This window comes from Manis pentadactyla, chromosome 13 (assembly GCF_030020395.1).
Source record: "Manis pentadactyla isolate mManPen7 chromosome 13, mManPen7.hap1, whole genome shotgun sequence".
NCBI classification, from domain to species: Eukaryota; Metazoa; Chordata; class Mammalia; order Pholidota; family Manidae; genus Manis; species Manis pentadactyla.
In genome coordinates this window covers 94,026,021-94,147,684 of record NC_080031.1, presented here as the reverse complement: position 1 = coordinate 94,147,684, position 121,664 = coordinate 94,026,021, and the positions used below count along the sequence as shown (strand labels likewise).

The 121,664-nt window shown below is 38.2% G+C and overlaps 3 protein-coding genes across 7 annotated transcripts; 1 reads left to right on the top strand and 2 right to left on the bottom strand.

Annotated features, from left to right (window-relative positions):
* Nucleotides 1-6,313: 6,313 nt before the first annotated feature.
* On the bottom strand, nt 6,314-109,850 carry RAD50 (RAD50 double strand break repair protein). Of its 4 annotated transcripts, none has more exons than XR_008993395.1 (25): nt 109,427-109,850; nt 106,955-107,038; nt 80,205-80,356; nt 76,555-76,740; nt 76,032-76,236; nt 69,737-69,865; nt 69,345-69,510; nt 67,768-67,961; nt 60,296-60,502; nt 59,131-59,313; nt 58,635-58,792; nt 53,757-53,932; nt 53,015-53,252; nt 47,811-48,000; nt 47,294-47,420; nt 46,645-46,838; nt 44,816-44,926; nt 44,328-44,420; nt 44,144-44,257; nt 38,853-38,980; nt 33,326-33,550; nt 17,268-17,353; nt 16,585-16,731; nt 8,008-9,537; nt 6,314-6,617 (listed from the first exon to the last, which is right to left on the bottom strand). XR_008993395.1 is itself a non-coding variant. In XM_036919200.2 (25 exons), the coding sequence occupies exons 1-25, from the start codon at nt 109,553-109,555 to the stop codon at nt 6,431-6,433; spliced, it is 3,939 nt and encodes a 1,312-aa protein (XP_036775095.2). In that variant the 5' UTR covers nt 109,556-109,850; the 3' UTR covers nt 6,314-6,430. The 4 variants fall into 4 exon arrangements, 2 of the variants coding, with proteins under 2 accessions (XP_036775095.2, XP_057346839.1); XM_036919200.2 differs by having other exon boundaries at nt 8,008-8,141; nt 16,589-16,731; XR_008993396.1 differs by lacking the exon at nt 44,328-44,420.
* Nucleotides 57,651-58,056, bottom strand: LOC118929260 (mitochondrial import inner membrane translocase subunit TIM14-like). The gene has a single exon (XM_057490857.1). The coding sequence runs from the start codon at nt 58,019-58,021 to the stop codon at nt 57,671-57,673; it is 351 nt and encodes a 116-aa protein (XP_057346840.1). The 5' UTR covers nt 58,022-58,056; the 3' UTR covers nt 57,651-57,670.
* Nucleotides 109,851-109,980: 130 nt separating the features above from the next.
* IL5 (interleukin 5) lies at nt 109,981-120,583 on the top strand. Of its 2 annotated transcripts, XM_036919203.2 has the most exons (5): nt 109,981-110,089; nt 118,720-118,799; nt 119,003-119,035; nt 119,868-119,996; nt 120,104-120,583. In XM_036919203.2, the coding sequence occupies exons 1-5, from the start codon at nt 110,080-110,082 to the stop codon at nt 120,200-120,202; spliced, it is 351 nt and encodes a 116-aa protein (XP_036775098.1). In that variant the 5' UTR covers nt 109,981-110,079; the 3' UTR covers nt 120,203-120,583. The 2 variants fall into 2 exon arrangements, with proteins under 2 accessions (XP_036775098.1, XP_036775097.1); XM_036919202.2 differs by lacking the exon at nt 109,981-110,089 and having other exon boundaries at nt 118,656-118,799.
* Nucleotides 120,584-121,664: the final 1,081 nt, after the last annotated feature.

Below are 121,664 nucleotides of genomic sequence, written 5' to 3'. Positions count from 1 at the left end.
CTAGTGAATTTTTGAACTCCATAATTTGGTTCTTTTAAAAATAATTTCTATCTCCTTAATGATAGCCTCTATTTGGTGAGACATTCTCATACCTTCAGATCTTTTTATAGTTTCCTTTAGTTCCTCAACATATAGTAGCTGATTTAGAATCTTTTCCTGGGCTTCCTCAGGGACAGTTTCTATTCACTGCTTTTCTAATTTCTTTTTTCTCTTTCTGTGCATGGACTATATAGTCCTCTTTCTTTGCATGTCTCTTAATTTCTTATTGGAAGCTAGTCATTTAAAATAATATATCAACTCTGAAAATCAGATTACTCCCTCCACAGGGCTGTAATAGTTGCTGTTTGTTGTTTGCTTAGTGACTTTCCTGGACTAATTTTGTGAAGCCATATTCTTTGTTGTGTGTGGTCTCTGAGGTTTCTACTCAATGACAAGTTAATGGTTGGACATAGATTTCTTTTAATGTCTTGAACTAATAAAATTTCTAAGCCTTTGTTGAAGGGCTGAGTGTCTTGCCTGAAGATTTCAGCCCTGGGCAAGTTCACTATGCATTCAGTGAGTCCGAGAAATGACAATGGAATGTTCTTGGGGTAAAAGCGTTTACACCTGGCTTTATTTTCATGGTGGTAGGTCAAGCACTAGAATCATGTCTGCATCCAATAGTCTGCAGGGCTATAATCCACCTCCATCTCTGCCTCCATCCAGAGCACTGGGCAGAGTTCTTTATATAGTGACTCAGTCAATAATAGCTATTTGCCTATGGGTGTGGAACCGGTAGCCTAGCAGCAGGCCAGTTACATCATCAAGTAGTTTAGGGTCAGGTGAGGATCCTGGCCAGAGGAACTTACATCTTCCCCACACTTAATCTGTATGTGGTGGGGGGTTGAGAATTTGTTGCCATGTCTTCCGTGCTCCCCAGGCAATTTATAACTGTGCCTTAGCCTTCACTTCTTGCATGACTAGAGTTTCAAGGTCAGCAAGAGGTCAGATCTTGGGGCCTTTTCAGGTCTTTCCTGCATATGTACAAAGCTCTGACTCACACATGAACTTCTAGATTTCCAGGAATATGTGCAAGCTTGTCAAAGCTCCCATGGACATCTCCAGTTTTTCCTTTTAAGAGTTTTGGTCACCCTCTTCTTGGCCCCATTAGTAATGCTGCCACAGGCAGCTGCGAGGCTAACCAGTTGCCAGGGATTGCCGAGGCGGTCAGGGCTGTTAGAGGCAGCTCCAGTCAGGCCCAATGAAGAGCGACCCTGAAGATAAAGAGCTTTTTAGTGAGTTGCCAGAAAGGTCAAATAGTAGCATTTCTCTGCGGCTAAAGATTTTGGGGAGCTCCAAATCCATTCTGCTCCTTCCACTGGCTGCTGGTTTTCACAGGTACTGTAGTTACGGGGCTTTGGGTTTGCAAAACTCTCACAGAGGGGAGTGTGTCAGACCAGTTAAAACACTACTGGCTTTTCTTGCTGAGATTCAGCTGTCTTCCTCGAATAAATATTCCTTGGCTTGTTGCAAGCCTTTCATTTCCCAGGTTCTGAAGAAGTTGATTTTGATGATTTCTGCCAGAGCTCTCATTGCTTTTACGGGGGAGCAGAGTTTTGGCAGTTCTCTTCCCTTACTTCCCCTGCTCCCTGCCTATCTTTCTCTTACTTCCCTAAGGAAGTAGAAATCTTTTATACACTAAAACCGTATATTTACACGGATACTTTGGATTCAATCTAATACTACAGGGTTCTCTTTCTAGCCTTTCCCCTTTCCTAATATGCAAACATCTTTCTTCAACAATGAGAGATGTGGTTCTTATTATTTACATGTATGTATTTGACTTTAGTATGTAAAGTGGTCTCAGAATTGCTCACCTACAACCCATGTGAGAAACATATTCATTTGATTTACTTTTAAAAAGATGACTGACAACCACTGTTGAAAACAAACTTTGGTGGGGGGGTCGTGCTGGACCAAACTGGTGATGCATTAGGTGGTTACTTGGATTATTCAGGTTAGAGGTGGTGGCTTGGACCAGGGCAGTGGGGGTTTAGAAGGTGAGGCATGGTCAGATTCTGGATATATTTGAAAGTTGAACCCATTGTAGCAAACTGATGGACTGGATATGGGATATGAGATACATAGAATGAAAGATGATGCCAACTGGAACCGGCAGTTGGAAGAGTGTAGTTGCTGTTAATGGAAAGCCTATGGCAGGTGCAGGTTCTGGAGGAAAGATTGGTTTTGGTTAAGTTTTGGATGTTCACTAGACATTCGAGTGCAACTAGATGTCCATTAGGCAGCACCACATGAGGCAGTGGCTTCGAATGAGACCTAGACTGGAGACGCACTGAAGAGTCAGCATCTAGGTGACTGTTGAAGGAGGTGTCAGTGCCCCCCTGCCTTCTATCCTAGGAACTTCCAGTGCACTTCAGCCACCGCTGCCTGCTGTTGGTGTCTCTCTTAAAAGGACTTTTTTTTTTTAATGACGTAAAAGCAGCTGTGGGGAAAAAGGAAGTTCCTACGGCCGGGATCCTCGCCAGACCCTAAACGACTCGATGTACCTGGCCTGCTGCTGGGCCACTGCTTCCACACCCGTAGGCGAATAGCGATTACTGACTGAGTCACTATATAAAAAAACTCTGCCCAGGGCTCTGGGTGGAGGCAGAGACGGAGGGGGATACAGCCCTGCAGACGGCTGGATGCAGACGTGATCCTAGTGCTCGACCTCCCACCTTGTGAATGAAGCCGAGTGTAAAGCCTTTTGTCCCAACAGCATTCTGTTGTCATTTCTGTCTCACCGAACCCATAGGGAAGACAGCTCAGTAGAAGGTGCAAATGGCAAGCGGGTAGCGAACAGGCCCTGGAAGAGCCCTACTGGAACGCTCAGGAGGTGTTACATAAACACCCAGCTCTCTTGCCCCTCACGTGGGATATTCTGAAGTATGTATTTTGCCAAAATTTCCAAAGTGTCCCTGTTGGACTAGGCTACAGTTGCCTACTATGGTAGCCGAGGACACTCTTCATTGGCTGCCTTCATGTAATTTCCCCAGTCTCCTAGGTTCCTTTTGCTTGAATCATTGTTTTAGGGTCTGCTTCAAACTAATATAATAACTTAAAGCTATGAGACTGGATGAGATCACCAAGCACGTGAGTATAGAGAAGAGTTGCAGAGTCAAGACTGAGCACTAAAGCACTGCAACGTCCGAAGGCCAGGGAGGTGGGAACCTGGCATGCGCAGGGAGAAGCAGAGTGACGTGCACTGGGGGCTGGGGGTCGTCTGGGGACAGCGGAGGGTCTACTGACAGTGAGGGAACCATGGAGTTGACGCTGTACCAGGAGAGACGTAGAGGCTGGAGGGAAGTGAAGGACTGCAAAGTGGTGGACTCCACGGACTGAAATCCTGGTGCGCTCAGAGAATTGCTGGGGTTGGCGCCCCCGGAGTGAACTTGAAGCTCTCAGTATTGTGGGGAGAGTGAGGTGCTTAAAGCTGAGGCTGAAGGGGCTGCGGTTGTTATGAAAAGGCCTGGACCCTGGAGTAAGGCTGTGAAGTGAGGGTCTTCTCACCGGAGGAAGCAACAGGGAGCTGTGAGGGCGACGGGTTGTTTTAGATCATCATTTGGATGCTAAGATCACCAATGACTAGGAGGCTAGTCTTGGAGAATGACAGTGAACTGAGATAAAACTGTCAGTGAACACGGGGGAGTTAACCGTGCTGTGGGCCAGCGGCAACAGCAGAGGAAACTGAAGATAGAAGCTGTCTTGAACAGACTCACCTAGTGCTTACTATGTACCAGGCAGTTCTAAGCAGTTTATAAAGTCACTTAATGCTCCTAACAACCCAGCGAGATGGGTCCCATTTCACTCCTTTCGCAGACAAGGCAACAGAAGCAAAGAGGGTAAGTGATTGGCTAGCGAGCGGTGCTGGGATTGGAGCCCGAGTGGCTCGTGTTAACTGACGTCACCTGGGATGCTGGGGTGGGCATCTCCTGGAGAAGGTTGTGGAAGCAGCAGTGAAAAGCAGGAGCATCTGCTCCACCTCCAAGCCCAGTGACACAGGACTGGCAGAGGAAACAGCCTCTCTCAGGAGGGCAGCAAGGGAGGCACATCCTCAGGGAAAAATCAGATTCTAACCTGGGAAATTTGTTTATTTATAAGTAACTGTTTCATTGCCTATCTTGACCTTGTATTGCCTTTTCTGTCATTCGTCTTTGCAATGGGTAGAGCTTTCAGAAACGTTGACAGAAGGTACCTGGTTTTCTTAACAGGAAGTATTTCATCTTTTGCTACTAAGATCAATATTAGTTTAATTTTGACTTGATGGCAAACATTAAGAAAATACTTTTATTTGCAAAAGTACAAGTTTGCTAGTACTAGAAGATACTGAATTTTATCAAATAATGGTGTTATCAGACTTTTTTCCCTTTAGCTTGTGATTTATGAACAGATCTATCATTTTCTGAAATATTCTTGTATTCTTGGGATACAAATATTTGTTATCATGTATGTTTAATATATGACTGGAATTGATTTGCTCTTAATTTATGAATTCCTGGATCTATGCTCTGAGATTGGTCTGTTTTTTTCTCATGGTATCCTTGTTGAGATCACGCCAGTTTAGTAAATATGGGTGACTTTAGTATTTTGTAGCTACTCAGGATGACTGAACATCATCAGGGGACAGGAAGCAGAGGGTTAAAGTAGCGGCTTGTCCCTGTCATCCCGGGGTTGGGTGAGGGTCTGGGCCAGCCCAGGGTTCTTCATGTGAACACAGAAAATGATTTGAGTGACTTTTCCAGTTCTCTCAAGGACAGTAGTAGGGAGAATCATTTTAGATGCACAGAAACTGACCACATACAGTGGAATGATGTTACTGTACTACTACTGTAACACACAATTAGCATAAACTCAACAGTTTAAAACCAAAGCTATATTCTCTTACCTAATTCTGGACATCCGAACGCAAAATCAGTGCTAAAAGCCAAGGTGTCAGCAGGGCTGGTTCCTTTTGGAGGCTCTGGGAGGAGGAGAGCCCGTGTCCCGTTCCCAGCCTCCCGTGCCCGCCTGCATCCCCGGGCGTACAGCCCTTCCTCCACCTTTGCGGGCACTGCTCCAGGATCTGTATCTGCCAGCATGTCACCTTCTTTTCTGCAGTCCAGTCTCTCTCTGCCTCCTTATTAGGATATTTGTGATTATATTGAAGGCAAGCCAGGATAATCTCCCACCTCAAGATCCTTAGCTTTAATCACATCTTCAAAGTTCCCTCCGCCACTAACAGGCACAGGGATCAGGACCCCCATCTCCCTGGAAGCTGGTATTTAACTTACCACAGGTACCTTAGGACCTTAGGGCTTAATTCTCTTCTTGACTCTGGCTGGGAAAGGCTGCCTGCACCAGACACTCATTAGATTTGCAGTTGGCACAAAACCAATCGCGAGGCCAACGGATTCTGAATGATAAAACTCTAGGCCCATTCAGAATCGTGTGACTTGGTAGCATTCTGCGTTGAATGCTCGTAAAAGGCTTCAAGATGCTGAGTGACAATTCCAGAAAGGTGTATTTGGGCTTTTATTAGAAATGCCATGTGGAATGAAAATGAGAGGCCTGCTCTTCCAGGTATGGTTGGACCCCACTGGGAGTAGGTCATGACTCCGTGAGTTCTGCCTCCTTCCACTTGGGACACCAGGCTGGATGGTGGGGCAGACAGACAGGACAGTTACAGACTCGTTCATGATGGCAGATGAGGCCCCAAGTGAAAGGAGGCCTTGCACTTGGTCCAGCTTTCTAAACGTGGGTGTCACAGCAGGGAATGCCCACTGTACCCCCAAGTCTGGATGTTACTGGTGGGTACTGAATTCGATGATTACTTAAGGTTCCTTTCAAACCCTGAAACCTCATTTGACTACTTCTAATTTTAGTTGGGAAACTGAGACCCAGAGAGGGAGATCTTGCCTGGATTTATCAAGTTAAAAGCAGAGCCAAATATTAAAAATATCATTTCTGGTCATCTTCAAATATTAACACTTACTGATAACTAATTTTTTTAAAACTACGGCTAAAGAAATAGGTTCGGAGGTAACACTTAATGATGATTTTTTAAAAATTCTCAAACTGAGAATTGTCAAGGCAGTGAGATCCTACCTCTTGACAGTACTTTGAGAAGTGAAAGGTAAACCTGCAGCTTCAGGTCCCGGGGAGGGAAGCCAAGAAGCCGCCCCCTGAGCTGCTGCGGAGAGTCCCCAGGCCCCTCCCGGCTGTCTGGGGGGATGCAGGTCAGGGAGTCGGTCCCAACTGCACGTGAAACAACTTCATTTTAGAACTCAGACATTCATAGTCCTAGACATGAAGCTCCTTTGATAGAATATATTTTTTATTGATTCAGCTGATACCAGAAATAAGCAGTTGCCCAAGGAAGTGTGTTTTTAAGACATTTAAATCTTGACGATTTTTAATGGACATAAGATCCAAGGGAGCTAACACTGCATTTCACGATTTCTGAGCACTGATCAAAGTTCTTCTTAATTCTGTAGAATTTCTCCACGTATTCAGAACGCCCTAAGAGTTCCACAAAATCTTCATCATGAGTGATTACCAGAAGCTGGAAGTTACGCTGCTGTGAGCGACTTTTTATTATCCTGAAACAATATATTTAGAACATGTTATTACTAAAGAGCATAAATAACCATTGCGTTTCTTTGAAGAAGCTACTGAGAACCTTGTCAGACACACGAATGTGTGCTGAGTGTGCTGACCAGGCTTTTCCTGTGCCACGTGCCTGTCGGGGCCTCTGACAGCCCAGCAGGAAGTGGGGGAGGGATGGCGGAGACCCAGGCGGGAGTCCAGATCCTCTGCAGGCAGCGGGGCTGCCGGGTGTGACTCTTCTCCTAGGTCTAGCTTAGGGACTGGTAAGAATGCATGATCTACTTTCTTCCAGAACACAAGGTTCTTCTTACTAAAGCAGGAGGAAAAGTTTTACTGAATTTTCCTTAGTATCTGTGCTGTTCAACTTTAGGAGTTTGACTTATTCTTCTGCCTGGGGTTTTCCTGACCTGTTACTAATTTTCTCTGGAAGAAAATTAAAAAAAAAACCAACATTACAGGTAAGGGGAATAACATATACAAGCCTTGTTGCCTTCTTAGGAGCCAAGTCTACTTAGAATTCTGCCACTGTCAGTCACTAGATGCATCATTAGGATGACACTGAGAAGGCCTGAGTGGGTGTTCTGAGAACTTTCGCTCATTATCTATATGCCAAGGTACTAGCTATGAGACAGACCTGAGAAACCTTTTCTTTTAACTAACCACTTACTTACCCCTTGTCTGAGATGGATGCACTTAGGTTTCAAAAGCACTAACCCTTATTTACTGGTCGTGCAGGACAACTGACAGATGGCCAGAGAAAGGGGGCTCTATGGTTGCTTGATTTTCCCAGTCCCATCCCTGCGATCAGATAGGAGATGTTATGTCTGCCAGAAAGAGTCTATCTGCAGCCAGGAGTACCCAGAACAGCTTCTCTATAGAAGCGCTTTTCCGCTGCCAGCACAGTCCTTCAGCAACAGCTGCCCAGCCCTGGAGCCTGTCCATCACAGGTGAATATGCTCAAAGGTATGCGCAATTTGACCCTCTGGATTCTTAACCACTAATATACTTTTTAAATAAGCTGTCATTCCTCTGAGATGCTGTCTGACACATGTGAAAAGCTAGGGAGACACACAGTCTAAAACCCACTCTCACCTCCTAGGAAGGTCTTAGCAGGGCATGTGGGCTTTTGCGGGGTTTACAGGAAACCCACACTGTGAGTTTCCCTACGAACACACTTGGCGAGATGCAGGATGTATCTGGGACTGCTATTCACCATCCAGTTTTTCCTAAGCATCTGAAGAATTACTATCAAAAGGTGAAGCCTAAGGTCTGGCATCAACTAGCTTCCCAAAGGAAGACACATCTAGAAAGGGTTTCCACCAGAGAACTCTTATTCTTACTTTAAAAATTATCATGACCTGCTCTCAAATTTGAGATACTTACTCAACGAGAGCATGTGCAAGAGATTCAATGTTTTCTCGGTCAAGATTCGTCGTCGGCTCATCCAGAGCAAGGATGCCACAGTTCAAGCAGAACGTCTCGGCCAGGGCCAGGCGGATGATGAGGGAGGCTAACACCTGCAAAGAAACACCGGAGCTGAGCTGCACTGCACAGACCTTTTTCTCATTCATGCAGACCTGGCAGAATGTCTGCAGAAGGGAAAGGTGGGGCAAAGTCACAGGGTATGACCTCAGACAAACCACTACTCTTTTGTTTGGGGAGCCTGGCATGGTGCCCACTCACCCCCTTTCAGAATATGAACCATCAGTTACATTATCTTGGTCTATCATTTGCAATGAAATCAAATGCTGAAAGCAAGGCTGACTCCCCTTGACACACAAATCACATCAGCTATAAAACTTGCAATCAGAGAAGGAAAAGATGGTGGCTTGAGCAGGGCGGTGGAAATCTCCCAAAACCATATGTATTTTGAAAATACAGCAAATACAACTATTCCTAAATGAGTGACCAGAAAATACAGTACACAAGCCAGGCTACATCTGCGAGAACCCAACATCTCATGGAAAAGGGTAAGATACAAAGCCGTGACCTGGGGGGACCCAAGCACTCCCCCCACCCAGCCCACCAGCAGGAAGAAAAGAATCAGAGTGGGGAGGGACTGGAAGCACAGGACTGCTAAATAACCAGCCCAAGTAATCTGCCCCGGGCGCACAGACACACATTGCAGGGTGCTCTGGATATTAGAGGAGCGGAAAATCAAAATTTGAGCCTAAGACTGCGAACAGGTTCCCACAGCCAGCTGCCCTGGGACAAAAGAAAAGCAGGTGCTTTTAAAGTCTTAAAGGGACAAGGGTTTAACAGATGGACAAAATCGTCCTGGCACACTCAGCCCAGCAGGGTGGGAACTTTAAGGAACTTCAGGCGCCCTAACTCCGTTTGGCAACGCAGCTCTGAGGCCCCTCACTGTGATAAGCAGCCTGCCGTTCCTTCCCCGCTGCCGGCACTGTAAGCAAACTGGCTGACCTGCCATTGCTGCGAACAGCCGGGTAGCAGCCCCGCCTACAGCAACCACACAGCTTAACACACAGGCTTCTCCCTGCGCACGGCTAACCGGCCCAGGCCCAGAGGCTGCTCCCTGCGCACGGCTGACTGGCATAGACAGAGGACACAGGCGCAGAGTCCGGAAAGCATGAAGGGGCTTTGTTCTTATGGCAGAACATGCACCACTCGCCTGCAACTCCTGCCAATGCCCTAGGCTATTGTGAGGGCCGCCCAGCCCACGGCAGCTCAGGGGATCAACCCAGAGGCTGCTCCCTGTGTGCGGTTAACTGGCACAGACAGTGGAGACAGGCAAGGCGGCCAGCAAGCAGGAAGGGACTTTGTTCTCCCAGCTGACACATGTGCCACTTGCTGGTGACCACTCCCATTGCCATGAAAAGGCAGAAGAATCTTGTTCAGTCCAAAATTCCTCAAACAACAGAGAAAGGCCTTGGTGAGACTGAAATCACCAATCTTCCTGAAAAAGAATTCAAAATAAAGGTCATAAGCATGCTGATGGAGCTACAGAGAAATATTCAAGAGCTAAGGGATGAATTCAGGAGGGAGATAACATATGAAACAAACAATGAAGGATTTAAGAGCAGACTCGATGAGGTGGAAGAGACTGTTAATGGAATAGAAATCAGAGAACAGAAAAAGAGAGAAGCTGGGTCCGAGAGAGATACAAGGATCTCTAGGAATGAAAAAATATTAAGAGAACTGTTCCTTCCTTCCCACCAGCACTGTATTCACATTATAGGGGTACCAGAAGAAGAAGCGATAAAAAGGGATATAAAGTGTCTTTGAATAAATAATTGCTGAAAACTCCCCCAATCTGGGGAAGAAAATAGTCTCTCAGGCCATGGAAGTCCACAGATCTCCCAACACAAGGGACCCAAGGAAGACAACACCAAGACATATAATAATTAAAATGGCAAAGATCAAAGACAAGGACAGAGTATAAAACCAGCCAGAGAGAGAAAAAAGATCACCTACAAAGGAAAACCCATCAGGCTATCATCAGACTTCTCAGCAGAAACTTTACAGGCCAGAAGGGAGTGGCATGATATAGTCAATGTAATGAAACAGAAGGGCCTTGAACCAAGAATACTGTATCCAGCACGATTATCATTTAAATTTGAAGGAGGGATTGAAGAATTCCCAGATAAGCAAAAGTTGAGGGAATTTACCTCCCACAAACTACCTCTACAATGTATTTTAAAAGGACTGCTCTAGATGGAAGTATGCCTAATGTTAAATAGCTCTCACCAGAGAAAATAAAACCACAGTAAAGAAAGTAGACCAACTAAATACTAGCTAAATGCAAAATAAAACCAGCTATACAAAAAATCAGTCAAGGGAAACACAAAGAGTACAGAATAAAACATCTAACATATGAAGAGTGGAGGAGGAAGAAAAAGAAGGGAGAGAAATAAAGAAGCATCAGACAGTGTTTATAATAGCATAATAAGTGAGTTAAGTTAGATGGTTAGATAGTAAAAAAGCTGCCCTTGAACCTTTGGTAACCATAAATCCAAAGCCTGCAATGGCAGTAAGTACATATCTATCGATAATCACCCTAAATGTGAATGGACTGAATGCACCAATCAAAAGACACAGAGTAACAGAATGGATAAAAAAGCAAGATCCATCTATATGCTGCCTACAAGAGACTCATTTCAAACCCAAAGACATACATAGACTAAAAGTGAAGGGATTGAAAAAGATACTCCATGCAAATAATAGGGAGAAAAAAGCAGGTGTTGTAGTACTTGTATCACACGAAATAGACTTCAAAACAAAGAAACTAACAAGAGATAAAGCAGGACATTACATAATGATAAAGGGGTCCGACCAACAAGAGGATATTACCATTATAAATATGTATGCACCCAACACAGGAGCACCAGCATATGTGAAACAAATACTAACAGAATCAAAGGAGGAAACTGAATGCAATGCATTCATTTTGGGAGACTTCAACACACCACTCACCCCAAAGGATAGATCAACCAGACAGAAAATAAGTAAGGACACAGAGGCACTGAACAACACACTAGAACAGATGGACCTAACAGACATCCACAGAACTCTACACCCAAAAGCAGCAGGATCAACAATCTTCTCAAGTGCACATGGAACATTTTCCAGAATAGACCACATACTAGACAACAAAAAGAGCCTAAGTAAATTCAAAAAGATTGAAATTGTACCAACCAACTTCACAGATCACAAAGGTATAAAACTAGAAATAAATTGTACAAAGAAAACAAAAAGGCTCACAAACACATGGAGGCTTAACAACATGCTCCTAAATAAACAATGGATCAATGACCAAATTAAAATAGAGATCAAGCAATATATGGAGACAAATGACAGTAACAGCACAAAGCCCCAACTTCTGTGGGACACAGCGAAAGCAGTTCTAAGAGGAAAGTATATAGCAATCCAGGTCTATTTAAAGAAGGAGGAACAATCCCAAATGAAGTCTAAATTCACAATTATTGAAACTGGAAAAAGAAGAACAAATGAGGCCCAAAGTCAGCAGAAGGAGGGACATAGTGAAGATCAAAGAAGAAATAATAAAATTGAGAGGAATAAAACAATAGAAAAAAATTAATGAAACCAAGAATTGGTTCTTTGAGAAAATAAAATAGATAACCCTCTAGCCAGATTTATTAAGAAAAAAAGAATCTACACACATGAACAGAATCAGAAATGAGAAAGGAAAATCACTACAGACACTACAGAAATATAAAGAATTATTAGAGAATACTATGAAAAACTATATGCTAACAAACTGGATAACTTAGAAGAAATGGACAACTTTGTAGAAAAATACAACCTTCCAAGACTGACCCAGGAAGAAACAGAAAATCTGAACAGACCAAGTACCAGTCTTTGCTAATCAAAAAACTACCCAAGAACCAGATGGATTCACAGCTGAATTTCATCACACATTTAGAGAAGACATAATATCCATTCTCCTTAAAGTTTTCTAAAAATAGAAGAGGAGGGAATACTTCCAAACTCATTCTATGAAGCCAGCATTACTTTAATACCAAAACCAGGCAAAGACATAACAAAAAAAGAAAACAATATCCCTGATGAACATAGATGCAAAAATACTCAACAAAATGTTAGCAAACCGAATTCAGAATAGAGCGAGAGGATCATACACTATGATTAAGTGGGATTCATCCTAGGGATGCAAGGATGATACAATTTTCGAAAATCCATCAACATCATCCACCACATCAACAAAAAGTAGGACAAAAACCACATGATCATCTCCATAGATGCTGAAAAAGCATTCAAGAAAATTCAACATCCATTCAGGATAAAAACTCTCTCAACAAAATGGGTATAGAGAGCAAGTATCTCAATATAATAAAGGCCATATATAACAAAACCACAGCCAATAACATACTTAACAGCTAAAAGCTGAAAGCTTTTCCTCTAAGATCAGGAACAAGACAAGGATGCCCACTCTCCCTGCTTTTATTCAACACAGTACTGGAGGTCCTAGCCATGACAATCAGACAACACAAAGAAATAAAAGGCATCCGCACTGGTAAGGGAGAAGTCAAACTGTCACTGTTTGCAGATGACATGATATTGTACCTAAAAAACCCTAAAGACTCCACTCCAAAACTACTAGAACTAATATTGGAATTCAGCAAAGTTGTAGGACACAAAATTAATACACAGATATCTGTTGCATTCCTATACACTAACGATGAACTAGCAGAAAGAGAAATCAGGAAAACAATTCCATTCACAATTGCATCAAAAAGAATAAAATACCTAGGAATAAACCTAACCAAGGAAGTGAAAGACCTATACCCTGAAAACTACAAGACACTCCTAAGAGAAATTAAAGAGTACACTAATAAATGGAAATTCATCCCATGCTCTTGGGTAGGAAGAATTAATATTGTCAAAATGGCCATCCTGCCTAAAGCAATCTACAGATTCAATGCAATCAGTATCAAAATACTGACAGCATTCTTCAACGAACTGGAACAAATAGTTCTAAAATTCATATGAAACCACAAAAGACCCAGAATAGCCAAAGCAATCCTGAGGAGGAAGAATAAAGTAGGGGGGATCTCACTCCCCAACTTCAAGCTCTACTACAAAGCCACAGTAATCAAGACAAGTTGGTACAGGCACAAGAACAGACCCACAGACCAGTGGAACAGAGAATCCAGATATTAACCGAAACATATATGTCAATTAATATACAATAAAGGAGACATGGACATACAATGGGGAAATGACAGCCTCTTCAACAGCTGATGCTGGCAAAACTGGACAGTTACATGTAAGAGAATGAAACTGGATCACTGTCTAACCCCACACACAAAAGTAAACTTGAAATGGATCAAAGACCTGAATGTAAGTCATGAAACCATAAAACTCTTAGAAGAAAACATAGGCAAAACTCTCTTGAATATAAACATGAGCAACTTCTTCATGAACATATCTCCATGGGCAAGGGAAACAAAAGCTAAAATGAACAAGTGGGACTACATCAAACTAAAAAGCTTCCGTACAGCAAAGGACACCATCAGTAGAACAAAAAGGTACCCTACAGTATGGGAGAATATATTTATAAATGACATATCCGATAAGGGGTTGACATCCAAAATATACAAAGAGCTCACACATCTCAACAAACAAAAAGCAAATAATCCAATTAAAAAATGGGCAGAGGATCTGAAGAGACACTTCTCCAAAGAAGAAATTCAGATGGCCAATGGACACATGAAAAGATGCTCCACATCGCTAATCATCAGAGAAATGCAAATTAAAACTGCAGTGAGATATCACCTCACACCAGTCAGGATGGCCATGATCCAAAAGACAGACAACAACATATGTTGGTGAGAATGTGGAGAAAGGGGAACCCTCCTACACTGCTGGTGGGAATGTAAATTAGTTCAACCATTGTGGAAAACAGCATGGAGGTTCCTCAAAAAACTAAAAATAGAAATAGCATTTGACCCAGGAATTCCACTCCTAGGAATTTACCCTTAGAATGCAGGAGCCCAGTTTGAAAAAGACATAGGCACCCCTATGTTTATCGCAGCACTATTTACAATAGCCAAGAAATGGAAGCAACCTAAGTGTCCATCAGATGAATGGATAAAGAAGATGTGGTACATATACACAATGGAATATTATTCAGCCATAAGAAGAAATCAAATCCTACCATTTGCAACAACATGGATGGGGCTAGAGGGTATTATGCTCAGTGAAATAAGCCAGGCAGAGAAAGACAAGTGCCAAATGATTTCACTCATTTGTGGAGTATAATAACAAAGCAAAAACTGCAGGAACAAAACAGCAGCAGACTCACAGAACCTAAGAATGGACTAACAGTTACCAAAGGGAAAGGGACTGGGGAGCATGGGTGGGAAGGGAGGGATAAGGGGAAAAAGGGGCATTACAGTTAGTACACATAATGTTGGGGAGGAGGGCATGGGGAAGGCAGTATAGCCCAGAGAAGACAAGTAGTGATTCTATAGCATCTTACTACACTGATGGACAGTGACTGTAATGGGGTATGTGGTGGGGACTTGTTAATGGGGGGAATCTAGTATCCACAATGTTGCTCATGTGATTGTGTATTAATAATACCAAAAAACAAACAAACAAAAAAAACCTTGCAATCACAGGTTTAAGTCGGAAATGCATCACCATTTTTCTCAAACTAGTAATTTTAATAACAGTGTGATACTAACAACCTTAAAAATTCATGACCTATTTTATTTTCCTGATAATGAGATTTGTTAGAAAACCTGAACCCATTACATTTTCCAGAGCATCATGACACCTTTTCTCTCTTAAGAGTCATCTTTCCATCTCTAAGTTCCAGGTTCCTAAGAGGCACCAGTATAGTGCTCTAACCCACACTTAACTAGTTTGTATCTATAATTTCGGGGAGAAAGAGAGCATGCTGAAGCCACCAAGTGTATAAGGGACACAGGATTAAAAGTTAAGGCTTATTTTAGGAAGTATAAACTCCTTTTGTGTGAGCTGTACATGTCCCCTCCTGAGTGTGCGGGAGGAGGGGTATGAGTGAGTGAGCGGGCGAGTGAGTGATCTGAGAGTAGTTCACAGCTTCTCCGTACTGGCAGGGACAGGCTGGCACTGGAGAAGTCGGGGCACAGCTTGGCCTTGTGGACAGGCACATTCTTCCTGACCTGAACCCCACTGCTCCCCTCCCCTCCCCACCAACTCAGAGCGGAGTCTGAACGGAGCTCCTCGACCATGTCTAGCAAACCATTTGTGTATCTTCTTCCCCAACACCAAGGAAGGAATTACTGCTAATTAGTTTTTATATTTAGAGTAGCTATAGAAAATCTACTTTTGTTCTAAGTCTTTTGGAAAGTATTTTTAATCCAAAGAGATGTGTTTAAAACTCGGTATTTTCTCATTCATAATTACCACTAAGAATCACCAAAGCAGAAGGGAATACTGACTATGTATCACAAATTTGTCATTTTTGCAGAATATGGGTAAGATAATAATCTGCAGATGCCTTAAATTGGTATCAGCTGTCTGGGCTGACACATATATGCATGGTGTGTCTTTAAGCAAAAATTCAAAACTATTTATGAAAATAAATCAGATGATGTGAGCACTCATTTCTACAATTTTAAACTTCTGTTAAAACCAGGGGCCCAGAGGTGTTATCAAGTATAGTCTTCTGCTTCTCACCTGAAAGAATGAAGCTCAAGAACCTGGGGCACCCAGGCTCTGGTCTAGGCAGTGAACGGACGGGCTTGTCTCCAGGACGCAGGTCCCACCTTCCTGACTTGAGAACCTAACTGCAGCTCTGCGTACAACCTAGGCTGTCTTCCCAGAGCCTCATGTAGAGCTAGGTGGCTTGGCCCAGACTCTGGGTCATGGGGGTGGGGGTGGGGGACAGGCACCCGTGGGCCCTTAGGTCAGATGGGCTGCAGGCCCATAGGCTGGGCTGGGGCGGGTCTCAGACCTGTGATGGGGCTGCTTTCTCAATGAGACCCTCATATATTGTAATGCCTCATCTGCCTCAACTAGGATCCAGTTTGCTCGTTCTGTACGGCATTGATTCTGACATACCCCTCCTCCCACCTCTGACTTCTCTTAAATCAGGATACATCTTACAATCACAGCTGCATTTTTTCTTTCTTGGTGGCACATACAATAGTGGTGTGTTTCATAACTGGTAACTTTGTTCTCCTAAGGAGTGTGTGAAACAATGAATGGTCTTCAGCATCTTGCTCCTATTTAGCCTATCCTGTGAGAATGTTCCAGGCCTTTTTCCTAAAAGCCTACTTCACCTAATTTTGCAAGAAATGCTGGTTAGAACTGGGAGAACATAACGAGGGTAGCTGAGCCGATCCACCTTACGTGGCAGCAAGGAGAGCCGTAAGGAGCTTCTCACCATTCACGGGCAGCCTTGCGGGCTTCCACCGCACTAACATTTATTTCTCTGTGTACACGTGGCTCCCTAGGCTCTTAAGATACCTGCCTTTTGTCCAGCACTGCATCGTCCTCGCATATCCAAGGCTGTGTCTCCCTTTAGCATCACCACTCTGTAGTTGTAATTCCGCCTTTTATCAGAAGCAGATACATTTTCATCAGCATCAGACCGAATTTCTATGTATTCAATATCTGTCACAGAAAGAAGATTTCAGAGGAGCCTACACTCTGTTGCCTTTTGCCCTTTACAAACATTATACCAAAAAATGCCTAAGGAGCAAGGCTGACATTACACTTAAACTGGTGGCATTGGAATCTTATTCTCCGGCTGAAAGGACGCATGAAGATTCCTGACCAGAAGCAACCCAGATGCCCCAACCCTCAGCCTCAGCTCTTTCTTAGTTCCCCTATTAGGAGTCTTCCTCCTGATGGTTTTCTTCTTATCACAGTTTGGCTTATCCCTATCTACACTTCAACAGAACCTATTATGTCATCAGCTAAATATAATGTGCACCACAGCCAAATATCTAAGTGCCATCAGGCTTTAGAATAGAAAACTTCACATTTTTTTCTTGCTACAAGATGTTGTCAGATAAGAATTTTTAGAAACTCTCAAAATGATGTTCAGAAAGGAGTCCAGGAAGTAGTACTGGCATGATGAGAGGTCACGGGGCAGAGCTGGGGACAGGGCTTTCAAAAGAGCATTTGTGATACACCATGTACATTACCTTGTCCGCGATAGGTACTTCGCCAAAGGTCACGAATGATTTTGTTGATTTCTTCCATTTTCATACTGTGGAATTTCATTATCGCTCTGGAAAAAAAAAGCCATTGGTACTTTAAAGGAAAGCTAATACAGTGATAATATTATATGTTATATTTGCTCTCTTACAACACTAAACTCTGTTTTCTACCTTTATCTCGTATCTACCTACCACTTCAGCATTTTATTAAAAATAATAATAATAGAGAAATGTGATATCCACATATAAATCAAGTTTAAAAATCAAATGAATATTCATATTTGAACTGACTGTGTATAGTTCATAATGCATTAACAAAACCGAAAGCTTCTGTGATGGCTGCCCTTGCACTGTTCACCATGTAACTTATTCACTATGTAAGAATTTGTGCTCCATGTAAGAATTTGTTTGTTATGCATCAGAAGATTGGAGACTGACGAAAATTAGGCTTGGGGTGGATTAATGATTGTGCATTGAGTATTGACCCCCCTAGACAGAAATTTATTGTTGTTAACAACTATTTGATCAATAAATATGAGAGATGCCCTCACAATATATATATATATATATATATATATATATAAAAACACACTTCCAATTGTAAAATAAATAAGTAACCGGGATGTAATGTATAGCATAAGGAATATAGTCAAAATATTGTAACAACTTGGTATGGTGATAGCTGGTACCTAGAATTATCATGTATATAAATGTTGAATCACTGTGTTGTGCACCTGAAACTAATGTAATGTAATACTGTTGTCAACTACCCTTCAATAAAAAATAAAAAATAAAAAAAATAAAAAATAAAAATTATGTTATATATATTAAAAATGTATGAAATACATAATAATTTTATAATAATAATTTAAGTAACATCATATCATGTATTAATGTCCCTAATATTTTCAGTGATCAAAGCAGAATATAGTAAGAGCTAGAAAAATAAACCGAACCGAAACTTTTCTGCTTGACTAGTAATGGAAACTGCCAGACATATTTCCAGGTCCCTTCTCCATTTTCACTCTCTGATATAACAAACTTTTCTTAAATAAATACTTAAATACTGTGAGCATTTCAGAAAACAATTTTTTAGTAGCCTTTTTTAGACTCAGGGGAAGGACCAGTCCCACTGCTGCCCACCGGTTACAGGGAGATGTGCTGAATGAGTGGGTGACAGTGAGTTTGGGGGGTCCCTCAGTCATGGGGAAATGGGGAATCTCTGAGGCTGATGCCTTTTTTCTCTTCTATTACTGTAAGACTTAACAAAAGTCAGCTTCTTAAGTTGCTTTTATTCAGATTGTGAAGGTTTCACCAACAAGACACTTTGGTTCAGAAAGGGCAATTTTGAGGCTTAAGCTGAGCTGCACCTCATTTTTATTTTTCCTTTCTAGTTGAAAATTCAGAAATCGTAACTCTAAATATATGCATTAACTGCCATTTGGTCATGGCAACCTCCAACCCCACCCCTGCAACACTCTTAAAAAACTGGTACTTTTTAAACACTAAAAAGAAGGAAAGAAATGTTTCTAAAAACCAAAGTAGTCTGTCAAAATCTAGTTGTTCTTACTACAGTTACCTTTCACCAAAAAGCCCTTAGATTCTTTGGAAGTGGGTAATGAACTAATGCGTGTTGTACTAGTGACATAAAGGCAAACATCTCTGCCATTACCATACAGAGGATGTGAGGTGGACTCACTTCCATTTGCAAGCCTCTTATCTGATATATACAAAAAAGAAACTGAACGTAATGCTATTGTCTCTGCAGAATCATTTCATGATCTTCTGGTTCACCAGCAAAAAAAGAAAGAAATGACTCAACATAAATACATTTTAAATATCAGATGAAGAATTTTGAAGTAATAAAGACTGGAAAAAAATCATATTCTGCTAGTTTGTGAGAATGCAACAACTCTCTGTTTTCTATTTTATACATCTATCTTAAAAATTTAAGTATTTAAATTTAACCAAGAAGGTCAAAGATCTGTTATCTGAAAACGACAACACACTGATGAAAGAAATCTATGAAGACAAATAAATGGAAAGGTACCTATGTTCATGGACTGGAAGAATTACTATTGTTAAAATGTTAATATTATCAAAAGGCATCTACAGAGTAAATGCAATTCCTATCAAGATTCCAATGGTATTTTTTACAGAAATAGAAAAAAAATTCCAAAAAATTTATATGGGACCACAAAAGACCCCAAATAATCAAATAAATTCCTGAGAAAGAAGAACAGTGCATCATGTTTCTTGATTTCAAGGGATACCGTAAGGCTTCAGTCATCCAAACAGTACAGTACTGGTGTAAAATAGAAAGACCAATGGAACATAAAAACCAGAGCCCAGAAACAAACCCAAACATGTGCTAGGAAAATTGGATATTCACATGTAAAAGAATGAAGGTGGATCCCTATTGTACATCACTCACAGAAATAACTTGAAATGGATTAAAAACTTAAATATAAGACCTGGAACCATGAAACTCTTAATAAGAAAACATAGTTTTAAAAAAACTCCTTGAAATGGGTCTTGGTAATAATTTTTTTGAAATCACACCTAGAATACAAGCAACAAAACAAAAAATAAGTGGCACTACATCAAACTAAAAAGCTTCTGCACAGCAAAAGAAACCATCGACAAAGTGAAAAGACAACCTATAGAATGGGAAGAAATACAAACCACACATCTGATATGGGATCAATATCCAAAATATACATAACTCATACAACTCTATAGCACAAAAAACCCAAATAATCCAATTAAAAAATGGGCAAAGGATTTGAATATACATTTTTCCAAAGAAGATATATGAGTGGACAACAGGTACTTGAAAGATGCTCAACATCACTAGTCACTAGGAAAATACAAATTAAAAGCACAATGAGATATCATTTCATACCCATTAGTATGTTCATCATCAAAAAGACAAGACATAACAAACGCTGGAGAAAAGGGGACCCTGTGCACTGTTGGTGGGAATATAAATTGGTGCAGCCACTATGAAGATTCCTCAAAAAATTAAAAATAGAACTACTGTATGATCCAGCAATTCCACTTCTGGGAATATAGCCAAGGAAATGAAAATACGATGTCAAAGAGATGTCTGCACCCCCATGTCCACTGTAGCATTATTTACAATAGCCAAGACATGAAAGCACCCTAGGTGTCCATTAACAGAGGAATGGATAAAGATGTGGCACATATATGTACAGTAGAATATTTATTATTTAGACATAAAAAAACTAAATCCTACCATTTGTGACAACAAGGATGGACCTTGAAGGCATTATGTTAAGTGAAATAAATCAGAGAAAGACAAATATTGTATGATATCACTTATATGTAGAATTTAACAAAACAAACCAAAACTCCAAACTCATAGAAAAGAGATCAGACTTATGGTTACCAAAGTGAGGGCTGAGAGGAGGGAGAATTAGGGCAAGTGCTCAAAATGTACAGACTTCCAGTTATAAGATAAATGAGGACTAGGGATGTAATATACAACATGAGGACTATGGTGAACACTGCTATATTACATATCATATGACACGTATGTATCATATAGGAAAGTTAAATGAGTAAATCCTAAGAGTTCTCATTATAAGGAGAAATCCTTCCCTTCTTTTTATTGTATATGTGAAGATGGATGTTAACAAAACCTACTGTACTATCATTTCACAATATATGTAAATCAGATTACCATGCTGTATACCTTAAACTTTATATAGTGATTTATGTCAATTATTTCTCAATAAAACTGAGGGGAAAAAAACTGAGATTTGATGAAGTCAGTAACTTATTTAAGATCAGAGAAAAGTGTTTAGGATATTAACAGCCCTTGAATATGATAATAAAAATTAAAAAGGCAGTCAAAATAACATCTTTAAAGTTACCAGGCTCATACATTTTTATGAGTGAATATTACTAGATCTTCAAGGTACACCTAGCTCCCAAGTATATAAAATATGACACAGCAAGGAAAAACATAAGTAAAAAAAAGTAGAGGCCTGTTGGTTATAAATGTAGATAGAAACATTCTAAATAAAATCAAATTTAGTAGTGAGAGTAGTAAAAAGACTGTATCATGACCAAGTAGTGTTTATCCCAAGAAAGCAAAAATCATACAGCAGGCAAAAAGAATTAAGATATTCACTGCATTAAGAGAGTAAAAGAAAAAAGATTATCTCAATAGATGTCAAAAAAGTATTTGATTTAACACTGTAAATGAAAAATAGAAGAAAAAATTTTATTTTATTAAGGTATTATTGATATACACTCTTATGAAGGTTTCACATGAAAAAACAATGTGGTTACTACATTTACCCATATTATTAAGTCCCCACCCGTGCCCCAGTGCAGTGACTGTCCATCAGTGTAGTACGATGCCACAGGTCCACTATGTCCCTTCTCTGTGATACCCTGTTCTCCCCGTGATCCCCCACACCAAGTGTACTAAACATAATACCCCTCAGTCCCCTTCTCCCTCCCTCCCCACCTGCCCTCCCACACCCCTCCCCTTTGGTAACCACTAGTCCCTTCTTGGAGTCTCTGAGTCTGCTGCTATTTTGTTCCGTCAGTTTTGCTTCATGTTATGCTCCACAAATGAGGGAAATCATTTGGCATTTGTCTTTCTCTGCCTGGCTAATTTCACTGAGCATAATGTCCTCCAGCTCCATTCATGTTGTTGCAAATGGTAGGATTTGTTTCTTTCTTATGGCTGAATAGTATTCCATTGTGTATATGTACCACATAGAAGAAAATTTTCTTAATTTGACAAAATGACTATCAGATATCCTCAGCAAGCATCAAACTTAATGTTAAAATATACAGAAGTGGGGAAGGGGTTAGGGAGGCTGGGTGGGGAGGGAGGGAGAAGGCGATTAAGAGGCATTACGATTAGCACACATAATGTAGGGGGGTCATGGGAAAGGTAGTATAGCACAGAGAAGACAAGTAGTGACTCTATAGCATCTTACTATGCTGATGGACAGTGACTGCAATGGGGTGTGGGGAGGGACACTTGATAATAGGGGGCATGTAGTAACCACAATGTTGCTCATGGATTGTATATTAAGAACAGAAGAATGATATCTCTTATTCTGGCTACTCTAAAATAATGTCTAGGAGATACCTACCAATTCAGTAAGACAATAAAAAGAAATGAAGAGTAAATGAGGGAAAAATGCAACTTGTCATTGCTTCTACAGATGATATAACTGTGCACTTAGAAAAATCTAAGACAGCAACTGAAAAACTATCAAGACTAGTAAAATGGTCCGAAGTAAACACACAAAATTAATAGTTTATTGTAGCAAAATCCAATAGGAAGCAGAAAAAGGATCCTATTCACAGTGGCAATAGAAACTATGAAATACCTAGGAAGAAATCTAACAAAAGATGCAGGATCCAGAGGAAAAAGCCGTAAAACTTTACAATAGGAAAAAACTGATTAAATAGCAGAGACATACATATGGGTGGGCGGGGGGAGGGAGGGAGAGAGAGAGAGAGAGACAGAGAGAGAGAGGGAGAGGGGAGAGAGAGAGACAGAGAGAGAGAGGGAGAGGGGAGAGAGAGAGACAGAGAGAGAGAGAGAGAGAGAGAGAGAGAGAGAGCTCTCCTTCAGCACCTCTTTGTACCTTCTGTCCTAGCAAATATTTTCATTTTTGCTCCAAGTTGTCCAACTGCCTCCCATACTTGGACCTTTAATGAAAAGCTTCTGTAAGCCTCTGAGTCATCTTCTTCCTGGTTATCCTTGGGTTCTAGCTGATACCACAAATGAAGCCTGTCAGGCCTCCCCAGGAACTACTGTTCAGGGACTGTGCAACTGCTCTGAGGCCATTTTTGTAACCATCTCAGGACTTAGCTATTAGCAGAGAATCAAACGGCTAAAATGGAGTCACTTGAGAGCTCTCTGAGGGGTGGAAAAATATCACTGAAATAGACCAAAATCTCACCTGCCAAGGAAAAGACCTTTCTAGTTCTTGCTTCTTTCATTATTTAAACCATCTTCAGGACTCAAGGTACTGAGGAAGGTTAGCTACCATTATGCAAAATATGAGCTGATTTTCATTACTTAGCAAAACTCAAAATCCTTAATTTGCCAAACTTAAGTTGCACATCAACAAGAAAATGACCTCTTTTTCTAACTGAAACCCTTAACACAGGACAAGAACGGGGGCTGAAGGTGAGCGCTGGCTAAAGCTATCAGCCCATGTTCTCCGTGAGTGCTAGCAGCCAGGCTCCGAAAGACTCACAAGAGTGCTGGCTGTCTTGGATGCAAAACTAAAAGCTACGTTTCCACTAACTTTCAGAAGTATGACTTTATATATGCAGCATTCCACATTTGGAGAAAATTGATGGTGGAATATTTAGGGAACACTGTACTTTGAGAAATATACTCCAAAATCACTTAATTTTAATTGCTATCTTGTATTAAGGGAGTAAAGTGTAATACATACGAAGTAATTGATGCTTTCCCCCTTCTCATCTAGTGTGTCTCTGACCATTGGCAGTGCTTATGATCAGTGATGTTTTTAGGCGATTACTAATAACAGATGGTAATCAGCTTTTCTTGAAAGTGCACTGCTAATTTCCTGTGTTACCTTAAATAGACAGCCGAATTGCAGTGACTGATACTTAGTTCTAGGAGGTGAAACAATGAGGGAAATTTTGGACCTTACTTTCTTCTAAGTGAGAAGGCAAATTTAAGGCTCATAAACCTTATTTAAAAGACTTATAAACCTTAAGGCAAGCACAAACCCACAGACTGAATTTTTGAGGAATCTGTACCACTTCCTTTCTTCTCACTTAAAAGACTCCATATGATCACCAGATAAGAGGACTCACAGCCTGCCTCTTTCCTCAGGTGCGCCGATATTGCTGGAAAGCACCCCTGCACCTCCCTGTGCCTGCAAGCTCCCGACCAGCCCCATCGAGCCCCCTCACACCCTCATTCTGCGTGTGTGTGATGTGCCTGGGGCACTTTTCTCTACTGAGATGCCCTTCCTTCATTATCCAAGGCCCAGGTCACATACAGACTCTGAGGCACCTACCATGGTCTCCACTACTAGACTGAGAGCGGCTTGCAGGAGGGACAGGGAGCGATAGTCCTGTCTTCCCAGAATGTGACAAGAAAGGACAGAATGGATGTTCAAATGAACATGTACCTTATTGAGGGAATTCTTTTTCTGCTATCACTGGCTCTCAGAGCATGCAGGGATAGTTGGAGGCCTCCTAGGTATAGTATATGAAATCCCAGGTCTGTAGGTCAATGTACTCAGAGCTTCCTGTAGCAGAACACATGCAAGTAAAACTTAGAACAAAGCCAACCCACCTACCTGGCTTGACCGCTCAAGCCCCTCTAGCTATCACCCTACTTCTAGCAGAACTTCTGAGACTTATCTCTACTCACTGACGCCACTGACCACTCATTCTCTCCTCATTCAACTCCAAGACTTCAGTTTCAACCATACCATTGACAGTGCTTCTCAAAGTCATTAACAACCTTCATTTTGTCAAATTCAAGGGTCACTTCTTAGTCCTCATCTCATTTGACTTCTCAATAATGTTAGATTCCTGAAATACTTTAATCACTTGGTTTTCAAGATAGCACAACCTTTAACATTTTTCTCCTTCTTCTCTACTGGATTTGTAAACACCATGAATCTTGGGACCCTTCCCCTCTCCATCTACAGCTACTCCATATGCCATCTCATTCCATGGCTTTAAATGCTGCAATCTGTGCTGATGAATCCCAAATGTACACCTTTCCCTGGAACTCTAGACTCTAGGTTATACATCCAACTGCCTGATTGACATCTCTAATGTCTGAAAAAGAACTCTAGATTTTCCTCTCCCAAATCCTGCCCATTTCAGAGAATGGCAATCTGCTCCAATATCCTATTGCTCAAGTAAAAATATGTAGGAGCAGTCTTCCTGACACTCAATTCAGAAGCAAGGCCTGTCAACTCTATCCCCCAAACACGTCTTGAACCCACTGACCTCATTCCCACTGTTACCATCTGGTTCAGTTCGCCACCAGCTTCTGGGTGATTACAACAGTCTCCTCACTGGTTTCCTTTTTTCTGATCTTGTCCCCTACCCCCACAATCCAATCTCCACCTAGCAGCCAATGTGATTTCTTCAAACTATGAATCAGATTATATTACTTCCCTGCTTCAAGCCATCCAGTGACTTCCCATTGCACTTAGAATAAAACCAAACTGTTTACCAGGCTAAAGGGCACAGCCTACTCTGGGAACTGTCTCTGACCTCATGCCCCTCATTCCCATGCTCACTGTATTCCAGTCATAATTCCCTTCTTCCTATTCCTTGAACCCTCCTGTTCATATGGTCTTGGGGTCTCTGCATCTGCATCAGCTGTTTTCTTTACAGGGAATCTTTGTATCTCTGCTTTTTGCATAACTTGCTTTCTCTCATCTATCAAGTCCCAGCTTAAATGTCATATTCTCAGAAAAGATCCTGCCTTAGAAATCACCTAAAGTAGCCCCTCAATTACTTTCATCACTATTGTTGATTTTCACTGGGTAATCTTAAGCTACTTAATCTCTCTGATACTTGCCCCTTATAGGGGGGATACAAGAATTCAATTAGATTATGGCTAACACATAGTAAGTATTCAATTAATATCAACATCTTCTCTATACAGCCTGTACCCTTGAGAAATTTAGTCTCAAGAATGTTTAAATAGAAACAACAGAAACCTACATTTTTGTAGTAAAGTTCTTTAGTGCTATTAAGGAATACGGAGTTTAAGAATTTATCTTAAAAGAATGGAACATAACAAGAAGGCTTTACTAAAGAGCCTCTGAGTTTCCCTTTTAACTCTGAAATTCCACACTGAATACTATAATGGACTTTAGAAAAAGATTTCCATCATATAGATAAGGAAACGGAAGCCCAGGGCATTAAAACAATTTGCTAAATATCAACAGTCAGGATTTGAATTTAGGTAGTCTCAAGAGATAATACTTAACTTTTGAGGCCTCAAAAAGGTAAAATTTATCAACTTTTACACAAACAGTTCCCACTTTTTAAGACTCAGTTTTATTTTGTCATCACACCCAGTTTAAATTATCCTAATTTATATGGTAGGTATCTAATAATAAAAATCTGTTGTAATTCTTATCTTTACAAATAAACACTCCAGTATGGACTGGGTCTTCTATTCCTTGGTGTTCAACAAATGTTTGGACTGGGGTCATAGTATCTATTGCTAAAGAGCTAAAAAAGTAAAAAGCTTCCTAAGATCATATATGAGGTAGCTGGAAAGATCAGAAAGAATTATGAAGGCAAGAAATAAAAAAAAGGAACAGATGTGTATATATATAGTCTACTGGGCAAAGATTCTTTAATGTCTTGCTTATTGCTCTTGTTTCAAAACTTTAAATTTCAACACTTTAACCTGATGGATCTAAAATCTAGATTTCAACATTCAAAGAAGATAAAAAACAAAAGTTCACACTTGACGCACGCATACATTTCCACGAGTCTTTCTGGACGAACGGGCTTTGTAATGTTAACCTATTCACTTACAAAAAAGAGGACAGAAGATGTGTCTACAGAATAACTCTCTTAAGAGTCACTTCAGAAGTCAAACTTAATCCAACAACAATCTTAGTGTTTATTTAAAAAGAAAACACCTAAGATAATTGGCTCACTCCTAATTTTCACAGTAAATGGCTCTGCTCTGACTGTGTTAAAAGATTAAGTACATGTACAAAACTTGTATATGCCACAGTTATGATGGCTCAGTGATTTGGGGGCCACCTTTGTTGTCATTGGCTGTGAATCTTCACACTGAAAGCAGTGTTCTCCCGGGCCTTGTGGTCTGAATGCCACTGCTGAGGCTGGTCTGCTGACCATGCTCTTTCTGACCAGAGGAAGCCATAAAAGAGGAGACCCTGTCTGTGTAGTTCTAGCACCGAGGAGGATATTTTCCTTTTCAGAAAACAACAAACAAAATCTAAGTTTACTGTTAATTCTCCTGGCACAAATGCCCAGAAATGCTAGGAAGATTTATAATAAAAAGTATTTTATATTCATAGCTGAGTTCATAAGAAAGAAAGGGAAATCTTACGTGATGGAAACAAAAAAGGAACTGAAAACCTAACGGTCGGTGCATATCTGATACTGCAGATGAAGTTGGTTGTTATTTTTATGACCTAGGGATTGGGCACTGTCACCCAGGGCAGAAGATCAGGCAGAGTGAGGCAGACAGAAGTGACTCCCGACATAAAGGATGAGACTTAAAAGCTGTATCATCAACCTTGAGAGTTCAAAGTCCTGAGCAAATGCCTTACGTGAGTTTAAGGTTCAGTGTTATACTACCAGTGGAGCTGAGGAACTCCCAAACTGAAAAATTAACATAAAAACTAGACCCAGGCCAGTGTTGTCTATCCCTGGAGCTCCCAGCAGATACAAAACCAAAACTGCTGTGTAGTAGGACATCTACACAAAAGGACACAAGGGAGTCTCACAGAGCAAAAAGCATTATTAAAGATAAAGTTACAAAAAACATTACATAAAGTACAAAATACTTCAATTAGGGGCTAGAATCAGCACACAAATAGCAGAAATAGACTTCTAAAATGTGAAATAAAAAATGATAATGTGAAAGAGAATATAAAAAATATATATGTTAAATGAGTAAATACACATTAAGGAATCAAAACACTAGGAAAAAATATGTTATGGAAAAGGAATTAAGAATTTCTAAAAAAGACCAAAACAGAACTTAGAGAAATGAAAAATACATTGAAATATAGAAATGAAAAGTAAAAGAAAAAAAAGACAACTTAATAGGCAATATAAGCAGCAGCTAAAAAACCTGTGCACTGGAAGGTATTTGTGAGGAAGTTACCCAGTGTATTACCAGTGTGTATGAGAGGGTTTAAGTAATGTGGAGGGAAGAATGAGGAGGTTTATTTAGGGAAGGGCTGCTCAGATGATCTCTGTTGTGGGCTTCCAAGTTCCCGTCGCCTGGGTGACCTGGACAGGACCGCAATTGTACAATCACACTCTTCAGTAGCCTGCCTGAAAAGCCTCTCCTTTCTTTGCTTTGGATAGTTCTCAGAACATAATCTCATTCCATCCAGCACTCTGTGGCTCCCCCATATCCCAGGATGGTAGGGGCTTAGTTCCCACACTGCAGATTCAAGTAGATGCTGGACCCCAGGTGCTTTGCCTTCAGGAGTTGGTGAGGGATCTGCCCTGTGCTGAGCAGGAGTTCAATGGACTTTCCTTTCCTGCCTCTGTTCTTCTTTGCTCTTTACTCCCTGCATGGCTGCTGCCATTCACTACTACTCTCACTTTAATGAAGTCCTTCCTTACCTACACTCGTCAGAATTTTCAAATTCTTTCTCTGTCAGAGTTAAGAACCCTCTCCAGTCTGGTTTGAGTCTTACCTAATGTGCAGGGAGAGACTTCCCCAGATGCAACTGCCAGGCAACAGATGTACTTAAAAAAAAAAAAAGGGAAACTGAACCTAGAGAAGGAGTGGCATTTATAAGAAATTGGTATTAAAACCACAATGAGATATAACCTCACACTAGTTAGGATGCCCAACATAGAGAAGACTAGAAACAACAAATGCTAGAAACAAATGTTGGCGAGGATGCGGAGAATCTGGAGCCCTCCTACACTGCTGGTGGGAATGTAAACTAGTTCAACCATTGTGGAAAGCAGTATGGAGGTTCCTCAAAAAACTAAAAATGGAAATACCATTTGACCCAGGAGTTCCACTCCTAGGAATTTACCCTGAGAGTGCAGGATCCCAGTTTCAGAAAGGCATATGCAACCCTATGTTTATCAAAGCACTGTTTACAATAGCCAGGAAATGGAAGCAACCTAAGTGTCCATTAGAAGATGAATGGATAAAGAAGATATGGTACATATACACAATGGAAAATTGTTCAGCCACAAGAAGAGGACAAATCCTACCATTTGCAACAACATGGATGGAGCTAGAGGGTATTATGCTCAGTGAAATAAGTCAGATGGAGAAGAACAAGTACCAAATGATTTCACTCACCTGTGGAGCAAAAGAACGAAGCAAAAACTAAAGGAACAAAAGCAGCAGCAGACTCACAGAAACCAAGAAGGGACTAACAGTTGCCAAGGGGAAAGGGACTGGGGAATCAGAAATGAGAAAGGAAAAATCACTACAGACATCACAGAAATACAAAGAATTCTTAGAGAAAATACTATGAAAAATTACATGCTAACAAACTGGATAATCTAGAAGAAATGGACAACTTTTTAGAAAAATACAACCTTCCAAGACTGACCCAGGAAGAAAAAGAAAATCTGAACAGACCAATTACCAGCAATGAAACTGAACCGGTAATAAAAAAACTACCTAAGAACAAAACTCCTGGACCAGATGGCTTCACCACTGCATTTTATCAGACATTTAGAGAAGACCTAATATCTATCCTCCTTAAATGTTTCCAAAAAGTATTAGAGGAAGGAATACTTCCAAATTCATTCTATGAGGCCAGCATCACTCTAATACCAAAACCAGACAAAGGCACCATAAAAAAGGAAAATTACAGACCAATATTCCTAATGAACATAGATGCAAAAATACTCAACAAAATACTAGTAAACCGAATTCAAAAATACACAGAAAATATCATACACCATGATCAAGTGGGATTTATCCCAGGGATGCATGGATGGTACAGTATTTGGAAATCTATCAACATCATCCACTACATCAACAAAAAGAAGGACTAAAATCACATGATCATCTCCATAGATGCTTAAAACACATTTGACAAAATTCAATATCCATTCATGATAAAAATTCTCAATAAAATGGGTATAGAGGGGAAGTACCTCAACATAATAAAGGCCATATATGACAAACTCATAGCCAACATCATACTTAACAGTGAAAAGATGAAAGCTTTTCCTCTAACATCAGTAACAAGACAAGGATGCCCACTCTCACCACTTCTATTCAACATAGTACTGGAGGTCCTAGCCATGGCAATCAGACAACACAAAGAAATAAAAGGCATCTGGATTGGTAAGGAAGAACTGTCACTGTTTGAAGAGGACATGATATTGAACATAAAAAATCCTAAGGAATCCACTCCAAAACTACTAGGCCTAATAACTGAATTCAGCAATGTTGCAGGATACAAAATTAATACCCAGAAATCTGTTGCATTCCTATATACTAACAATGAACTAGCAGGAAGAGAAATCAGGAAAACAACTCCATTTACAATTGCATATAAAAGAATAAAATACCTAGGAATAAACCTAACCAAGAAAGTGAAAGACCTATAACCTGAAAACTACAAGACACTCTTGACAGAAATTAAAGAAGACACCAATAAATGGAAATACATCCCGTGCTCATGGATAGGAAGAACTCATATTGTCAAAATGGCCATCCTGCCTAGAGCAATCTACAGATTCAATGAAAACTATCTAAATACCAACAGCATTCCTCAACTAAGTAGAACAAATAGTTCTAAAATTCATATGGAACCACAAAAGACCCCGAATAGCCAAAGCAATCCTGAGTAGGAAGAATAAAGTGTGTGTGTGTGTGTGTGTGTGTGTATTACACTCCCCAATTCAAGCTCTACTACAAAGCCACAGTAATCAAGACAATTCAGTACTGGAACAAGAACAGACCCATATATCAATGGGACAGAATAGAATCCAGATATAAACCCAAGCATATATGGTCAATTAATATATGATAAAGGAGCCATGGATATACATACAGTGGGGAAATGATAGCCTCTTCAACAACTGGTTCTGGGAAAACTGGACAGCTACATGTAAGAGAATGAAACTAGATTGCTGTCTAACTCCATACACAAAAGTACAGTGGAAATGGATCAAAGATCTAAATGTAAATCATGAAACCATAAAACTCTTAGAAGAAAACATAGGCAGAAATCTCTTGAATATAAACATAAGCAACTTTTTCCTGAGCATATCTCCTTGGGCAAGGGAAACAAAAGCAAAAATGAACAAGTGGGACTATATCAAACTAACAAACTTCTGTACAGCAAAGGACACCATCAGCAGAACAAAATGCATCCTACAGTATGGGAGAGTATATTCATAAATGACATATCTGATAAGGGGTTAACATCCAAAATATATAAAGAGCTCAAGCTTCAACACCCAAAAAGCAAATAAACTGATTAAAAAATAGGCAGAGGATCCGAACAGTTTTCCAAAGAAGAAATTCAGATGGCCAACAGGCACATGAAAAGATGCTCCATATCAGTAATCATCAGGAAAATGCAAATTAAAACCACAATGAGATATCACCTCATACCAGTTAGGATGGCCAACATCCAAAATACAAGGAACAACAAATGCTGGCGAGGATGGGGGGGAACCTTCCTACACTGTTGGTGGGAATGTAGTTCCAAACATTGTGGAAAGCAATATGGAGGTTCCTCATAAAACTAAAAACAGATATACCATGTGACCCAGAAATTCCACTCCTAGGAATTTACTTGAAGAAAACAAGATCACAGATACATGCAGCCCTATGTATACTGCAGTACTACTTATAATACCCAAGACATGGAAGCAACCTAAGTGTCCATTAGTAGATGAATGGATAAAGAAGATGTGGTACATATACACAATGGAATATTATTCAGCCATAAGAAGAAAACAACTCCTAACATTTGCAACAACATGGATGGAGCTAGAGGGTATTATGCTCAGTGAAATAAGTCAGGTGGAGAATGACAAGTACCAAATGATTTCACTCATTTGTGGAGTATAACAACAAAGCAAAAACTGAAGGAACAAAACAGCAGCAGACTTACAGACCCCAAGAAGGGACTAGCAGTTACCAAAGGGAAGGGGGATGAGGAGGGCAGGCAGGAAGAGAGAGAGAAGGGGATTAAGGGGTATTATGATTAGCACACATAATGTAGGGGGGTTATGGGGAAGGCAGTACAGCACAGAGAAGACAAGTAGTGACTCTAGCATCTTACTATGCTGATGGACAGTGACTGTAATGGGGTATATGGGGGGACTTGATAATAGGGGTGAATGTAGGAACCACAATGTTGCTTATGTGAAACATTCATAAGATTGTGTATCAATGATACCTTAATAAAAAAATGGGTAAAAGTCACAAACATTTCAAAGAGGAAACAACAAGATTATACATGAAAAGATGTTGAGCAATATTAGAAATTGGGACTGAAAATGAAGTCCACATGATTTACCAATTTAAACCTATTAGATTGGCAAAAATTAAGAAACTGACAAAAATCAACATCACAGAATGCATGAAAGAAAACCCTTATATTCTGCTAGTGGTGTAAATTAGTAAAACTACTTGGAAAACAATTTAACGTTACTTCATAAAACTGAGCATACCCTGCAACACAGATTTTACTCCCACTTATATCCTAGAGAACCCCTTATATCTGCTCCAGAAGACATGACAGGAATGTTCCTACCTGAAAGGATTATATTAGTAAAGACCTTGGAATGGATACATTGTGGTATATTTCCAAAACAGAATTCTGTAAATCAGTGAAAATGCTATAGCTATAAGCAACATGAACAAATAAAAACTAAACAAAAAAGGCAAATCCTACAAGAGTATACCGAATATTCTATCATTCTTAAAAAATTTTTTTAAAAACCAATATACATGATAAAATTATTTTTTTAAAAAGCAGAGAAAGCAATAATCTGTGTCAGTGGTCACAAGGAGCGAGAATGACAGGAGGTAAAGATAGGGAGCAGCATCTAAGTGGATGCCAGTTAGTGATAATGGTGGAGTTCTTAGACTGGACATGGGGGGTGGTTTCACGAGTACTCCTTAATATTAATTTGTTTTATAACTTCATAACTTAAGTAAACACATGTGTTATATACATACATATATTTTTCTATTCCTTGGAATGTATTAAATATACTTAAAAAGTAAGAAAGGGAAAAATATGACTAAAATATGATCACTGATACTAACTGCAGTGGGAAGCAGTGGGGACCAGTCTAATACTTACTGGTCAAGGGTCTTGTAATAGATGTCCAGATCCTTGTTCACAAGCTCTGTTGTTCTCATAACAATCATCATTTCCCTATACTTTTCCTCAGCATCCCGAAATTGAGGTTCTCGAAGTTCTTTCTTAAAATGAAGAATTTCTTCCTCATAACCTTTCTGTCGCCCTATTGCCAAACTATGATTTCTTTTCATATTTTCTATTTTTTCTTCCAACTTCTGATGCTCACTATAAAAGGGAAAAATGACAAATGAGGACCACTTTAAACTTTTAGTAACCTTAAGTGGAAAAACCAGATCTCCTTAGATAAATATCATTTATCATTCTCCTTAACAAACAGCTTATGGTAACAGAAGTCTCTCCTTGCTTTTTATTTAAGGCTTCAGTATTAAAAGAAAATTTTCTTCAAATCTCTGAAGTATCCAGGTTTCTAAACAACTGATTTTTGTATGTTAAATAAAAAACTCTCATAATATATGAGCACTGAGAAAGCTCCTCACTTTTTAGACAGTTACTAACCTAAGTAAAATACTCTTGGGTGATTAACATCACACATTCATAAACTTCTGACTGTGAATTGAGAGTGCATGATTATCAACACTGAGAAGTTACTGAGTAATAGACGTCATCATCTTGTTCACATATGTCAAATACAAAATATTATCACAATATTAATTTCTGCAGTAATACTAAAAGTTTGTATTATTCTGAGAACAAAATTTCTCTCACACAAATGTAACAGGCGTAACACTGACCATAAAATACCCAAACTTTTTTGATAACTTTGTAGATAACATGGTTTTTAATGTATGGTTTAAAAATATTCATTCATTTAACAATTACTTATCAAACACCCTCTTATGCCAGGGATTGCTCTCTAGATTATGGACATTCTTACAAAATTGGTCTGATTATCTGTTTTGTTGACATGTCTGCTGTATCCTAATTGAAGAAAGGTTTGAAAAACAGCAGCCATATTTCGTAGTCTGAATGAATGTAAAAAGCACTGTTATGTACCAATCACTGAAGGAATTACAAAATATCTAGTTCTGTTCTTTAGTCACAAAGAATAAATTGTTTCATTTAAAAATTTCTTCTAAAAGCTTTATTTTTACCACCAAGAGCACTAACATTACAGTGTTACAGAGCTGAGGCTTGAGAGAACTAGGGTATCTGGGCCACATTCCTGGCTTTCATCATAATTTCCTTTTTTCTGGGTCTCAGTTTTAATTCAAATGAAGAGGCTGAAGATGAAAAGCTCTTCCAGTTATAAAATCTGATTTTCTTAACATATGAAAGATTTTAAATAGCTAAAAGAAAAAAGTACTTACAAAAACACAGATTAACTATTTGTTGGGTTCTATGAAATAAAAAATTCCATTGTTACCTCTTTCAGAAAAATTGAAGCATTCTGAGTCAGATTTCTGTGTTAAGTCAAGAAAACAGTTGAGAAATTTACAAGGAATGGCTGAATGAATGAGAGGACTATATTTAACTAGCTGAGAAGGCTCAAGAATCTCTTTGTCTAATTAACCCAGACATATATGGTCAATTAATATTTGATAAAGGAGCCATGGACATACAATGGCAAAATGACTGTCTCTTCAACAGATGGTGCTGGCAAAACTGGACAGCTACATGTAGGAGAATGAAACTGGACCATTGTCTAACCCCATATACAAAAGTAAACTCAAAATAGATCAAAGACCTGAATGTAAGTCATGAAACCATTAAACTCTTGAAAGAAAACATAGGCAAAAACCTCTTAGACATAAACATGAGTGACCTCTTCTTGAACATATCTCCCCGGGCAAGGAAAACAACAGCAAAAATGAGTAAGTGGGACTATATTAAGCTGAAAAGCTTCTGTACAGCAAAAGACACCATCAATAGAACAAAAAGGAACCCTACAGTATGGGAGAATATATTTGAAAATGACACATCTGATAAAGGCTTGACGTCCAGAATATATAAAGAGCTCACATGCCTCAACAAAAAAAACCCAAATAACCCAATTAAAAAATGGGCAGAGGAACTGAACAGACAGTTCTCCAAAAAAGAAATACAGATGGCCAACAGACACATGAAAAGATGCTCCACATCGCTAATTATCAGAGAAATGCAAATTAAAACTACAATGAGGTATCACCTCACACCAGTAAGGATGGCTGCCATCCAAAAGACAAACAACAACAAATGTTGGCGAGGCTGTGGAGAAAGGGGAACCCTCCCACACTGCTGGTGGGAATGTAAGTTCAACCATTGTGGAAAGCAGTATGGAGGTACATCAAAATGCTCAAAACAGACCTACCATTTGACCCAGGAATTGCACTCCTAGGAATTTACCCTAAGAATGCAGCAATCAAGTATGAGAAAGATCAGTGCACCCCTATGTTTATCGCAGCACTATTTACAATAGCCAAGAAATGGAAGCAACCTAAATGTCCATCGATAGATGAATGGATAAAGAAGATGTGGTACATATACACAATGGAATACTACTCAGCCATAAGAAAAGGGCAAATCCAATCATTTGCAGCAACATGGATGGAGCTGGAGGGTATTATGCTCAGTGAAACAAGCCAAGCGGAGAAAGAGAAATACCAAATGATTTCACTTATCTGTGGAATATAAGAACAAAGGAAAAACTGAAGGAACAAAACAGCAGCAGAATCACAGAACTCAAGAATGGACTAACAGGTACCAAAGGGAAAGGGATTGGGGAGGATGGGTGGGTAGGGAGGGATAAGGCGGGGGGGAGAAGTAAGGGGGTATTAAGATTAGCATGCATGGGGGGGTAGGAGAAAAGGGAGGGCTGTACAACACAGAGAAGGCAAGTAGTGATTCTACAACATTTTGCTATGCTGATGGACAGTGACTGTAAAGGGGTTTATAGGGGGGACCTGGTATAGGGGAGAGCCTAGTAAACATAATATTCGTCATGTAAGTGTAGATTAGTGATACCAAAAAAAAAAAAAAAAAGGGCAGTTCCTGTGTGGTAACCTCCAATGAGTTCTACACAAGAGTATAAAGGGCATATAAAAGGGTAGGCAAAGGGTCTGTTTGTGTTTATACAGAGGCTCAAAGCCTAATTGGGCTACCCCGAAAATGAACTAAGATACGATATGAAACAGAACTTCCAACATCAGCACTCTCGGGAAGACTCATGCCAGAAGACGATCATCAAAAAACCCCAACAAAGATCCACGCACTGCTACAGCTGTAGATGCATTCATCCCACCAGCTCCTGGACTTGCCATGGGAATGAAGGAGATATCTAAGCTGGCCTGTGCATACAGTAAAACAACAAATTTGACTGGATCTATGCTGTTGGAACTCAACCAAGAATTAGGAGAAGTGCAAATTGTAGCGCTCCAAAATCTTACAACTACAGACTATTTACTGTTAAAAGAACATAAGGGATATGAACATTCCCCAGGAATGGGTTGTTTTAATTTGTCTGATTTCTCTCAGACTGTTCAAGTTCAGTTGGACAATATCCACCATATCACAGATAAGTTTTCACAAATGCCTAAGGTGCCTAACTGGTTTTCTTGGTTTCACTGGAGATGGCTGGTAATTACAGGTATGCTTTGGTTATGTAACTATACTCCTATTATGTTAATGTGTGTGCGCAATTTAAGTAGTAGCTTAAAACCTATACATGCTGAAGTTACTCTACAAGAAGATATGTCAAAGAAATAATCAATCTTCCCATGTTTTCTGCCGCCTGCTACTTCTATAGCTTTTCTTCTTCCTTCCTAATTACAACCCTTAAATAGAATTCGTGCCTCATATCAAATTTACCGAGTATCATAATTCTTCCAAGTGGTAAAGATACCTCAAGACAAATGCTGGGCATAGAAGCTACAGGGCATAAATATGCAAAGAAATAAAAAGCTAACCATTTCAAACAATAAGGCTTCTCTCTCATTTACCAACTTTACATTTCCCTGTATGGCCCCGGAAGATGACTGGTTAGCCAGAGACGGGTAAGATTCCTCAAGGGAGGAACAACCTAAGACAGGCACAGTCACAGGGGGCCATCAGGTGAGAAATTGGGGATCAACAGAGGTGAGGCTTAGAACCTCACCCTCCCCGTTCTGAGAGAAATCTTCTGCATATGTGGATGTTTTATTGCCCTTGTCCTGCTTGGATTAACACATAGTCTACAGGCACACACCTGATATCTACATTTGCTCTCTTACAACACTAAACTATGTTTTCTACCTTTATCTTGTATCTACCTACCACTTCAGCATTTTATTAAAAATAATAATAATAAAGAGAGAAATGTGGTATCCACATATAAATCAAGTATAAAAATCAAATGAGTATTCATATTTGAACTGACTGTTTATAGTTCATAATGCATGAGCAAAACCGAAGGTTTCTGTGATGGCTGCCCTTGTACTGTTCACCATGTAAGAACTTATTCACTATGTAAGAATTTGTTCTCCATGTAAGAACTTGTTTGTTATGCCTCAGAAGATTGGAAACTGATGAAAATTAGGCTTGGGGTGGATTAATGATTGTGCATTGAGCATTGACTCCCCTATACAGAATTTTATTGTTGTTAACAACCAATCGATAAATAAATATGAGAGATGCCCTCACAAAAAAAAAAAAAAGTATACACTTCCAATGGTAAAATAATAAGTAACCGGGATGTAATGAATACAGTCAAGATATTGTAACAGCTTTGTATGGCGATAGCTGGTACCTAGAATTGTCATGTATATAAATGTTGAATCACTATGTTGTACACCTGAAACTAATGTAATGTAATACTGTGTGTCAACTACCCTTCAATAATAAAAAAAATAAAAAGAAAATAAAATTAAAATAAAATAAAATAAAAATAAAAATAAAAAAAGAATCTCTTTGTCTAATACAACCTTTTATGCCAGTCTAGTGCCATAGCATAACACCAGGTCCTACAGGTTCTGACAGAAGTAATCTTGAGGCAACTCTAAGGCAGACATGGCAAGAACACAATCTTTTCTGCTGAAGCAGAAAGGCAGCAACTACAGTAATTACCAGTAAAGCCAAATGCAAGAACCAGACTGATCTTTAAAAATACAATGCTCCAGTTATCACGTAATTACAACAGAGACCATCTAGAATGGGTCTCCACTAACAAATCGCTTCAGCAATAACTCCACTGGCAATATTATAGACTTATATATAAGCAGAAGCTCTGACACAGGCAGCGTCCATAAGCCATAATATGCTTTATGCTCGGTACCATTTTCTCGTGATGAAGACTGGCAGAAATCTGGGGATTTGGCACTTTTAATCCTGCCCATCACTACAGTATGACTATAAATTCTATATCACTTCTTGAGTAACTCAATTCATAAGGCCATGAAATACATTTGCATAAAAACTCTGTCTACCATCCTTTAAATCTCAAGGGACATTTAGGCTAAAGGCTTAAATTAAAAAAAAAACAAGACAACAAGGATTGAATATTTCTCACATTCAGTAAGACTTTTCTTTAAATTAAAGACTATTTTTAAAAACATACTTTTTCATTTGTAAAACCTGCATTTGACCCATTTCCTTCAAATGTTGTTTTCTTTCTTCTTCAACTTCTTTTAGTTCCTCGTTTCTTTTTCTTAAAGTAAGGTTATCCTGTAACCATCTTTCTTGTATCTAAATGTAAGTATTAAATGGATAACAAAAATAATCAAGTTACCAACATGTGATACATTAACAGAGAAGTAGTTATGCTGACAGGTAGTGCTAATTCTGCTTTACTTAGAAACATGTTAAACTCAACAAGAGGGAAAATAAACCAGTGTGAAGGCATCTCCAGGCTTGGACTAATCTGGATGGTCCATATGCACACCAAGCAAACATTTAAATGATGAAATAAAAAATATAACTGGATGTTTTAGTATTTTATACCTCCAGTCTATTGGATGATCTTGCATAGGAAGCCCACAATAGAGCCTACTGGTCTAAAAGATAACAAGAGAGCAATATTACTATCAAAGTGTCCCCCAATTGTTTTTCCCCACTTGTATTTGTCTCCTAACATGTGCCAACACTGTTAGATACTTTCTGTTGGGTATATCAGATAATCTTTACCTTTAAGTAGACAAATAATAATCGTATGAAGCATAAGAAGTTTCACAAAAATAGTATGTATCTATGTACTTAATGACACTTTTCCTCACCACTGTACTGGATTGAAAATTTTTAAAGTTAGCTCTTCTTATTGAGTAGTTTTGTCCTTAGAGGCCTGATCACTCAGCAGTACCAGCAATACCAACACAATTATTTCAGTAACTTTCCTGGTGATTATAATGAACTATGTTGTCAAGAGACAAATAGGGAACAATTATAAGCCGACTCTTGGAATTTGAAAAAGAAGTTTTCCTGCAGAAACAGTGGGGGTCTGACCCATAAAAGCCTGAACATAGAAACCTGATCCCAACTTTGGCGTCAGGACTCTCAAGGAGCTACGACCCTTCTGCAGTGACCCCTGTGCCTGAGGTAGACTCAGAGACGGAACTGGGAGAGAGGCTGGTCTTCAGCAGGATCTTCTTGCCAACAGTAATGGCAGAGGAATCACCAGGGAAAAAGGATTTGGGAGGTGGGAGAGAAGGGAAGCCAAGGACCTCTCTCATGTGCTTAATGTCCACATCCAACCTGCCCATCTATGAATCACTATTTTGAGGTTTTTTTTAAAAACTGTCATTAAAGCTATTTTCAGTTTTCCTGGAAATAATAATATAAACGTATCTACTAAAGGCATTACTACAAGCAGTTAAAGGTGGCTAATACGATATGGTCGTAAATGTCTTTTTGTTGCCAAGCCAACCTAATGTACTACTGTAGCTGCAGTGACCCTCCAAGATTCTTCCATGGGAGAGTATGCTTGTACTTTTTCCTTATGGGAACAAGAGAACTTGCCGTTGCTTTCAGGTAATAATAACACTGGAATTTACTTTCATGACTGCATGAAAGAACTCTTTAAGGGCTATCATATTTTTAGGTGCAATTGATTTCTGGCACGAAATACTGTCCTGGTCTGTTTACTTCATGGTCACCAGAAAGGTAGGCACTTCTTTCTTTTAGGTCAGCTTCTAATTGCTCTTTACTTTCATTCTGAAAGACAGTATACAACACAGTAGTTAAAAGAGCAGATGTAGGCTTTGGAGTCAGGTACACCTAGGCTCAAATCTCAGCATTACAACTGTCAAACTGAATGACTTTGGGCAAATTAATTTAAATTCTGAGCCTCAGTTTACTTGTATAAAGTGTTAACACCGCCAGTCATACAGCACTATTGGGAAGTTAAAATTAGTTAATACATATAAAGTAATCAACATGGTACCTGACTCAGTAATTGCCTTTTGAGTCAAATTTGTCCTTGTACTTTAAGCAGAGACAGTTCCAATTATAGTTTATAAAATAAAAGTGTCAGAGACAGGGAGGAAAGAAAACCAGATGCACTTACAGTACATCAGAATTGTTTTTCTATTGTATTAAGCAGCTTTACGATATAGACTCAAGTTCTACCTTTGTTACTCACTACTTTTGTGACCCTGGGCAAGCCAGGCCATCTCTATCCCTTCATCTGAAAAATGGAGACAGATTATTAAATTTTTTCAAATATTTAAAATTTGTGAACTAAATTTAGTAGAGCTTGAACATATAAATAAGCTGCTGTTAGGCCCCTCAACTCCTAATATTAACCCCAGTTACCAAGCTCAGATGATAGTTAATACACACACATGTACCTTCAGGGTACCTGTGACAGTAATATGCCGAACAGACCACAGTTTAATATCCACCAAAACTCTGGTTGGGAAAAATGCCGTTTCTAAAGGACTGCCTGGAAGCTATGCAGTGCTCTGGCTCAGTGATTAATAGTTGAGGGGATATATTAGAGCCCCTGGGGAACTTTAACAAAACATACATGCCTCTGCCAATACCCCAGAGATTCAGATTTATTGTCTGGAATGGAGACACAAAAAAGTGTATTTTTAATAACCCCAGGTGATCTTTAAAAATAATTAAGATGTAATTCATATACCATAAAAATCACCATTTTAGTACATTTCAATAGTTTTAGTATATTCACAAGGTTGTGTAACTGTCGTGACTAACTTCAGAACTTTTTATCACCCCAGAAAGATATCGCATACCTATTAGCAGTCACTCTCTATTTCCTTCTCTTTCACCCCAATCCCTTGCAATGTTAATCTGCTCTCTGTCTCTATGGATTTACCTGTTCTAGATATTTAATATAAATGAAACCATATAGTATATGGTCTTTTCTGATGCAATTCTTTCACTCAGCATAATGTTTTCAAGGTATGTGCATGTCATAGCATATATCAACATTTCATTCCTTTTTATGGCTGAATAATATCCCACTGTATGATATGATGGTTAATTTTGTATGTCAATTTGACTAGTCGATGGGATACCCAGATATTTGGCCAAACATTATTCTAAGTGTGTTTCTCAGGGTATTTCTGGATGACATTAACATTTGAACTGGTAGACTGAGTAAAGCAGATTTCTTTCCCTAATGTAGGTTACCATGTGGGAAAACCTGAATAGAGCAAAATGGTTGAGTAAGATGCAACTTTTCCTGCCTGACTGTATGAGTTAGGACAGTGGTCTTTTCCTGCCTTTGCACTTAAACTGAACCCTTAGCTCTTCTTGGATCTCGAGGTTGTTTCTTTTCCTAGTTCTCAGGCCTTTACACTCAGACTGGAATTACACCATCAGCTCTCCTGGGACTACAGTTTGCCAACTGCAGATCTCAGCCTCCATAATCGAGTAAGCCAATTCCTTATAATAAATTTCTTTATATACATATTTGTGTGTATACACACACACATACACATCCTGTTCTGTTTCTCTGGAGAACCCTAATACCTATGGATAATCACATTTATTCATTAAGTAGCTGATGACCATTTAAACTGTTACCGTATCTTGACTATTATGAATAATGCTGCTAGGAATATTCTAATACAAGTTTTCATGTGAACATGTTTTATATTTTTTTGGTTATGTATCTAGACATGGAAAAACCCAGGTGATTTTAATAGGTGCACCTAGCTAACCTTTGTTCTCTAACAGTAACATTTATTTTGGGCTTCAATCATACCACCTTCTACAGAACCTTATCAAGGGAGGATAAAGATGCTCAAACACATTTAAAAAAACAGTCCCATGAAGTTTGCTGACGACATGGTTTTTATCAAACCATGTCTATATAGAGTCCTCTTTTCCAGGAATGCCTATGGAGACATTTTTCTCTGGTTTTGGTTATAGGGAACTGGTTTCCTTTGAGCTCTGAGATAATGTCAATCTTAAATAATTGTGACTTCCTCTCTTCATGTAACTACTAGAATATTTAGCAAGCATATCAGATTTCACGGCCTACATTTTATAAACTTACTACTTTCCTGGTTTCATTACCTTCTTGTCCTTATTTCCACATTATCTCATTTTTCCATTAACTTAAAATGTTATTTGGCATTGTTCTACATATATAACATAGTAAATAATTTCTAGAGCAAGGAAGGTTACAAAAATAAACTAATACAGTATAAATAATTTTTGGAACAAGGTTACAAAAGTAAACTAATACAGTCAGATCCACTAAGTTTAGACCATCAACTTGAAAAGGGTCACAGGTTGGTAAACATTAATGATCTCGTGTATGGAGGGACATTACTGATTTATAGATTGCAATTTTAAACAGGCAACCTACATATAAGCTAGTGATAAATAAGTAGTTTGATATAAATGCATCATAAATTTATACAGTTATTCAGAATTTATTAGATGACAGAGATTTTATTTATCTTTGACAGACATTTGGGTATTTGAAATTCTTGGCACTAATGCCAGAGACCTGGTAGAAAGCTAATGACTACTCTTCAAAGAGATTTTTAACAACCACTTATAGCCAAGTGATTAAAGCATTCAAATATCAAGTTTTGTTTAAAACAGCAGGCACAGAAAAATGTTGTAGTTTTTAAAGGTATTAACTATCATGCTTATACAGGCGTGGTGAAGATAATTCCTTAATAGAGAAAATAAGTGATATAGAAATCAACTGAAAAATGAGTTAATATATAGATATTTCACTCTATATGAAATAGAAGGGAACGGAGACTTTAAGTTTTATGGCTTTCAACTTTTAAGAATGCATTATTACACCTCAGTCCCTGTTTTATGTGAATTTATCATATATAAAGATACATTAGAATAAGCAAGGAAAAAGAGATACATGCAGGATGTTCACTGCCAGTTTGCAATATGGAAAAAAGTAAACAAGTTATGGTACATATATAAAATGGAATATCCCATAAGAATGTGGTGGATCTGGGAGTTGAGCTGATATGTAAGATTAAATTGCATTAAGTGAAAAAAGGTGAATATGAATGGCAGGGTCCCATCTGTAAAAATATACACACACACATAGGCACACATACCACACACAAACAGATATATTGTCTAATCTGCTGGAATATGACTAAGAAACTCCTTTAAGAACAAATAAGTTATTAACAATAATGACATTTAGGAGTGAGACTGAGAATTGACAGAAGGGGAGGGAACTTTCAGTTTTATGGCTTTCATGTTTAAACTTTTAGCAGGTGGGTCTTTTATTGGAAATAAAAATGAAAAAAGGGAAAGAAGAAAAATGACTTACATTATTGGGATTACTTTTCTCTAGTGTACAACAGATGTATTGAAAATAAAAGCAAAAATTTTTTAATTAAGAAATTAAAAGTGTATAAGTGATACCATAAGCTGCCATCAACAAAGAAGACTTACCTTCTGTGTATCAATATCTTGTCTCATGATTCCCATTTCTTTATTTATATTTTCTTTGTGTTTCTCGCATTCACTTAGTTGAACCATTACTTTATTAAGTTCAGTTTCTTTTTGCTATAAAAAGGAAAAGTCTTTAAGTACAAGAAATAAAAATATATATAAATAAAATTAATTTTTAAATTACCTTCTTATAATCATCTTTCCCATCTTGAATATAATTGTCAATGTCTTTCACATAACCATGAATATTTTTAACCTTCTCTTTGATATCACTGATCTGTGGAAAAATATTTATTATACATACAGTGCTTGGGACCAGCGCATTTAAGATTTAATTCCAAGGTAACATCTTATATTAAGGTAACAAAAACTTAAAAGGAGAGTACAATGGAACACTGGTTTGGAAGAGGACATGGGTTCAAGTTTCTAGCACCAGCAAATTTCATGATCTCAGACAATTTCCTTTATCACCTACGGGAACGGATTAAATAGTCTCAATTCCCAAATTCTATTTTAGATCAAGAAGCACAATAATTAAGTTTAGTCCTCTTTCTAACAAGATTATGTTACAAATCTGAAAATATTTTTTATGATGTTTTTATTTCATGTGAAATACTAGTGTCCAACATGGTACTCTGACATAGTAAGTTTAATATATAAATGAAATCTTACTTTATCATGTGCTATTTTGCTGTTTGTATTTTTTTTGTTGATTAATTCTTCTTTTTCCTGCTGGTACTTTTTTAATGTTGTTTCCAAAGGGCTGACCTGCTCTTTAGCATCCTAAAAATATAAAAATCATATAGTCTTTTATAAAATTCCATTATCTTATTTCAGTCATCAGACTTTACTGTCATAATAAGAGCACTTTCTGTGTGCCTTAAAAATCGATTCATTTGCTCCTTCCAACAACCCTGTGAGGAAGGTACTGTTATTCTCATTTCATATTTCATATGAGTAAACAAGCACAGAAATGATTTGTCCAGGGTCACAATAGTAAATGAAGAAGCCAGTATTCAAATCCCACCCAGCTCCAGATCTCTCTTCCAACCACTATGCTATCTTGCCTCCACCACTGACTTGATTCTTAATCTACACCACATGCTCTCAATTATATGCGTGTGTAGCTTCAGGTGTAAGTTTTTAAGAATATGTTAGGGGCACATGTCAGCTCTATATGACCAAAGAATAGGGAAGCTCATTCAGTCCAAGGCTCTTTTTTACAGATGGGAATATGATTATAAAGGACACTTTGTCCTTAACACTTAGTTTACTAAGGCTAAGTAGATATTTTATGGTAATAAAAGTATACTGTGTACATTAATGATAGCAAAATAAAAACGAACAAACAAAAAGTATACTGGTACATTGATACTACTGTGCTGATACCTATGTTGGAAGGAAAGGGGCTTTTAAGCAATGATTTTACTAATTAGAAGTCCACATTATTTTGGCTTTGTAATATATCTACAACATAATTATATGATAACCTCTGTTCAAAATAATGATCCTCAAGCATTTTAAGATCCTGAGTAAAATATCTAATAAATTTATAAAGGCAGAAACAATTATTTAGTATTACTTCAATGTAGGTGTATTTTATATTGGGATGTGGTTTGGTGTGGTGGAAGTCAAATGTCTTTAACATCAGAAGACCTACTGAAAATTGACCTGGTCTCCTACTATCTGAACTTGGGCGAGTCACGGGACATCTGTAAGTCTCGATTTCTTTTTCTATGAAAAGGGCATTTAGTTACATATCTCAACAGGGTTACTGAGACACTGAATGGTTTAATGTCAAAGTTCTTTTATAAATAGTAAAACTATATAAATGTAAGGTGGTACTATTTTATACCATACTCTAAGCCTCTGAGCATTTGTAATTCAAAAATATTTTTATAGTATTTATTTTATAGAAATATTTATAGTAGTTAATGATAGATTCAGTAATATATTTAGTACTTATTGAATGTGTGTAATTATGAAAATTTAGATAAGACTTTCTAAAATTGTTCAAAAATGTAATTGCTTGGGTCTTAGATTTGATTAATCTGGATAAGGGATGTCAAATGAGTTCCATTCCCTCTAGCAACTCAGTGCCTGGTTACCATATTGTGAAGGACTCCAAGGCTACAACTGGAATCAAACAGAAAAAGTGATTGAATGAAAGGCAGTGTCTGCCATGAAAACAGGATCTGGAGATAAGACAAACCTCCTAAGCAGGAATCTTTATGGAGTCAGCTAGCCACCACCTGACAACCTGACCACTTCTAATAATAGGAAGTTTATTACTTAACCAGGCAGCCAGTTCTCATTATGGCCAAAATCATTCTTCCATAAAATTTTACCTATTAGTACAAGTTCTGTCACCCAGGAGCCACACAAAGAATTATACCATTTTCATTTGATCCTCACAATAACCAGTTTAGCCACTACACCAATAAACAGCACTTCATATATTTGAACTCATTTAAAAAACAAATGTATGTGAATGTTCTTACCTTTATCTCTCTGCTTAAGGATTGAACTTCAGTGGATAATTCCACAGTCTGCTCCTCCAGTTGCTGACGACGTTGTAAATTAGTGGATATCTGAAATTTCTCTGATTTAAGTTCATTTGTTGTACTTTTTAGGTGTTGAATCTCTTCCTGCTGGTCCTGTATAAGCTTACGATTCAATTCAATTTTACTGGAAACTACACAAAATATATTGACACAGTAATTAATATAAGACAGAAAATACTATGACCAAGCTTCCTTCCAGTTTTTTGGTCTCTGGAATTCGCAGAGGCTGAGTTTCTGTGAGTTCCACCCACTGCAACTCAAGTGCCACAAGAACTCCTCCAGCCCCCAAACCTGCCTGCTGTCCCCTCCTGGCCACCTATAGGTGAGGCTCACAGGACTGGTTTGGCCAACAAAGAATAGAGCTCAGCTGATACTCATCATTCAAAATTTCCCATTACTCAAAATCTGTTGTGCAAAGCAAGGAAACAGAGAAGTGAGGCTTTTGAGAAAAGAGAAGGAATATACTGTGGATTGGAAAGCAGAAAGACAGTCTCTGTCCACATTACAGGTATAAAATTCATGGTAAAAAGCACATGCTGGGAATGTTGCAGTCTTTATGTGAACATGAGGAAATAGACTATATTACCTGTATCTAATTTGTGTTGTTTTTCTTGTTTTTCTTGGTTTACTTGTTGAACAGTTCTATCCAAGTCTAGTCCTTGTAGCTTAGCTGCTTGTTGTGCAATTTTTCTTTCAACATCTTTAAGTTCCATCTAAAGAATAAAACAAAGTTATTTTCTTTAAGAAACTTACTGCATTATCATTATTCAAAAATCTTTAAAACTAATTTCTATTATTTTTTAAAATCTATATTTGTAACTACTTTTAGATATAATTTTAATTGGGTAAAATGAAATTAATTTTTAGTAAATTACATAAGTAAGAGAAAGCAACTAAAAATGAAAAACAGAATGAGTTCTTAATTCCTATAATTTATGAATAAAAAATCTAAACCCAGGAATGTAAACTCCGAGACTACCTGAAATTCAGTATGGGGAACTCTAAACACAATCTCTATCTGAATACTTAGCTACTATTTTTACCTGTCACATTTAAACTAATATGAAACAAACTTATTCTGTTTTAAACTACAATAAACTTACCTGGAACCTCTCCATAATTGTAACATCTGTCAGACATGCTTTAGCACTTTCCTCTTCAGGCATTATTGTCCCCAAGAGTGTTTCCTGTTCTTCTATATCATTCTTTAGGTGCTGTATCTCTCTATTGACATTCTGCAGTTTGTTCCGTAATTCTGGCATTTCCTTCTCCTTCAAATCAACTATGTTTTGCCTTAACAGATAACACAGTTAACAATAAGTTACCTAGTGTTTTCTCATAACGAGACTGAGATATGTACTTTTGGCAAAAATACAGAAGTGACATATCCTCTTCTTAGGGCATCATATCAGTGGGTACCATGAAGTCAGTCTGTCTTATTACTGGAGATGTTAATCTTATTCACTTGGCTAAATTGGTGTCAGCCAGATTTATCCATTGTAAAGTTACTATTTTTCTCTTTGTAATTAATAAGTATTTTAGGAGAAATACTTTGAGATTAAGTAAATATCCTGTTTCTCCTCAAACTTTTGCCCACTGATTTAATGCCCATTAGCATACCTTGCTTTCACCAATTACAGGAATTGCCCCCTTATCCACAGGGAATATGTTCCAAGACCTCCAGTGGATGCTTGAAACTGCAGATAATATTGAACCCTATAGATACTGTTTTTCCTATACATAAGTACCTATGATAAAGTCTACTTATTTGACTTACAAATTAGGCACAAAGTAGAAAATTATAACAATACACTGTAATAAGTGATGTGAATGTAGTCTCCCTCTCTCCAAATATTGTACGGTACTCACTCCTTGTGATGATGTGAGATGATAAAATGCCTATGCGATGAGATGAAGTGAGGGAAATGACATAGGCTTTGTGACGTAGCATGAGGCTACCACTGATGTGACTGCATGTCAGGAGCAAGATCATCTGCTTCCAGAACGAGGCTGACCTCGGGAAACCATGGAAAGCAAAAATGTGGATAAGGGGGCTACCATACTACTGTGTTGTTTCCCAAACTGCGAGAGTTTTACAAACTAACTGACCATACTCATCAAAAGTCAAAATCATGGAAGACACAGTAAGACTGAAGAAATGTTATAGACTGCAGAGCATAAGAAGAAATAACAGCTGGATAAAACATGGACTTCTCAGTTGGATCCTGAAACAGAAACAGGACGTAAATGGGAAGACTGCTGAAATTTGAGTATTGTTTGAAGTTTAGGTTATAGCATTATACCAATGTTAATTTCTTGGTTTTGATAACTGTATTATGGTTATATAAATTGTGAACTTCAGGAGAAGCTGGAATGAAGAGTATGGGTGAATTCTCTATACTATTTTTGAAAATTTTCTGTAAGTCTAAAGTTATTTCAAAATAAAACATTAAAAGAAATGATGGAAGCATATGGCTCAGCCAAATGCTATGTGGGTTATGGTACAAAAACTATTGACTAGTTTACTGCAGCTACTATAGCTAATGAATTACTGCCCCTGTATCAGGTAGTAGCCCCATACCTGTTTTTGTTGACACCTCTGAATCAATAAAACATGTAATCTTAAAAAAAAAGCTATCAAGCTTTTTAAAGAAAATTCCATATTCTTAATTAAAATGAAATTAGTACAATAAATTAGTTTTTAATGGGAGTCTTCTAAGGGCAAAACTAGAAACTCAAGGGTTAGCTCTTGTATACCGTTATTACTTAATGATTTTTTAAAAGTCCACACATGACCAAGAAATGCCAAGCTGAACTGACTTGTGGCAATAGAAAACCTGTAATTTTTTTGTACCACAGATGAAAAAATTCTTACTAAATATGGAGGTATGCATATTATGCATAATTTCATGCTCACGTTACTTCCTGAATATTGTGGACATAGACCAAAAATTGGTCTCAAATTATGTGCCAAGTAATTATAAAGTTACCCAGGTATGCTGGCCTAAAGCCAGTCAGTCAAGCATTCATTTGACTGGGTACATCTCGGTGGAGAACACACTGCAGCCATTCCACTCTAATACCATTTCTACATTTTCACATACATACATAACAGCCTCACTGACATGGTCCAGGTTTTGGTGCCTTCTTTTTTGATGATTACCTAAGATGCTAAAATAAGTACTCTGAAAATGAAATGGTATTTCCTGAGAGAATGGGCTATTAAATCTATTAGGATACTCTGTCTTGTTTTTTAAAATTTTCAGAAACTCAATTCACCTATTTTTGTGACAGTGTTCCTTTTCCAAGGGGATTTTATGTAAAAGAAACCAACACAGATGTGGCACTGAAAAAACTTTTGGGAGAAATAGGGGAAAAGACTGAGTTTTTATTTAAATAAGGTGTTATAATAAATGAACCTGAGTCATTACTAAGCAAAGTGATAAACAGGTATATTTTCATCTGACATTTCATTCACAGTGGTGGTCTTAATATTAAGTGTTGGTGAGTTCAAGGCTTTAAATGAAAGTATTATTTTCCTCAAAGGGGGTAAGCAATGATTTTCTGGCTCCTTAATACCTCTCTGGGCTCATCTTCACTCCTTTCCCCTTTGGCCTTCACGTCAAATATGCCTCAGGGGTTTTGTTCTGCCTGGAATGCCCTTCTCCTGGACAACTGCATGGCGAGCTCCCTTACTTCTCTCAGATCTCTGCTCAAATGCCACGTTCATCAGCAATTGCGCTGCCACCGCCCCCTAGGTACTCTGTTTCATTACCCTCCTGTATATTTCCCTACAGCACAGCACTGATCACCACCTGTCAGACTGCACACTTAACTTTTCTAGAGTCAGGCTATTTTACTTCATGTGTGGTGACCAGGATGGAACACAGGGGCCACTCCAGATACTGGGGTACTATCTGCACTAAAGGTGGCTACAAATACTTTAACATTCCCCCATAAAGAGATGGAGTCTGTTCTCTCACTGAATATTGGCAGGCTCTGTGACTATGCTGACAAACAGAAAACAGCAGAAGTAGCACAGTGCCAGCCTTCCGGCCTAAGCTTTAAGAGACCTGCAGCTTCTACTTCTTACCTCTTGGAATTCTTGGTTTTAGGACACTTCCTTTGGTAATCCAGCCACACTCTACTGCCATGAGCCCGAAACACACGTGGAGGCCATGTGAAGGCATTCTGCTTACAGCCTAGCTGAGCTCCCAGCCAACAGTCAGTGTCACTGCTAGTCATAGGAGTGAGCTATTTTGAACATCTAGCACAGAAAAGCCTTGAGATGACTGCAGCCAACCTCTGAATGCCACCACATGCAAGACCCCAAAGGCGGGTCACCCCACTAAACCCAATCACTAAGTTTTAAGAATAAATGACTGGAACTCATACAGTTCTGTTCATTCAGCAAGTAGTTACCAAAGTTACAATACACAAGGAATTATGGAGGTAAAACAATGAATAAGGCATGTACTTCACTCAGAGAAGGGAACCTGTGATGGAAAGGGTCCTAAAATATAATATAATGTGGATTTCTGCTATTTATATCAGTATGCCACAAAACTAAGCTTATTTTTCCTTTTTCCTCTACATGCACTTTCCACCAACTTCAGATTTTATCTTTCACTTGATTTTTTTCAAGATACTTCCTTATTCCTCTCCTTCCTTTTCCTTCTCAAACTGCTTATGTTTCCTTATCACTCTTGGTAGCCCCCAATAATCTGATTTTCACCCTTGATAATTACAGTAGTTCTGTACTGTTGCCTATTAAACACTCCAAAACACAGTAACTTAAAGCAACAGCATTTATTTCAGGATCAGGACGAGCTGTCTGCGTAGTACTTCCGACTCAGGGTGTCTCACTGGAGTTGCAGTCAGATTGTCAGCCAGGGCTGCAATCACCTCAAGGCTTGACTGCTGAAGACTCTGTTTCCAAGTGGCATACTCATTCACATGGGTGTTCAAAAAGCCTCAGGTTCTCACCAAGTGAGTCCCTCCACGGGGCTGCTCACAACATGGCAGCTGGCTTCCCCTTGATCCAAGAGAGAAAGGAGAACAGAAAAGTACAGAGCCTTATTTAACCTAATGCCGGAAGGGACATGCTGTCTTTTCTGTCCTGTTTTATTGGTTACACAGACCAATCCTGAAACATGAGAGAAGACCATACAAGAGTGGGAATACCAGGAGGCAGGATCACTGGGGACCATCATGGAGGCTGGCTCCCACAAAGCACATCTTCTTAAACTTTTCCTAAAACTCCTCTTTGGTCCTAGTTCTTTCTGCTTCCAGAGTTTTCGTGTCATCCATTCACTATACTAACATTAATTTTCCTAAAATACACCTTTCATTAAATCCCTCATCTGCCTACCAGAGAGAGTTGTAACTAGGCTTGAACATAATGTAGCCCTGTATTTCCAACTTATGGGAATCAACGCCTACAAGTAATTCCCTGAACTCCAGATCCCTTTTACTGAAGCAAAGGTCATACTCTCCTTCCCTTTTCACACAGTTCGAGTTCCCCTCTCCCCTTTTCTTCTCTTAACTGGGCAGAATCCATTTCCCTATATCTTACATTCCCCCTCCTACCTTATTCTCAAAATCCTTATTATTCTGTAATCTACTGGCTTCTCTCTTAATTAATGCATTTTAAAATGAATTAAGTACTTTATTAAGCCCAACTTTCTAAATGCCCAATTTTGAGAGCTTGTCCCCTTACTTAGATATTGTTTTACTAGCCTCATTGACCAGCTTTGTGCTCTATATTCTGGGAAACACCTATGCAAGCATCACATACTTTCTGACACAGTTTTATTTATGGACAGATGATCATTTAAATTTCTCATACAAGTGAGGGGAAAAAATAAGCAACAGAAATCACTATGATTCATTCTTTTTGAAAGTAGGAAAGACATGAAAATATAGTTTGAAATTTCTTGGGAGACTTTTTAGTACTTTAATTCTTAGGGTGTATTTACAAAGTAACACACCAGTAAACAGTTCTAAATCTGTCAAAATTTCTGCCCTCAAACCAAGCCTCAGGAATTAATAAACATACAAATGAAAAAAGAGAAAGATTATTTCTGTCCTGTGACTGGTTTAAGAAGCAAGCTTACCTTTAAACAAAGTAACTGTTTTTTCTTACCATATAAGTAACATGAGATGGGGCACACTGGCTCAGAATCCTGAGTTAACTTTTATTCATTCAACACATGCTTACTGAGTACCTACTAGATGCCAGGCACTGGATGAGCACCTTTCCAGGGCTGCTGCTACATGCACAGTAATCGCAAATCCCTAGTCTCACCTCATGGGCACAAGGCCCAGCATTTCATCACGCCGCTTTTCTTTTTTCTTTAGCTCTGATTCTGTTGACTTGAGTTTATCAGGAGCAAGCCGCAGTTTCGACTGCAAATCACTGATGACTTCTTGTAATTCAGCTTCTGTCTGAAAAACTCTCTGACAGACGGGGCAACATGATTGGTTTTCATCTGTTAGCTGAGTAATGAACTGGGAGTAAACTGCTGTGGCTCCAGCAAGCATGGCTATGTTAAGAAAACAAATATATTTCCAGTGAGAAGAATATAAAACAAAAAGTTCATCAATATGGTTACATCCTTTTTCTGTAAATATAATTCTTGCTTTATAAACACATCATGAAAGAAATAAAAATTCTCTGATATTTAAATCTTCTTCCAAAGGGCACAATACATTATTTTCTGGTAACACACAAGAAGTTTAACAAAATTTTAAAGCTTATTATGTGCTAGAAACCATTCTAAGAGCTTTACACCTATGATCTCATTTACTCTTTCCTAACATCCTAGGTGGTGGGTAATTATGTCCTCAGATAATGAATCTGAAGTATAGGAAGGTTTTAATAATTTCCCTTAAGTCACACAGCAATTAAGTTGTAGAACCAAAACTGAAAAACTTAAGCCATCTAGCTCTAGAACCAAGTTTTCAAAATCTCCCATCCTTACAAGTGTACTGTGAATGAGAATTTAAAACTGTCAAAGCACCTTGATAATATAAAGTAGGTAACTTACCTCGTTGTTTTGAGGATTTTTCAATTTCTTCTTTAAGCCTGTCTAAATCACTTTCAAAATCTTGGCTACCACAAACATCAAACAGTTTGTCTTCATAACTGGACAACTGCTCTTCCTTCCTTTTTAGCTCATTATTTATATGATTTTTATTTTGCTCAGCTGAAGCTAGTTCCTTGCTAAAATAAGGACAAAGACAGATTACAATTTTAAAACATGAGAATTGAGTTTGAAGAATTTGAGTAGGTACATAAAAGACAAATTCTGCCAACAAATGTTACAAAGGTTTGCTGTGACCAAGTACTTCTTTTAGAAGTCATGGCAGTAGTCCACTTTTACTTGAACTTTCCCCCTAGGACACTGATTCACCTGCCAACCCTGGTCATAGGCCTACTCCCAGAAAAATCTGTATAGGCAAAATTCTGCCTAGTGTTGTGGGGTTCATGGTCTTAGACCTTGGCTTAAGAGCCTCAGCAAGGAGAACATGCCTGCTGGAGCTTCTACTGGAGAAAGAGAAGAACAAAGGAGAACATTCTCCTAATTCCATTTGGACCTTTCACAGTATCACTTCCCTTTCCTCCTGTAAAAACTTCTTGGTCCTCTCCCTGTTGATATTACCTACTAAAGTCCTGCTCATTCACTTGCTCTCATGCATCAAAGAATTTGCTCACTAGTACAATGTATCTCCATTCCAACTCTTAAGTATCCTAGCTAACCTCTATGCCCTCAAAGATCAAGATTTTTCAATTTGCACATTATGATGCACTAGGTAAGTCATGTAACCTATTTAATGCATTATATTCAGCATATTTAAAAAAATGAAACAGAAGAGAATATATTGGAATAGACTGCCCATAGTTACAACAGGTACTATTTTGGGAATTTTTTTCAGATAAACATACATGAGCACACATGTACTTCATCTTGATATTTCCCATTTTGAATCACAGTAATAATCTGGAAAAAAATAACTGCTTTCATTTTCCGGCCCCCTGAGCACTTCTCATCAAGATCACCATCCTAGTAACACCAAACACTGTGGAAGGGTTATTTTCTCAAGGCATCGCAGATACCACTCCTGTGTGGCTCTCACCCTGGTTCCAGACATGTTAGTTTCCTTCACTTGCAACTCTTCCTTCGCCTGACAACAGTTTAAATGGTGTTTCCCAGGAATCTGACTATAATGTTCTCTCTTTTCTTTGCATAAGGTGATATGGCCATACTAATGACTCCAATCACTTACACAGAGCAACAACTTTCAATCTTTTAAATTTCAAACACCAATATTATATTCCCTACCACACTTCCACAAGACACACAAATTTAACACAGCCAAAACCAAATCCATTATTGTCCCCGAAAATCAGTGTGGATTTTTTGACTCTTACCCAACCACTACTCAAGGTGACATTAGAAACAAGTGATCCCTTTTTTATTGTGGTAAAAGCAAGTAACATAAAATTTACCATCTTAACCATTTCTAAGTATGCAGTACAGTAGTGTTAACTATATTCACACTGTTGTTTAACCTATCTCCAAAACTTTTTTATTTTGCAGACTCTAAACTCTATACCCATTGAACGGCAAATCCCTTTATCCCTCTCCTGGCAACCACCATTCTACTTTCTGTTTCTACAATTGTGACTACTTTGGCTACTTCATATTGAGGTAGGTGGTGGTGGGATGCAGGCAGATAAAAGCTCAGGACCCTTGTAAAAAGTCCCAGTCCAAACTCAGCCACTTAGACCTCAGCTGCTCTCTGGTTGTGTCCTAAGCAAATGAAGTTCAACCATTTAAAAGTACACTTAGTTAGATAGACCTCAGCGGTTCTGATGGGTTATGCTGTATGTAGATGAGACATTTACTTTCGGCCAATCAGGAGTGAGTTATGATGTCATTAGGGGGGGTGGGACTTTATCCTCTCAGGAGGCAATATAAACCCCAGGCACTGAGCCCTGACAGCCTCCTCTCTTGAAGCTCCTCATGGCTTGCAGTTCTTGCTTTCTCTTTTCACTTATTAAAAGAGCTTTGCTGGTTGCTCCATACTCTCATCTGCTGGTTCCATTCTTTGCTGCCTCCAAGACATGATCCTGGGAAAAAAATAGCATTCTGACGGGTAAAAATACAAGTGAAATAAGGCAGTATTTGTCTTTTTGTGACTAGCTTATTTCACTCAGCATATTCTCCAGGTTGATACAAAAGTCATTAAAAAAAAAATTTAGGTTGCTTCCACCTCTTGGCTATTCAAAGTAATACTGCAATGAACATGGATTGCAAATCTCTGAGATCATGTTTTCAATTCTTTTGAATACATACTCAAGTGGAATTTCTGGATCATATGGCAATTCTAGTTTTCATTCGTTGAAGAACCTCCATAGCGTTTTCTATAGCAGCTGTACCATTTCACATTCCCACTAACAGCGCCACAAGGGTTCCAACTTCTCAACAACCTCACCAACACTTGTGATTTTCTTTTTTTTGATAGTGGCCATTCTTACCTGTATAAAGTGATAATATCATTGTGGTTTTGATTTACATTTTCCTGATGATTAGTAATGTTGAGCATCTTTTGTTTGTTGGACATTTGTATAACTTACTTGGAGAAGTGTCTATTCAAGTCTTTTGTCCTCTTTTAAATCTGGTTATTTTTCTATTGTTGAGTTCTAGTTCCTTATATATTCTGGCTATTACCCCTTACAAATATATGGTTTATAAATATTTTCTCCCATGTACATACTTTCTCTTCATGGGGTCTTTTCCCTCTGTGGATTGTTTCCTTTGCTGTGTAAAAGTTTAAAAATTTTTTTTATTTTGGTATCATTGATATACAATCACATGAACAACACTGTGGTTACTAGTTTCCCCCCATTATCAAGTCCCCACTACATACTCCATTACAATCACTGTCCATTAGTGTTACAGTAAGATGCTATAGAGTCACTACTTGTCTTTTCTGTGCTATACTGCCTTTTCCATGACCCCCCTATATTATGTGTGCTAATTGCAATGCCCCTTATTCTCCTTCTCCCTCCCTTCCTACCCACTCTCCCCAGTCCCTTTCCCTTTGGTAACTGTTAGTCCATTCTTGGGTTTTGTGAGTCTACTGCTGTTTTGTTCCTCCAGTTTTTCCTTTGTTCTTATACTCCACAGATGAGTGAAATCATTCGGTACTTGTCTTTCTCCGTCTGGCTTATTTCACTGAGCATAATACCCTCCAGCTCCATCCATGTTGTTGCAAATGGTAGGATTTGTTTTTTTCTTATGGCTGAATAATATTCCATCTTCTTTATCCATTCATCTACTGATGAACACTTAGGTTGCTTCCATTTCTTGGCTATTGTAAATAGTGCTGCAATAGACATAGGGGTGCATAGGTCTTTTTCAAACTAGGATCCTGCGTTCTTAGGGTAAATTCCTGGGTCAAGTGGTATTTTGATTTTTAGTCTTTTGAGGAACTTCCATACTGCTTTCCACAATGGTTGAACTAGTTTACATTTCCACCAGCAGTGTAGGAGGGATCCCCTTTCTCCACATCCTCCCCAGCATTTATTGTTCCTAGTGTTTTCTATATTGGCCATCCTAACTAGGTGAGGTGATATCTCATTGTGGTTTTAATTTGCATTTCCCTGATGATTAGGGATGTGGAGCATCTTTTCATGTGCCTGTTGGCCATCTGAATTTCTTTTCTGGAGAAGTGTCTGTTCAGATCCTGTGCCCATTTTTTTTTTTCTATTCAAATGGTATTTATCCAGGGAGTATTAATTACCAAATATTCTATAATCTGATTTATAAGAAAATGAAGGTTTGATTTAGCCTGTGCTAAATCATTTTTAAAACTTGTAGCTTTGAGTATTTATTACGAAAAGCTGGTACTCATACACATTAACTAGTAAGAACTTAAAATTCACAAATTTACCTCATTTTTTAGCTTGACCTTCTAGTAAATCTTTAGCTTCATTGATTTTGGCTGCTATATAAGGAGATCCTCCCTTGTCTGGGTGATTTAGAAGCATAATTCGTTGATGAGCATCTCTTATTTTTTCTCTATTGGCAGTAGGGCTTAAACCTAGTATTAATGCTGCTGCTCTTTTTGTCATTTTGGGTTCAAATCCACCTCTGTAATAGGTACCACTGAAGGCAGATTTTGGCAGACTTTGAAAAACTTGTTTTACTTGAGGCTCCATATGCTTCATGGCTTGCAAAACACAACGGCCTGCAAATCCTGCAGCAGCAATGGTCAGTCCAACTGCTACCACTGTACTGGCCATGGCTCTGGCTCGGCTCTGTGCCCATTTTTTAATTGGCTTTTTTGCTTTTTGGGTGTTGAGGTGTGTGAGTTCTTTATATATTTTGGATGTTAACCCCTTGTCAGATCTGTCATTTACAAATATATTCTCCCATACTGTAGGATGCCTTTTGTTCTGTTGATGGTGTGCTTTGTTGTACAGAAGCTTTTTAGCATGATGTAGTCCCATTTGTTCATTTTCTAATTTGCTTCCCTTGCCCAAGTAGATGTGTTCATGCTGTGTAAAAGTTTTTAACATTGATATAGTCTCATTTGTCTGTTTTTGCTTTTGTGGTTATACCCAAGAAATCATTGCCAATTTCAATTTAATGAAGCTTTTCGACAAATTTTCTTCTAGGAGTTTTATAGTTTCCAAGTCTCCTTTTTTATAAGGACAGTTTTAATCCTCTCACTAAGTTATTCAAACTTCCAGGGAACGAGAGCCCCAAATCACTCTGTTATTATTTTACTTAATTTGTAAAATATAGAACCAAGGTCAATTAATACAACATACCATTTCAGGACAACAAATGATTTTTTTTTAAATTAAAAATAAAGAGATTTCTGTTACATTTCCAAATGCTGCAACTACTTACTTCAGTTTGGCAAGTCTGTCCCTGGTATGATTAATTTCTTTTGATTTACTATGAAGCCAGTCTTCAAGCTGTTTTTTGTTGGGAAAATACCCTAACAATGAAGTTAATTCATCACTGTGCCTGGATTTTATTTTTCTGATTTGTTCATCTTTGTCAGCCTAAAGGAAACAAAAAACTTCTAAAAATAATGTTCAATATCTCCACACTACATCAAGAACAAAGATAAATTCTAGACTAATTAAAATTCTACACTTAAGAGAAAAGAGGAACAAGTCTGGTAACCCCTTGTCAGATATGTCAGATATGTGCATATGTATGTCTGTTTCATTAGTTTTTGTAATTAGAAAAGTTTTTAAGCTTGAAAGTTCTTATAAATACTTAATCCCTAAATATAATGCAAATACTGATAGATACATCACTGTTTATTAATTATGAATGTAAGATTAGCTGTTTTAACTACTAGAAAGTGTAATTGGAACAAAAAGAAAGGTCATACTTTATCTTTGGTCAGCATCTCCATCTGGGTGCGTGCTGTTGTATGATGGTTTAATTGTTCCATCTCCTGGTCCAATTTACGCAGCGTCCTGTCTAGGTCTGCTTTCTCATTTTGAAGGCTTATTACTTCCGTTTTTAGAGTTTCTACACTGCTGTTTTTCTCAGCTTTACTTAGCTCATGTTCCTTATCAATAGTTCAAAACAAATGCATAGGTTAAAAAGTAATGAGTGTATTAGAAATCAACAACTTCTCAGAATGGTCGAAATACTACTGTTTGCTTAAGGAAAATCTTATAGTTACCTTAGAGGAGGGAAAAATGAGAATTAGTGAAAAATTAAGAGAACTATGTCTAAGCATACAGTTTAGTGACTCTTTAGTCAAGAATTAAGTATTAATTTATCAAGTACCCATGTAATTCACTACATTGCCTGGTACATGGAAACTATAAAATCCTGTGATGTGGTCCCTGACCAGTGTCTCCCCAATCACAACATAGCGGTATTGTGATAAAGTGCTAAATTGACAAAAATGTATACTACATGGTGACTTAGGGAGCAAAAAAAAGTGTTTAGGTAAATTACCAAGATGGGATCTGAGAGGGTGATTCACCAACTCTGGGATGCTTTTGTTACGGAGATGTGAAGGAAAGGAACTTATAGGAACAAGGAAGAAAATGGGGAAATTCATTAAAAGAAGAGATGGGATAAGAAAGCTTCTACCACAGAAAATGTGGCAAACATGGCAAAAAATTATATAAAATCTATGGTGTTTGATACCTAGAGAGAAAAATAATTTCTTTTTTACCTACGTAAGAGGTTCTTAACCAAGGTGTTCGTAAGAATCACCTAGTTTTGTTTGAAACACACATTTCCATGACCATTATTTGAGATTTTGATTAGGAAAATCTGAGGTAAGGTCTAAATACAGGTATTTTTTAAAAGCTTCCGAGGTGATTCTAATTTTCAATCTACCAGATTGCAGAACCCAAAAGTTGGGTGATTACAATATTCAGATGAATTCATTTTATAGGAGATTGGTAGACAAGGTTGACATTTTAACGAAAATGCCATAATCTTAGAATTATCAACAGATAAAATAGTTTAGAATACAAGATTATAAATGTCTTATACCTTAAATTTATTAATTTACTCAAGTAGTATCTTACAGCTTTTGTGAGTTCCCGGTCCAGTTCAAGAATCCTGTCTGAAGATCCTTCCAACTGCTGTAATTCATACTTTACATTTTTCAGCTCATTCTCCTTCTTATTCAGGATTTCTGATTTTAGCTCAATTATTCTTCCCAGTCCAATCTTCTTATCCCTTATCTCATCTATTTGTTTTTGCTTCATATTCTCTTTTTCTGCAAAGTCATTCTAAAGAAATATGAGACAAATGAGCATTAACAATTTTTTCACAAAATAATCCACTAAGAAAAAGCTTCTTCACTCAAAAGTAACACATACAGTTAGGCAGTAAGATACTAAAGAGGCTAACCTTGAACCTTTGGTAACCACGAATTTAAAGCCTGCAATGGCAATAAGTACATATCTTTCAATAGTCACCCTAAATGTTAATGGGTTGAATGCACCAATCAAAAGACACAGAGTAACAGAATGGATAAAAAAGCAAGACCCATCTATATGCTGCTTACAAGAGACTCACCTCAAACCCAAAGACATGTACAGACTAAAAGTCAAGGGATGGAAAAACATATTTCAAGCAAACAACAGTGAGAAGAAAGCAGGGGTTGCAGTACTAATATCAGACAAAATAGACTTCAAAACAAAGAAAGTAACAAGAGATAAAGAAGGACACTACATAATGATAAAGGGCTCAGTCCAACAAGAGGATATAACCATTCTAAATATATATGCACCCAACACAGGAGCACCAGCATATGTGAAACAAATACTAACAGAACTAAAGGGGGATATAGACTGCAATGCATTCATTCTAGGAGACTTCAACACACCACTCACCCCAAAGGATAGATCCACTGGGCAGAAAATAAGTAAGGACACGGAAGCACTGAACAACACAGTAGAGCAGATGGACCTAATAGACATCTATAGAACTCTACATCCAAAAGCAGCGGGATATACATTCTTCTCAAGTGCACATGGAACATTCTCCAGAATAGACCACATACTAGGCCACAAAAAGAGCCTCAGAAAATTCCAAAAGATTGAAATCCTACCAACCAACTTTTCAGACCAAAAAGGCATAAAACTAGAAATAAACTGTACAAAGAAAGCAAAGAGGCTCACAAACACATGGAGGCTTAACAACACGCTCCTAAATAATCAATGGATCAATGACCAAATCAAAATGGAGATCCAGCAATATATGGAAACAAATGACAACAACAACACTAAGCCCCAACTTCTGTGGGACACAGCAAAAGCAGTCTTAAGAGGAAAGTATATAGCAATCCAAGCATATTTAAAAAAGGAAGAGCAATCCCAAATGAATGGTCTAATGTCACAATTATCGAAATTGGAAAAAGAAGAACAGATGAGGCCTAAGGTCAGCAGAAGGAGGGACATAATAAAGATCAGAGAAGAAATAAATAAAATTGAGAAGAATAAAACAATAGCAAAAATCAATGAAACCAAGAGCTGGTTCTTCGAGAAAATAAACAAAATAGATAAGCCTCTAGCCAGACTTATTAAGAAGAAAAGAGAGTCAACACAAATCAACAGTATCAGAAACGAGAAAGGAAAAATCACGACGGACCCCACGGAAATGCAAAGAATTATTGGAGAATACTATGAAAACCTATATGCTAACAAGCTGGGAAACCTAGGAGAAATGGACAACTTCCTAGAAAAATATAACCTTCCAAGATTGACCCAGGAAGAAACAGAAAATCTAAACAGACCAATTACCAGCAACGAAATTGAAGCGGTAATCAAAAAACTACCAAAGAACAAAACCCCCGGGCCAGATGGATTTACCTCGGAATTTTATCAGACATACAGGGAAGACATAATACCCATTCTCTTTAAAGTTTTCCAAAAAATAGAGGAGGAGGGGATACTCCCAAACTCATTCTATGAAGCTAACATCACCCTAATACCAAAACCAGGCAAAGACCCCACCAAAAAAGAAAACTACAGACCAATATCCCTGATGAACGTAGATGCAAAAATACTCAACAAAATATTAGCAAACCGAATTCAAAAATACATCAAAAGGATCATACACCATGACCAAGTGGGATTCACTCCAGGGATGCAAGGATGGTACAACATTCGAAAGTCCATCAACATCATCCACCACATCAACAAAAAGAAAGACAAAAACCACATGATCATCTCCATAGATGCTGAAAAAGCATTTGACAAAGTTCAACATCCATTCATGTTAAAAACTCTCAGCAAAATGGGAATAGAGGGCAAGTACCTCAACATAATAAAGGCCATCTATGATAAACCCACAGCCAACATTATATTGAACAGCGAGAAGCTGAAAGCATTTCCTCTGAGATCGGGAACTAGACAGGGATGCCCACTCTCTCCACTGTTATTTAACATAGTACTGGAGGTCCTAGCCATGGCAATCAGACAAAATAAAGAAATACAAGGAATCCAGATTGGTAAAGAAGAAGTTAAACTGTCACTATTTGCAGATGACATGATACTGTACATAAAAAACCCTAAAGACTCCACCCCAAAACTACTAGAACTGATATCGGAATACAGCAAAGTTGCAGGATACAAAATCAACACACAGAAATCTGTGGCTTTCCTATATACTAACAATGAACCAACAGAAAGAGAAATCAGGAAAACAACTCCATTCACAATTGCATCAAAAAAAATAAAATACCTAGGAATAAACCTAACCAAAGAAGTGAAAGACTTATACTCTGAAAACTACAAGTCACTCTTAAGAGAAATTAAAGGGGACACTAACAGATGGAAACTCATCCCATGCTCGTGGCTAGGAAGAATTAATATCGTCAAAATGGCCATCCTGCCCAAAGCAATATACAGATTTGATGCAATCCCTATGAAACTACCAGCAACATTCTTCAATGAACTGGAACAAATAATTCAAAAATTCATATGGAAACACCAAAGACCCCGAATAGCCAAAGCAATCCTGAGAAAGAAGAATAAAGTAGGGGGGATCTCACTCCCCAACTTCAAGCTCTACTATAAAGCCATAGTAATCAAGACAATTTGGTACTGGCACAAGAGCAGAGCCACAGACCAATGGAACAGACTAGAGAATCCAGACATTAACCCAGACATATATGGTCAATTAATATTTGATAAAGGAGCCATGGACATACAATGGCGAAATGACAGTCTCTTCAACAGGTGGTGCTGGCAAAACTGGACAGCTACATGTAGGAGAATGAAACTGGACCATTGTCTAACCCCATATACAAAAGTAAACTCAAAATGGATCAAAGACCTGAATGTAAGCCATGAAACCATTAAACTCTTGGAAGAAAACACAGGCAAAAACCTCTTAGACATAAACATGAGTGACCTCTTCTTGAACATATCTCCCCGGGCAAGGAAAACAACAGCAAAAATGAGTAAGTGGGACTATATTAAGCTGAAAAGCTTCTGTACAGCAAAAGACACCATCAATAGAACAAGAAGGATCCCTACAGTATGGGAGAATATATTTGAAAATGACACATCCGATAAAGGCTTGACGTCCAGAATATATAAGGAGCTCTCACGCCTCAACAAAACAAAAAACAAATAACCCAATTAAAAAATGGGCAGAGGAACTGAACAGACAGTTCTCCAAAAAAGAAATACAGATGGCCAACAGACACATGAAAAGATGCTCCACATCGCTAATTATCAGAGAAATGCAAATTAAAACTACAATGAGGTATCACCTCACACCAGTAAGGATGGCTGCCATCCAAAAGACAAACAACAACAAATGTTGGCGAGGCTGTGGAGAAAGGGGAACCCTCCTACACTGCTGGTGGGAATGTAAGTTAGTTCAACCATTGTGGAAAGCAGTATGGAGGTTCCTCAAAATGCTCAAAACAGACTTACCATTTGACCCAGGAATTCCACTCCTAGGAATTTACCCTAAGAACGCAGCAATCAAGTTTGAGAAAGACAGATGCACCCCTATGTTTATTGCAGCACTATTTACAATAGCCAAGAATTGGAAGCAACCTAAATGTCCATCAATAGATGAATGGATAAAGAAGATGTGGTACATATACACAATGGAATACTACTCAGCCATAAGAAAAGGGCAAATCCAATCATTTGCAGCAACATGGATGGAGCTGGAGGGTATTATGCTCAGTGAAACAAGCCAAGCGGAGAAAGAGAAATACCAAATGATTTCACTTATCTGTAGAATATAAGAACAAAGGAAAAACTGAAGGAACAAAACAGCAGCAGAATCACAGAACTCAAGAATGGACTAACAGGTACCAAAGGGAAAGGGACTGGGGAGGATGGGTGGGTAGGGAGGGATAAGGGGGGGAGAAGTAGGGGGGTATTAAGATTAACATGCATGGGGGGGGTAGGAGAAAAGGGAGGGCTGTACAACACAGAGAAGGCAAGTAGTGATTCTACAACATTTTGCTATGCTGATGGACAGTGACTGTAAAGGGGTTTATAGGGGAGACCTGGTATAGGGGAGAGCTTAGTAAACATAATATTTATCATGTAAGTGTAGATTAGTGATAGCAAAAAAAAAAAAAAAAAAAAAAAAAAAGGGCAGTTCCTGTTTGGTAACCTCCAACGAGTTCTACACAAGGGTATAAAGGGCATATAAAAGTGTAGGCAAAGGGTCTGTTTGTGTTTATACAGAGGATCAAAGCCTAATTGGGCTACCCCGAAAATGAACTAAGATACGATATGAAAAAGAACTTCCAACATCTGCACTCTCTGGAAGACTCATGCCAGAAGATGATCATCAAAAAACCCCAACAAAGATCCACGCACTGCTACAGCTGTAGATGCACTCATCCCACCAGCTCCTGGACTTGCCATGGGAATGAGGAAGGAGATATCTAAGCTGGCCTGTGCATACAGTAAAACAACAAAATTGGACTGGATCTATACTGTTGGAACTCAACCAAGAATTTGGAGAAGTGCAAATTGTAGCGCTCCAAAGTCTTACAACTACAGACTATTTACTGTTAAAAGAACATATGGCATGTGAACAGTCCCCAGGAATGGGTTGTTTTAATTTGTCTGATTTCTCTCAGACTGTTCAAGTTCAGTTGGACAATATCCACCATATCATAGATAAGTTTTCACAAATGCCTAAGGTGCCTAACTGGTTTTCTTGGTTTCACTGCAGATGGCTGGTAATTACAGATATGCTTTGGTTATGTAACTATACTCCTATTATGTTAATGTGTGTGTGCAATTTAAGTAGTAGCTTAAAACCTATACATGCTGAAGTTACTCTACAAGAAGATATATCAAAGAAATAATCAATCTTCCCATGTTTTCTTCCGCCTGCTACTTCTATAGCTTTTCTTCTTCCTTCCTAATTACAACCCTTAAATAGAATTCGTGCCTCATATCAAATTTACCGAGTATCATAATTCTTCCAAGTGGTAAAGATACCTCAAGACAAATGCTGGGCATAGAAGCCACAGGGCATAAATATGCAAAGAAGTAAAAAGCTAACTTTTTCAAACAATAAGGCTTCTCTCTCACTTACCAACTTCACATTTCCCTGTATGGCCCCGGAAGATGACTGGTTAGCCAGAGACGGGTAAGATTCCTCAAGGGAGGAACAACCTAAGACAGGCACAGTCGCAGGGGGGCCATCAGGTGAGAAATTGGGGATCAACAGAGGTGAGGCTTAGAACCTCACCCCCCCGTTCTGAGAGAAATCTTCTGCATACGTGGATGTTTTATTGCCCTGGTCTAGCTTGGATTAACACATAGTCTACAGGCACACACCTGATCATCTACATGTGCTCTCTTACAACACTAAACTATGTTTTCTACCTTTATCTTGTATCTACCTACCACTTCAGCATTTTATTAAAAATAAATATAATAAAGAGAGAAATGTGGTATCCACATATAAATCAAGTATAAAAACCAAATGAGTATTCATATTTGAACTGACTGTTTAGAGTTCATAATGCATGAGCAAAACCGAAAGTTTCTGTGATGACTGCCCTTGTACTGTTCACTATGTAACTTATTCATTATGTAAGAATTTGTTCTACATGTAAAAACTCGTTTGTTATGCCTCAGAAGATTGGAGACTGACAAAAATTAGGCTTGGGGTGGATTAATGATTGTGCATTGAGCATTGACTCCCCTATACAGAATTTTATTGTCGTTAACAACCATTTGATCAATAAATATGAGAGATGCCCTCACAAAAAAAAAAAAAAAAAAAAAAGGACAGACTTCCAATGGTAAAATAAATAAGTAACCGGGATGTAATGTATAGCATAAGGAATATAGTCAAGATATTATAACAGCCTGGTAGGGTGATAGCTGGAACCTAGAATTATGTATATAAATGTTCTACCACTGTGTTGTACACTTGAAACTCATGTAATGTAATACTGTGTGTCAACTACCCTTCAATAAAAAATAATAATTAAAAAAAAAAAAAAAAAAAGTAACACATACACGATGAGGGAAATATAGGAAAGTATTAAAAAATGTAATGACCAGCACCTAAAGATAATCATTATTGAGTTTGACAAAACTTTTTCTTCATGATTAGCTTTAAAAATAAATTTCAAGTTGGGGAGGGTGGGTGGGAAGGGAGGGATAAGGGGAATAAGGGGTATTATGCTTAGCACACGTAAGTAGGGGGGCACAGGGAGGGCAGGATAGCACAGAGAAGACAAGTAGTGACTCTAGAACATCTTACTATGCTGATGGACAGTGACTGTTATAGGGTATGTGGTGGGGACTTGACAACAGGGGGGAAGGTAGTAACCACAATGCTGTTCATGCGAAACTTGAGCATAAGATTGTGTATCAATTATTCCTTATTAAAAAAAATTTTTTTCGAAAGACAAACACTGTGTATCTCACCTATATGTGAAACATATAAAACAAAAAGACAAAACTCAGAAAAAGAGATCAAACTTGTGGTTACTAGAGGCAGAGAATGGGGGGAAAGGGAGTTGAAGGAAGGTAGTCAAAAGGTACAAATTTCTAGTAATAAGATAAGTAAGTTCCAGGGGTGTAACGTACAACATTTCTATAGCTAACACTACTACCATATACAGGAAGACTGTAAAAAGCATAAATCCTAAGAGTTCTCATCACAAGAAAAAAAGCTTTTTTCCTTTTCTTGTCGCTGCATCTACATGCAAAGAGAGATGTTAGCGAACCTACTGTGGTGATCAATTCAGTGTATGTAAATCAAACCATCATGCTGTACACCTTACACTTACAGTGATGTATGTTGTTTTCAATAAAACTGGAAAAAAAGAAATTTTACTTTAATCTAATAAAAAACATAGGTCTGTATTTTCTTCATATTTTTGTCCTTAAAACTTTAAAAAATTAGCTTCAGTAAAGGTTTTTTCCACCTTGTAAGATCCTTCCAAACATTAATCCAAAACTATAACAAAATAATGCCCATCCAAAAATTAAAAAATAATTCAACTAGAGAATCTTAAACAAAAGAAAACAACAACATTCACCATCAGTTGGCTGGCAATTTCAGCTTCCCTTTCTTGCCTCTCTCTCACAAGTTTGTGAAAATTTTTAATGTGTCTTTCACTGAATGGGCCACGCTCAAAGCCATCCAATTCCAGCTGTGTTGCCAAAGACTGAATTAATGAATCTCTAGCTCGGATATGTTCTTGATGGCGATCTGCTTGTAGCTGTAGACGACCTTTAAAAAAACACATCCATAATTAATTCTTTTTTCAGCTGACTGTTTTTTCAGCAGTTCCAAAAATAATACAGCAAGATCTCTTATAACCTTTGTCTAACTTCCCCCAGTGGTAACTATGGTATTGTGATGTAATAAGAAATACATATTTGGTCTTTTTCCCTGGTTCCTGGCAGAGTTCCTAAAACTCACAGAATTTCTGAGTAATAGGGGTGAGAGAAGCATCTTTTGTTATTCATTCTAAGTCCCTTTCAACCATGTGTGAGTTTCTTCTAATGAGGTGGCTCTTAAGAGGATGGGAGCTAGCTGTGAGAAGCACCAACTGCAGAATTAGAATAAATTTCAGTACCCTCACCCCTGCAACTCTGGGAGGTGCTGAGGATTGGCCACTAATGGCCAATGATTTAACTATTCAGGCCTATGTAACAGAATTTCCATAAAAACCCTAAACACTGGTGTTCAGAGAGCTGCCAGGATGGTGAACACATCGAGGTGCTGGGCGAGTGCTGCACACGGAGACGGTATGTAAATTCACTGCCCTTTTCTGATACCTCGCCCTATGCCTCTCTTCCATTTGGCTGTTCCTGAGCTGCATCCTTTAGAATGAATTGGTAATAGTAAATGTTCCCATCAGTTCTATGAGCCATTATAGCAATTATTGAATCTGAGGAAGGAGTTGTGGGAACCTGATTTATAGCCAGTTGGTCAGAAGTACAGGTGACAACTTGGGACTTGATATTGGCATCTGAAGTTGGGGGTAGTCTTGTGGGATTCTGTGGGGTCTGCACTAACTCTGGCCAGGTAGTGTCAGAAAAATTATAGGACATCCACTAGATGTCTACTGAGAATTAGAGAATTGCTGGGCATGGAAAAACCCACCACACCTGCTGTCAGAATTATTGTGAATCGAAAAACAGTGTTTTCTTTTAGTGACATTTTGCAAAACTAGTGTAATATCACAACCAAGATATTAACATTGATAAATCCATCAATCTTACGCAGATTTCCCCAGTTTTACTTGTACCCATTTGTGTGTATTAAGTTCTATATAATTTTATCAAATGGGTAGGTTCATATATCAACCACATTCAAGATACCAAACACATCGAATAGCACAAGAATTCTTTTGTTGCTTTTACAACCATAACCACACTAAACTTCCTCCTGTTCCTCTTCCTACTCAGTAACCCTGGCAACCACTAATCTTTCCTCCATTTCTAAAATTTTGGCATTTCAAAAATGTTCTATAATTAGAAACATACTGTATATAATACTATGAAATTGTTTTTTTTCACTCGGCATAATTCCCTGGATATTAATCATTCACACAGAAAATGCATAATAATGTAATAGGAAAAAAGACCAAATAACACTTTGTCCTACCCTGTTCAACAAGTAGTTCTGATTTTTCTTGATTGAGAAGCCTAGATTCTTTATTTAATTTTTCCAGTTCACGCTGACAGTCTACTAATCTCCTTTCTTTCTCCCTTACTGTTCTCTGGTGATTGTGATATAAATCATTTAGTTGCTCATCAGTCCCTTGAAAAACCTGTGTAGATAGAAAGAGCTTTACTGAATACATGTAAGAAGGTATCACTCTGAGGTACAAAATATGAAAGCTTATTCAAATACACTTTCTTATAATATACATGGATATAACACAAACATTGAGATTTGTATGTTTTTTCAAAATATGAGTGGCAAATGGATTCTAATGAGGTTCATTTAAATAATTTCAAATTTTTGAAGTAAAACAAAATTCTACCACCACAGACCTTTTCCATTTTCTGTTCCAGTTCACCATTATCTTTCTCCATTTGCTTCTTTCGGCTCTCCAAAGCTTTAATTTCATTGTCAAGTCTCATTATTTTAGAGAGATTTTGTTCAATTTCTTTTAGACGATTCTGAAAATAAAAACTCTCCATAAATAAAATTCACTATAATTTACACTGCAGATGAATGAACAGAAATAAGATATCCCAGGCCAGACACGTAGTAGAAGTGATTTCATTTAATGCTAACAATGTTATAAAAGGGGCACAGATAAACTGGAAATCAAAGACAATTACTCACCCAACTCTGTAAAGAAAAGCATGAATAAAACTCCACCTCTAACTCCAAACTTACGCCCTCCTCTCATCACCTACCACAGAAGTCATTCATTCACTGGGGACTTGAAGCCACATTATGTAAAATACAATATTCTAAGAACTTAATACTTAAAAGTCTAATTTATAAAAAAAAATTATAACTACTGAGTGGGCTAGAAACTCATGGTGAGTCACCAGTACATTATGAGCCTATGGGAAAATTTATATGTAAAGCTATACTTTGATTCAAAATTTGCTCAAGCATAGAGGACTTTGCACAAGTGAAATATGACAAATGATTTCAGTGGCCTGCTTTCAGGGATAGCTGGTTGTGTATGTCTAGAAAGAGTACTCTATCCTTGAATGATGTTGGGGATAGTTTTCTAGGGTTTGCCTTTATGATTCCAAGGCTGACCAAATGCTCTAAAACAATTTTAGAATCTAACTTTTAAACTAACACAGTAATAGAGTGCTTAGATATCAACTGCAAGCTTGTATAGCTGCGTCAAAATGCATCAATTTTTATGTCATTTAATAGATTATACTGATACCATATCTTGTGATTTGTACATTAATAGCACATGATCACCGCAAAAGTAGGAACTTTATTCACTAATGTATCCCTCAGCATGTAATAGGTATTCAGTATGTTATCTGAATGAAAGATTTCAGAAAAGTAATTTTACCAACATTAAGTCATAGCTGTCATTGAATGCCTACTGTATTGCAGACATTGTACAGAGTACTCAACATTCACTCTAATTCTTTTTTTATTGAAGTATAGTTGATATACTATATATTGGTTTCAAGTATACATTGATTCAAAAGTTACACATTATTAAATCTTTACCCCCACTAGTGTAGTTACTATCTGTCAACATAGAAAGATGTTACCAAACCACTGACTATATTCTCCATGCTGTATTTCCATTCCTATAACATATTATGATAGAGATTTTGTATCTCTTTATCCCCCTCACCCAACCTAACCACACAATCCAACATATCCAGAACCATCAGTAACTTCTCAATGTCTATGAGTCTACGGCTGTTTTGTTCATTTTGTTCTGTTTTACTTTTTTTGAATGCACATGTAAGTAAAATCATAGGGTATTTGTCTTTCTCCACCTGGCTTTTTCATATAGCATAATACCCTTTAGGTCCATCCACGTTGTTGCAAAAGGTAAGATTTCTTTCTTTTATATGGCTGAATAATATTCCATTGTGTATATGTATCACATCTTCTTTATCCATTCATCTATGGAAGGACACTACTGTTGCTTCCATGTCTAGGCTACTGTAAATAATGCAGCAATAAACATAGTGCATGTATCTTTCTGAGTCAGAGATTTTTTTCCTTTGGGTAAATTCCTAGAAGCAGAGTTACTGGATTATATGGTATTTCTATTTGGAGTTTTTTGAAGAACCTCCACACTGCCTTCAACAGTGACTGCACAAACTGACATTCCCACCAACAGTGTAGGAGGGTTCTCTTTTCTCCACATCCTTAGCAACACTTATTTCTTGTCTTTTGGATAGTAACCATTCTAACTGGTGTGAGGTGATACCTCATAGTGGTTTTGATTTCCATTTCCCTAGTGATTAACGATGTAGAGCATTTTTTCATGTACCTGTTGGCCATCTGTATTTCATCTTTGGAAAAATGTCTGTTAAGGACCTCTGCCCATTTTTATTTTCGGTATCATTAATATACAATCACATGAGCAACACTGTGGTTACTAGATTCCCCCCATTATCAAGTCCCCACCACATACTTCATTACAGTCACTGTCCATCAGCATTACAATAGGATGCTATAGAGTTACTACCTGTCTTCTCTGTGCTATACTGCCTTCCCCTTGCACCTCCCCCACGTTATGTGTGCTAATCATAATTCCCCTTATTCCCCTTCTCCCTCCCTTCCCACCCTCCCCAGTCCCTTTCCCTTTGGCAACTGTTAGTCCATTCTTGGTTTCTGTGAGTCTGCTGCTGTTTTGTTCCTTCAGTTTTTGCTTTGTTCTTATGCTCCACAGATGACTGAAATCATCTGGTACCCATTCCTCTCTGCCCAGCCCACCTCACTGGGCACAACACCCTCCAGCTCCATCCAGGATGCCACAAATGGTAGGATCTGTTTTCTTCTTATGGCTGAATAATATTCTATTGTATATATGTACCACATCTTCTTTATCCATTCATCTACTGATGGACACCAAACCAGGCTGTTCTTGAAGAAAGTCAAATGTGTTCCAATATCTTGGTAATTACTACAGTGCCTACACACCATTATCAGGACATCTTATCCTAAAAATAAAATACTTTGTTATTCTTCTATTGAACTAAATTCTAAGTCCATTAGCTCTCCATAATCTGACTGCACTTCTTATCCTTCCTTTAACCCAAGTTCTTCCACACACAATCCTGTTTTGATACACTCATAGTATGAATATATATACATGTGAATATTTGTATACATGTATGTGTTGTATATATGCAAACAAACAAACAAAAACCCTGCTGGTAGGATATATCTGGGAGCTCAGAGATGAGTGAAAAGAGCATATTTTACTTTTCAAATAATATTCTTCTATAATTTTTTCATTGAGTATCTATCAACTTTTAAAAGAAAAATGAAAAATAAATACAAACATACACAAAATACCGTCTAGCTGTCAACTTGATTTTTCCCATTCTTTAAGGCACAGGTCAGCCCTGCCTTCTTCCTTGGAGGCCTGGTGATAGACTTCTACTCAGGCCATCATTTTAAAAAAAGTTTTACTGAGATATCATTCACATACTATACAATTCACCTATTTAAAATACACATTTCAACATGTTTTAGTATATTCACAGAGTTGTGCAACTATCACTATAATCTAATCATATGACATTTTTTACTTCCAAAAAGAAACCTGTACTCATCAGCAGACATTATTCATTGCTCTCTACTGCTTAGCCTCAGCAATCACTAGAGCATTTTCTCTCTATATAGATGTACTTATTCTGGACATTTTGAATAAATGGAATCATACAATATGTAGTCTTTTGTGATTGGTTCCTTTCACTTAGCATGTTTTCAAGGTTCTTGCCTGTTTAGCATGTACCAGAACTTCATTCCTTTTCATGGCTGAATGTACTCCAAAGTATGGATAGATCAAATTTTACTGATCAGTTCATGGACATTGGAGTTGTATCCACTTTCTGGCTACTATGAATGAATAATGCTATTTAATTTATTTTCAAGTTTTTGTGTAAATTTCTCTTGGGTATAAGATACCTAGGAGTAAAATGCTGGGTAATAAGATGTCTCTATTAAACATTTTGAAGAACTGCTGAACTGTTTTCCAAAGTGGCTGCACCATTTTACAGTCCCACCAACAAATATGAGGGTTCCAATTTCTCCACATTCTCATCAACACTTATTATCTGTCCTTTTGATCTATAGCCATGTTCGTGAATATGAAGTGGTGCTCGTGGTTTTCACTTCCATTTTCTTGACGAATAATGATATTAAGCATCTTCTCATGTGCTTACTGGACACATATTATCTTCTTTGGAGAAATATCTATTCAGATCCTTTCTCCATTTTCAAAATATGTGATTTACTTTGTAAGTTATAAGAGTTCTTAATACATTTTTATGAGTTATGAGTTCTTTATATATTTTTATAAGAGTTATAAGAGTTCTTCAAATGGGGCTACATCAAACTAAAAAGCTTTTGTACAGCAAAGGACACCATCTGTAGAACAAAAAGGCATCCTACAGTATGGGAGAATATATTTGTAAACGACATATCCAATAAGGCATTAACATCCAAAATATATAAAGAACTCACATGCCTCAACAACCAAAAAGCAAATAACCCAATTAAAAAATGGGCACAGGATCTGAACAGACACTTCTCCAGAAAAGAAATTCAGATGGCCAACAGGCACATGAAAAGATGCTCCACATCCCTAATCATCAGGGAAATGCAAATTAAAACCATGATGAGATTATCACCTCACACCAGTTAGGATGGCCAATATCCAAATGACAGGGAACAACAAATGTTGGTGAGGATGTGGAGAAAGGGGAACCCTCCTACACTGCTGGTGGGAATGTAAATTAGTTCAACCATTGTGGAAAGCAATACGGATGTTCCTAAAAAAACTAAAAATAGAAATACCATTTGACCCATGAATTCCACTCCTAAGAATTTACTTGAAGAAAACAAGATCACAGATTCTGAAAAACATATGCACCCCTATGTATATTGCAGCACTATTTATAACACCCAAGACATGGAAGCAACCTAAGTGCCCATCAGCAGATGAATGGATAAAGAAGAGGTGGTACATATACACAATGGAATATTATTCAGCCATAAGAAGAAAACAAATCCTACCATTTGTAACAACATGGATGGAGCTAGAGGGTATTATGCTCAATGAAATAAGCTAGGCGGAGAAAGACAAGTACCAAGTGATTTCCCTCATTTGTGGAGTCTAAAAAAAAAGCAAAACTGAAGGAAGAAAAAACAGCAGCAGACCCACAGACCCCAAGAAGGGACTAGTGGTTACCAAAGGGAAAGGGCATGGGGAGAGCAGGTGGGGAAGGAGGGAGAAGGGGATTAAGGGGTATTATCATCAGCACACATAATGTAGGAGGGGCACAGGGAAGGCAGTATAGCACAGAGAAGACAAGTAGCAACTGTAACATCTTACTACGCTGATGGACAGTGACTGCAATGGGGCATGTTGGGGGAACTCCTGATAATATGGGTGAATGTAGTAACCACAATGTTGCTCATGTGAAATGTTCATAAGATTGTATGTCAATAATACTGTAATAAAAAAAAAAAGAATATCAAAAAAGTTATGAGTTCTTTACATATTCCAGATAGAAGTCCCTTACCACATTTATGACTTGCAAATATTTTCTACCACCTGTGTTTTTGCTTTCTTGATGGTACAGTTTGTAGAACAAGAGTTTTTTATTTTGATGAAGTCCAATTTATCTCTTTTTCCTCTTCTCACTTGTGCTACAGCCACTGTATTTTAGCACCCTAAGAATCTATTTCATTTGTGTAGCTCTTTAATTTACTTTACAATCCTATCTTTAAATGAGTTTCCTTGTTTCTTAACCCAGATTTTAAGTTCTTTGAAAGCAAGGTCTGACTAACTTCCTTATCTCCAAGAGCACCTGGCACAGCGCTATGCACAAAACAATAAATATTTACTAAAGGATGTACTAATGACAGTGGGCATTTGAACTAAACCAAAACCAAGGCTTTGAGAGTTTACAATTCAAAGACCTATACCAGCATTTTTAGGTGAATTTTTGAAAGCCCAATCAATAATTTTTAAATTGTCTAAAAAAAAAATCTACTAGCTGAAACCTATAAAATGACATTTTCAAGACTGTTCTTACTTGTTTAGACTAAGAATCCCAAATGGGCAAGAACACGGTTGTAGTCCTCCCTGTACATGTAGCCCTAAGTATAGTATACCCTGGCAAATAGGAAATAATATGCTTGTGAAATGAATGAATGGGATTTCTTTAAAACCAAAGAGTTTAGAAAGCTGTACTCATTTGCAAATAAATCTACATTCCATGCATCGATTCCAAATTTTGTGCAATGTAAAGAACATCCTGGAAATTATAAAAATTCCCTAGAAAGATCTGTCAATTAAAAAAAAACTCCTTAGAAATACAGGAAAGTAAGGTTGGGTCATTACACTCATTTTATTTAACAACTAGTGATCTCCATGACTAACTTAGTATAATACTACAGATTTCTTGACTCTCAAATCCAAGCTTTTTGGGAACTTTGAGATTAACCACCTAAAATAGACCTAAGACATTAACCATAACATTATGTAGTCTCTGATAAGTTTTTCAATAAATGCACCATTCAAATTCATATAAAAATAGGGTGTTTGAGGAGTCAGTGCTACCCTGGTAAATGTGACCTCCTTAGCATACAAGAACAAATTACCTTCAGTGGATCAAGTTCATTCTCATAGGATTTGACAATTTCCTTTGATGATGTTAACTGGGCTTCCTTACTAGTTATCTGATCACGAATTTCACAAGCCTTTTCCTTATTTTGTTTCAAATATTTTAGTTCTGTCTGACATTCCTTTACTTTTTGAGCTTGTGTCTGACGCACCTGCCGAAGTGTTTCCAAGGCTTTAATGTACCTTTGAAGATATTAAATAAAAAACAAATTCCTAGCTAAATATATTATAGTACATTCAAACAAAAGGACATTATGCAGTCATCAAGATTAAATTAACAGAGATTTTAATAACCTAGAAAATGTTTATGATATAATACTTACATACTGTCAACCAGGTAAATACGTACAGAAAGAAAACTGAAAGGAAGTACGCCCACTGGCTGCTACTGGACAAAGAGGTAATAATTCATGACTTTCTTGCTTTTAAAAAAAGCAACATCCAAACTGCAAACATGGCTCAATAACTTAATAAGCTAAAGTCTAATTAAAGGTTACAAACCTTGTTGCTGAAAAAATCTCATCAAATTTTTGCTTCAAAGCCTTTCCTTCACTTAAAGGCCAATTAGACTCTTCTTGGTGACAGAAAATGACATTATTTAGCACAGACTTGGAAACCCCAAGGGAGCTTATCATCTCTCGGTCGATTTCTGCACACTTACTGCTGAGACTGACCTTTTCACCGTGCCTACAGAAAATGAAAAGCATGTACATAAAATAACCTCCAGTTGTACCTGTTCTACTAATCAATCCTTTATGCTGTACTTGTAATAAAAAAAGCCCCCTAATCCAACCCATTACAATGGTTCCTCATGCTAAAATGTATACTCCTAAATGAGTAGACAGTTCACTGATGAGCAAGTATGTGAACAGGGTGATATAAGAGACCAGAAATTTTTTTGCATATTTATACCTTTAAATATAATATTTAAAATACTTATAAGTAACACACAGAGGAAAACAAACTATCTTCCATCCCCACAAGTTAAAAATAAGGAAAATAAGAGACTTAATAAAACAACACAAGATCTACAGCAGATAGGCAAAGATGTCTTAAATGAAAACATCTGAAGACTGTGTAGCTTAAATACGGAGTTGCTCAGTAACAGCACACAGTAAAATAAGAGTAAAGGCAAGCCTTAGTGGTACCCAACTATGCAAATCCAGGGAGAATTCTTAATCAGTAGACCTCAAATTCTAGGGTCACAGTGACAATGGAATCCAACAGAGAGAACTGCTTCAGGGTCTTTTTAATGTTCACCACATCACTATACCAAGGAACATCTCTGTCCCTGAATTCCAAGAGATCGCTCAGTATCCTTCATCAGAATGACAAATTCTCCATTTTCTTTCTTATCTTCTGCCCAGTATCTGTTAATTAACTAGATTAGGTGGGCAAAGGCAGCATTTGTCTTTAGTGTCACTTATATATTTCAGTACATATTTTGAAAATATTACACGGAATGTACTGAGAATGTAATGTAGGGTGACAAAATGAATACATATAGACCAGGAGGTTATCACATTAGACCAGGGATAGATGATGGTAACTTGATCTACAATGGTGGTTGTAGAGATGAAGAGAAATAAACTCAAGAGACATTTAGGTTAAATCCATAAGACTTGGTAGTGGAGCGAATACGGAGGGCAAGGAAGGTATCAAGATGGACTTAGGTTCTCAGCTTGTGTCACTGGACACATGAGGGTGTCATTCACTGAGATGAGGAGCACTGCAAGAGGATCAGGTTGTGGGACGTTTTTTAAGGGGACTCAGGGGTAAAGGTTCATGAGCTTGATTTTGAACATACTGAATCTGAGGAGTCTTTGAAACAGTTGGCAGAAAATATGAAAGACAATTGGGTACATGGGTCTGGAAACAGAGTTCTGGTCTAGAGATGTAAAGCTGTGAGTTACTTACAAATATACAGCAATTTGAGCAATGGATATGAGTAAGATTATTTAGGAAGAAAATACAGAGCAGAAACAGGAGACAATCTAGGACTGAGCCTATGTAATCCTAACATTTACTGCCTGGGTCTGATGTGGCTGTGAAGGAAACAGTCATGAAAGTATAGAAAATAAAGTTTTAAGTAAAAAGTTACTAACAGTTACCATTTACTAGGTTATAGTACATAGAAAATGGCCCTCCAAAGATACCTACGTTCTAATCCCTTGAATTTGTTAGGTTACAGAGCAAAGGGAATTAAGATTACAGATGGAATTAAGGTTGCTCATCACCTGACTCTAAGTAGAGAGATTATCCTGGATTATCTGGATAAAGCCAAGGTGATCACAGGGGTCCTTAGATGTGGGACAGGAAGGCAGAAGAGGAGGTCAGAGTGAGGCAATGTTAAAACTCTGCCCACTGTTGCTGGCTTTTAAGATGGATGAAGAAGGCCATAAGCCAAGGAATGTGGATGGCTTCTAAAAGATGGAAAGGGCAAGGAAAAAGATTCTCCCCTACAGCTTCCACAAAAGAATGCAGCCCTGCCAACACCTTGATTTTAAGCCAGTGAGACCCAATTTGGACTTTAAACTACAAAATTGTAAGTTAAAAAATTTGTGTTGAACAACATGGATGGAGCTGGAGGACATTATGCTCAGTGAAATAAGCCAGGCGGAGAAAGACAAATGCCAAATGATTTCCCTCATTTGTGGAGTATAACAATGAAGCAAAACTGAAGGAACAAAATAGCAGCAGACTCAGAGACTCCAAGGAGGGACTAGTGGTTACCAAAGGGGAGGGGTGTGGGAGGGCGGGTGGGGAGGGAGGGAGAAGGGGATTGAGGGGTATTATGTTTAGTACACATGGTGTGGGGGATCACGGGGAGAACAGTGTAGCACAGAGAAGGCACATAATGGATCTGGGGCATCTTACTACACTGATGGTCAGTGAATGCATTGAGGTATGGGTGGGAACTTGATGATATGGGTGAATGTAGTAACCACATGGTCTTTTTTTTAAGTGAAAACTTCATAAGAGTGTATAGCAATCATACCTTAATAAAAAAAAATTAAAAAAAAATTTGTGGTTTTAAGTCACTAAGTTTCTTGTTTGTTGTAGCAGTCATAGAAGACTAATTAATACATGAGCTCTAACTATATATTTAACATTTTATATGCATAGCTCAAACCTTACAACATCTTTCTAAGATATGTGCAGTGATAATGAACCTCTACTTTATAAATGAAAAAAAGAGAGTTCTATTTTGTATAGCATATAGCAATAGCATTATCTGAATTATTCCAAGGCTATTTGTGACCTTAGTTGGAACTGTCGCAGTGCGGGAAGTGGGGCTAGAGGAGTGAGGAGGCAGTGAAGAAACAGAGACAACGAGTATCTACAACTCTTTTGAGAAAATTGGCTGTAAAGGAAAAGATGGAGACATACAGTAACTGGAATGGAATGAAATCTGAGATGTGGAGCAACCTGAGCTTTTTTAAAAGCTATGAGAAGAACGTGCATGGAAGCCAGTAGCTAGTAGAGTGCCAGAAGCACATTTAAAATAGACATTAGACATTGCTAATTAAATAAAGGATTTCATTAGCTTAATAAAGGAATTATTAGTTTGCTAAATAAATACATTTAAAAAGGAAGGAGTAAGGTGATAGCTTAAGAAATTTGCTCAACAAGAATAAAGCCTTAAATCCAGGGCAGCCTAATTCCAAAACCCATATCCATTACAAGATGATACCTGCCTCTAACAGAATAATAACAGTTGAAAGGGACACTCTTTCTTATTTGTCTACTTCTCATTTCACCCATCACCACACTTGAAACTAGCATTTTTCATTTATTCCATCTATATTTGACAGATTATGTACCTTCAGTTCAGCAACAGTTCATAAATTACTCAAAGGAATGGAGTACTATCACTAGACCATTAATGGGATCACTCTGTTTAACTAACAAATAGATCAAATATAAAATTTAATGTTGATAGATGGGTGAGGCTGTGTATGTGTAGGGGCAGGAAGTATGAAGGAACTCTACTTTCTGCTCAATTTTCCTAAAAACCTAAAATCACTCTAAAAATAAAGCCTGTTAAAAAAAAATGATATGCTCCACTGAAATAAAAAAGTAGTAGGAAAAAACCATAGTCTTACAGACCAAAAAACTAGAAAATAAAGAAGTATAAAACAAACACCTACTTTGTTCTAGTAATGACTCCTTCCAACGTTTTAAATTCTGTCTTTTTGCTTTTCTGAGTACACACCATAGACCTCTGCACAGCTATAAGTTCTCCATTGACATCACGAAACTGCAGACGAATCTGGGCTCTAACATCTGTTTCTTGAGCAACCTTTGAAAGTAAATAGAGAAAAATTATGCTACCTTAATAAGCATCAGAACATTAGTTCCGAAAGAAAAGATATAAGCAATCTTACTGAACATGAGAGAAAATAGAAAAACATAAATATCCAAAATGAGTGACATTTCCATATGCTATTAAAAATACAGGAGGAAAAATACTGCTTAATTGATTTACTGAAATTTTATCTTATCCACCTCTATTATTTGGAATCATTAGGAGATCAGGTATGTGGATTTTTCAAATAAATGAATTTTATCTTTTTAAGTACCAAAGGGTTTTTAAATATATTTTATAAATCACTCACAAGCGGGCAGCAAAATAGAAATACAGTTTATGTAACTTTTTCTCCCTGAAACAAAAGTTGCTGATCTGATGTCTCATTGTCAATATTTCCTATAAAATAAAGACATTTTCAGTCATAAAAACCAGGGAATTGAGTAATATATTACTACCATATGGTCCTCAGATCCATTCAACTTCTGTCAATTGTTCCCATGTCCTTTACAACAAAAGGATCCAGTTCAGAATGATATATTGTCATGTCTCTTCAGTTTTAGTATGGAACAGTTCCTCAGACTTTCCTAAATTATTATTTTGAAAATTACAGAAAGTTAAAGAATGTCCAAAATTTGGGTTTGTCTAATATTTCCTCATGACTAGAATAATATATGTATCTTTTTTGGCAGGAATATTACAGAAGGGATGTGCTCCTTTCATTGCAACTTATGAGATGGGACATGATGGCAATTTATCTTATTACTGGGGATGTTAACTTCAATCTCTTGATAAAGATGGTATCTGCCAGGTTTCTCTACCATAGAGCTACTTTTTCTGCTTTGTTATTAATAAATAATTGGGGGAGAGATACATTGAGGCCACATAAATATCTCAGACCTTATCAAATTTTTCTCCACCATTTTAGCATCTTCTTAATGTTTCTATTTTGAATTAATTATTACTTTGAGTTGAGCTACCAAATAGTAATTTTCTAGTTCCAATGTTCCATCCACTTTTATTAGTTAAGGAAGGGCTTTGTCCTTTCCCCATTTATTTATGTATTTATCTTATCCATTCTTTACATATCACTGTGGACTCACACATTCCTCATCTGGGCTCCAATTCCCAATCTGGTTGTCACAGCTGGCTTTTATGAATGCTTTCCACCCTCAGCCTCACCTGTTGGCTTTTGGATTGAATTTCACAGGAAAGTGCTGAGTTATTATACATGAATATTGAATTTAAATGCTTTTTCTGTACATACGCTTGTATAATTTTTCTTCTTTTTTCATTAATGTGCCAAACTACAGTGATTGGTTTTCTAATTAAACAAACCTTGCATTCCTGAGATAAATACAATTTAGCAATGGTGTATTATCTTCATCTGTATATTGCTGAATTTGATTTGCTAATATTTTGCTAAGGATTTTTGCATTTATGTTCATGAGAAGTATCCACTTGTAATTTCCTTGTAATGTCTTGGTCTGGTTTTGTGAATGCCATCCTCCTAAAGTGAGTTGTGATGTATTTCCTTGCTTTTATGAAAGAGTTTGTGTAGAACTGACATTCTTCTTCCTAAAATGTTTGGTAGAATTCACTAAAATCATCAGGGCCTTAAGTTCTCATTGTAAGGTTTTTAACTATGACTCAATTTTGTTAATAGGTATATTTCTTCTTGAGTAAGCTTTGTTAGCTCAGGCCTTAAAAGAATTTATCCATTTCATCTAAGTTGTCAAATTTTTTTAAAAGTTATCACTGATACACTATCTTGTGTTGGTTTCAAATACACAACACAATGGTTCAACATTTACCCATCTTATCAAGTCCTCACCCCCTCCAGTGCAGTCACTGTCCATCAACATAGTAAGATGTCACAGAATCATTAACTATATTTTCCATGCTGTACTACCATCCCCATGACCAATCTATATTGTGACTGTGAAATATTATGCCCGTTAATCAACTCCCTCTCCCACTAACCTTCCCAACCACTCCCCTTTGGTAACCACTAGTCCCTTCTCGGTAACTATGAGTCTACTGCTTTATTCCTTCTGTTTCACCTTGATTTTATACTCCACAAATGAGTGAAATCACTTGGTATTTGTCTTTCTCTGCCTGGCTTATTTCACTGAGCATAATACCCTCTGGACCCATCCATGTTGTTGCAAATGGCAGGATTTCTTTTCCTTTTATGGCTGAATAATATTTGATTGTATGTATGTACATCTTCTTGATTCATTCATCTTTTATTGGACACTTAGGTTGCTTCCGTATCTTGGCTACTACAAACTGTGCTGCAATAAACATAGGGGTGCATATGTCTTTTTGAATCAGGGATCTTTTCTTCGGGTAGATTCCTAGAAGTGGAATTACTGGGTCAAATGGTATTTCTATTTTTAGTTTTTTGAGGAAACTCCACATTGCTTTCCACAATGGTTGCACCAATTTACATTCCCACCAATAGTGTAGATGGGTTCCCATTTCTCTGCATCCTCACTAGCATTTGTTGTTTCTTGTCTTTTGGGTAGTGGCCATTCTATCCAATGTGTATGAGGTGGTATCTTACTGTGGCTTTAATTTGCATTTCCCTGATTAGTGATATGGAGCATCTTTTCATGTACCTGTAGGCCATCTCTAGTTCTTCTTTGGAGAAGTGTCTGTTCCTCTACCCATTTTTCAATCGGGTTATTTGTTTCTTGGGTATTGAGGCATATGAGTTCTTTATACATTGTGGATGTTAACCCCTTATTGGATAAATCATTTATGAATATATTCTCCCATACTGTAGGATGCCTTTTTGTTCTGCTGATGGTGTCCTTTGATGTACAGCTTTTTAGTTTGATGATGTAGTCCATTTGTTCATTTTTTAATTTGTTTCCCTTCCCCAAGGAGATTTGTCCGGAACTCACGTTTATATTCAAGAGATTTTTGCCTAAGTTTTCTTTTAAGAGTTTTACTTACATTCAGGTCTTTGATCCATTTCGAGTTAACACTCTGTGTATGGAATAGGACAATGAGCCAGTTTCATTCTCTTACATGTAACTGTCAAGTCTTGCCAACACCAGTCGTTGAAAAGGCTGTCTTTTCCCTGTCGTATATTCACAGCTCCTTTATCATATATTAATTGACCAATATGCATGGCTTTATATCTGGGCTCTCTATTATGTTCCATTGATCTATGAGTTTGTTCTTGTGCCAGTACGAAATTGTTTTGATTACTGTGGCTTTGTAGTAGAGCTTGAAGTCAGGGAGCATAATTCCCCCAGCTTTGTTATTCTTTCACAGGGTTGCTTTGGCTATTTGGGGTCTTTTGTGGTTCCATATGAATTTTAGAACTGTTTTTTCTGGTTTATTGAAGAATGCTGTTGGCATTTTGATAGGATTGCACTGAATTTCTAGACTGCTTTAGGCAGGATGGCCATTTTGACAATATTAATTTTTTCTATTCATGAGCATGAAATAGATTTCACTTACTGGCATCTTTTTTGAATTGTCTCATGAGTGTCTTGTAGTTTTCAGGGTAAAGGTCTTTTACCTCCTTGGTTAGGCTTATTCCTAGGTATTTTACTCTTTTTGATGCAATTGTAAATGGAACTGTTTTCCTGATTTCTCTTTCTGCTAATTTGTGGTTAGTATACAGGAATGTGGCAGATATTAATTTTGCATCCTACATCTTTGCTGCATTCAGTTATTAGTTCTAGTAGTTTTTTGGTGGCGTCTTTAGGGTTTTCTATGTACAGTATCACGTCATCTGCAAACAGTTGCAGTTTAAGTTCTTCCTTACCAATTTGGATGCCTTTTTATCTCCTTCTGTTGTCTGACTGCCATGGTACCATGTCGAATAAAAGTGTTGAGAGTGGGCATCCTTGTCTTGTTCCCAATCTTAGAAGAAAATCTTTCAGCTTTCACTATTAACTATGATGTTGGCTGTGGATTTGTCATATACAGCCTTCATTATGTTAAGGTATGTACCCCTCTCTACCTATTTTGTTAAGTTTTTATCATGAATGGATGTTGAATTTTGTCCAATGCTTTTTCAGCATCTCTTGAGATAATCGTGATTTTTGTCCTTTTGTTGATGTGACATATGGTATTATGACTATTGTACCATCCTTGCACCCCTGGAATAAATCCCACTTGGTCATGATGGATGATCTTTTTGATGTATTTTTGAATTTGATTTGCTAATAATTTGTTGAAGATTTTTGCATCTATGTTCATCAGGGATATTACTCTATAACTTTCTTTTTTTGTGGTGTCTTTCTCTGTTTTGGTATTAGAGTGATGCTGACCTCATAGAATGATTTTGGAAGTATTCCCTCCTCTTCTACTTTTTTGGAATACTTTAAGAAAGATGGGTATTAGCTCTTCTTTAAATATTTGGTAAAATTCAGCTGTGAAGCCATCTGGTCCAGGAATTTTGTTTTTAGGTAGTTTTTTATTACCAGTTCAATTTCATTGCTGGTAATTGGTCTGTCCAGATTTTCTATTTCTTACTGGGTCAGTCTTGGAAGTTTGTATTTTTTCTAGAAAGTTGTCCATTTCTTCTAGGTAACCCAATTTATTAGCATATAATCTTTCGTAATATTTTCTAATATTCTTTGCATTTCTGTGGTGCCCATTGTGATTTGTCCTTTTTTATTTCTGATTCTGTTTGTGTACATTATTTTTCTTGGTAAGTCTGGGTAGGGGTTTACCTATTTTGTTTATTTTCTCAAAGAACCAGCTCTGGTTTCATTGATTCTTTCAACTGTTTTATTCTGTATTTTATTTCTGCTCTGATCTTTATTATGTCCCTTCTTCTAGTGACTTTGGGCTTCATTTGCTCTTTTTCTGATTTTTTAAACTGTGTGTTTAAACTGTTCATTTGGGATTGTTTTTGTTTCTTGAGATAATCCTGTATTGCTATGTACTTTCCTCTTAGAACTGCCTTTGCTGCATCCCACAGGATTTGGGCTGTTGAGTTGTTTTCATTTGTCTCCATGTATTGCTTAATTTCTGTTTTTATTTGGTCACTGATCCACTGATTATTTAGAAGCATGTTTGTTAGCCTCCATGTGTTTGTAGGCTTTTTTGTTTTCTTTGTGTAACTTATTTCTTGTTTCATATCAATGTGGTCTGAGAAACTGATTCATACAATTTCAACCTTTTTTAATTTACTGAGGCTCTTTTTGTGGCATAGTATGTGATCTTTTCTGGAGAACGTTCCATGTACACTTGAGAAAAATGTGTATCCTGCTGCTTTTGGGTGGAATGTTCTGTTGGCATGTGCTAGGTCCACCTTATGTAATGTATTGTTCAATATCTGTTTCATTACTTTTCTGATTGGTTCATCTGTTGATGTGAGTGGTCTATAAGTCTCCTACAAGTAATGTGCTGCAAACTATTTCCCTGTTTTATTCTGCAATTGCTTTACATATTTAGGTGCTTCTATATTGGGTGCATTGATATTTATAATGGTTATATCCTCTTGTTGAACTGCCCCCTTTATCATTATGTAATGTCCTTCTTTGTCTCTTGTTACTTTCTTTGTTTTGCAATCAATTTTGTCTAATATAAGTACCACTACTCCTGCTTTTTTCTCCCTATTATTTGCATGGAATATCTGTCTCCATCCCTTCACTTTTAGTCTGTGTATGTCTTTGGGTCTGAAATGAATCTCTTATAGGCAGCATACAGATGGGTCTTGTTTTTTTAATCTATTCTGCCAATGTATGTGTTTTGATTGGTGCATTCAGTCCATTTACATTCAAGGTGATTATTGATAGATATGTACTTACTGCCATTTTAGTAATTGTTTCCCAGTGTTTTTATATCTCCTCTCTGTTCCTTTTTTCCTCTCTTATACTCTTGTTATTTGATGGATTTCTTTAGTGTTGTAATTGGCTCAATCCTTGCTTTCCTCTTCTCTTCCTTCCTCTTTCCCTGCCTTCCTTTTTCTTCCAGTGTAACTATTGTGGGCTTTAGTTTTGTGGTTACCAAAGGTTCAAGGATAGGTTCCTTACACTATAAGTCTACCTTAAATTGCTGATTACTCTGTTTCTTCTTCCTCCATACTTTAGGTATTAGATGTCATAATCTGCACTTCTTATGTATCCCTTGAATGATTTTGTGAGTAGTTGATTTTGCTTCTTTTGTTTTAATTTTGTATTTGCTAAGTAATTAATTGGTCTACTACCTTTACTATGGGTTTATTTTCACTGGTGAAAGCTATTTAGCCTTAGGAACACCTCCATCTACAACAGTCCTTTTAACATATTAGTGGAGGTGAATTCCTTCAACTTTTGTTTATCTGAAAACTGTTTAATTCCTGCTTCAAATTTAAATGATAATCTTGCCAGGTAGAGGAATCTTGGTTGGAGGGCCTTCTGTTTCATTACATTAAATATATCATGCCACTCTCTTCTGGCCTGTAGAGTTTCAACTAAGAAGTCTCCTGATAGTCTGAATGGGGTTTCCTTTAAAAGTAATGTTTTTTCTCTCTCTGGCTGCCTTCAGTATTCTCTCCTTATCCTTGATCTTTGCCATTTTAATTATTGTATGTCTTGGTGTTGCCTTCCTGGGGTTCCTTTTGTTAGGGGCTCTCCACGCTTCCATGACTTGAGTGTCTATTTCCTTCCCCAGATTGGGGAAGTTTTCACAATTATTTTCTCAAAGAGACTTTCTATCCCTTTGTCTCCCCCTTCTCCTTCCAGGATCCCTATTATGCAAATATTATTCCATTTGGATCAGTCACACAACTTTCTTATTATTCTTTCATTCCTAGAGATCCTCTTGTCTCTGTTTTTTGACTTGTTTTCTTGTTCCCTAATTTCCACGTCATTTACAACTTCTTCAACCTGTAATAATCTGCTATTAAATCCTTCCATTGTATTTCCCATTTCAGATACTGTATTCTTCAACTCTGGCTCTTTTGCAGGTCTTCTATCATTTTGTTGAGGTCCTCTACGAGATCTTGAATATTTTTCAGTAGATCCATGAGGATGTTTATGACTTTTACTTTGAAGCCTTTATCGAGATTGGTGATTTGTTTCATTCAGCCTTCCTTCTGGTGTTTTGCCGTGTAGTTTTGTTTGGAATATATTCCTCTTACTCCTTATTTGTCAGTTCTTCTGTTTCTTCCTATGGAGTAATAGCTTTATGGAGGGGTTGCCCTCTAGTGTTCAGAAGCTCCAAGACTTTTTACTGTGCCTTTGTGATCAGCGCAGAAGTCTCTGCTGGAGGGGGGGCACCCTCTGCCGGTCCTCTAGCAATGGTGGGGGCTGCAGGTACCTAGGTCCCAGTACTGGTGGTGGGAAAGGAGCTCCCGGGGCTGGGTCCCGCAGGCACTTCCCCAGCTGGGCTGAAATGGAGGTTAGAAAGCTGGGAGGGTCTCCCTCTGCCTACCCGTCAGCAAAGTCTGACACCACTGCAGGGCCAAGTAGGCCATCCCCTGGTCATGGGTGTACAAGCAGAAGCCTTGTGTCTGGGCCAGTGGAATTGCTGGGGATGGGGCTGCCCTCCACCTGGCCTACAGCAAAGGCAGGAGCTGCAGGTGGGCAGGTCCTGGCACCCACGGGATGGAAGGAGCTCCCGGGTCTGGCACCAGCAGGCACCTACCTGGCTGGGCCAAAAAGGAGCTGGGAAAGCTGGGAGGGCTCCCTTTGCCTACCCAGCAGCAAAGTCTGACATTATCACCAGGCTAAGTGGGTTGTCTGTCAGCCACACATACAGGGAGAAGCCTTGGGGCCGCATTGTCAGCAAGGCAGATAGAGCATCTGGGGCTCCCAAGAGTTTCCAACCTGTTGGGCTGAGGGCAGCTGGGTAGGTATCATCCATCTGCTCTTTCTCCTGAGAAGAGAGCTCTGTCCAACACTTGCCCCTCTGGTGCCCCTTCTGCTGCTGGGAAGCCTTTTAAATTGCCCACTTTGCTTTTGTCTCAGGCAGACTGGTAGAGTGTGCCTGTTCTCCACAAGCAGCTGGAATCTCAGCCTCGCTGAGTGTTCCGCCTGTCTTTGTATTCCAGGCCCACTAATGACCAGAGCGCCATGTCATGTGGGCTCATGCTCCCGGAGCAGATGGCCAGGGCCAGGTGTGCAGTGGTCCAGGACACTGACCCCCTCCCCACTCCATTCCTTTTTCCCCTGCCTGTGGGCTGCATGGTGGGGGGGGTGGCTTCAGTACCACCAGATCTCAGCTTTGCCACTTTACCCCTTTCTGTAAGGTCTTCTCTTCTTCCCCAGATGTAGTTAGTCAGTTCTGCAGTCTTCAGGTTTAGTTGTATTTGCTATACTTTTGTGTTTTGTGTGTTTTCGGGAGAAGACTTCTGCCTTGCCTTACTACTCTGTCTGTCATCTGGTTCTCTGCCACCTGTCTGCAAATTTTCATATGCTATGCTTTTATTTAATTTAAATATTTTTCTATCGACGGGCGGAAGATGGCGGCGTGAGTAGAGCAGCAGAAATCTCCTCCCAAAACCACATATATCTATGAAAATATAACAAAGACAACCCTTCCTAGAATAAAGACCAGAGGACACAGGACAACATCCAGACCACATCCGCACCTGAGAGAACCCAGCGCCTCGCGAAGGGGGTAAGATACAAGCCCCGGCCCCGCGGGAGCCGAGCGCCCCTCCCCCCAGCTCCCGGCGGGAGAAGAGCAGGCAGAGCGGGAGGGAGACGGAGCCCAGGGCTGCCGAACACCCAGCCCCAGCCATCCGGGCCAGAGTGCAGGGCCCGGGATACTAGGAAAACAGGGCAGCAAGAACAGTGAGCAGGCACCGGAGGCCAGGAGCCAGAGGACATAAGACAAGCGCGCGACCACTTTTTTTTTTGCTTTTTTGCTGTTTTGTTTTGGCGAGTGCTTTTTGGAAGTCTTAAAGGGATAGGGACCCCAATACTAGGGAAACAGGGCAGAAAGACCGGTGAGCAGAGGCCTGAGGCTGGCACCGGAGAATAAAGAAAAACGAACAAACACCTTTTTTTTTTTTTTTTAATTAAAAACTTTTTTTTTTTAATTTAAAAAAATATTTTTTCTTTTTTTTTTTTGGTGGTCGTTGTTTTGTTTTGGCGGGTGCTTTTTGGAACTCTTAAAGGGGCAGGGTGGGTCACTTAATCCAGAGGTAGGGAATCCGGGATCTCTGGGCACCCTAACCCCTGGGCTGCAGGGAGCAGGGAGGCCCCTTACGGAGATAAATAGCCTCCCAGCAGCTCCTGCTCCAACGCGACTCCACCATTTTGGAGTAGCTGCCCGAGCCAGGCCACGCCCACAGCAACAGCGGAGATTAACTCCATAGCAGCCGGGCAGGAAGCAGAAGCCCTGTCTGCACGCAGCTGCCCAGCACAAGCCACTAGAGGTCGCTGTTCTCCCAGGGGAGGAGGGCCACAAACCAAGAAAGGAAGTCCTTCCAGCCGTCACTCGTCCCAGCTCTGCAGACTATTCCTATCACCATGAAAAGGCAAAGCTACAGGCAGACAAAGATCACAGAGACACCAGAGGAGACAGACCTAACCAGTCTTCCTGACAAAGAATTCAAAATAAGAATCATAAACATGCTGACAGAGATGCAGAGAAATACGCAAGAAAAATGGGATGAAGTCCGGAAAGAGATCACAGATGCCAGAAAGGAGATCGCAGAAATGAAACAAACTCTGGAAGGGTTTATAAGCAGAATGAATAGAATGCAAGAGGCCATTGATGGAATTGAAATCAGAGAACAGGAACGCATAGAAGCTGACATAGAGAGAGACAAAAGGATCTCCAGGAATGAAACAATATTAAGAGAACTGTGTGACCAATCCAAAAGGAACAATATCCGTATTATAGGGGTCCCAGAAGAAGAAGAGAGAGGCAAAGAGATGGAAAGTATCTTAGAAGAAATAATTGCTGAAAACTTCCCCACACTGGGGGAGGAAGTAATTGAACAGACCACAGAAATACACAGAACCCCCAACAGAAAGGATCCAAGAAGGGCAACACCAAGACACATAATAATTAAAATGGCAAAGATCAAGGACAAGGAAAGAGTGTTAAAGGCAGCTAGAGAGAAAAAGGTCACCTATAAAGGGAAACCCATCAGGCTAACGTCAGATTTCTCAACAGAAACCCTACAGGCCAGAAGAGAATGGCATGATATATTTAATACAATGAAACAGAAGGGCCTTGAACCAAGGATACTGTATCCAGCACGACTATCATTCAAATATGACGGTGGGATTAAACAATTCCCAGACAAACAAAAGCTGAGGGAATTTGCTTTCCACAAACCACCTCTACAGAACATCTTACAGGGACTGCTCTAGATGGGAGCACTCCTAGAAAGAGCACAGCACAAAACACCCAACATATGAAGAATCGAGGAGGAGGAACAAGAGGGAGAGAAGAAAAGAATCTCCAGACAGTGTATATAACAGCTCAATAAGTGAGTTAAGTTAGGCAGTAAGATACTAAAGAGGCTAACCTTGAACCTTTGGTAACCACGAATTTAAAGCCTGCAATGGCAATAAGTACATATCTTTCAATAGTCACCCTAAATGTTAATGGGTTGAATGCACCAATCAAAAGACACAGAGTAACAGAATGGATAAAAAAGCAAGACCCATCTATATGCTGCTTACAAGAAACTCACCGCAAACCCAAAGACATGTACAGACTAAAAGTCAAGGGATGGAAAAACATATTTCAAGCAAACAACAGTGAGAAGAAAGCAGGGGTTGCAGTACTAATATCAGACAAAATAGACTTTAAAACAAAGAAAGTAACAAGAGATAAAGAAGGACACTACATAATGATAAAGGGCTCAGTCCAACAAGAGGATATAACCATTCTAAATATATATGCACCCAACACAGGAGCACCAGCATATGTGAAACAAATACTAACAGAACTAAAGGGGGAAATAGACTGCAATGCATTCATTCTAGGAGACTTCAACACACCACTCACCCCAAAGGATAGATCCACTGGGCAGAAAATAAGTAAGGACACGGAAGCACTGAACAACACAGTAGAGCAGATGGACCTAATAGACATCTATAGAACTCTACATCCAAAAGCAGCGGGATATACATTCTTCTCAAGTGCACATGGAACATTCTCCAGAATAGACCACATACTAGGCCACAAAAAGAGCCTCAGAAAATTCCAAAAGATTGAAATCCTACCAACCAACTTTTCAGACCAAAAAGGCATAAAACTAGAAATAAACTGTACAAAGAAAGCAAAGAGGCTCACAAACACATGGAGGCTTAACAACACGCTCCTAAATAATCAATGGATCAATGACCAAATCAAAATGGAGATCCAGCAATATATGGAAACAAATGACAACAACAACACTAAGCCCCAACTTCTGTGGGACACAGCAAAAGCAGTCTTAAGAGGAAAGTATATAGCAATCCAAGCATATTTAAAAAAGGAAGAGCAATCCCAAATGAATGGTCTAATGTCACAATTATCGAAATTGGAAAAAGAAGAACAGATGAGGCCTAAGGTCAGCAGAAGGAGGGACATAATAAAGATCAGAGAAGAAATAAATAAAATTGAGAAGAATAAAACAATAGCAAAAATCAATGAAACCAAGAGCTGGTTCTTCGAGAAAATAAACAAAATAGATAAGCCTCTAGCCAGACTTATTAAGAAGAAAAGAGAGTCAACACAAATCAACAGTATCAGAAACGAGAAAGGAAAAATCACGACGGACCCCACGGAAATGCAAAGAATTATTGGAGAATACTATGAAAACCTATATGCTAACAAGCTGGGAAACCTAGGAGAAATGGACAACTTCCTAGAAAAATATAACCTTCCAAGATTGACCCAGGAAGAAACAGAAAATCTAAACAGACCAATTACCAGCAACGAAATTGAAGCGGTAATCAAAAAACTACCAAAGAACAAAACCCCCGGGCCAGATGGATTTACCTCGGAATTTTATCAGACATACAGGGAAGACATAATACCCATTCTCTTTAAAGTTTTCCAAAAAATAGAGGAGGAGGGGATACTCCCAAACTCATTCTATGAAGCTAACATCACCCTAATACCAAAACCAGGCAAAGACCCCACCAAAAAAGAAAACTACAGACCAATATCCCTGATGAACGTAGATGCAAAAATACTCAACAAAATATTAGCAAACCGAATTCAAAAATACATCAAAAGGATCATACACCATGACCAAGTGGGATTCACTCCAGGGATGCAAGGATGGTACAACATTCGAAAGTCCATCAACATCATCCACCACATCAACAAAAAGAAAGACAAAAACCACATGATCATCTCCATAGATGCTGAAAAAGCATTTGACAAAGTTCAACATCCATTCATGATAAAAACTCTCAGCAAAATGGGAATAGAGGGCAAGTACCTCAACATAATAGAGGCCATCTATGATCAACCCACAGCCAACATTATATTGAACAGCGAGAAGCTGAAAGCATTTCCGCTGAGATCGGGAACTAGACAGGGATGCCCACTCTCTCCACTGTTATTTAACATAGTACTGGAGGTCCTAGCCACGGCAATCAGACAAAATAAAGAAATACAAGGAATCCAGATTGGTAAAGAAGAAGTTAAACTGTCACTATTTGCAGATGACATGATACTGTACATAAAAAACCCTAAAGACTCCACCCCAAAACTACTAGAACTGATATCGGAATACAGCAAAGTTGCAGGATACAAAATCAACACACAGAAATCTGTGGCTTTCCTATATACTAACAATGAACCAACAGAAAGAGAAATCAGGAAAACAACTCCATTCACAATTGCATCAAAAAAAATAAAATACCTAGGAATAAACCTAACCAAAGAAGTGAAAGACTTATACTCTGAAAACTACAAGTCACTCTTAAGAGAAATTAAAGGGGACACTAACAGATGGAAACTCATCCCATGCTCATGGCTAGGAAGAATTAATATCGTCAAAATGGCCATCCTGCCCAAAGCAATATACAGATTTGATGCAATCCCTATGAAACTACCAGCAACATTCTTCAATGAACTGGAACAAATAATTCAAAAATTCATATGGAAACACCAAAAACCCCGAATAGCCAAAGCAATCCTGAGAAAGAAGAATAAAGTAGGGGGGATCTCACTCCCCAACTTCAAGCTCTACTATAAAGCCATAGTAATCAAGACAATTTGGTACTGGCACAAGAGCAGAGCCACAGACCAATGGAACAGACTAGAGAATCCAGACATTAACCCAGACATATATGGTCAATTAATATTTGATAAAGGAGCCATGGACATACAATGGCGAAATGACAGTCTCTTCAACAGGTGGTGCTGGCAAAACTGGACAGCTACATGTAGGAGAATGAAACTGGACCATTGTCTAACCCCATATACAAAAGTAAACTCAAAATGGATCAAAGACCTGAATGTAAGCCATGAAACCATTAAACTCTTGGAAGAAAACGTAGGCACAAACCTCTTAGACATAAACATGAGTGACCTCTTCTTGAACATATCTCCCCGGGCAAGGAAAACAACAGCAAAAATGAGTAAGTGGGACTATATTAAGCTGAAAAGCTTCTGTACAGCAAAAGACACCATCAATAGAACAAGAAGGATCCCTACAGTATGGGAGAATATATTTGAAAATGACACATCCGATAAAGGCTTGACGTCCAGAATATATAAAGAGCTCACACGCCTCAACAAACAAAAAACAAATAACCCAATTAAAAAATGGGCAGAGGAACTGAACAGACAGTTCTCCAAAAAAGAAATACAGATGGCCAACAGACACATGAAAAGATGCTCCACATCGCTAATTATCAGAGAAATGCAAATTAAAACTACAATGAGGTATCACCTCACACCAGTAAGGATGGCTGCCATCCAAAAGACAAACAACAACAAATGTTGGCGAGGCTGTGGAGAAAGGGGAACCCTCCTACACTGCTGGTGGGAATGTAAATTAGTTCAACCATTGTGGAAAGCAGGATGGAGGTACATCAAAATGCTCAAAACAGACTTACCATTTGACCCAGGAATTCCACTCCTAGGAATTTACCCTAAGAACGCAGCAATCAAGTTTGAGAAAGACAGATGCACCCCTATGTTTATTGCAGCACTATTTACAATAGCCAGGAATTGGAAGCAACCTAAATGTCCATCAATAGATGAATGGATAAAGAAGATGTGGTACATATACACAATGGAATACTACTCAGCCATAAGAAAAGGGCAAATCCAATCATTTGCAGCAACATGGATGGAGCTGGAGGGTATTATGCTCAGTGAAACAAGCCAAGCGGAGAAAGAGAAATACCAAATGATTTCACTTATCTGTGGAATATAAGAACAAAGGAAAAACTGAAGGAACAAAACAGCAGCAGAATCACAGAACTCAAGAATGGACTAACAGGTACCAAAGGGAAAGGGACTGGGGAGGATGGGTTGGTAGGGAGGGATAAGGGGGGGAGAAGTAGGGGGGTATTAAGATTAACATGCATGGGGGGGTAGGAGAAAAGGGAGGGCTGTACAACACAGAGAAGGCAAGTAGTGATTCTACAACATTTTGCTATGCTGATGGACAGTGACTGTAAAGGGGTTTATAGGGGAGACCTGGTATAGGGGAGAGCCTAGTAAGCATAATATTCGTCATGTAAGTGTAGATTAGTGATACCAAAAACAAAGAGAAAAAAAAAGGGCAGTTCCTGTGTGGTAACCTCCAACGAGTTCTACACAAGGGTATAAAGGGCATATAAAAGTGTAGGCAAAGGGTCTGTTTGTGTTTATACAGAGGATCAAAGCCTAATTGGGCTACCCCGAAAATGAACTAAGATACGATATGAAAAAGAACTTCCAACATCTGCACTCTCTGGAAGACTCATGCCAGAAGATGATCATCAAAAAACCCCAACAAAGATCCACGCACTGCTACAGCTGTAGATGCACTCATCCCACCAGTTCCTGGACTTGCCATGGGAATGAGAAAGGAGATATCTAAGCTGACCTGTGCATACAGTAAAACAACAAATTTGACTGGATCTATACTGTTGGAACTCAACCAAGAATTTGGAGAAGTGCAAATTGTAGCACTCCAAAGTCTTACAACTACAGACTATTTACTGTTAAAAGAACATATGGCATGTGAACAGTCCCCAGGAATGGGTTGTTTTAATTTGTCTGATTTCTCTCAGACTGTTCAAGTTCAGTTGGACAATATCCACCATATCATAGATAAGTTTTCACAAATGCCTAAGGTGCCTAACTGGTTTTCTTGGTTTCACTGCAGATGGCTGGTAATTACAGGTATGCTTTGGTTATGTAACTATACTCCTATTATGTTAATGTGTGTGCGCAATTTAAGTAGTAGCTTAAAACCTATACATGCTGAAGTTACTCTACAAGAAGATATGTCAAAGAAATAATCAATCTTCCCATGTTTTCTTCCGCCTGCTACTTCTATAGCTTTTCTTCTTCCTTCCTAATTACAACCCTTAAATAGAATTCGTGCCTCATATCAAATTTACCGAGTATCATAATTCTTCCAAGTGGTAAAGACACCTCAAGACAAATGCTGGGCATAGAAGCCACAGGGCATAAATATGCAAAGAAGTAAAAAGCTAACCTTTTCAAACAATAAGGCTTCCCTCTCACTTACCAACTTCACATTTCCCTGTATGGCCCCGGAAGATGACTGGTTAGCCAGAGACGGGTAAGATTCCTCAAGGGAGGAACAACCTAAGACAGGCACAGTCGCAGGGGGGCCATCAGGTGAGAAATTGGGGATCAACAGAGGTGAGGCTTAGAACCTCACCCCCCCGTTCTGAGAGAAATCTTCTGCATACGTGGATGTTTTATTGCCCTGGTCTAGCTTGGATTAACACATAGTCTACAGGCACACACCTGATCATCTACATTTGCTCTCTTACAACACTAAACTATGTTTTCTACCTTTATCTTGTATCTACCTACCACTTCAGCATTTTATTAAAAATAAATATAATAAAGAGAGAAATGTGGTATCCACATATAAATCAAGTATAAAAACCAAATGAGTATTCATATTTGAACTGACTGTTTAGAGTTCACAATGCATGAGCAAAACCGAAAGTTTCTGTGATGACTGCCGTTGTACTGTTCACTATGTAACTTATTCATTATGTAAGAATTTGTTCTCCATGTAAGAACTTGTTTGTTATGCCTCAGAAGATTGGAGACTGACGAAAATTAGGCTTGGGGTGGATTAATGATTGTGCATTGAGCATTGACTTCCCTATACAGAATTTTATTGTCGTTAACAACCATTTGATCAATAAATATGAGAGATGCCCTCACAAAAAAAAAAAAAAAAGGACAGACTTCCAATGGTAAAATAAATAAGTAATCGGGATGTAATGTATAGCATAAGGAATATAGTCAAGATATTGTAACAGCCTGGTAGGGTGATAGCTGGAACCTAGAATTATGTATATAAATGTTTTACCACTGTTGTACACTTGAAACTAATGTAATACTGTGCGTCAACTACCCTTCAATAAAAAATAATTATTAAAAAAATAAATAAATAAAATAAAATAAAATAAAAATATCTACCATGGAAAAATAAATAAATAAATAAATAAATAAATATTTTTTTAATTTCCCTTTTGATTCATTTTTTTGATCCATGGATTTAGAAGTGTGATGCTTAATTTTAAAATATCTGGAGATTTTCTGGTTGTTTTCCTGTTACTGATTTCTAGTTTTATTCTGGTGTTGTCAGAGAACACACTATATGTCTTCAATCTTTTAAAATTGATTTACACTAGATTTATGGTCATAATATTTGTGGGCATTCCACAGGCACTTGAAAATAATGTGTAATCTGTTCACTGGTGCAATTTCATGTAAGTGTCAACTGGGTTAATTTGATTTGGTTAGCAGTGTTAAAGTTTTCCATATCCTTACTGGTATCTTGTCTCTACTGAGAGAGGTTTAAGACCTCTCTAACTGTAGCTGTAAATTTGTGTATTTCTCCTTTCCACTTCACAGATTTCTGCCTCTTCTATCTTGAAGCTCTACTTTTAGAATTGTATATCCTCTTGGTCAACTGACCCCTTTATCTTCATTACATCTCCTTTTATCCCAGTAATAACCCTAGTTCTGAAGTATACTGATATTAATACAGCCACCTCCACTTTATTTTTATAGTTGGCATATTTTAGCATATTTTTCCATTCATTCAGTTTTAACCTGTTTTATATTTAAAAACAGTTATTCCTTTTGCTTTATTTGGGTACTTTTTTTTGTAAGAATTTTCCATTTCTCTTATCATGCTTATGTTTTCCTTTACATCTTTCCACATTTATAAGATTTTTAATAATGTTTTAAGGTTGTCTGCTACTTCATCACTTCTTTCATTTTGGATCTTTCTCTGACTAAGTTTTCTCCTAGTTCCCTGCTTTTTGCATGGCTGGTAACTTTTGAGTATGAATGTTACATTGTTGAGTAAAGAATTTTGTTTTACTCCTTTAACAAATGTGGAACTTGGCTCAGGCATTACAGGTTTCTTGAGATATAATCCTTTTGAACCTTCGTTTTTTAGGTTTGTGAAAGAGGGGTCAAAACAACCTTTGCTCAAGGACTTATTATTATTCCCCCTTAGCCTCAAGAACCTCCTTTATATTTTCTTTCATGCAAGTCTGCTGGTGACAAATACCTGTCTTTAAAAAATATCTGATGTTCTCCATTTCATCTTCAATTGCTGAAGGATATTATTTCCTGGATACAGAATTTTAGGTTATCTTTAATTCCCTGGCACTTTCAGAAGATGTCATCTCACTACCTTCTGGCTTGGACGGTTCTTGACGAGAGGTCAGCAATCATTATTTTCCTCTCTGCAGAATGTGTTACTTTTTCCTAGTCTGCTTCTGAGATTTTTGTCTTTGGCTTTCAGCAATTTAAATACAATGTCCAACAAAAGTGTATCTGTACTACTTGGGAAGTGTTGAGCTTTTTGGGTATTTTTAAAATTTTATTTGTCTGTTGAGATCTTTTTCCACCTACTATTGCTATCTTTTCCTTTAAATTCTTGAACTTACCACTTTTAAGATCCTTATCTTCTAACTCCAAAATATGTCATCTCTGGATCTGTTTCTATTCACCTTTTCCCTTCTCATTATGGGTCACATTTGTTTCTTTACACATCCATGAATTTTTTATTATATCCTGGTCATTGTAGGTGCTACACTGAAAGTTTGGATTGTGTTGACTTTCTTTAAAAAGTATTGAGTTTTGTTCTAGGAGGAGTTAATTCATTGGAAACTCAGCTTGATTGTCTCAAAGCCGAGTACGGTCCTTCCAAGGTCTCAACAGAATGCTGATGAGTCTCACAAGGTCTCCCTACTCTGGAATGTCAGGACTTATGTCTCCGAGCACTGTGTAACCTCAAGCATCTCCATTCAGTTCATGGTTCCACTCTTGCACCCCAGTAGTTGTTCTCCCCTAGCCCTCAATGCATCTCATCCTGGACACATGTCACCTAGTAATTAGCCAAAGACTCAAGAGTTCCATATGAGGATTTCCAGTGCCCCATCTCTGTACAGCAGCAACTCCACTCCTATACCCTGCCCCACAATTTATGGGCACCTCAGCAAACCCAAACTTCTATCTTTGTTTTTATCTACCTACTGATGCCACTGTTCTCTATTGGGTTCTAATTCCACATGCCAAAGTTTACAAAATGTTCCTAGGTGTAAAACCAGAGTGAATGTGTAATCACCTCATGTATTTTTTTTCTCAAATATCACAGCCCTGTATCTTCTGTTGCACAATGCCCAAAAACAGTTGCTTCAAATATTTTTTTCCAGTTTTATAGTTATTCATCTTGGGAGCACAAGTTGAACTTGATATTTGAAGCTGTTACTCATTACCCTGCTGTTCCAAAATCACAAGTCCTGGATTCTGTTGTTTTTTTTTAAATCATAGAATACCTTTTAATGACTTTTTGGCATAAATTTAGCTTTGATATTAATTCATTAACTTGTTCAACAAATATTTATTAAGCACTTTATAGCTTTCATGTGTTGTTTTGGTTTGAAAATAACTGATAACTTTTTTTTCCTTTGGAGCATGGAAGATAGGTTAAACAAAAGAGTAGAGAAAGGTAAAGGTATTAAACATCATCATAAGAGAAGTACAGGGTGCTCTGGAAGCACAAAGTAAAGGCATCTAACCTGTCTAGGAGAGCTCTGGGAAAGTTTTCTACAGGAAGTGAATGTTTAAACTGAGACCTGACAATGAGCAGGTGTTAACCAGATAAAAAGATCTGAGTCACTGAATGGCTAAAGTAATTTCAGAATGTTTGGTGCAGAAAGTAGGGGAAAGGGGAATGAAGATTAAAAATGGTTCTAGTAATTAAGAGCCTTTTGAAACATGGTAAGAGTTTTGGATTTAAGGGAACAGAAAGCCACTAAAGGGTTTAATCTGGGGGAAAGGCATGCACCAGATATGCATTTTAGAAGACTCATTTTGTCTTTAGGGTAAACAAACTGGAATGAGGCAAAATAGCAAGCAGGGAGTAATCCAGGGAAATAGGAAGAAAGCCTGCACAAGCAGTTTAGCACTGAAGACAGAGCTAAAGAGGGAAAAGTTGTACTGGTTGCTCAGAAGTAGCCTCTGAAGATTAAATAGACTTCTCAGGGAGGAGGTGGCTAGATATTGATATTCAGCTTTGAAACCTCAGAGACTTGATTTTATCATTTACCCCAAGGAAAGCAGCTGCTGAGGTCTTAATCCACAGTAGTTAAACAAAGGAGTTACACATGTATGTACCAGAAAATGAATTAACTTGTTCACAATATGCCTAACTACCAGGCCAAATACACATATTCATTCTCCATGGCATCTACTTTTGCAGGACTTAGCTAGTCAGCAAATACCATATTAGTAAATGGAGCTCAAGCAGAGGGTATATGTTGTAGCATTTCAATAACATTGTTGTTGATACTCTTATTGAGAAAAAAATCATTTCAAAGAGTAATCTAGATTGCATTAATTTATTAAGGCAGAGAAATAGATAGTATACTTTAGAACAATTTCTATTCAGAAGAATAAAACAATAAAAAATAAAATAAGCCTTTCCCTTTCCAAACAATCTAGTCATAAAACCTTTAGATGGAGAAGAAGGTACATGTTCATGATGGCTGGAGGTGGGAGTATGTGGAAGCTCAGCCTAGAGTAGAAAACCTGAGCTCAGTAGGCTGAGGAGGGTAGGGAGACAGCTTGGCACGGGGTTTCAAGCATCCGAAAGTGTTAAGAGTTCAAAGAGGATGAAAGGGCATCTGGCAGCAGGGATGACCCAACTCAGGAGGAGGAAATCACACGAGGGGGAAGTCTATCAGGGGAATTCAGATCCCCAGATTAGGGAGGGCATCCATACAAGAGGCCATCTGATAAAGAATATCAGACTGAGCAGGCTGACTAAGGTGTCCCTGGGTAGGGAATGGGGAGGTGGTCCCGCATGGAAGTCAGAGCACAAACAGAATGGGACAACATCCATGTGAGGAAACCGTCATGAGGGGTTAGAGCCCAAGGAGGGTGAGAAGGATTTGCACATGGGAATGGAGTCAGTCCAGTGTGAGATAGTGAAGCCCCAGTGCAGTGATGGGAGATTCATTACATACAAAGGGTATTGTTCAAATAAATATATTAAGAATACAGTCAGTTCCTTGCTTCTCATTCCCTTCACTGTGTATTACTAGGCAAACCCCCAACCTTGTGCCTGCCTACCCAATGAACAGCTGAACAACACTAAAGAAACACAACCATGATGACTGGCACCCTATAAATTTTCACCCACAAACCTCAAGTGACCCCATGACATTGTCATATAACCCTACAACACTTCCCTAATCAACTTACTCTCTGAGGTAGAAACTACTTTACACTTTTTCTAGCCCTCTATCAACCCCTTCTCCCACCATCAGCCAATAATTTCACTTCCTTTTTCCTCTGAGAATATAGAAACAATAAAAATAAAACTTATTCTCTCACCACTAAATTTACCAATTACATATTCTGCCATACTCTTATAACACATAAACAGGGCATGCTTTTTAACTCTTTCAGTATATGGAGCCTATCTCTTCTTGCCTACTCAAGGATTTTGCTCCACAATTATCCTTGCTCTTGAATCAACTCTGCCCTCTCTCCAAGGTCATTCCTATCAGTCTGTAAATGCTTTATCCCATTGTAGGGATAATGGAATTTCCTATGGCCAGGATCCTCACCTGCCCAATTACTTGCCCACTGCATACATGCAATGCTCGCAAGTGCATGCTTGCACACATATTGGCAGTGAGCTACTACTGACTCTATATAAGGAGCTCTGCCCAGTGATCTGGGACTACGAGACATTGGAGAGGTCCAGAGGCGGAGATCTACTTGCTGCATGCAGACTGACCCTGAGGCGGATGGGATTCTAGCACTTGACCTGCCACCACAAGAATAAAGCTGGGTATAAACCCTTTAACCCATAACATTCTGTTGTCATTTTTCAGTCTCACCAAGTCCAGAGTGACTAGCCTGTTGCTGAAACCCTCATGCGAGATACCCACATATATATTTATATGCTTTATCTCATACTTAGCCCACAGTGTTTAAATAATGTTTAAAAAAAACAATGTATGGGAGCAATGTGAGATAAGAAAAACTGAGGAAATCAGCATCCGGGTCATTTACAGTATCAGCAGAAGCAAGACAAAACTGATGAGTTGTGGACAACAGAGAAAAACGCTTCTGAGGGTTCAGGTCGACTGAGGCAATGCAAGTAAAGTCAGAGGAAGAATGGGAAGGACTGAAGTAGCCTGAAATTTTAAAGAGGTAGGGGAGAAAGGGGGAACATTAGGCAAATGGAACAACATGAAAATTAAAATTCCTAAGATAGAAACAACTATCTAAGATAGGTAACAAAGATCGGTGAGGAGCAGCAGAGAAACTCAGGTGTTTAAGTCAAGGTAAATACTATTAGATATAGGGACAAATTAAAACAGGGAAAAGGAAAGACAAAAGCTGAAGATACAAGAGGGTGGGGGGAACTGAAATGATGAGAACATAGCAGACTGGGAAAACTAAGGGGATGTGGACCATAAGATGAAGGGAATGTCTCCAACCACAGAAGGAGGCGTGAGCAACTCAGGAAAAAGTTAATGGACAAAACACTGTGGGTGGGAGCTTAAACCTGGGAAATGAGAGCAGCCTAAAAGTGGGTAGTAAATGAAGAGAGCTAAACCACGAATGTGAGAACTGCAGGGAGGACATGAGCAGACAGCTCAGAAAAACAGCTCTACATGAATGAAACCATTTGAAGGGGGGAGTGGGTGATAGACTGAGAGAGATACTAGATCATCAACCAACATGGAAACATCCAGAAAAAACTGAAAACAAAACAAGGATAACCAACAAAACTCTCTTGATCCTGCAAACCTTTTTAGCAACTGTCTTCTTTCTCCACTTACAGCAAATTCATAACAATTCTGTTTCACTTCCTTACCTCCTGTTTTCTCAGATTACTCCAAGTGGTTTTGTCAAGATCACCAATGGTTTCTACACAGCCAAACCTTCCTCTTAACTGAGCTATCAACATATTTGACACAGTTGATGACACCTTCCTTCTTGTAATACTTTATTCACTTGTCCTCCCAGACACCACTTTCCCAGTTTTCATCTTACTAACTGTTCTTTTAGCATCTTTTGTTGGCCCCTCTTTCACCTACTTCTAAATGTTAATGTGCTTTAGGTTCAGGTCTTGGATCTGTTTCCCATATTCACACATATATTTGCATCTACACAATTCCATCAGGCTTTAAAACTAACTATATATATAACTAACTGTATTTTCCTTTCTCGAGCTTGAACCTCTCCCCCAGACATATTTCTATTTGTATTTTCCTTTCTCGAGCTTGAACCTCTCCCCCAGACATATTTCTATTTGCCTACTGGACACATCTCCTTTGGATATTGAACATGCATCCCAAATTTACATACTTAAACCAGAGCCACCCAAGTCCCCTTTTCCTGATTTTCCTAATTACAGTAAAGACAACACTACTTTATCTAGTTGCTCAAATCAATAAACTTGGAGTTATGCTTGATGCTCCTACTTCTCTTATACACCATTATCTAAATCACTAGCTAATCTGTTGGTTTTAAAATACATCTTAAATCCAAGCTTTTCTCATAATTTCTACCTCCACCCTTCTATCCTTGCCAGTTACACGTAGTCTTGTCTGAGCAACCAGACTGATTGCTTTAAAATATAGATCATGCCCTTTTCCTGCTTAAAAATTTCCAGTAGATTCCTACTTGAATAACAATAGAACTCAAGGGCCTACAGGAACTAGTCCCTTCTATCTCTCTGACTTAATTTTCTACCATTTTTCCCCCCATCACTTTGCTGCTCTTTGTAATTCTTTGGACACACCAAGCATGCTCCCACCTCAGGAACTCTGCACTTAGTATTAAAACTGACTGGAATGCTCTTGCTCCAGATTCTGAAGGACCCACTCCCTCATTGAATGATTAAATGTTTAAAATATAATTCACTGCTGTGTGAAAAAGAGAGAACTTCAAGAATGAGGGCAGGAAAACAAGTTTGGAGACTACTAGAATAGTTGAAAAGGAACAGGATGGTAGCTCAAACCAGGAAAGGAGCAATGAAGATGGAATGAAGGGAAAAATTCTGGACATGTTTGAAAAGAGTAGCTAATAATTACTTAAGAATTGGGAACAGAGTGAGATGAAGGAATCAAAGGATGAAACTAAGGTTTTGGCATGAACATATGTGTGGAAAATGACATCACTTATTCAACTGGAGAGTATTGAGGTAGTAACAGCCTTGGGGATGTACGAGGGGGATGAGGAAGACAGAGGACCATGAGTTCTGTTTTGAACATTTTTTTTGAGATGCCCATTAAATATATGAACAGCTGGACCTATATGTCTAGAATTTAGGAAAGAAATTTGGGCTAAATATATAAACTTGGGAGTCATCAACATGTAATCAGTACTTAAAGCCAAGAGACTATGAATAAGATCACCCAAGAAGAGTCAAGCAAAAGCAGACTAAGCAAAGGAGACTAAGGTATGGCCAGTGAGAAAGGAGGTATGATATTATGGTGTCATAGAAGCAGAGAGCAATGTTTTCTGAAAAGGGAAAAACCAACTGTAAGGTTGGAGGCACTGGAGGGAGGGGTGAGCACGTCAGACACTGATGACGCGCCAAAGTCCCCGTCTGCTGCCCCCTCCCAACCTGAAAAATGTGCCTTAGGCTAGCTAATCCTCGCGCCGCTGTAAATCTAAGCTCTGCTTCCCCCTACCTTCTTTAAAAACTCGCTGCCTGCCCTGCTGAGGGTGACTTCCCCAGCCTGTGACTAGCCAGACCGGGGAACATCGCCTGGGATTGCGCTCAAATAAACTGCCTGGCCCTTCGTTGCCTCTTGTCGCCTGCTTATTTTGGTTAGAATTTATCCTACACCAACTACATCAAATCTGCAGAGAAGTTACTGAGAATTATTAGAAAATGACCTCTTTATCTGGCAACAAAGAGATTACTGGTGACCTTACAAGAGCAATTTTAGTGCGGAAAAAGAAGAAAATCTGAACAGAGTTGGCTGAGGTGAAAATGAGAGAAAAGGAGGTGAAGGCCATGAGTATGTAAAACTCCTGTGAGTTTTGCTATAAACTGAGACAAAGAAGGAGTAGCCAGAGGGTGATCTGCAGTAAGGAAGTTTTTTGTTTGTAGATGGAACCTACCCAGAAACTTGTTTATATGCTAATGTGAATGATCCTACAAAGAGGGGGAAACTGTTAATGCAGCAGCAAGAAGGAACAAGCAAAAAAGCTAATGCTGGAATTTATAAAGGGGACTGACTGGATCCAGTCTCCAAGAGGAGTTGGTTGATTTTTAGGTAAAACAATAAACAATTTACCCTTAATACAGGAAAGAAAACATAGTATGGGTACATATGCAGGGTAGTTTGGTTGATATTATGACTGGAAAATGAGGGACCTGTTTCCTCAATAAAATACAAGGCAAGGTCATCAACTGAGCAGAGATTATAGGTTTAAAGAGAGAGAAGGTGTGACAGTCATTGTAAAGAGAGCTCAATAAATGTACTAAAAGATTTTACTATTTCTAAGAGGAAAATAAATACTTTCATAATTACAGAATTTTTTTTAGTCACATAAAAGTAGAAGCAACTTAAATGACCATCAATAGAGGGTCAGTTAAATTAACTACAGAATATAAACTCAATGGACTACTAGTTATTAAAAACAATGAAGGTATATAAATAAATAAATATATATATATATATATATATATATATATATATATATAAAAGCATATCTGCAGTATGTCACTGAGTATTTGATTTGTACAATGGCATAATAAAATTCTTTTGATGTGTTAAAATATTTATGTGAGTGTACACACACAGGTATGTTTTTATGAACACAGAAAAAACCCTGGAAAACATATACAACAAATTCTGGGGGGACACGGGGAATAATTCGGAGAGGCACATGATACCACTGTATATACATATCTGAAACAAGAAAACCTACAGGCCGAAATATGTACAGGATTCCCCCACTATCCAAAGTAGAGCATTCTTATAAAAACCTTTGTAAACTAAAATGGAGTAAATCAAATAAGCAATTACTATTTATTTACATGGAAAACTTTTTGAGCTTTCCCAGATCCAAAAAATCATCTTAGTTTTGTCTGATAATTGAGGGCACATCTTGCTAACAGTTGCACACAGAAGTCAAGATAAAGCACAGATGCTCATAAACACAGTTCAGAGCTGTGGCTGCTTTTCTGTTTAGATGCTGAGTGTGGTTCCCGGGAAGGAGCGTGGCAGTGCTACTCTTGTTGCTCAGGGTGCGTGCTGCCTCTACAACAGCTTCTATAAAATAAATGCTGAAGGTGCTATTTTCACTTTTCACTTTTTTTGGTAAAAGCAAAAATCCTCTTTGGAATTCTCAGCGAAAACAGGTACTGACACAGGTCTTTCATAAAAGCAAAGTAGTGCAATTGGAACTTTCAAACAGTGGGCAATACCTGTATACAACATTCTATGCCCTTTGCACAAACTAAGAGTATAAATACCGTGATTCAGAGATTCCCACAAAAAGATTTAAATCATGGAACATTTTAATGAAAAACTAAAACCCATATAAACATTGAGAAAATCATGCAATTATTAAAACTGTTCATAAAAGGTTACATTTTAAGTAGGAAATATTTGATGTACAAAAAAGCATAAAGATTAAAAGAAGCACCCTTGTACTAAACACCCAGATTAAGAATTTAATACAGTTTTATATGATATGGGACTTTATGATAATATTAAATGGGGAAGAAACCACAGGATACAAAATTAGAGTATGACTTCAGTTATGTAAGACAATACAAAAATACATGAAAATGTCCAATGGTTGTCACTGGGTGCTAAGACTGTGTGGGTGACCATTCACATTTCTTTATACTTTTCCAACGTTTTTGGAAATGCTTTATACTTTGCCAGGTTTTCTATAGTAAATTATTGTCACTTTTATGATTATAAAAATACAAAGTTTTACTAGTACCATTACCTTAGGATCGTGAACAAATGTGTTTCCTTTGGTTCCAGGAGGGAAATCTCCAGTACAAACATATTTCAGACATTCAATGATGGTCTAAAGAAACAGAAAATTATATTATTTAGTTGTAGGAGAACTGCAGAGGTTTACCATGAAATGTTAATTCATTTAAAAAATACTGTTTACTGTAGATGAATGGATAAAGAAGATGTGGTACATATACACAATGGAATATTATTCAGCCATAAGAAGAAAACAAATCCTACCATTTGTAACAACGTGGATGGAGCTAGAGGGTATTATGCTCAGTGAAATAAGCCAGGCAGAGAAAGACAAATACCAAATGATTTCACTCATATGTGGAGTAAAAGAACAAAGAAAAACTGAAGGAACAAAACAGCAGCAGAATCACAGAACCCAAGAATGGACTAACAGTTACCAAAGGGAAAGGGACTGGGGAAAATGGGAGGGAAGGGAGGCATAAGGGTGGGTTAAAAGAAAGGGGGTATTAAGATTAGCATGTATAATGTGGTGGGGGAATGCGGAGGGCTCTGCAACACAGAGAAGACAAGTAGTGATTCTACAACATCTTACTACGCTGATGGACAGTGACTGATGGGGTTTGTGGGGGGGACTTGGTGAAGGGGGGACCCTAGTAAACAATGTTCTTCATGTAATTGTAGATTAATGATAACAAAATAATAAAATAAAATACTGTTTACCATACAGACTGTAAAAGAAACCATCAGATAAAATTTGACATTATAAAATCTGTACTATTAAAGGATAATTTGTTGTAAGTTCATAGAAAAGCTACATAATTTAAAAAGTGGACTAGAATTAATTATAATTTATTTTTAAAATCTCTATTTTCAATTAAAACCCCTAAACTAAGTTAATAACAACAATGGCTAATGTAAAATATGGTTACCATTGTTGGTAACACTGTATTGTATAACTGAAATTTGCTCACACATTTTAAATGTTTTCACACACATAAAAGATAAATTTGTGAGCTTATGGGTGTGTTACCTAGATGGGGGAATGCTTTTATAATAACCACGATGTATACTTCAAATATCTTACAATTGTATGTTAATTAAATACTTCAATAAAGCTTACTTTTAAAAAGTTAAAAAATTAGCAAAAAACACTAATGTATCTTACTACACTGGTGGACAGTGACTGTAATGGGGTATGTGGTGGGGACTTGAAAATGGGGAGAATCTAGTAACCACAATGTTGCTCATGTAACTGTATATTAATGATAGCAAAATAAAAAATTTAGTTTAATTTAAAAAAACAATGTTAATGTGCCTATCTTACTATGTGCCAGGTATTGTATTAATCACTTTTACATATATTAAAGTTAATTTTCAAATTAGTCCTAAGGTGTAGAAACTATTTTTACCTCCACTTTATAAATGAGAATGCTAAGACGAAAGCACTTAGGTAACTTGCCCGGTCACACAGCTAACAAATGGTGAAGCAAAAAATTCAGGCAGATAGCACTAAAAAAAAATGATACTGGTCTCCCAGTAGGGCACTTAATACATGCTAGGTACAGAATAGGCATTCAATAAATTACATTTTTTCATTAACAAATAAAAGTAGACAAGGATCTAGCATTCAACTCGCAACGTTAAACCTTATCTCTTTCTCTACCGTTTTCATTTAATTTACTCTTCTCCCTGTTACACTGGTATCATTGCATTGCTTTTTCTCAATCTCTTTCAGACTAGACAGCCTCTTTGCTGCTATGCTTTTCCTGTAATTGCGTATCATTTCAAGGCTCAAGTTTCTAAATAATATTCTTAGGGTTTTAAAAAGTCACGATAACTATATTGTGCTCCAATTTTTTATCTTGTCTAGGTAAGGGCATCCTAACAACAAAAGTTTTCCAATTTAAGCCCCACCCAACAGTTTCATTTGAAAATTAAGTCCCATTTTAATAATTACTTAAAAATGATAAATTATTTCCCATTTATTATGCTTGGACAGTCGACATACTCAGAACCCTTCTTAGACTAAAGACTAAAGTCATGTTTATACTTAACAACTTTTATAGAAATTCCTGTATTGGACAACTACGAGGAAGTGAACGCTATGCTTTGGGAGCAAGAACATTAAAAGAAAACATCAACGCAGACAAAAAGGCTTCTTGTAGGAAGGACCTGAGCACCCTCCGCATACGCATTGGTAGCTCTTGGAATTCTTAGGGAAATCGTATTCCACCGGACAGGTATGGATACCCTTCCGAGGCTGAAAACTGGTCGACGTCTAAAGTCACTGTGACCTGAAGGTCACACCGAGCCATGCCCCGGGGCTGGGGAGCCACCCGGAGGCCCATGCACTTCCTGGGGTCCTAAAAGCCATAGAGACGCCTCTCGTCCTAACCAGCGTTCTGAACTCCCCAGATGTGTTATTCTCCAGATTCGTAATATGTGGCGACCCGGAAACTGAAGGCGGCTACTCAGGACTTACCGTCTTCCCCGCCCCATTGGGTCCAACCAAAATTGTGAGAGGACTGAAAAAAGTGATAATTTGCTTATCTTTGTCCTCTATGCCAAAACTCCGCACGCCCAGAATGCTCATCTTTTCGATCCGGGACATATTTGCAAATGTTTTTTTTCTCAACACCAGGGACCCAGAACCCGAGGCCCAGCAAGGTTTAGCAGCGCAAGGCGAGCGCGGGACGTGAGGACCCGCGGGTCTCGCGGTCGGGAGTCTCCAGGTGGGAGCGAAGGCTCTGGCTGTAACCCTTCCTCCTACACCAACTTCCTTCCCGGCTGGCGGGCGAGAGCGGGGGTGGGGACCGGCCCGGGGCTGCCCGGGGAACGCCGACCGCGGCACCCCGCGCCCGCGCACACTCACAGATTCCCGCCTCGGCGGCCCCGCGGGTCAAGTGGGCCACTACGGCCCGCGCGCGCTTACGCCATAGGCCCGGGGCACGCCGGGAAAGCGGAGACTCGCGGTGCGCGCGCATCTCCGGCTTCCGGGAGCAGTATCACCCGAGACTGTTGGGTAGCGGGCCCTGTTGGGGGTCGGGCGGCGCCGAGAGGAACGAATTGCAGTAAGGGATTACAAAGAATTGTGACGGACAGCGATTCTCAGAGTGGCAACTCGGGACTCCTGGAATGGAGGGGGGTGCGGTATCCGCTGATGTCAAAACTACTTTCGAACAATACTAATACATTATTTGCCTTTTTCACTTTTAATCGTTCCCTAAGGTAGTGTTTTCTAGTGGTCACATGTGTGATGACGGCGTCTCAGTGACGGCTAATGGATGTATGCTTGTGTATTTTTAAAAATCTGTTTTAATTTCTAATTGAGTATATATTGAGTTATAATTCAAATGAAAGCTCTTTTGGGGGTCCTCAACAATTTTTAAGACTGTAGAGAGGTATTTAGGACCAAAAGTTTAGGAGCTGCTCTTATAAAACTATAAAATGTTATGCAAATATGTGAAGGAAATCCACTCCTATAAGTACTACCACAATATAGGAATAGATATCTTTAAAATAACAAAGATTCAGTTATGCAAGATAGAGACCTACGGTACACCATGGTGTCTATAGTTAATACTATATTATGTACTTAAAATTTTCCTAAACGGTAGATCTTGTTGAGACCGGGATCGTGGGTGTAGTCAGAGTAGGGTGAGGGCCTCCGGAAAAAGCAAGGCAGGATATTTGCAGTCAGAGCAATGTAACTACATGCAAGGAAACCCCCTGCCAAAACATTCAGCTATAGAGTCATTCTTCAGTGAGATCAATTAATATTCCCCAGATAAAGAAGAGTAGCACATGTTTTTATTATGCTAATCATTTGTAATCATGTGTAAGATTCACTTTAGCTTGCTAAAAGACCCAAGCCTATGTGCTGTCTTCCCTCCTTCAGATCTGATGAGGTGATTTTGCAAACTGGGCAACTAATTTAGCAAGCCCAGGCATAAACAACATAGTAAAAGGCAAGAAGGATTCCACCTTAAAGATAAGATTGCATTTTAATACCCAAGAAGTTAAGAAGTTAGAAATTTTTAACTTAACTCTTTAGCAAACAATACCTCAGCCCACCTTGAGGGCTGGGCAGGTGGCCTTGTTTGATATGCTCCCAGACCAGGATGCTGGTATCTCAGGGAGAAATCATTAGAGCAGGAAGTTGCATGTGTTAAGTTAATTCTAAATATTTAGGAACCACTTAATAAGTCCACACCCCTAAGCTTTTTTCATGTTCACCAAAATCCTCAACTGTCTATAAAACCCCTAGACAATGCACCACCCTGGACTCTTTTGTCCCCTCCTGGCGCAAGCTGGGATCTCTGTCCTTTCACTTTATCTCTAAATAAAAGCCTGTACCTTACTCCCCTACCTTGAGTGTTTATGAAGCTCATTCTTCGGCTTCGTGAACAAGAACCCCGTTATCATTGTGTTCTTACCACACACACCCAAAAGTAATAAAAACGGTAAGAGGAAACTTGGAGGCGATGGAATATGCAATGGCACTGATTGTGGTCATGGTTTCACTGGTGTGTACTCACCTCCAAAGTAATCAGGTTCTAAACTTCAAGTACATACAGCTTTCTGTATGTTAAGAAAAAGTAAAACAAGGAAAAGAGAAATTACCGAAAATTACTTAAAATACCGCTTTTTGGACACCAACTTAATATCACAAGGACCTACACGAAAAATTACAAACAATAGTGGAAGACATTAAAATCAAAACAAAACTTTGGATTACTGAGGTAGAAAAATGTAGGAAATGCCCTCCAGTCACACAATACCAAGATATCATTTACAGAATTTAATACCTAAACTAAAATTCACATGTCAAAGGATGCAAGTGGAGGAGACTAGTGAGTAGTCTCTGCTGTACCAAGTAAGAAACATGAAAGTGTCAGTTTACAATACATTTTAAAAATTACCAATGGAACAAAACAGATTGAAATTATACAGTAAGACCTTATGTGACAAACCAAATATTTTAAAAATTAAAGCCCATTTTTTAAAGTCAGGTTTATTAAAGCATAATTTACAAACATAAAATTAACCCTTTTCCAGGGTACAGTTCAATGAGTTTCGATAAATGTAAACAAGTATGTAACCACCAAGACCATTTTTTTCCCACCACCACCGTTTAAATAAATGCCTGGGTACTTGATTATCAGTAGGAAGACAAAAACAAATCCATACCTTATTTCACCCAACACTTAAATTCTAGGTGGATGAAGACCTAGATATTTCTGAAAGCAATAAAAGAAAAGCACAGAAATGTAATTACCCTTCTTTTAAAGGAGATTTTTATGACTCAAAGTAGCATAAGAAATTAGCAATGACTGGGACAACCAGACATAAGTCTCCTGCTGTGATGTTAACACGAAGTACCCAGCATTTCTCTCTTATTCAGTTTACTTTAAAAAAAAGTTTAATCTGAATCTAATCACACCTTTGGATTTAAATTCCAGTTAACAGGAATTCATGATTAAGATAATAGCACCACAAGAAAGGAAAAGGCAAATCTGGAAGGTGGGATGTGTCAACAAGACATTGACCCAAGTTCTCAGATGAGTGTCAGTAAAACAAGGACTGTTGTAGAGTTTAAAAAACTTGGTTTAAAAAAAGGACTGTTGCAAATTAGGAGGTTTGAGTTTCATGTCACCTAGATGCAACACATAGTCTTAGATTGGATCCCAGTTTGGACATAGCGATGTGAAGGGAATTTTGTTTACAGATGGGGAAATTTGAATGAAGCCTGGAAACTAAATGCTAAAAAAGTAATTGTTAATTTTGTTATATTAGATGTGTAATATTTAAGAAAATGATCCTTTTTTTAGAAACGTATGGAAGTGTTAAGAGAGTGTCATGCTTTGTGTAATTTACTTCAGAATACTTCAGAAAAAAAATAGTAAGTTGAAGGGAAAAATGGACATGACAGGATAGCCAGATTCCATTACAAAAATGTTCAACTTTATTACAATAGGAAATTAAAAACTAAGATAATGATTCAAGGAAGGATGTAGAAAAGATTTCCAATAAAAATTATTAATCCCTATAATAAAATAGGACTATACCAGCAAATTAGTCAAGATCCCATTTCTCAGTAAATCATTAATGAAAGTGTTTGGTTTCACTTAAAACTACCATGACATACTATCTTATACTTACTAGTGAATCTCTTTATCCTTATAATACTTTCTAAGTTCTACCTTTTTCTGATATTGATATCAGTACATCAGCTTTCTTTTGATAAATATTTGTCCAGTGCATCTTTCTATCCCTTGATTTTCAACCTTTTAATGTCATTTTGTGTGAAACGTCTCTCTTTAAAATAGCTGTTAAATGATTTTTGACATAATTTTATAGTATCTGCCTCTTAATAAGTGACTTTAATCTGTTTTCACCATTGTAATTTCTGATAATTTGGGTGTATTTCTCATATCTTTTCCTTTGCTTCTTTTTCTCCTTTTCTGGTTTCAAGATTGATGTAAGTTTCTTTATTCTCTTGTTTATTCTGGTGATTTGGAAGTTGCACATTCTATTTCTGTTCTTTTAGTGGTTACTCTTAAATTTTTCAAGTGCTTATTTTGAAGTCTAGAGTGAGTATATTTAGCATCTTCCAAACAGTATAAGTACCATAAAATGCACTGACTGATCACTACTTCCATCTCCCACATTATCATGCTTAGTATTTTTGTTCCTCTTTGTCTTGAAATCCCTAAATAAGTTATTTTTTAAACCAGCATGACTTATTTAGATTTACCAACATATTTATCAGCCTCTTTGATTTCCACTGCTTCTTGCATTACATCTTCCTTCCTTCAGGGTTCATTTCACTCTTTACGTTAGCAAAACTATTAAACCATGATGCCAAAGAACCTTCAGGGAAAGACATCTATCCCATAGTGCTGATGTTAGCATTAAAATCATTTTTGTGAAAGTAATTTATAAATTGTACATTATAAAAATATAAATTAATTTTATGCATTTAATATTAGAATAAGGAAATACTTTTTAAGTTATATGCATTTTAAGAAATTATGCAAAATTTTAAAAATTATACAAAGCTTTCTGGTAGCATTGTTTATTATTGTGGAATACTAGAAACAACTCAAATGGTGGAGTAGCCTGCGGTACATCAATTTCATCAAATTCATCAAATTCAAATAGCAGGTAACCTTTAAAATAGTAAATACGTGAACAAGTACTAATAAGCAAAAAAGATAAACACAAATCATATTCATGATTACTCTATAAAGCTGTCTATATTAATAAAGATTGGAAGAGGTCATCAAAAATGGGTAGTTGCTATGCAAAGGGGAAGAAATTCTGTTTATTTTCCTACAATGTTATTTATTCAATAAAAAGAATTATTTTAAAGCTATGCTTGAGGATTGAAAGGATGGAGGTAAGAATAGAGTCAGGAGAAGAAAGAGATGCTATCATTTTACATTTAGTCACTGAAAAAAATTTGTGGCATTTGCCCAGTTGATTGATTAGAATCAGTTCACAGAAAAGTCATTTGACCTTAAAAGACTACACAGTAAAAACCACAGTTATCAGTTTTAAAAAATATGTTGCCTATTTGGAAGCCATTAATACAGATAAAGATTTTAGGGCAAAAGGATGGATGTTACCCACTGATCCAACTTTTCAACACTATTCAAGGTCTTTTTTCTAAATTACATAATTAATAATTCTTAACAATTCATATGTCAATTGCTAATTTCTTTCTATTCTCCTAAAATAAGGTAGATTTTTTAAAATGCTGTGGTAGTTCACATTGGCTTGTTGTCTGTAGCTGAGCCTTAAAGCTTTGCTCTCTCTCTTCCAGGAGTCCTGCTAAAGTTGTTTCTCTTACTTTGGGCTCCGAAGAAACCTCAGGGCCTAGGTTTGCACAGTATTCACATTAATTTGTTCAACTAATACAACCAAGTACCTGCTTCTTCATTCAGTTATTTATTCAACAAACATTTAGTGCCTATAGTAAGCTAGTCCTTGAGGATAAAGAGGTCGATTAAATAAAGCCCTCATTCTCAAGGAGCTCCCAGTCTAGTGGTGAAGTGGAAAGTTCCCAAAGTGCATGACATTTATGGGCTACAAAGTCTTTTTAATAATAACAGTAAAAACAAGTGTTAACTTTCAATTTGCAATCTTATTTTAAATGAACTTTTCATTTTAAATAGTACCAGATTTGCAGGAAAGTTGCCTGAAAATCATGGAGAGTTCCTATGCACCCTGCCCCCAGTGTCCACTATTCACGTTACTCTGGTATGTTCGTCACAACTGAGGAAACAACATGGGCTCGCTATTAGACTCCATGGTTTTTTGTGGGTTTCCTTAATTTTACCCATTGTCACTTTCCTACTCCTGGATTTCATCCAGGACACCACATTGCAATTAGTCGTATCTTCTTAGATTCTACTGGGCTATGACAGTTTCTCAGACTCTGCTTGTTTTTGGCTACTTTGACAGTTTTAAGGAGTCCTGGTTAGGTATTTTGTCCTTTCATTGGGATATGTGTGATATTTTTCTCATGGTTAGAGGTTTGGGTTTGGGAGAGGAAGGGCACAGAAAAAAAATGCCATTCTCATCACGTCATATTAGGGATACATGCTATTAAAATGACTTACCATTGTTGAGGCTAGCTAGGATCACCTGGCTGAGGTTTGTCAGTTTTCTCCATTGCAAAGTTACTCTTCTATTAATCACCTTTCCATATTTTACTCTTTAAAATGAAGTAACCTAAGGGAGATTATGTTCCACTTCCTTAAGTATGCAATATCTACATGAATTACTTGGAATTCTTCTACAAAAGAGATGAAAATCATCAACTTTTTTTTGGAGTTTTGCATTACTAAAGCTCTTTCAAGAACATTATTTTATAGTTTCTGTCCTGAGAGAGTTTGTAATCAGATTTGAGAGATCAACCACAGAGGAAAGGTTAATGACTTAAGACGTTATAAGAAATACAATTTTGTGCACCCACATTCATAGGTGGCATTATTCACAAGAGCCAAAAGATGGAAGCAACCCAGATGTCCCTTGACAGATTAGCTTTAAGCAAAATGTGGTATATTCATACAATGGAATATTACTCCACTTTAAAAAGGAAAGAAATTCTGTCACATGCTACAACATGGAAGAACCTCCAAGAAGCTATATTAAGTGAAATAAGCCGGTCACAAAAAGACAAATGCCATATGACTCCATTTATATGAGTTACCTAGAATAGTCAAATTCAGAGACAAAGTAGATGTGTGGTTGCCAGGGGCTATGTTGAGGGGGCAATGAAGAGTTGTTTAACAGGTACAGAATTTCAGTTTTGCAAGGTGAAAAGAATTCCAGGGAAGGATTACACAACAATGTGAATGTGCTTATCACTACTGAACCAGACACTTAAAAATGGTTAGGATGTTAAGTTTTATGTGTATTTTGCCATAATTAAAAGAAAATTTCTTCAAGAAATACAGTTTTGAATAGGAGGGATTCTTTTATAGCCAGCCCTCCAACAGGGACCCTCAGTTCTGCCATAAACCACGGGCTGCAAAATGACCCCCAATTATGGTTTTTTAAAAAATGAATTGTCAGCATTTGAAAATCAGGAGACTATACATAATAATCAGGATTCCTGGCTTCTTTGGATAATTGGATGATCTGGCAACATAAGCCCAAGTATGTCACATGGTGACAATCAGCTGGAGCTGAGCAGCAGCTGACAATTTGGCATATGTCATGCATGCTGCAGCTTACTGTAGCCCCATCACATCTGTTGTATTACACCTTGCACATTTCATTCATTTTCATAGCCCGCCAATATGACTCCCCTAAAAATAGTGAATGATTGGTGAGTTTTCTCCTGCTTAGTGAAAGCTAGCACAGTGGTATCTATCCTCCATCAGCTAGATAACCTCTAATAGCCCTATCATAGAGAAAAATTAATAGAGAAGAGTTAAAAACTCAGAACCTTGTGTAGTTAAGGTACTAAAATAACCCGTCACTTGCCAGTTCCTCTGAAATCTTCATCTAAGTCCACATTTCCTTACTGTAGCCCAAAGGGGTCCAAGGAGAACCAGAGTAAATACTCTCATATGAAATCCTCTAGGGAGAGGAGGCACCTGCCAGAAGTCAGTTCTGGCTTGAAAGCACCATTTTAGGGGCATCTTGATCTAAGTCTACTGTGATTCCTATCTCACCCCTGAACTCACCCAGTATCTCTCTTGCAGTCTCAAGGAAAAGGTCTTCAAGGGTTCAAATCATGTCTAACTAAGAGTCCAAAACCCCAGCACAAACAAAACCAGACATGGTACAGGAAGACTGCCACTGGAGCCCTCCACTACACATATGAACTCTATCCAGCTTTGGAAAATAGGTCTGGGTAGCAATCTGTGTTTGGGACTGCTAAAGATAGTCCCAAAATCAGGCTTCCAGGCCATCAGTAGGTCAGAATCATTTTGGGATGCTCACTGAACCCTCTTAAGGACAATGATTTACACCTCCGTTATGTGTGCTCAGGCCAGGAAAACAAGAAGTGTGTGGTCTGGAAGGGGCTTTATTTGCCCCTTCCGGGGATTACAGGTCTGAGTCTAAGGAGCACAAAGGCTGATTGCCCTGATCACACATATTCATACATGGCCCACCCAGGGTGCAAAAGGAACCCTCACCTTTATGGGACATAAAGGAGAGGCCATGCCCATATGTCACATGGCTATGATGATATTTATTGGTTGTCTTCCTAACAACCGTGTCCCTCTTCCTACTACCTGGGCCACAAATTCCTCAGGTTTGCAATTCCAGTGGCATGAAAGCCACTTTCAGCTACAAGGACAGCCCATCCCAAACCGCTTGCCACAGTTCAAGGATGAACATGTGATCTCTTGTCACAAGGAAGCTGAATGCTAAGATTTTTGATTGGGTGCACAAGTTGCTTTCTGCTGCTCATGAATAGGATATATACAGATCCAGGAGTTTTGGCATCATCTTGGGAGCACAGTGGGAGAGCTGCCTGGGAATGGAGCCAGGGCGGAGTCCCTGAGGCAAGCAAGACACAAAGGAGCTACCACATCGGACCATTTGGTTACATGAGCTAATAAATTCCCTTTCTGACTTCAGCCAGTTTGGGTTAGGTTTTTGTCTCTGGCAACAGGAAAGGATCCTAACCAAGCCCCCAGGGAACACACTGACTTTGCTAAGTTTTGAAGGCCTTTGTTCTAATCACCATCTTCTCAGCAGTCTTTCCAGTTCCTCTTACGACAGATCAACCTAGCTACAACCATGATAGAATTCAGTTGACCTGAAAAAAAATTCCAAATATTTATGTATTTTTGAATAAAATTCTATTTAGTAGTTTCCATTATGCTTCTCCTTCCTGCACACATCTTTTAAGAGGATATTCAGTCTTCTGATTTTAAGAAATGCAAATGTGGGCAGTGTGGGGCAATGACATATCAACCCCAAGATTTTCTTTTGTAACAGAAAATGTTTTTAAAGGGGGGGAAAAAAGGTATTTTTATAATTATTAAAAGATAAAGTAAAATTATTTTTTTAAGCTACAAGGCATTGGAAATATTTAGTTTTATGATATGCCATTGTTAGGCATCTCTATCTGATTGTTAGAAATTATTCATTTCCTCAAAGGGAGAGAATATATTGGTTGGGGATACAATCTTGCTCTATGCATTTTCTTTGCCCAAGGCAAAACTGAACATTTCAGAGCCATGAGAATGCTTCTGCATTTGTGTTTTCTAACTTTTGCAGCGGCCTCTATTTGTGCTATTGCAGGAGAAAGTCCCATGAATAGACTTGTGGCAGAAACCTTGACATTGCTCTCTACTCATCGAACTCTGCTTATAGGCGACGGGGTAATTTTCTTTTTGATTTCTGCAGTCTTTGAAGTGCATAGGCAATCATTGGTGGTGGTTAAGTTTAAAGATCTGTTATTAATAATGAAATTTGACAGTGTTAGTAATACATAACTGACAACCTCTCTCATTAGCAAACCTTACATTAAAAGTTAGGAATCTGAGAGTGCCTTACAAATTAATGTATTTCCTTTCCTTTTCAGAATCTGATGATTCCTACTCCTGAACATCAAAATGTAAGTTAAATTATGATTTGATAAAAGCGTGCATAGATAAGTAAATTTTGTATTTTAACCCGTAAAGCATTAGTTATCATTGGAACTATGCAATTTTCTCTGTTTCATTTTTATGTCTGTGGCTGTGAATGTATGTACTTATAATATTAGGAATGACTACAACAAGTAGAATCTATTAAACAAGTGGAGCAGGCCCTTGGTGATGTCAGTTCTTAATCTCAAAGAGCCTCATGTCAGACATTCTTTCTAGAAGAATTCCACACTGAGTGAGAGAGATGCCTCCTAGTCTCCACCCAATTCTGATGATCTATGGCTTTCCTTACATTAATGTCTCTCTGAAAGTATTAGCAACTTAGAGTCATAGTTTTAAAATCATGGTCAGTAGAAATTAAAATATACAATGAATGCCCTATATTGATGGTCATTTCCACATATTTAAAGGATTATGACTACATAATGGAATTGTATACATCTGGAGTATGTCATGGTCATTAAAATATAAAATAATGTGATTTCAATAGTCTAAATAGATAAAGTTACCAGCTAGAACTATATAAAAAAACTGTGATACAAGGTCAATCAGTAGTGTAAACATTTTATTTTTGGTTAAGTACTTAATTTATACCATTTGTACATCTCCTCAGTAATTACCTAAACTTCCTCTACTTTCTACTATCTCAGTAAGAGGCGGTTTGCCACCTGGAAAAAGAACAAGTTAAAAACTCTTTGAAGAAGGAAACTCATGTATACAACAAAACAAAGTCTACCTTTTTGGACCAAATCTTTATACTTTGTGTTGATTATTTCTCTTTTTAAAATCTTCCTCATTTAGCACCAACTGTGCATTGATGAAGTGTTTCGGGGAATAGACACATTGAAGAATCAAACTGCACAAGGAGATGCTGTGGAAAAATTATTCCAAAACTTGTCTTTAATAAAAGAATACATTGAGCTCCAAAAAGTAAGTTAAAGACATTTAGTGTAAACTTAAGTATGTTTGTCTGGCTGTGAATCTTTTTACAGGAATCGACAGGCTCCTACAATATCTGTTGTCTGTTGTTTTCACAGAACAAGTGTGGAGGAGAAAGATGGAGAGTAAAACAATTCCTAGACTACCTGCAAGTGTTCCTTGGGGTAATAAATACTGAGTGGATAACAGAAAGTTGAGACTAAATTGGCTTATTGGAGTGAAAGATTTTGGAGGAGAAGAAGGATGTTTTATTGCAGTGAGATTTAGGGCCAACCAAGAGTGGGGCCTAATAATTAAACTCAGTGTAATTAAACTTAAGGGGCAAAGTAAACATTCCAGGCATACTGATACTTTACCACCTCACATGGGCAGAAGGCATAGAAATAAATATTTGAGATATATCTCAGAGATCAGAATCAATGAAGTATATTCCTCCAGCATGCTCCAGACAAAATAAATATGTACTTTTCTTTTAATTCATGTAACATTCTGTAAAATGTCCACTAATATTATTTATGAAATGATTAAGAATTTGGTAAATTAATATTTATTTCATGTTAGGCTATGTTCCAATAAAACAAAAATAGACAACTCTGATTCAGTTTGTTGCGGCCTCTGCCTTACGCTTGAAGTGAGCCCCGTCTGAGAACGTGCTGAGTTAGGGGAGGTGTGCGTCTGTGCTGGCTGAGCATGCCCATCACTCTGGCAACAGAAGCCACGGGGTTGCTGGGCATATCGCTGTGGAAGTGATCCAGGAGGTGGGCAGGGGCTCAGCCTGGCTGACTCCCCATGGTATACCCAACACCTAGGATGCTTAATGGCTTGTGAAGGGTAAATGGAAGAAAGGAAGACAGGAGGGAAGGATGGAGGGAGCGAGGGAGGGAGGGGAGGAAGGGGGGAGTCTTGAGAACTGGCCATACAATTAAAATGAGTTTCAAGAGTTTCAAGTCTCCTCCTGGGAGGAGGGCAATGAAGGAATCTGTAACTAGGTCTCTTCCCAGCCTCTGAGAAGCATGCAGCCGACCAATCCCACTGCCGCTTCGGGGAAGGAGCCAAGAACCTTCCTTGCGGAGCCAGAGCACCCTGGCCTGGGCGAGTCCCCCCTTACCTCACCTGTCACTGTGGATAACAAAGGAGGCAGGGGAGCCGGTAGGCAGTTCTGTTCAGAAGGCTGGGTTCCAGGGGCACAACAGCGTCGGGCAGAACCCTGCTCCAGCCTGCCTGCTGTGACTATCAGTACCTTAATTGGAAGCTGCTCTGCTTGAGAAAATTCCTCAAGGACCCATGGTATATGTTCTTTAAAATATATTTTAAAACTGAGATAGATCTGGAGAAGAGACCCAGTAACAATATCATCTATGCCATTGATTCCTTCATTCGTTTACTGATCTAGGCTTTCCGTTGCGTGTGTTCAGGCTGTTGTGCTGGAGGCCCTTACAGGTGGGGGCCATTACCCTGGGCATCATCTATGTGGATAATCTGCACCCCTGCTGTTCCTGGGCATGGGCCAGGGGCCAGGGAATCCAGATTCCCGGGAGAATGCAAGACCTTCTGTATAAGAAGTGTTATCCTTCCAAGCACAGCCCCAGGTACGGTGGTCAGCACTCTGCTGTGGCTCAGGCCTCCAACTTGTGCACCGAGGCCTAAGGGCTGGAGCTG

Bases quoted from the DNA above. Each gene is read 5' to 3' on its own strand.
- LOC118929260 (XM_057490857.1), bottom strand. From the start codon at position 58,021: ATGGCCAGTACAGTGGTAGCAGTTGGACTGACCATTGCTGCTGCAGGA.
- RAD50 (XM_036919200.2), bottom strand. From the start codon at position 109,555: ATGTCCCGGATCGAAAAGATGAGCATTCTGGGCGTGCGGAGTTTTGGC. The intron at 48,001-53,014 runs GTGAGACTAGGG...TTATCTGTTAAG, and splicing joins CTGGGCCTTGTGCCCATGAG to GCAAAACATAGTTGATTTGA. The intron at 8,142-16,588 runs GCAGGTATCTTA...GTTTCTTTGCAG, and splicing joins GATGCAGTGCTGGACAAAAG to GTGTTAGCCTCCCTCATCAT.
- IL5 (XM_036919202.2), top strand. From the start codon at position 118,656: ATGAGAATGCTTCTGCATTTGTGTTTTCTAACTTTTGCAGCGGCCTCT. The intron at 118,800-119,002 runs GTAATTTTCTTT...TTTCCTTTTCAG, and splicing joins CTCTGCTTATAGGCGACGGG to AATCTGATGATTCCTACTCC. The intron at 119,036-119,867 runs GTAAGTTAAATT...TTCCTCATTTAG, and splicing joins CTACTCCTGAACATCAAAAT to CACCAACTGTGCATTGATGA.